Source organism: Rattus rattus, chromosome 9 (genome assembly GCF_011064425.1).
Source record: "Rattus rattus isolate New Zealand chromosome 9, Rrattus_CSIRO_v1, whole genome shotgun sequence".
Taxonomy (NCBI): Eukaryota; Metazoa; Chordata; class Mammalia; order Rodentia; family Muridae; genus Rattus; species Rattus rattus.
Window position 1 is genome coordinate 67,972,740 of NC_046162.1, and position 115,161 is coordinate 68,087,900.

At 51.8% G+C, this 115,161-nt stretch overlaps 6 protein-coding genes and 1 pseudogene across 11 annotated transcripts; 5 read left to right on the forward strand and 2 right to left on the reverse strand.

The window, feature by feature from the left end:
* Window positions 1-239: 239 nt before the first annotated feature.
* Window positions 240-8,723, forward strand: Wbp2 (WW domain binding protein 2). 4 transcript variants are annotated; one of them, XM_032913125.1, is made up of 8 exons: window positions 240-369; window positions 3,605-3,713; window positions 4,855-4,990; window positions 5,907-5,999; window positions 6,519-6,653; window positions 6,873-7,001; window positions 7,453-7,529; window positions 7,641-8,723. In XM_032913125.1, the coding sequence occupies exons 1-8, from the start codon at window positions 311-313 to the stop codon at window positions 7,692-7,694; spliced, it is 792 nt and encodes a 263-aa protein (XP_032769016.1). In that variant the 5' UTR covers window positions 240-310; the 3' UTR covers window positions 7,695-8,723. The 4 variants fall into 4 exon arrangements, with proteins under 4 accessions (XP_032769016.1, XP_032769017.1, XP_032769019.1 ...); XM_032913126.1 differs by having other exon boundaries at window positions 261-369; window positions 6,876-7,001; XM_032913128.1 differs by lacking the exon at window positions 6,519-6,653 and having other exon boundaries at window positions 287-369; window positions 6,876-7,001.
* Window positions 8,724-9,446: 723 nt separating this feature from the next.
* Window positions 9,447-24,178, forward strand: Unc13d (unc-13 homolog D). Of its 2 annotated transcripts, none has more exons than XM_032913852.1 (31): window positions 9,447-9,927; window positions 10,603-10,638; window positions 10,844-10,951; window positions 11,041-11,100; window positions 11,192-11,258; window positions 11,473-11,653; window positions 12,544-12,588; window positions 12,679-12,747; window positions 12,873-12,942; window positions 13,087-13,191; window positions 13,311-13,403; window positions 13,480-13,583; window positions 16,084-16,201; window positions 16,273-16,397; window positions 16,517-16,607; window positions 16,690-16,746; window positions 16,829-16,926; window positions 17,009-17,060; window positions 17,138-17,262; window positions 17,384-17,504; window positions 17,827-17,970; window positions 18,168-18,266; window positions 18,373-18,579; window positions 18,724-18,792; window positions 19,765-19,844; window positions 20,809-21,061; window positions 21,530-21,613; window positions 21,710-21,830; window positions 22,007-22,130; window positions 22,511-22,707; window positions 23,491-24,178. In XM_032913852.1, exons 1-31 carry the CDS (start codon window positions 9,811-9,813, stop codon window positions 23,610-23,612), a joined length of 3,342 nt encoding a protein of 1,113 aa, XP_032769743.1. In that variant the 5' UTR covers window positions 9,447-9,810; the 3' UTR covers window positions 23,613-24,178. The 2 variants fall into 2 exon arrangements, with proteins under 2 accessions (XP_032769743.1, XP_032769745.1); XM_032913854.1 differs by lacking the exon at window positions 9,447-9,927 and adding an exon at window positions 10,364-10,485.
* An 808-nt stretch (window positions 24,179-24,986) lies between these two features.
* On the reverse strand, window positions 24,987-56,281 carry Unk (unk zinc finger). Of its 2 annotated transcripts, none has more exons than XM_032912578.1 (16): window positions 55,996-56,281; window positions 38,248-38,457; window positions 37,009-37,185; window positions 36,716-36,846; window positions 35,924-36,059; window positions 35,292-35,409; window positions 34,793-34,877; window positions 33,020-33,162; window positions 32,511-32,711; window positions 31,856-31,921; window positions 31,264-31,438; window positions 30,170-30,271; window positions 29,871-30,059; window positions 27,858-28,039; window positions 27,035-27,292; window positions 24,987-26,407 (listed from the first exon to the last, which is right to left on the reverse strand). In XM_032912578.1, exons 1-16 carry the CDS (start codon window positions 56,097-56,099, stop codon window positions 26,252-26,254), a joined length of 2,433 nt encoding a protein of 810 aa, XP_032768469.1. In that variant the 5' UTR covers window positions 56,100-56,281; the 3' UTR covers window positions 24,987-26,251. The 2 variants fall into 2 exon arrangements, with proteins under 2 accessions (XP_032768469.1, XP_032768468.1); XM_032912577.1 differs by having other exon boundaries at window positions 33,059-33,162; window positions 55,996-56,174.
* Window positions 56,282-63,133: 6,852 nt separating this feature from the next.
* Window positions 63,134-65,393, forward strand: LOC116909029 (histone H3.3A). Its single transcript, XM_032912508.1, has 4 exons — window positions 63,134-63,270; window positions 63,667-63,804; window positions 63,913-64,066; window positions 64,154-65,393. The coding sequence occupies exons 2-4, from the start codon at window positions 63,677-63,679 to the stop codon at window positions 64,280-64,282; spliced, it is 411 nt and encodes a 136-aa protein (XP_032768399.1). The 5' UTR covers window positions 63,134-63,270; window positions 63,667-63,676; the 3' UTR covers window positions 64,283-65,393.
* Window positions 65,394-69,616: 4,223 nt separating this feature from the next.
* LOC116910345 lies at window positions 69,617-70,105 on the forward strand (annotated as a pseudogene).
* A 4,490-nt stretch (window positions 70,106-74,595) lies between these two features.
* Window positions 74,596-78,775, forward strand: Galk1 (galactokinase 1). Its single transcript, XM_032912085.1, has 8 exons — window positions 74,596-74,796; window positions 76,065-76,254; window positions 76,624-76,743; window positions 76,938-77,073; window positions 77,208-77,389; window positions 78,098-78,248; window positions 78,333-78,495; window positions 78,578-78,775. The coding sequence occupies exons 1-8, from the start codon at window positions 74,632-74,634 to the stop codon at window positions 78,647-78,649; spliced, it is 1,179 nt and encodes a 392-aa protein (XP_032767976.1). The 5' UTR covers window positions 74,596-74,631; the 3' UTR covers window positions 78,650-78,775.
* Window positions 78,776-78,898: 123 nt separating this feature from the next.
* Window positions 78,899-114,906, reverse strand: Itgb4 (integrin subunit beta 4). The gene is made up of 40 exons (XM_032912086.1): window positions 114,694-114,906; window positions 111,964-112,058; window positions 110,655-110,737; window positions 110,322-110,423; window positions 109,999-110,203; window positions 109,017-109,113; window positions 108,682-108,853; window positions 104,798-105,061; window positions 104,425-104,514; window positions 104,008-104,130; window positions 103,585-103,749; window positions 102,983-103,059; window positions 100,968-101,170; window positions 99,247-99,350; window positions 99,054-99,155; window positions 98,785-98,914; window positions 97,984-98,106; window positions 97,793-97,899; window positions 95,935-95,968; window positions 95,569-95,760; window positions 95,199-95,302; window positions 94,883-94,941; window positions 94,685-94,708; window positions 93,795-93,943; window positions 93,529-93,708; window positions 92,896-93,044; window positions 89,246-89,450; window positions 87,452-87,609; window positions 86,983-87,163; window positions 86,588-86,725; window positions 83,986-84,168; window positions 83,776-83,907; window positions 82,299-82,493; window positions 81,606-81,842; window positions 80,724-80,873; window positions 80,092-80,280; window positions 79,843-79,998; window positions 79,598-79,762; window positions 79,404-79,517; window positions 78,899-79,310 (listed from the first exon to the last, which is right to left on the reverse strand). The coding sequence occupies exons 2-40, from the start codon at window positions 112,040-112,042 to the stop codon at window positions 79,171-79,173; spliced, it is 5,460 nt and encodes a 1,819-aa protein (XP_032767977.1). The 5' UTR covers window positions 112,043-112,058; window positions 114,694-114,906; the 3' UTR covers window positions 78,899-79,170.
* Between the last annotated feature and the right edge of the window lie 255 nt (window positions 114,907-115,161).

Here is a 115,161-nt window from a genome sequence, read left to right on the forward strand (position 1 = left end):
CTTAGTATTAAAAAAAAGACTACAAGTTCCAGAATGCACTCGTCACTAAACGCAAGGAGAGGCCGCGTTTGCAAGACCACGGCCTGCTGGGAATTGTAGTTGACTGCTTGTTTGTGATGCAGGTGCAACTTGGGGGAGGGGAAGAGGGAGTAAACTCTCCCCACGTGACAGTCCAGATCAGGTGGTTGGTCAGCTTACGCGGACGAGCTATGATTGGCTGACTGTAATACGAACGACGCCACTAGAGGCGGGCCAAAGACCAGCGCAAGCGCAGGGCGTTGCGAATCTCGGGACCCCTGTGGGAGAGACTATGGCGCTCAACAAGAATCACTCAGAGGGCGGCGGAGTGATCGTCAACAACACTGAGAGGTGAAAACACGGCGGAAGGATCCTGGAGGCTCGAAGGGGGGGTGTCGCACTCTGTGTGGTGGGCGGTGGGATATGGTGGGGAAGGAAATTGATGGAGCGCTGGGGGTGGGGGGGGAAGGGGTGGTAACGGCCGGAGGCGGGGCTGGAGGGAGTGGGTGGGTCGTGGGGGAGGGCCGGGGTGCTGATCAGCTGGGGTGCTGGGTGGGGGGGGGGCAGCAGAATGGTGTCAGGGTTTGTTTGGGAAGATGAGTGAGGCCCTCGGATGATTTCTTGAACCCCTTCCAAACGAAGTCTTAAAAACGTAGTGGCTGTTTATTAGGCGTTTACGACGTCTTTACTGTGCTGCGTCTGTTCTACTTCAGATAATACACAATCGCTTGCCGCAGTAACTTTTACGGGTAGGGCAAGTGAGGCCTAGTGAGGATAAATAACATGACTTAGACCATAGTGCTGTGAGTAACAGATGGGAATTGAAGGAAGGTAACTTGGCCCCAAAGTCAATAGGCTTAAAACAACTCCTGTACGGTTTTCTCGTATATTCCAGAACTTCTCAGGTTCCAAAAGAACGGCTGAGGCCCTCGAGGTGGAACTAAATGTCTGTCAACTACTTAATCCAGTGACCCTTGTAAAGGCTTGTCTCTTGCCTTGTTTTCTTGAATTCTCAATGGCCTCTGTCAGTTCCCAGAACAAAGGTCTCCCAACTTTAAGATTCCTTTTTCTCCACCCTTCCCTGAACTGCTGGACTTCTCTTGTTCCTTGTTCCTTGAAAATCGGACTCTCCTGACTTGCACTCTGCGGGCTTGAATTAACTTCTTCAGGGCCAAGGGAGACATGATGGAGGTCAGAGCCACACCCAGTGTAGACAAGCGCCCGTCTTGGGACCTGTCACCTGGGAAGCTTGATGAGTCGGAGGAGAAGGTGTGCAGTGACGCAGCCAGGTTCCGCTGACTTCGTGTGCATAGGTCTTGGGAAGGGGCCGGCCAGCGCATGTTCCTGCTGACCATTTTAACCTGAGCTGCCCCCTGTACTTACTGCACCAAGAAAGAGTATTTGGGACGGGAGGAGACAGAAGAATGAAACCATATGAACTCGGACGTTTTTATCCTGTAATCTGAGAAACCTTACATTGTTCTCTGGTGTACTCTGTCCAGTACCTTGTCTGAGCCAAGTACTCTGATGCCATTTAATGACTGTCCCCACCTCTACCAGTCTCTCTGGTTTTTGAGGTATGGTTTCATTCCTGTAGCCCAGGTTGGTTGAATTTGAGGCAATCCTCCTACCTCAGGCTTTTGAGGAGTTCAGGCCTGTGCTGCCACAAACCAGGGCTATTTAGTTTCAGTATTTGGGAGTGATACCATTTTTTGTTTGTTTGTTTTTCCGAGACAGTGTTTCTTTGTGTAATAGAGCCCTGGCTGTCCTGGACTCACTTTGTAGTCCAGGCTGGCCTTGAACTCAGAGATTCACCTGCCTCTGCCTCCTGATTGCTGGGATTAAAGGCATGTGCTACCATGCTGGGAATTTTTTGTCTCTTAAACTGAGTCTTACCTAGGTGGCATCTACCCTCCTGAGAGTCAGCACCTGGTTCATAGGTTGTTGCTACCAGTAGGGCTCAAAGCAATAGCTTCAGTCACACTTGTGAAACATGTGGCGGCAACGATTGAAATTTAATTATACACTCAGACTTTGGAATTTAGTAAACATGAGTTTTTAATTCACAAACCACTGATAGAGGTAAAGTTGTGAACTTGCTGGGAGGAGGTGATAATAGGCCTTTAGTCCCAGCATTCAAGAGGCAGAGGCAGACAGATCTCTGTGAGCTCAAGGCCAGCCTGGTCTGCAGAGTGAGTTCTAGGACAGCTAGGGCAACATAGAGAAACCCTGTCTCAAAAAAGAAAAAGAAGGGGTTGGGGATTTAGCTCAGTGGTAGTGGTAGAGCGCTTGCCTAGGAAGCACAAGGCCCTGAGTTCGGTCCCCAGCTCCAAAAAAAAGAAACAAAAAAAAAAAAAAAAAGAAAGAAAGAAAAAGAAAAAAAAGCTGTGACTCTTTCTAGAGAATTGAGTGCATGCGAGAGACACACACACCTACCTCAAGGGCTTTGTGTGCAGAAGTTTCTGCCAATCCAGCTAGAGAAGCTTGGATTAGGGGCTAGAGAGCTGGCTCAGCAGTTAGGAACACTTCCTGTTCTCCCAGAGAACCCAAGTTCAGGTCCCAGCATCCATATGGGACAGCTCAGAACCACCTGTAACTGCAGCTTCAGGGGATCCAATGCAAGTACAGAGTCATGTCTTTAACCAACCTTCCTTTCTTCCTTCCTTCCTTCCTTCCTAGAACCTAGAGCCTGACCGTACTAGATAATACTGAGCTATATCCCCAAGTCCCATTAGACTGTTTACATATTAGGTTTTGTTTTAAAGATGTATTTATTTATTTATATGAGTACACTGTAGCTATCTTCAGACACACCAGAAGAGGGCATCAGATCCCATTACAGATGGTTGTGAGCCACCATGTGGTTGCTGGGATTTGAACTCAGGACCTCTGGAAGAGCATTCAGTGCTCTTAACCACTGAGCCATCTCTCCAGCCCACATATTAGGTTTTTATTTGTTTGGTTTGAAGCTGTTTTTCTCTGTAGCTTTGGCTATCCTGGGACTCACTCTGTAGACCAGGCTGGCCTCAAACTCATAGACCCACCTGTCTGTGCCTCCTGAGTGCTGATTAAAGTTGGGCCACCACTGCCCAGCATAGATTAAGTTTTGCAAACACTAACAAAAGATCTCTGTCTGGCACTGAGTGGGTGGAGTGCTCTCACACATGCACACCCTAGGCTCCAGCCTTAGCACCTCAGGAAACCAGCATGGTGGTACAAGGCTATAATCCCGGCAGCTTGGGAGGTGGAGGCCCGAGGAACTTAGCAAGCTCAAGACCAGCCTGAGCTATGTAAAACCCTGATCCAGACACCCCCAGCCAGAACCCCACTCACAGGACTCAGGAGCAAACTAAAGCCAAACCCAGGTGATCTAATCCAGCCACAGAGGGGAAGGTGGTTGTCTCGCCTGGTCACACGGGGCTGTTGAAATCGCAGGTGGGGAGAGTCGTAGACCTGGCTTGTTCCTCTCGATGGCTGTGTCGATGGTTTCATCACAGCTCCTGATGAGACACTGTTCTGAGTGACTGTCTCGTCTAGAGTAACTGATAGTGGCCCCTTTGTTTTTGTTTTGTTTTTTTCTTCACAGCATCTTAATGTCCTATGATCATGTGGAACTTACATTCAATGACATGAAGAATGTACCAGAGGCCTTCAAAGGGACCAAGAAAGGCACCGTCTACCTAACTCCATACCGGGTAAGTTGTATAGCAGGACAGTTGGGTTAGAGGGTCATGTGTGTGTCTGCTTCAGTCTTGTGACACCAGTGGCCTCTGACTCCTGGGGACTGTTAGTGCCTTGCTTGGTCTGTTTCTCTGTCACACGATCCTGGATTCTAGAACCACGAGCCCTTTGTGCTGCTTTCCTGACTTGGGCCATGCAGATTCCACAAAAATCTCTTTGGGGTAGGTTACAGCTGCCGGGATGACTTGGCTGGAGTAGCCCTCGAGACTCATGCACAGTCAGAGAGATGAACGTGGTAAACAGGATGTCGTAGCAGGGCCCCAACCTCCAGGCTGGGCAGAGAGCCCAGCAGAGCCCTGCAGAGTGAGTGGTGCCAGGCTGCAGAATCAGCCTCATTTGAGAGTGAGCCCTGTGGGCTCTGAGTAATAAAGTGACTCAAGAAAGGGGCTGTGCTTGTGGCTTCCCCAGGTGAGGAGTGAAGATGGCTGGAACGTGCACAGGGACGTGCACATTTTCATGATGGCCCCTCTCACAACATGCCCACCTCTGGGGCATTCACATCCTCCATTAGCTTGAGTGTCTGCTGGTTTGTACCTACAAAGTGGAAGGAGAGAACTGACCTCTGACCTCCATATGTGCACTGTGGCATGTGCACACCAACCCTCACAAATACAACATAAATAAACGTAATTAGGAAGAAAGGAAACCCAGGGATTTTCCAGGTATGGGACAGGAAAGTTATGTGGCTGTCAGGCAAAGTGTGACCTACAGGAAGTCACAAGGATCCCTTCTCCTGGACCCTTAAGCTGCTCCATTCTGTATGAGCACAGGCTCTGCCACCCCCAGCCTCCGTCAGCTCTGCCTGCACCTCGTGCGTAGCACAGGAGCCAGGCTCCTCCTGTGTGCCCCACACCGCCAGCCTGTGTCGGGAGGGAGCCCGTGCGGCGTCCTCACTCACTGGGACCTGCAGGTCCCTCGTGTGCACGCCTCAGTCTGCTGTCTCCAGGCTGCCCTTGGGAGGAGCCACGTGTCTGCCAGTGGGCTGCACTCCCTCCTCCGATGCCAGGAAGAGACCGAGCACATAGAGAGTGTCCGGGACGAGCGGCGGGGCTGCCTGTGCTCTGGCTCTGACGGCCTGGTCTCTGCTCCACACAGGTCATCTTTCTGTCCAAGGGCAAGGACGCCATGCGGTCCTTCATGATGCCCTTCTACCTGATGAAGGACTGTGAGGTCAAGCAGCCAGTGTTTGGTGCCAACTTCATTAAGGGGACAGTGAAAGCTGAAGCAGGAGGTAGGTGACAAGCTCAGCATCTCTGGCTGCCACCTGGAAATAGCTGTTTCAGATTCCTTGCCTAAGCCTTCTACTTCCTAGCCGAGAACTTTTTTTTAAGATTTATTTATTTACCATGTATATAGTGCTCTGCACTGCAGAAGAGGTCATCAGATCCCATTACAGATGGCTGGGAGCCACCATGTGGTTGCTGGGAATTGAACTTGGGGCCTCTGGAAGAGCAGTCAGTGCTCTTAACCACTGGGCCATCTTTCCAGCCCCTAGCTGTGAACTAACTTCTGATACCCAGGCTAATGGTTACCAAGAGCTGGGAAGTTCAGAAAGTGAGCCCAAGAGAGAAATTAAAACTAAAGGTGCGGGTTGGGAACTTAGCCCAGTGGTAGAGCACTTGCCTAGCAAGCGCAAGGCCAAGCCTAAAGGTGCTTCTTTTTACCTAGGGAGGGCCCGGGTTTTAGGTTTGGAAGTTTTGTTCTATTCCTGGGAGGAGCCTTCCATGGGGCCTGGCCTTGTGGCGACTCCAGACTCCATAGGGTTCTGTGTGAGCCTTACTCTGGGCTACAGGGGCCATGTTTTGTCTTGAGGCCCCTTACCAGGAGAGTTCTACCCCCGAACCTTGATGTCAGTTACCAGGAGAGCTGTCGCGTGCTTTGTCAGGTGGAGAGAGGCCTCCCCACCTCCCCCTCGCTCTTGGCTCTACAATCAACTCTATGGTCTTGGTGCTGGGAGTGGAGAAAGTCCTGCTGAGAGGATGAGACCCCCAAGCAGGAGCCGGGCCAGTCGGCAGCTCGGGGTGTTATGTGGGCTCTGGGGAGGAGCCCTCCAGACAGGCCTCACCGTTGACGATGACCAGGAGAGAACAAGCCATCTCTGCCCTGAACCTGTCTCCTTCTCACTCTGACCGTTTTGCCCTTCTCAGGTGGTTGGGAAGGCTCTGCCTCCTACAAGCTGACCTTCACAGCAGGGGGTGCCATTGAGTTTGGGCAGCGGATGCTCCAGGTGGCATCTCAAGGTATCCAAGCCCTTGGAAGCCAGGGCCAAGGACACATCAAACATGGGTTTTTTGTTTGTCCTTTTATTTTGTATCATAAGCACCAGGAGGTAAATACCTGGACCCAGCTGACAGGACTGGGAAGTTTGGGGAAAGAAACCTGTAATTACCCTCTGTGGGCTTCCTCTGCCCAGAGCAGGCACGCAACATTCTGGCAGAATGTTTGGACTGAAAAACAAACAAAAAACCCAGCTACTAAACTACCATCCAGCCGCCATTGTAAATCACCCAGTGCTCATTCTTCATTACCCCCCTCCCCCAGCACAGCTCTCCCTCGCTTCCTCTGACGCCCGTCCTTGACCCCACCATGTTGCCCTTTGGCCTTTTTTTTCCCACCCTCCCCTCACCACATGGTGACCTAGGCAGACCCCTTGGGGTGGGCAGTGGAATGGTGGTAGGGCACATCTGTGGGCACAGTCCTGGGGCCCATCAGTCCCTGGAGCAGGTGACACTCATGTCTCTCTCCCCTTGTACTTATAGCCTCCAGAGGTGAAGTCCCCAATGGAGCCTATGGGTACCCTTACATGCCCAGCGGGGCCTATGTCTTTCCCCCACCAGTCGCCAATGGAATGTACCCCTGCCCTCCTGGCTACCCCTATCCACCGCCCCCACCCGGTGAGTGTGTCCTCTGCTGCCCAGACTCAGCCTCTGCACCCACCCACTAACCATACCTTCAAGCTGCCGAGGGGAGATGTGCCTTTCATGCTTTAGGCCTAACAGACACTGGAGAGTTTAGAGGGCATCTCAAGGAACTAGATAGGACAGCCACTCTAGATGTAGCCTTATGAGGGACCCAAGTAGGCCGCTCACTGTCTCTGTCGCTCTCTTCCCAAGCAGAGTTCTACCCTGGGCCTCCTATGATGGACGGGGCCATGGGATATGTACAGCCCCCACCACCACCCTATCCTGGGCCCATGGAGCCTCCCGTCGTCAGCGGCCCCAGTGCCCCCCCTACTCCTGCAGGTGAGGCCCCCTCAGCTTCTAGCTGTCCTTCAGGGCCAGCCCTCTCCTCCCCAAAATCTTACAGAGAACTCCACACAATGGCTGGAGACTACTGACCCTCGAGTGACGAAGGGCCTGGGTTACAGACCACCCAAGGGCACCAACAAGCGGTAGCCTGGTGGTGAAGAGCTATATTCCAAGGGCTGGGTGTGGTTCAGTGAGCACTTGCCTGAATAGGGTGGTCTAGGTTCTATCCCAGGTGCCACAGAACACAAATCCAAAGGTACAATGAGATGAGGCCTCTGCAGTTCCTTGGCTTGTGGTGGCTTCTTGGCTTGTGGTGACCTTTTTGGACCCAGACGGTCACCCTCTGTGCCTTGGTGTTCTCATCTACAAATGATCCTAGGAACTCAGGTGAGGGTGAGGAGAGGCTTACTGCTTGTTGCCGTCTCCTGTGTGTTTGTGTTCACAGCTGAGGCCAAGGCTGCAGAAGCCGCTGCCAGCGCCTATTACAACCCGGGCAACCCACACAATGTCTACATGCCCACGGTGAGTTGGCAGGAGACTGCCTTCTCAGTCACGCAGGCTGGGAGCTGGTGTTGGAAGCGAGCACAGAGAGTCCTACGATGTCTCATGGGAGCTTTGTGCTTTTTTCTCTAGAGCCAGCCACCACCACCACCCTACTACCCCCCAGAAGACAAGAAGACCCAGTAGACCCTGCCCACCTCCTGCCTCTTACCTGAAGACCCCTTCCTGGGCCTCCCATGGAGCTGCATCTGGGATTCCAGGAGGCCAGGGAAGGCCCTGTTCTTCCCCAGGCCTAAGTATAAAGTTAGCCGGAGCTAGCCCTGATAGAAAGGTGGAACTCCTGGCCTCTGAGAGGCATGTCCCAGCTTCCCACCCTAGCTCAGCTCACAGCGCTGTTCTACCCAGCCTCCCTTTAACCATCTCTGGAGCTCACAGAAGCACGGGGTAACCCCTTGTTCCTCATGATAGTGGACACACACATACACACACACACACACACACACACACACACACACACACACACACACAGAGGGACTCTCTGGCCACTCCTCTACTGCTGTCCAGCCCCTTGAGCCTGGTGACCATTGTTCTTCATCTCTTGGGCTCATAAGACCAGCCGTGTCTCCCACAGGCCCTGCCCAGTCATGTTCACATTCCTTCCCCTTCCTTCCCCCCTGGCGTGTGCCTGGCCCTGGAAGGCCGCTGTCCCAGCAGTCACACTCATCCGCCTCCCTTGTTCTTTCTGTTGCTTCCAGGGATTTTACCCGGAGCTTCCAGTGGCTGGCATCAGAAGCAAAGCCACTGTGGCAGAGAGGAAGCCCCTCTGCCCCTCTGCCCCTCTGCCCCTCTGCCCCTCTGCTAGTGTTTCTGGGGATTATTCACTCTCCTTTTCCCTTCACAAGGGCCTTCTCTGCAGGGGCGATAGAGAATGCATGTCTGCCCCATTGGGCCTTTTGGTCTGGGATTCCTCCAACCACATGACCTATACCCCGAGCCCGCCTCTCCGTGCGCTTCGCCCCCTGGATGCACTAAGAGTTGCTCTCGTTTGTTCCTGGTCTGGATGCAAAACAAGGAGATGGTTATTTAAAGAGAATTCCTATTTATTTGACCCAAAAAGTCCAGTTAATATATTAATGTGAAATAAACCCTGTTTGCACCTTGATTTGTTTGCTACAACTGTGAAATAGTAAAAAAAAATGAAGTGACTGGATGCTCTCTTGACTCCTGTGTGGTGACCAGGGTGAGGTCTTGCGGAGGCGTGGCTGCTGGGGGCGGAGCTAGAAGCCAGCTTCCTCCTCACTGAGTCTAAGAGTGTGTGCGTGTGGCTCCCAGTCTCCTTAACAGAGGCACCGCACCTGTCTGGGATGGTGCGTGTGCCACACACTGCCAGCGGGGGACAGGAGCGAGGCCTGTGTCCCATCTGCTGCTTCCAATCCCCTCCTGAGCAAGGCGTGCCAGGACTAATGTGAGGGAGAGTTGCTGGGCTGGCTACCATGGTGTGTGCCTCCATGCTGCCTTACCTAAAGAAGAGACCGTGGAATAAAGCAAAGTCTTTAGCCGGACCTGTACCCCGCACCCCGCTCGAAGTGAGCCAAAGAGCTGTGGGAGATTCCAGTGCTGCAGTGTCCTCTCCTGACCAAAATGCTTCCATGTGCAAAGGCTGCTCCAAGGCCTTGCCACCTCTTCTGCCACCACCCCCGGGGGCCTCAGGGCTAGTGAAGTACCCTGACCTGACGTCAGTGGTAGGGCTGGGCTTCATGTCCCTTCTCTCCATCCCTGGCTAACACAAAGTAGTTCTGTCCCTTTCCTGGAATGTCACCTGTGGGGTGGAGCAGGCTGAGCAATTGGCTGAGGAACGCCTCTTGTTTCTAGCCTCTCCGGAGCCACCGCCCTGAGCTTGCCCCACCCTGACCCAGATCTGGTGCCCATTCAGAAAACCCTAGGGTGAGAACGCCACAGGTCTCGGCTGGCTACCTTGGCCCAGGCAGAGTTGAGGCAGGCAGCTGCCTTAGCCCGTCCAGGAGCTCTGGACTCTCCCCAGAGCCTCTATGGGAGAGTAGGTGGGGCTTGCCGGCCCACTGGGTCCACTTTCTCCTGGCTGAGGAAGATCTGGCAGGGATCGAGGCTGAAGGGAGTTGCTGGGAACCTGGAGAAGGCCCCGCCAAGGCAGTGACACCCTAACCCTTCCATCCCTCCACCCTCCTCGGCAGAGTGTACCCTGGGGCTCTTTGCATCACCCTGCGGCTTCCTTGTTTCCACCCGGCAGCCGGGGGTGGCGGAGTGAAGGGCAGAGCCAACCACCATGGCGACACACCTCTCCCACCCCCAGCGGCGCCCTCCACTCTTGCGCCAGGCCGTCAAGATAAGGCGCCGCAGGGTCAGAGACCTGCAGGATCCACCGCCCCAAGCCACCCCGGAGGTAGGAGTGACTACAGGAGGGGTGAAGAGCCAACCTGGGGTGCTCAGTAGTCTTGGGGCTTAGAGGTGAGAGGCGGGCTGTCTCTCCCCACCCACTTGCCCTCTATGGCCCTGGGCATACCCTTGTAGGTGGGCAGAGAGGTCCACCAAGTGTTCTCTGAGCCACGGTGGGCTTCTCTAGTCCCTTTCTCTTTGGTGGACCTGTACCTCAGGCCCTTCCTGTTCCTCTAGCTTTGAAGGTTCCAGCTCCAAGAAACTATCTCTAATGACTGTAGGTTACCTAGGTTACTTAGGGACCCCTCTGAGCCACCGGAGACCTGCCTGCTGTTTCCCCCAACTCGCCCACCTCTGCTACTAGGCCTCACTTCCGCTGCTGGGGTGAGGAGCGGGTGGCCGTCTGATAAGCACTGCTGTTTCCTCTGGGGAAGGAAGGGGGGGCAGGTGCTAGAGAGCCCACAGCTGGGTCAGCTGAACACCCATGGACCTCAGGCATGGCGGTACAGGGGATGAGCAAGATGGCCCAGGGGTTTGCCCTTCAGGGAGCCTTATGTTGGAACAGGTGAGGGACATCGGGGCCCAGAGGTTGAGGTGCTGGGGTTCCATTATCTAAGGCATAGGCTTCCTGCCTGGCTGGAGAGGCCTCCAGGGACATGGTGTCTTTCCGCCTTGCTCCTAGGTCCAGGTTCAATCCCACCACTTCTCCCCGGAGGAGGTAAGGGGAGGGGTTGGGAGAGTGTGGGGATGTGGGAAGCAGCCCTACAGCCCCTCTGGGGGAGGCCCCTCAGCCCCAGAGTCTGAGGATGCAGCAGCCCGGTAGAGATCACACTGGGTCTCAACCTCATCTGCCACTTTGTCCCTTTCTCTGGGCCTGAGGTGAGGGTCTTGGGGAGGGTAATGATGACCCTGCTATGTCTCAGCGGGACCTGCTGTATGAGGAAGCCCTCTATACCGTCCTGCACCGCCTGGGTCAGCCAGAGCCCAACCATGTGAAGGAGGCCTCGGAACTGCTGTGCTATCTGCAGGAGGTAAACCCAGCCTCTACCCTCCCGCCAAGGCTCAGCCCTCCCTCCCCACCACCTTGTGTCCCTAGCCTCTCACACCTCTGCCCCTGCAGGCTTTCCAGGTGCAGCCCGAGGAGCACCAGCAGATGCTACAGCGTGTCAGGGAGCTTGAGGTAAACTGCCCCCCCTCCCCCGGTCGTCCTGGGCAAGGAAGGAGCACGGTCCTCTCAGGAACTCAGGCAAGCCCTCCTCTCATCCCTACAGAAGCCAATATTTTGTCTGAAGGCAACAGTGAAACAGGCCAAGGGCATTCTGGGCAAGGATGTCAGCGGTGAGTGGTTAAGGTGCCCCAGATGACCTCTCCTCTCATAGTCCGGCCTTGAAGTCTTCTCCAGAGTTCTTCCAAAGATCCCCCCAGCTGCTAGCCTCCTGCACTTAGCTGCTGAGTTTCGGGGGGACCTTATTCTGGCTGTCTCAGGAGGAGGCTGGGCCCCACTGAGGGAAGCTGGCTAACTCTCTGGAGTCTGTCTCTCACTCCTTCCTAGGGTTCAGCGACCCCTATTGCCTGCTGGGCATCGAGCAGAAGGTTGGTGTGCCGGAGGGCAGCCCTGTGTCCCGGCGTCGGCAGAAGGCTGTGGTGAGGCACACCATCCCTGAAGAGGAGACACATCGCACCCAAGTCAAGACCCAGACACTTAATCCCGTCTGGGACGAGACCTTTATCTTGTACGTGGCCCTGTCCCAGCCACCCTCTATAAGGTTTCTCTAGATAATTGGATCATTGATCTTTCTGGATCAAGAGACACAGACACGGCTTAGTCCTTAGTTCTCAGGAGGAGCCGGAGGGAGATTCATCCTCGTAGGACGGACCCGCGACGTAAATGTCAAACACATACCTGCCCGATGTAGTGACACATACCTGTAACCCTAGCACTCAAGGGTAAGGCAGAAAGATGGCAAGTTCAAGACTAACCTAGGCTATGTGGCAAGACCCTGCCACGTCACTAAGTACGCTCTATAGTACTGAAGGAGGCAGAGTTGGCCGCTCCGGGTGAGTGGTGGCCAGGCGACACCGCAGCCCTTCCTTGAAAAAGGTAGAGTAGTTTAGGCGTTTAGGAAGGAGGAGCCATGCTAGCTGATTTTTAAAATCCCAGCACTTGGGAGGGAGAGGCAAGTAGATCTCTGTGAGTTCGAGGCCAGCCTTGTCTACATAGTTGAGTCCCAGATGAGCCAAGGCTACATAGTGAGATCCTGCTCCCATGAGAAAAAAATAAAAAGGGAGGAAAAAGCCAGCCGGGCAGTGGTGTCGCACACCTTTCACCTCAGCACTCAGGAGGCAGGGGCAGGAGGACAGGTCGAGAGGCTAGCCTGGTCTACAGAGCGAGTTCCAGGATAGCCAGGGCTACTCAGAGAAACCGCGTCTGGAAAAACCAAACCAAACCAAACCAACCAACCAAACAAACAAACAAAAAAAGAAAACAGAAGGGAGGAGGAAGTAGGCAGGAAGGGGCTACAACTCCATAGTGGGTGATACTGGGGACGGTCTGGTCTGACACGGATGTGCACCGGGTAACATACCCAGGTTCTTAAGCATACATGTTCTTTTTTCCCTAAAGGGAGTTTGAGGATATAACTAACGCAAGCTTTCACCTGGACATGTGGTGAGTGGCAGGCCTGACCCTGGGGAGGAGGGACCAAACTTGGAGGTCACAGGCCCTTCTCTGCCCTTTGCTAAAACCTCTGGCCTCCAGGGACCTGGACACTGTGGAGTCTGTCAGGCACAAGCCTCGGGAGCTCACGGACCTGCATGGGCTCAGGAGGTGAGTGTGGCAGACTCAGAGGAGGAAGGTCCCCCGCCCTTCTATGTGCACCCTTTTTCTGGAAGGCTGGCTCTGCCCTTGCGTGCCCAGGTGGCCGAACCCTCACCAAATCTTCCTGAAAACAGGATCTTTAAAGAAGCTCGGAAGGATAAAGGCCAGGACGACTTTCTGGGGAATGTGATGCTAAGGTTGCAGGTGAGAGCCAGGGGGGAGGGGCCAGGACAGAGGCAAAGGCAGGAGCTGACCCAACCCAAGCTGGGTGCTGCCCCGACTGCTGACCTGTCTCTGCCTCAGCTCTGCACATCCTGATGCGCATCACCTCATGTCTCGCTTGTTCAGGACCTGCGCTGCCGAGAGGATCAGTGGTTCCCTCTAGAGCCCTGCACGGAGACCTACCCAGATCGCGGCCAGTGTCACCTGCAGTTCCAATTCATTCACAAGCGGGTAGGTCCAGAGCCTGGGCTAGTGGCTCCATCATCCTTGATTGGTGGCCTTCCTGGGTTGGGGAGAACTGGCTGTACCTGGCATAGGGCTTCACCAATAGCCTGCTGACCTCCTTACAGAGAGCCACAGTGGCCAGCCGCTCCCAGCCCAGCTACACTGTACACTTTCACCTACTGCAGCAGCTGGTGTCCCATGAAGTCACACAGCACCAGGTATGGCTATCTTTCCGAGCCGGGTACCACCAGGGCCACTTGTCAGGTCCTGAGACGCATCTACTATTTCTCTTAGGCCGGCGGTACCTCCTGGGACGCATCGCTGAGTCCCCAGGCCGTCACCATCCTCTTTCTCCACGCCACCCAGAAGGACCTGTCAGACTTCCACCAGTCCATGGCGTGAGTACACTAACCCCGCTCAGAATCCCGAGGAGACCTCTGTGCCCTGCCCCGCCTGCCTCCAGGCTGGCGGCTCAAAGCACGACTCTCCAGAGTGTGCTCTGGGGTCCAAGCTGTGTTTTCTTTTTTTAAGTGTGGAGTCCGATAACACACTTTCAAATCTGGAGATTTTGTGCACAACTGATTCTAGCTGTCCTATGCATGCACTAGGAGTGCTGGAATTGCGTGTCCAACAGAGAAGGGTACTGTGTCCTTTTCAGAGCAAATCCCCAGACCCCCAGGTCACTCACTGACCTTGTCTCTGTCTCTCAAGTCCTTGCCTCTGCTGCACTCCATTTCCCAAAGCCATAGGCTCGGGGCAGCAAATAGTTGACACCCATCAGTCGATACTAAAATGACTTGGCGGTACACGTCTGTAATCAATCCAGCCTTCTAAAGGCTGAGGCAGGAGAATTACAGCAAGTATGAGGCCATCCTGGGCTACACAGTGAAACTGTCTCAAAGAACAAAACAACTCTAGAAGTGACAAGTCTGTCAAGGACCATCATGTCCCCTGGACTATGTCAGCTTCTGGGAATGCCAAGAAGGGCCACTCAGGAATGACTGGCACGCCGGTCTGTGTGGTGTAGGCAAGAGAAGTCCCAGCTGGGTGCTGGGCGGGAGGAGGAAGAGCAGAATGCCACCCAGGGCCTGGCTGTGAGTCGGTCATAGATCGAGAAACTGGTGGAGAAAGGAGAGTGATTGTGTATCTGGACTCAGGCCCATAGGTGTCCTGAGGCGAGTGAAATGTCATCCAGTAACAGGCCAGCTTCCCTTTCGGGATCCAGGCATTTCATGCGAGTAGTATCTGTCCCAGGAGACACCTTCACCTGTCCCCGGTTGGTCCCTGCTTTCACTGTAACCTCACCTAGCCAATCACCCCTGTCAGGTCTCCCCTTACACATCTAAGGGAACTTCTGGCTGAGGATTGCCCCGTGCATGAGACTTGAGTCTCTAAATCTGACTTTTCAAAAGAAACAAGAGACCCCGAAGTTTTCCCCGGGCGTGATGGCTCACTCCTGTAGTCTGAGCACTTGGGAGGTAGAGGCAGGAGGATCAGGAGTTCAAGGTCATCATCTAGTGAGTTAGTGATTCCACTCAGTAAAGTGTTTTGGTGAAAACATTAGAATCTGAGTTCAGTCCCCAGTACCCCGGCAGGCTGTGGCTTGGCGTGCCTGAAATCCCAGCCCGGGGTTTGGGCTGGGGTGGTGGTGGCAGAGATAGGAGCCTAGGGGAATTGGAGAACTTCAGGACTGATTGAGGAAGACCTTTGACCTCTGGCCTTCACACATATGCACACATTTATATGCATGCCTTCACGTACATGTGTGGGAACATTCACAAACGCCCTGAAAATTTTTTAAGAATCATTTTATTTGTGCATCTGTGTCCGTGTGATCATGTAACACGTGTGTGCAGGTTCCTTACCAGCCGGAAGAGGGCGCTGGATCCTCTGTAGCCTTAGCTGCACTTGGTTATGAGCCCCTTGATGTGGTCGCTGGGAACCAAACTTCAGGGACAGCAGCAGTGCTCTTAACTGTTGGGCCATCTCTCCAGCCCCAATTGGTGCAAGCACTCTTACCCGACGAGTCTTACTAGCCCCAGAAATGACTTTTTTTTTTTTTCTTTCCAGTTTTGGTTTTGCTTTTGTTGATGTTCCAGACGAGGTCTCTGTATGTAGCCCTGGCTGGTCTAGAACATGCTATGTAGACCAGGCTTTTTTTTTTTTTTTTCCCCGGGCTGGGGACAGAACCCAGGGCCTTGCTTCCTAGGCAAGCGCTCTACCACTGAGCTAAATCCCCAACTCCCAGGCTGACTTCTAACACAAAGAAATCCACCTGCCTGTGCCTCCCAAGTTGGAGAATTAAAAGGCGTGCTTCACCCTTTGCTGGGAAGGGTTTATCCATACAAAGCACAATTTGAGAGTCCAGTAAGGCCAATTTGGTGGTGCAAATCTGTAATCCCAGTACCTGGAGAGCACAGGCAGGCAGATCTCTGTGAGTTTGAGGACACAAAGTGAATTCCAGGACAGCCAGAGACATGTAGAGAGACCCTGTCTCAAAAAACAAAAAACAGGGGTTGGGGATTTAGCTCAGTGGTAGAGCGCTTGCCTAGGAAGCGCAAGGCCCTGGGTTCGGTCCCCAGCTCCGGAAAAAAAAAAAAAAAAAAAAGGAAGAAAAACAAACAAACAAACAAACAAACAAACAAACAAACAAACAAAGAAAACAGTCAGGCAACTTGAAAAGCATCTGCAGAAATGAAGAGACCGGGGTTGGGGATTTAGCTCAGTGGTAGAGCGCTTCCTAGCAAGCACAAGGCCCTGGGTTCGGTCCCCAGCTCCGAAAAAGAACCAAAAAAAAAAAAAAAAAATGAAGAGACCCCGTGAGTCTCACTGGCCTTCAGCTTCAACTGGCCGATCAGGCAGGGAGTTGTTCCCACCGAGGTCTTCCTGTCTCTGCAGGCAGTGGTTGGCCTACAGCCGCCTCTACCAGAGCCTGGAGTTCCCTAGCAGCTGCCTCCTGCACCCCATCACCAGCATAGAGTACCAGTGGATCCAGGGCCGACTCAAAGCGGAACAGGTGACTGGCGTGAGCTGGGTAGACAGGGCTCTGGGGAGACGTGGCCCTGTAACATCTTCCTGGCTTTGCAGCGGGAGGAGTTGGCCACCTCCTTCACATCCCTGTTGGCCTATGGCCTCTCCCTCATCCGGAAGTTCCGCTCCGTCTTTCCCCTATCTGTCTCTGACTCCCCGTCCAGGCTGCAGTCCCTCCTCAGGTCAGTGGCTACCCTTTTGTTCTCAGTGTGCAGGGGTGGCACCTGCAGGGAGGGGTCAAGAAGGCCAGTTGGGTAGGAGTAGGGTCGCAGACCCCTGGACGGAGCCCTCTGTCTTCCAGAGTCTTGGTCCAGATGTGCAAGATGAAGGCCTTTGGAGAACTGTGCCCAGACAGTGCCCCACTGCCCCAGCTGGTTTCCGAAGCCCTGCGGGTAGGCGTCTCCTCTGGGGTGGGGGTAGAGGCATGTACCTTAGCCCAGTCACCCATCCTTCTCCCTGCCCGTCTTCCAACAGATGGGCACAGTTGAATGGTTTCACCTGATGCAGCAACACCACCAGCCGATGGTACAGGTAGATGCTGAAGCAGGGGGTTGGACGTGGGTAGGTAGTGTCTGTCCCTGGAACCCTGCTCAAAGGCCTCTATCCTTCCCAGGGCATCTTGGAGGCTGGCAAGGCCTTGCTGAGCCTGGTACAGGACGTTATGGGTGATCTGTACCAGTGCCGTCGCACATGGAACAAGATTTTTCACAAGTGAGCAATTATGGGCCTGGAGCTGATGGGCCTTGTGGGACCCTGGTGGGTGCCACTGTCACACATGCTGCCTTTCCTCCAGTGTCCTCAAGATAGACCTGTTCACCATGGCCTTCCTGGAGCTGCAATGGCTGGTGAGACCCTCTGCCATCTCTAGGTAGCGTCCCTCCGCCCAGTTCCAGAGCCCTGCCCAATGAGCTATCCCTCACAGGTGGCCAAGAGGGTACAGGACCACACGGCGGCGGTTGGCGACCTTGTTTCTCCAGATGTTGGAGAGAGTCTGTTTCAGCTCTATGTCAGCCTGAGGGAGTTCTGCCAGCTGGGCCCCTCAGACAGGTGAGCACCAAGTGGCCTTGAAGGTGGACTCAGGCACGCAGGTGGGAAAAGGTTGACTAAGAAGGGCTGAGGCCCGGGGCCAGCCCGCACCTTCCACAGGCTAAGCCTCTGTTCTCCCCAGCCATGAAGTCCTGGCCCTGGATGGTTTCCACCGCTGGTTTCAGCCAGCCATCCCTTCCTGGCTGCAGAGGACCTATAGCGTTGCCCTGGAGCGGGTGCAGCGAGCCGTACAGATGGACTCGGTACAGGCAGGAGCCCTAGGTTTGGGAGAGTATGGTTGGGTTCCCTTCTGGGACCTCCTGGCTGGTAGAAGTCTGTAATGTCTCTGAACATCTCATCTGGGCATTGGTCAGGTCAGCTGGGTGCACAGTATGATCTCATGGTATCCTCAGGCTCAGTAGGGCTTCCCTGAGCCTAGGGTGTCCTATAGGGTGAGGCACAGTGGCCTGCGCCTTGCTTCTGCCCTCCCTGGAGCCTCCACTCAGCTCTGTGTTTGATTGTGGTAGCGCGGACTTTGACCCGCCTGCTCCGAGCCTTCTTTTCTAAGCATTCCCCTTTCCCCAGCTGGTACCCCTGGGTGAACTGACCAAGCATAGCACTTCTGCTGTGGATCTGTCTACCTGCTTTGCCCAAATTAGCCACACTGCCCGGCAGCTGGACTGGCCAGACCCAGAGGAGGCCTTCATGATCACGGTCAAGTTCGTGGAGGTACAGCATCCCTTCCCTTCCATCGGGAGGGCCTCCCTCCTGCCCTACCTGCTTCCTCCCAGACTCTCAAACTACTAGCTACTACCAACCCCCTACATAGCTTGTGCCCTGAATTTAAAGTTCCTGAGACTCCTCTACTCACTCATTCTGAAAGCCCGGCCCATCGGTCCATCCGCTGTCCTCCCCTCCTGCCCTAGGACACCTGCCGGCTGGCCCTGGTCTACTGCAGCCTTATAAAGGCCCGGGCCCGAGAGCTGTCTGCGGTTCAGAAGGACCAGAGCCAGGCAGCTGACATGGTAAGAGCTGGCGGCTGAGGGGCTGGCCAGGATAAGGGTGGATCTGCTTGTCTTGGTGCTTGCGGTTCTGAAGCCTGCCTCTCTCTGTGCCCATGACTGTCCCCAGCTGTGCGTGGTGGTAAATAACGTGGAACGACTACGGTTGATCATCGACAAGCTGCCCACCCAACTGGCATGGGAGGCACTGGAGCAGCGGGTCGGGGCTGTGCTGGAGCAGGGGCAGCTGCAGAACACGCTACACGCTCAGCTGCAGGGCGCCTTGGCCGGGCTGGGCCACGAGATCCGTACCGGTGTCCGTACTCTGGCAGAGCAGGTAAGGTCTGATTCCCCGGGGACTGTTCCTCAGCAGGACCTGAGCTGATGTCTCCCCCAAGAGCCTAAACTCAAGCCCGAAGCCAACTCTCTGGGTTCCCCTGACTCATTCCATCTCCTGTGGTCTCCCCGCCTTGTGTCCCAGTTGGAAGTGGGCATTGCCACACACATCCAGAAGCTCATCAATGCCAAGGGGTCGATTCTGCCTGAGGATGTGAGTAACTGTCCTGTTGGTTGACCTTCACCTCTAGGCCAACTCTGTGTCTGGGGTTGATAGGAGTCCGGGTAGACAGGAGTTGAAGGCTCTGAGGTGGTGAGAGATCAGTCCCTCAACCTTGAGCCGCGTGCGATGTCGCCGGGCTTCCGCAGTATCCTCATTCATGGTGTGGGCTCCCCTAGCTCTGATAGAGGGTGTGGGAGGCCCGGCTCGGTTTTGTAACCCAGCAGGTCCAGGAACCCGCCCTTCACAACGCCCATCATCTCTGCTGCCCTGCTGAGATGCCAGCCCGCTGACCCCCACTCCTCACGTGTCACTGTGCTCCTGATTGCTTAGGGGGGAAGTTGTCCCCTAATTCATCGAATACCGAGGGAACACATTTTAGTTCCAAACACCGACTCAAGCATTGCTCCTAAGTCGGTGTGACCAAAAGTCCTGTTTCCCTAGGGCTGCTGCTCTGAGGAAATACAAGATAGCCAAGTGCCGAAATAACTGTGAGGATGAACACGCGTGCAGTCTTGTGCACGCTTGTACACACGCTTACGTAGTGTGCTGGATAATAAGGGCTAAAGGGAAAATAAAGCAGAGAAGGGGCTGGGCTGGGGAACGTCAGTGTTGTAGGGTTTGATAGTGGTCAGGGAAAGCCTTATCCCGAGTGTGACAGCTGAGTCACCACCCACAGGAAGCAGGAAAAGGATCTGTGCCAGCGCCTGCAGGGAGAACGCGCTGGTGGGATGGGAAGAGGTCCTGGGGAGGCTTGTGTGGAGCAGGCTGAGGTGCAGTCAGAGCAGACAGACAGGGCAAGAGGATAGGAAGACGGGAGGCAGAGAGCAACCAGGGCAGATGCTCTTCTAACCAGCACACAAACGCTAGCTTTGTTCCGTTACCAGGGGAAGGGGACAACCGGGTGAGGTCAGGACTGAAATAGAGCTGAGGAGTCTTACGTCCGTCCTACTCTCTCTCTCGAAGGCCATTCTGCCCCTGATGAAATTCCTGGAGGTGAAGCTTTGTTACATGAACACCAACCTGGTCCAGGAGAACTTCAGCAGGTATCCAGCAGCACCTGGTCTGCACCGCCCTCAGCCCCCAGGTCTCCAAGGCCTCAGTGCTCACGAGTCAGCGGCATGCTGGGGGTCCCTTTGGTGACTTCCTTGGAGGATGGAACCAGCTTCAGGGACAGAAAGTCACTGCTTTCCTTAAAGGTCCTTTTTCTTCTGAGCACAGTGAGCCTTTCCTGCATCCCTCCAGGCCTCAGCCCATCTTGAGGGCCCCTGACTGCTTCTCCTTCCCCTTCCTGATCCAGGCCCACAGTCCAGGGTGGGGGCTGGGGTGGAGCCTGGGGTGGCTTCTGGTTGGGATGTTGACACTGTAGGCTCTGGGTTCCTGGGTTCAGGCTCCAGCTTCTTACTTTATTCCTCTTTAGCGGCTTCAAGGTGAGGAGTGGATGGGCCACATGAGGAGCTGAGAGCAGGGCTGTGCTGGCCCAGAGCCTCACCTGTCCCTGTGTGAAAGCCTTGTTGGGCAGCCAGATCTCCCTCCTAGAGTTCTGCCCGTCTACTGAACAGAAAGCGGGGCTCCTGAAGTTGGGCTCCTTCATTTTTTATCACGCCATTTATTGAACATTGGTTGGTTGGTTCTGTTCTGTTTCCCCCACATAAGCAGAAGGAACTTACTTTCCTAGATAGCTTTGCTCAGAAACCTAGATCTAGAGCAGTGCCTGGAGCACAGTGGCTACTTATGTTGGTCTAGTTCTTCTCCCCTCGCTCTGATGGTTTGCTGGTGTCCTGTGGTCCCATTGCTGTTGAGAGGCACCTTGGATGGAATTGTGACTCCCTTGGCCTGGCCCCCTTTACTCTCTGGAAAGCAACCTTTCCTTTGAACACCACCTGCCAGCTCTAACTCAGCGGAGGGAGGGTGAACCTGGGTTCCTGAGGCCTCCCCTTTCTGAAGAACATCTGTGCTTCCTCCCCTGTGTCTCTGCCCTGTGTCTGGCTCCCGTCTGCCTCCGGCCAGCCTCCTGACTCTACTGTGGACCCACACACTTACCGTGCTGGTGGAGGCGGCGGCTTCCCATCATAACTCGTCACTGGCTTCTAGCAGGCTGAAGGTCGCCCTTCAGGTAATTGTACTAGCCGTGAGAATAACCACCCTAGGGTGTGTGCCTGTCTTGTGTCACCTCTCCTCTCTTCCCCAGAACCTGGAGATCTCCTTCCATGCTGAGGGCTGTGGTCTACCACCAGAGGCCCTGCACACAGACACCTTCCTGGTAAGAGCACTCTTCCTGAGCAGTGCCAGGAATGAGCATTGGGATGAACAAGGCAGGGCCTTGCTAGGGTCTTTTGATGAACCCCTAGTCCTGAGGCCAGGGCAGAGGGCCTACTTTGTGTATTCACCTGTACCCAGGACTAGTTCCGTAATTCATGAAACCAAGCGCACTGAAATAAGCTGGGTCTCTTATCCAGAATTATTACAGATCTTGTAATTGTGGCAAAAAAACAAAACAAAACAAAACAGATAATCTGAATGTGGTGTCCTTCAAAGCACAGGGTCCCTGCATGCCCACATTAGGGAGATTAGACTTCCAAAGCAGAGCATCTGGTGCCTCTGCCTCCGGGTCTTCTGGTGCACCCCCCTAATCCCATGGCTCCAGCACTGCCTATGACAGAGCCACACTTTACCCTGAGTGCCTGGCTGCAGCATGGGCAAAGGTTGGCATGAAGATATGTCATTCCAGGCTCTGCAGAGCGACCTGGAGCTGCAGGCAGCCTCCAGCCGGGAGCTCATCCAGAAGTACTTCCGTAGCCGGATCCAACAGCAGGTGAGACGCCTCCCCTGTCCCTGACCCACTGAGGGTCACAGTGGGCCTGGCCCCACTCCCTCTCCGGCTGATCCCTAATGCACGATCCTGTGCCAGGCGGAAACCACTTCTGAGAGGTTGGGTGCAGTCACGGTCAAGGCGTCCTATCGAGCCTCTGAGCAGAAGCTGCACGTGGAGCTGCTCAGTGCCTCCAGCCTGCTGCCCCTTGACTCCAATGGTGAGTAGAGGCTGCCCAGAGCCTCTCCCCACTGCCCCTGGAGGTTCAGCAGGAGCTTTGAGCACATTTCTTCCAGCTCTCAGGATGGAGCCACCCTATTGCTTTGGGAGGCGGGAGGGGGGAACATAGTGATGGCTGGAATTCGGTCAGCAACCCTGCCCTGGGCCACTCGCTAGGTTCCAGTGACCCCTTTGTTCAGCTGACACTGGAACCTAGACATGAATTCCCTGAGCTGGCTCCCCGGGAGACCCAGAAGCACAAGAAGGAACTTCACCCGCTCTTTGATGAGACCTTTGAATTGTGAGTAGGACCCGACCCTTCCCTCAGTCTCCTTTCCCTCCCTGGTTACCCTGTGCTATAAGGAGCCACTGAGATGGGCTTTAAGGACCCTTGGGATGAGAATTTGCTTCCCTGGGGGAAGGGGTGGGTTTCCATATGTTGAAGCCAGAGCATCCAGGGAAGGATGCTGTATCTAAGATGCCTGGGTGCCTGCTCTTTGTTGAAAATGGGCCTGAGGCCACAAGACCCCTTGTAAATGCCTGGGATCAGAGTGGGTGCTACACCGTGTAGTAGAGATCCAGCCGCCACATGCCTCTTCTCAGCAAGGGGGTACTCTACATGTTGGAGGGGGCAAGGTTGATTGCAGATTTAGGTAAGGCTGTCAACTAACTCCCTGCCAGCCTGGTGCCTGCTGAGCCGTGCCAAAAAGACGGGGCGTGCCTCCTGCTCACTGTGCTGGACCACGACAGGCTGGGAGCTGATGACCTGGAGGGAGAGGCCTTCCTACCGCTCTGCAGGGTACCTGGACTGACAGGCTGTGTGGAGTCTGGCGAAGCACCTCAGATGCGCCTGCCTCTCACATACCCTGCACCCAATGGTAGGCCTGAGTCCCAGGGCTGGGCCCTCTGGCAGGGTGTCCAGGGAGAAGGAAGCTATTACAACAAGCACTGTGGCTCGTGTTGCTGAGAATTTCAGCCAAGCTCTGCTCTAATGGAGAGACCAGTGAGATTTAAGCTCTGGCAGTGTTTTGACTTCTCCTGTGGAGAGACCCATTAGTTTCCCTGTTGACGAGGGAGGAGTCTAGACCTCTGTGCTGGGAACATATCCTGTAGTGCAGAATCCGGTGACAGAAGGGCTCCTGTACCTCTGCCTGCATCGTGAGTCGCCCCGAGTACCTGAGGGCCTGGTGTGGTGGCAGACCCTGTAGGCCCAGCTCTGTCAGTACAGGGTAACCAGGAGGCGGATCTCTGTCAGTCTGAGGCCCAGTGAGGACCCCATCTCAAACAGAAACTCCAGTAGGTACCTCCCATTCTCACAACTCTCTAGTGAGGTGTAGTCTCCCTCACTGGCAGGTTGTGTAGAGCCTGCCTCTCACACACCCTGCACCCCGTGGTCGGCCCAGGTCTGGGTGAGTCTGAAGAGATACCTTTTACGGTGAGCAGGCTGGGTGAGACATGAAGTTAGCTGTGTAGCCCTAGTCTCTCATAGAAAGCAGGCAGCCGAGGGGCTGCCCAGGGCCCATGGGGTTTCCAAGCCTTTGTCGAGATAAATGTTGTGAACTCTGCTGGTTTATACCCACCAGCTTCTTCAAGGTTGGCACAAGAATGGGACGGGACTCTGTTTAACCCAGAGTCTGACCCTCAAACCGTTCTCTCCACAGGGGATCCGATTTTACGGCTGCTGGAGAGCCGGAAGGGTGATCGCGAGGCCCAGGCCTTTGTGAAACTGAGGCGGCAGCGGGCCAAGCAGGCCTCCCAGCATGCCCCCGCAACAGAGCCATAGCAGCGGAAGCAGAGCCAGAGTCCTGAAAGTTTGGGGTTTCCCTTGCCGCAGGGAAGCCCTTCATCCTGGTGTAACATAGGCAGAACCAGTAGGTGGAGGGCCGAGTTCTTGACAGAACAGCCCTTGGTGATGGAGCACCATGACCAGGCTTTATCCTTTCTTGTGCCATGGCTGTGTTCTCTGCCGTATCTCTCTGCACCCCCCCTGCCCCCAGAAAGGCTGCTTTGGTAGGTTAGCAGAGCGTCTAGGGCCATCTGCCTTCTAGAACTGCCAGTTCCAGAGACTGGGGCGGGGCCAGACTACTAGGACCAGAGCTGTGGGCACAAACTTCAGAGGACTCTGTCAAAGCCGCCCTGGTGCAGGGAGGGGGTGGCCATTACTGAGGGAAGTGGGAAAAAAGAGACTCTGGCTCTGAGGTGAGAGCTGGCAGGAAGGAGGGCAGGCACAGATGGAGAGCCACAGACAGGAGAGTTTGGCTGTCTACAGAACAGCCTTCCTCCCTCTGACAACACCTGCCACCTAGAAATGTTCTCAGTGAAAATAAAAATAAAACATTGTCCACTGCCCTCGGGAAATCTATAGTTGGCCTACAGCGGGCCCAGGAAGATGTCAGGTGCTGTGTCCCTCCTCAGTATGCATCACAGCTCTGTCTGTCCCTGGGGGCATGGGTACTACATGGAGGTCAGAGGACACGAGTGGACCTGGAGTGGTCATTGGTACGTGTGTGCTGGCTTTTCAGGAGCTGGGTCTCCTGCACAGCATCAAGCTCGGGCTGTCAGACGTACGCAGAGCCACCTCGGTCCTCAGCCACGACTCCCAACGTTTCACCTGGCAGGCACAGCAGTTACTGTGGCTGCTGCTCAGGACAGGAACGTGGTGTGGGGAGGGACAGCGAGTGTGTGTGTGAAGCGTCTCCTACACAATGGCAGTCAGAGCTTCTGGCCTGGAAAGCTAATGTGCACACTGACGGGTAGAAGGCGACAACTCTAGTGGAGGCCGGGCAGAGCACCCAATGTGGATGTGTTCTCGGGTGGGGACTTCCTTGGTAACACCTCCCTCCTTCCTTCCATGAACATTACCCTCCCAGGTAGGACTACTTGTCTGCTGCTTAGAGAAACAGTGAAGGACCCCATCACTCTTTGGAAACCATCAATAAGGAAAGCACTCACAGCAGGTCAACGCGCTGAGCAGGAGTTTCATGGCCTGGGGGTGCCTGAGCTGCCTTTGCACCTGAGAGACTCTAGGCCGCCTCAGCTGTCTCTTCACACGGCAGAACGAGCAGCAGCCATTTCTACAGGCCAAAAGCAGAGCTCTCTCCTCCCTGGAAGTCTGGATGTCCTCATCCTTAGGCCTAACCCCACACAAACAAGCCACTGCAAGTTGATAGTTTATTTTCAATAAGTTTGTTGATTTTTTTCATTTTTGTAAAAAAAGAAAAAGTTTTCACTTAATTCATTGAAAGCCCTTTCGTGCTGAGCCCAAGGGAGGGGCCTATGCTGGGGCGGATTCTTCGAAGCCCTCTTGAGCCCTCTGGACACCCAGTACTGGGAGCAGGGCTGCCTCCCTCTGCCCACTCTGCTTTCCCGATTCACTGCATCTCTGTACAGAACAATTTTTAAAATTGAAGCTAAACACAATATACATCAGACAGGCACGCACACACATGCACACAGGCGTCTGCCCAGAACGGCAGTACGTCAGCTGCACTCAAAGAGCACCAAGGAATGCATACTACCTCCTCCCAGCAAGAAGGGCAGGGCCTGTGCCCCTTGGTCCTCACGCTGCACTCCTCCCAACAATCGCCCTGCTAGCTGCCAGAGGGAAGGAGCTTGCCGGCTCCACAGCCGTGTGCCCGAGGGAAGGAGGCAGGGACAGGTGAGGGCAGTGCCAACCTGACAAGTGACTGTGGGGTCAAAGAGGCTACTGTAGGGATTCCAGAAGGAAATGATCAAGGAGAAGCCCAGGCTTCAAGATCCCGAGGGACAGAACTAGATCTTGACCCTTGAGGAGCTTCAAGGGCCCAGGTGTGGGAGTGGGGCTAGCCTGTAGCTTCGGCCTCCTGCTCTGTGGCTGTCCCCAGAGTTAAATACATATTTGGTAAACCCAGGAGCTAGTCTGGTTTAGAGTTTCAGACCTGCCTGAAGCCCTCACAGCTAGGAAGGCGGGGCCTGAGTCCAGGCCGACAGACCCTGGCCCGGAAAGGCAGGATGAACAGAGCCGGCCTACTCTTCCGGCTTCCCATCCTTCCCTGCTCTGGCCCCAGGAAGAAGTTAAAATAGTTAGTTCCTACATTAAAAAAAGAGACAAAAACATATCCACTGTCAAAAGGCCAGTGGGAAAAGAGGGACGTTGTCTTTGAGCAGAAAGGATGGGGAAGGGACAGGAGAGGACTGCAAAATAGTTTCTTCTTTAAAAAGTGCTTGGTAAGTCTGTTTTAAAGTGTGTGTCTATATCTATGTCCAGATATACACACAGACACTGTGCACACGCTGGCACCACGCACACCTGCACACAAATGTATACATGTACATAATCATATACATATACATACATACGTACATACATACATACATACATATATATACTTTAAAAAGTCCTAGGTGAAAAGGTCTAGGCCCACCTGGGCCTGGTCTGCAGGGTCACGACTGGAGGGCATGGGCCCGGCCGGGCTGGCAGACAGGGCACTCACTGCCCTCAGCACAGAGCTCACACAGCACAGCGTGTTGGCACGGCAGCACTGTCCGGGTCTGCTCCTGACACTTAAGGCATTTCACTGACTGCATGTGGAACACAGCCTGTGGGGAATATGACACTGCAGTTACTAGGACGCTCTCTGTCACCTGCTTGGCCCCGAGTTGACCGAGTAGCTCTCTTGACTCTCACTTTAGCATCCTTAGGAGGAGGAACATTAAGGCCCAAAGCTCAACATTCCCAGGGTCCCACCGACAAGTGAGAGCATCTCCACCCCTGATCCAGCTGCTGCCCCAGCTCTAACAGCCCGAGGAGGGAGCTGGGGCAGCTCCCACCCTCAGGACTTTGGTTAGACAGAGGTTAATTCTTCTTGTCATATATGAGTTTACCCTAGGCACCCAAGAAAAACCAATGAGGCTCAGGACATGCCAAGGGGACTGATGGCTAAGACTCTCCTGCTTCTATCAGGCAAATCACCCCTAGGGACCAGTAGGCACCATGGCCTGGCCTTTCTGGATGTCTTCTGGAGTATGGAGAGCTAGAGACAGCGCTGTGGACGCGTGACTCAGCTTAGGTCACTAGCTCTGGACACCGCCCCTCACCCCTTACTGCCTTTTACCTCCCCTCATCCTCTCCCAACAGACGGCATCACTGTCAGCCTAGCAGGGCTCCCTGAGGCCCAAGCACAGGACGACCGTGTCCCACTCATACTTGTGATTGCTGGGGCTGACCTTGTCCACTTGTTCCAGGTGGACCCGCAGTTGCTTCTGGATGGAGTACAGGGTGGAGAGGGAGAGCGCCTCCAGGTCAGGGGCCGCTGGCAGGGTCTGGGCTTCTGGCACTGTGTGCAGCCGCTCCAACTCCTCCTGCAGTTTCTTCACCCGCAGCTCCAGGGCATCCCGCTGCTCCCGGGCCAACTCACACTCTGCTCCAGCTGCGCTGGCCCGCTCTCCGGCCTCCTCGGCTTCCTTCTTCCAGGCATCACAAGCCTGTGGGCCCAATAGGTAGCAGCGCCTCACCACGACGGCCTCCTGCCCCTGCCCCCTCGCCCTCCCCACCTCCGAGAGCATCTCCAGGAGCCAGTGTGGGCCACTCTGGCTATGGGGCCTGCTGTCTGGGGAGGGTCAGGGAGAAGGCTGCTGTTTCCTGTGGAGAGAGGTTCCAGGACCTCAGCAGACCCTCCCTTTACATTCAGAGAAGGGGGCCAGGCCTAGCAAGACAGGGTGTCAGGGGCGTAAGGCAGGGCTCACAGCTTAGCCTGCATCCCAGGCAGCTGGTGGCAGCTGGACAGGTGGCCTAACTCAGAATCTAGAAGCAAAGAAAGGCAGGAGGTCCTGGGGCCACTCGAAAAACAATTCCCAAATGGAGTCCCAGGCCTGCAGTGCCAGCCACCATAACATTCTGACTGGCCAGACCAGTCCTCCCATGTTGGGGGAGGGCAAGTAGTTTTGTTCTGTTCTTTAGCCCCTGCTTCCCCCACCCAAAGCCTGCTGTGTAGGACGGGCTTGATGCCACCAGGCACTGGGTACTGCAGGTGGGCGTGGGGCCCGGTACCTGCTTGGCCTGCTTCCAGGACTCCTCCCACTGCTTGATGGTGCCGTTAGCTTCATCTAGCTCTTGCCGAAGCCGGGCCAGCTCAGCAGCCCCTGGCCCTGATAGGAAGGCAGGGGAAGTGCCTGGGGAGAAGCTTCCAGAGGCAAAATGCTCCCAGATGCTGCTGTTCATCCCGTTCAGACCTGCCCCGGGGGGGAGGAACATCAGCTGCGCAGGGCTTAGGCCCAGGCCCTGGCCAGCCCTGCATGGGCTGCCACAGGCTGGCTGAACACTGCTGAGTGTGTGAAGGTGTCCTCGGCTGAGTCAGACCTAAACTTTAGTGTTGTCTGCCACTCCCTGTCAATCTTAGCATCCTTTCCTGTGGGATTCTGATCATGGCCTTGGAGTTAGGACTGGGTGGAAGAGCAATTTGTGACAGTATCTTGTTAGACTATTGCATAGGTCTCTGCATCCCAGTGAGGTGGCAAAGGGTCCCAACTGACAAGATCAGATAGGACAAAAGCCACCAGCCAGTGCCTCCCGTGATGGGAGGGCTAGACCAGCAGGGGCCTGGGCATCTCCTTCTTTTCCAGGCAGGACAGACAATGTCCTAGAGAGAACCACTGACAGGGCAGGGGAGTCTGAGAGTCTGACTCCAGAAGCCTCCTTCCCTCCCATCAGCTTCCACAGCTCTCTGGCTGCCAGGACCCTCCTTATCTACCGCGGGCTTCCTTCTCCCCAGACGCACCGCTCCAGTCACTTCTACCTGCTCCCTTCCCCACTAACTGAACCAGATTCAGGCTTTTCCCTTCTAAGCAAAATCAGCACATTGGGAAAACGGAAGACAATGGATTGGTGCACACTTCACGGAGACCTCTGTGCTTCATTTTGAGGGAGGGAGGGAGGGAGGGAGGGAGGGAGGGAGGGGAGGGAGGGAGGGAGACAGAGGGAGGGGGAAGGAAGGGAGATTGTGCTATGACTCCTGTAGTGTGCACTGTCCGACCCTGTCTGCCAGGAGAGACCTGTACACAAAAGCTACTATGATGGACCCGTGTCGCTCAGTATGCTGCTGGCAGAGGCTGAGATGACGCATCGATACAGCAGAGCTAGAGAGTCACCCAGCACGGGGACAGAGAGGGCCAGTGGGTAGGGCTCAGGTGGACATTTCCAGAATGTGGGAGTTAGAAAGATACAGCGTTCACTTTTAACAGGATACAACCTCCTAACTTCCTATCCTGAGGACTAGCTGTCAGTTCCTGGCTGGCTGACCAGAACATCAGAGGCTCCATCCTCTGGCTGGAGAGCAGGACGAGGGAGGGTCGGGGAATTGTTTGTGGAAGGCAGTGGCCTCTGCTGAGTGAGTGCTGTGTATCTATGAGCTGCCACAGGGAAATTCCCCACAGCCTTGCTCTAGTGTGGTGGCCTCATCTCTAGTCTCCATGCTGTACACCTCACCACTAAGCCTGGAATGCACTCAGGCTCTGGCCCCCTCAGTGCAAAGCCTGGGCAGGTTAATGTGCGTCTCTGATCCTCTCCCTGTCAGGAAGACGGCTTGAGGCTGGGTGCGCCTGCTCCTACTGTTTCCCTTGCTTGTTGATGATCTGTGATGACGGGACCAGCTGCTAGAACTCGGGGTAACTGGACAAAGGGTGTGTGTGGCCCTGCGATCACACCACACGCTCTGCGTACTTCTGTACTTGCTAGGCCGCTGCTCACTCAACTGCTCTAGTGTGATCACCAAAACTGCACCGAAGAGCTGCCCTCCACCCTGGAACCCGAGGCCACTGCTTCTGCAGGCGCCAGCCTCCTAATGCATGTTCAGTCTCCTCACTTGACCACTGCATCCATTCCACAGAACAGGAAGCTAAGACAGAGGCTGGGCTTCTGCCTTCTGGTCCAACCATGCTGGTTCCAGGATGAAAGTGTCCAGCCTGAAGCCCTGGCTCTAACCTGTCGCTGGGTGATGTGTCATGGGCAGAACAGACAAAGGAATTTGCTAAAAGGCACTAGGTTCTTATCCAGTCCCTTTCTTACCCAAAGATCCATGTGACGCTGAGGTCCCCAAAAATGTGTTTTCTGACTGACTCAAGTGGCCCTGGGGTTGCTGCAGGAAATGTGAGGAGAGGCTGACGGGAGGGGATGGAGAAGCAGAGCGGAAGGAGGCTGAGCTGCCTAAGGAGCCAGGGATGTTCACAGGCGCGGAGCTCTGCAACAAACTGCCGCCTGTAAGAGAGACCCGGAGGGTGGGCTGTGTGAGAGCCCGGCAAGCCGTGTGGGACAGGTGAAACCCCAGGGCACCCTTCAGGCCGTCCTGGCCTACCCACGGCCAGTACCGATTGTGATGTTGCTGGGGTGGGGCACTGTGCTGTTATCAAAAGTCTTCTCCAGGGCTGCTACTCCAAACTCATTCAGGTCCAGGTCATCCAAGGCAGACTCTAGGGACAGAGACTGGAGTGTGGGCTCCCAAGGACCATACAAACCCTTGGCTCTGGGCTTCCTGGCCCTGACTACCTCATTCAGTCCTGGCCTTTGCCTTTCTCTGCTTAGTACTTCAGCCCACACCAACCCTAAAGACACCTGCCTGCCCAGTCCAGCCCAAGTGTCCCTTCTTCTGAACTCTTCTTTGATGCCCCTAGGAGGAATCAAGATCCAACCCAGTCCAGTGTGGTTTGGCATGCCAGTAATCTCCAAATTCTAAAGGCTGAGACGAGAGGACCAGGAGTTCAAGGCCAGCCTATATAGCAAGACCTCATCTCAAGGAGAAAACTTGACTGAATTCAAGACTGCAGCACCATCTACATAGCAAGTTCCAGAAGAGTAGTGTGGTCTCCTTCTGTCAGGCCATGTGTTTCATTCTGAGTTTCTCAGGGCTGGCATTCTGGCCCTTTGAGGGCCATACACATTAGGTACCTGCAAAGACCAGTCTTTTTGGAACTGGTCTGGTTAGGAGAAGGTGCAATTTCCCTCCTAGACAGCAGAAGCAGTCAGGGATGGGGCTGCCTGCTTCCCCAGTGCCTGGCATGGGGCCTGGCACAAAGAGGGCACAGCAATGAGGGAAAGGGGCATTGACTTTTTCCTCTTGGAGCTGAGGACCAAACCCAGGGCTTTACACATTCTACCCAAGTCGCACTAGTCCACGGCACTGCCCTAACCATCAGCACTTAGGACAAATGCACAAGCATTCACTTCCCGAGGATGCCTCATAAAGGAACTAAGGCTGCATGACATGACTTTCTGAGGGGTTTCGTGACCTGTTTTTGGCCCTCCGTGTTGAACTCATTCCCCTCTCTCAGAGGACCTGAGTGTCTTCCCCAACAAGCCTGATGTTTAAAGTATGTGGTACGCTCATCCCGTCTCACTTGAGAACACCCTGTGTCTCTGACTCCAGGTTCAGTCCTAGGCTCGCAAACAAACCCTGCCTAGTTACCTATGACCGACTCTACCGTGTCGCTGGTTGGGTAGAAGGGCAGAGCATTTGCATTCATGCCAGGGGCGCTGCTGGTGCCTGCAGGGCTGGGGGGAGTGGCTGCCAAGCTGGAGGTAATACTGGAAGAGATGCTGGAAGTCAGGGGGCTGCCCACAGGGAGGATGCCCAGCACGTCCTGCAACGAGAGTGGGGAGAGACAATGGGATGCTTGCCTATAGAAGCTTTGGCAGAGGCTAGGAGAGAGGTCAGGTAGGGATAAAGGGACCAGGGCTTTCTAGGCCTGGGAGCTGCCCCAGGCCCATCCTGTTGAATGGGTATAGGCAGAACAGCGGAACCCAAAGGCCGTTAGCTCCTTACCCTTGAGGCTCACAGTAGAGGGGGGGTGAGATGCTCCCCAAACATTCCTGCTGAATGGGTAAGTCTGGGGGGAGGGGCCTCCAGAGCCTGACCCCCACCCTCTCTAATTTGGGGTCGGATGTCCCTTAGTCCTACCTTAGTTTGTGGAGAAACTGTACCCACTTGCTTACACTAGCTGGGGCTCTGGGCCTGTCCTAGCTACAGTGATGCCAGAATGGGAGGGAGAGCTCTGTACCTGTTTGGGTTGAAGCAGAGGCTGCTCTTGGCTCCTGGGCTCTAGCGAATGGGGTTTTAATTTAGCCTGAGAGAGAAAAATTAGGGAGCAGGAAGTGATTGTGGAACCAGGCCGCCCCAAGGCTAGTATCCACCCCACTTTGCCATGTCCACCGAGACTGGAGAGACAGAGCAGGGATGAGAAGGGGCAGGGCTGGGCACCTGCCACACAAAACCCTCTCCTCCTTCTCCCCCTCCTTCTCCCCTTCCCCTTCTCCCTCTTCCTCCTCCTCCGCCCAGCTTTCTCTATACATATGTCCTCTCCCAGCCCCCTTCTCTGCCTCCTAGCCTGAACAGGAGGTTGGCTCCTTCTCCTAGGTAACAAGCCCAGGTTTGTCCCCTGCTGTCCTGGCCCTCAGGTCCTGTCCTCTTATTAGGCATTAGAGTTTGGAAGGGAAAGGGGGATAATCTTGTACCCACTGACTGGCTCAATGGCTCTGGGAAAGCTATGCAGCCTTTGGCAGAGCGACCACAGCTTCATAAAGAAAAAGCGAGGGACAGCCCCTGAGAGGGTGAGGGCGGTGCTGCCTCTTGAACCTCCGAGGCTCAGCTGCTCTTGTCCCACAGAAGAGGCGCAGTTCACTGGCCTCACCCTCTGCTGCCCCTGAGTCCTTTACCTGGCACTTGAAATTCTTCAGGTACTCCGCCCCGACCTGGTCTTCCCTCTCGAAGCCAGGAGCTTTCTTATAGCTGCCAGGGGCGAGGCTGGCCTCCCCAGGGAAGACCAGGCCCTCCAGGTTTGAGGTCTTCCGGCTGGGGCCAGGTGGGGAGCTGCAGAGGTGAGGTGGACTGGCCAGGCCACTGCTCCTACAGAGGAGCTGCAGAAGAGGACAGGTTGGTAATGGGCACGGGCACAGTGGGTACAGGGGAATGGCCACCCTCCAACCCTGCTCCCAAGGTCAGGCATCAATAAGCACTCAAGGACCCCTGCGCCTCAGAAGGGATTTGACAGACAGGAGTGGCAGAAGGCTGATCACTGCCAGCTCTGAAGACACATCCCCACACCTCCTTGCCCTTGGCCCCAGGACAAATAGCAGGGCCTCGAGCTCCTGGGGCAAAGAAAGGCAGGAGCTCGCTCCTGGGCAGGCAAGGTGCCCACCCACTCACTCCCACAACAGGCACGTACGGCGCTGAGGTCAGGGGCATGCGGGCTGGAGGGGCTCACAGGGACCGAGTCTCCGGCAGCAGATGGCATGTACAAAACTGGACCCGGCTGGGTAGGGCTGGATACGGCTGAGGAAGGCGGCACATCATCACTTAAGGGTGGCGCTGCAAGAAAGGGTGAGGGTCAGCAGGCCCCCCAGCCCTGTCTGTCCCTGCACACATACACCTGCACATCTTCCAAAGGAGGCCATGCATGCCCCTGCCGCTGGGGTAATTAGTTATCTCCATTGGCATCACACATTCTATAGTTAACTGCAAAGACAATGGTCTTCGCTTCACAGAAAGGAAACAGGCTCAGGAAGGTCAGGTTAGTTTTCTACGACAACAGGGACAGGAGACAGCAGGCTGGAATCTCAACCCCTTCTGAGTAACCCCAACTACTGATGAGCAGCTTTGCTGGACGCTGCAATCGGGTGGTCCCAGTCTTACAGCCGCCAGCTACCTCTGAGCCCCCCATCTACTACCCTAGAGCTTTCTGTTCATTTTCTCCCCTCAGAGACAGAGCTGGACCTAGAAAGAGGGTGAGAAGATCCTTGATCTGCAAGGGAGAGAGGTGTCGACCCCAGCACCCACTTCATGATGGGAGAGATGGCCTGGACTGTGGCGCGCGGGCGGCATCCTAGATTTCTGCTGTTTCACGGTGCAGCTGCAAGCCACCTGATGCCACTGAGCACTCGAAACGAGCGGACTTACACTGAAATGGGCTCTAGGGGCTAAAATGACTTGGGGGAGATGGCTCAGTGGTTAAGAGCACCATCTGCTCTTCCAGAGGTCCTGAGTTCAATTTCCAGCAACCACAGGGTGGCTCACAACCACCTGTAATGGGATCCGATGCCCTCTTCTGGTACACATATACATAAATCTTTTTTAAAAATTATTTTAAAAAATGACTATCAGCGAAGACAGCATGAAAACAATAAACCCCTCAATACTTTTTAAATTAATTACTTATTAAAATTATATTGATATTTTTTAAAGATTTATTTATTTATTATATATGAGTACATTGTAGCCGTCTTCAGACACACCAGAAGAGGGCATCAGATCTCATTAGAGATGGTTGTGAGCCACCATGTAGTTGCTAGGAATTGAACTCAGGACCTCTGGAAGAGCAGTCAGTGCTCTTAACCGCTGAGCCATCTCTCCAGCCCCCTATACTGATTTTTAAAAATTAATTAGCTAACTAATTAAGTTTGAGGCAGGGTTTCCCTACATAGTTCTGGAACTCACTCTGTAGACCAGGCTGGCCTCAAACTTAAGATCCGCCTGCCTCTACCCACTCAGAGCTGGTATTAAAGGTGTGCACCACCATGGCCAGCTATGAAATCATCTTATATTGAACAAAGTAAAATGTTAAAATTAATTTAACCAGTTCTTTGTCTAAGAACACCATATGAAGGGACCTTCACTCTGGTGGATGGCTCTGCTTACGAAGGCCAAGCAGACTCAATAGGAAGAGCTCCGTGCTCAGGGGACCGAGCGGGTCGGGGGCTGTGCGTGCTTAGTGCCTCAGCCTTGCCTGGGACTCAGAGCCCAGCAGGGCGAGAGTCTGAATCTATCTCAGGCTCTTAGGAGCTGTGCTAGGGCTTCCAGGCGAGTTCCGGAGTGATTAGAGGGCTGCAACTTCCCAGATGAAGAGTCCTGCACACAGGGTTCTGCCAGGGACTGGTCCCATGGCTGAGCCTCAGCAGAGTTAGGGGAGGGAAAGGAAGACAAGGTCATTGGAACTACATACGTTCTATGTGGGCAAAGGCGCAAAAAGGTCCTCGGGGACAGCTGCCGGACTGCTGCATGTCGTTGCACTTGGTGGACTTGTAGATCTGAAGGGGGCAGAGCAGAGCAGAATCAGGTCAAACTCAACCCCAGGCAGACCCTTGCACTGAGGCAGGGATGGCTTGGAATCCCTCTGCACCTCAGCCCCTCTATTCCCCTATGGCTCCCCCGACTTCTTTTTTAGGGTGAAGGATACATATAGACTATGCCTGCCTTAAGTTCATAACTGCCCTGCCCACCATCTCATGCCCTGAAGTGACAGGCACACCCCACACACTCAGTTTCTCATCACCAACCTCTTCCTCAGACCTTAGGGCAGCCTAGACCAGCAGTGCATGCCTTCTGGAGTCAGAGGCACAGGCGCTCCAGAAGCTAACACTGGGCAAGCAGACTCCCCTCCTCTAGGACAGCACCAGGATGTGCACTTGCTGCCTCACTCTCGCCCTCCTCTTAGGACCCACCTCGGGGTGGAACTGCTGCTCTGTGCGAGTGTGACAATACTGACAGGTGTCTCCGTTTTCACACTTGCCAGGGTCTCCCCACTCGTCCCCATGCTTGACGTTTGGACATGGAGATGACCTGGTTCAACACAAAGGGATCAGATGACAGCAAGAGAGGGTGAGGCTGGTGCCCGTACTTGAATCCTGCCCACCCTGGTCTCCCTGTCTCACAAGGTCAGGCACAGAAACGGGTAAGATCAGCTATGGAGGAAGGATCTCCGTGGGGCACAACATCAGGCTGTTCCTCTGGCCCAGCTGGCCACCTAACCAAGGAGGACAGTTGTGTTCCCTTGAGCCACACACTAAGCCTCTGACAGCCCAGGAGGCAGGCCACAGCCATAACCCATTTCCCACACGGGCGTGGCCCTTCTCAGCACACACATCCTGAGGAATCAGCAATGGGCGTCAGGCAAGAACTGGGGAGGGTTTCCACCATTCAGCCATCCTTCGTACCCCTCCTCTCATAACTGGGCCCGATAAACCCTGGGGCTTGGCTTCCTGCCTCATTGGGAACCATGACAGTGGCAGCTTCAGTCATGATCCCTTCCCTGCCACTCCTCCCTCCTATGACTGGCCTCTTGGGGCCAAAGGACCTGTATTTGTGCTTCCGAGGACTCCGGCGCCGGTCCTTGCTGTTGTGGTAGTAGGGACAGGCATAGCCCTGGCGGCACAGCCGAGGGGGTTTCTTGCACGGCTCCGTCTTGTAGTTCCCCAGCACATAAGCAGTCTCTGCACAGAAGGTCAGAGGGCAGAGGTCAGGGGATGGAGCTGGAGCATCCCAAGGTCAGCAGAGTGTAGGGAAGGCATGGAAGAGCTAATGGGAAGGGGTCCAGAGCTGAGACCCCATGCAAGGAAAGCACAACAGGATCACATCTTTACAGGCCGTAGACATGCATGGTGTGTGTGTGTGTGTGTGTGTGTGTGTGTGTGTGTGTGTGTGTGTGTGTGTGTGTGTGTGTGTGTATGGATGAGGATGCGTGTGGGAAAACCCAGGGGAATCCCAGGAATGCAGTACATCTGGAAAGTCCCTTCCAAGTGCCTTTTGAATGACAGGTTTAACATGAAATGAAGGGGTAGAAGTAGGGCTGAAGAAATAGCTCAGTGGTTAAGAGCACTTGCTGTTCTTGCAGAAGACCTGGGTTCGGTTCCCAGCACCACATGGTGACTCACAACCATCCATCAGTATGCACATGGTACACAGAAATACAGACAAAACACTCATACACATAAAATAAATATTTATAACGAAACATTTAAATGGGATGATGAAGGGCTAGATTCCTAACAGACGTGGCAGCTTCACTGGAAAAGGCAGGTGGTATCCAGCCAAGGCATCGAGCAGCTATGGAGAGGGGAGTACAGGGACCACCAGAAGTTGCCTGTACCTTGCCACCGGGGCTCCTCACTGAGGATTTTTTCTATCATGGCATGGCTTGCCGCCCCAGCTGACTGGCCCTCTATGCTGCCCTCTACTGTAGTCTGGCCATTCTGCAAGGCCTCCATGGCCTGGAGCTCCCTGGGAGAAGAGGAAAGGACACACAGGGTGGGGAGGAGGAGGAGCACAAGAGAATGGGAAACACAGTGCTGTCAGTTCTTTTATCCTGTTGAGGTGAGCAGCTACAGCAGCTTGCCCGCCCCGTGCCCCCCACCCCCTCCTCACAACTCAGCTTCAGCCTACCTGATGTCGTAAACAGGGGAGCGGAGGTCATGCGGGCCGTGGGCAAAAGCGCAGTGCAGGCCATTTTTGGTGCAGTTGCCTTTTGAGTCTGTCTCATGGATGCAGATTCCAGTTTTATAGTAACGGAGGTGATACCTGCGTTCAGTGTCCCCTGTGGTCCTGTGCAGGAATGGGCACCTGCAATACAGCATCCCAAGTCAGTCAGCTCTGCCTCGAGGCCAGCTGCTGAGGGCTGCCACCGTGGTCCAGAGGGTACAGTGGTGGGAGACTGAGGAAGAGAATGAACTGAGGATGAACTCTCTGGCCACCAGGGCTCTGTGTGTGAGTGCTAAGATCTGAAGGGCTTGGAGCCCCAGGCAGATACTTTAGGGGACACACTTCTGGGTGAACATGTTTGAGTAACAAATGCCGCCCAACTCAGGGGTCATCCAAGAATCAACACTTTGAAACTTGTACACATGTCCCATGAGCTTTAATAAGCTTCTGGGATCAGCCAGCCTTGACCTCTGTGAAACAGGCCGGCCACTGTAGGAAAGTTCAGAATACTGCACAGAACTTAGGGAGCGGTTCCTAGTAACTGTTCTGAGGCTGAAACAAGTGAGAAGAAGGCCAAAGATGGCCCCCGTTTCCCACCTCATTTATTAATGGTATATCCAATTCCTGAACAGGGGATTGTGAAGACATTTAAAGTTATCCAACAAGCTAGGCGTGGTGGCACACCCCTTTAATCCCAGCCGTTGGGAGGCAGAGGCAGGTGGACCTCTGTAAATTTGAGGCCAGCCTGGTGTATGTAATGAGTTTCAGGACAGCAAGGGTTTCTGTTATGAGACTGTCTCAAAACAACAACAAAGGCCATCTAATCGGAAAACGGGCGAGGCACGCGCGCTCTGTTGCTCCCAGCAGCCACCACAGTGGGAATTGCACAGGATGGTGCAGCAGATGGGGACAGGACACGTCGGGTGAATGAAAACCCAGGGAATCATCTTTGTCCAAATGTGAGCTTAGTGGAAGAAAGGCTGACTTTTGGTTTTCATATAATATAGGCAAAAGAAAATGGAAGCCACTCCCAATGCTGGACCTTTTAAGTCAGGGCAGGGGTGAGCCCAAGTTTGACCTGTAGCTTGTAGCCGGGCTCGCAAAGCAGCCTCGGAGGCCTAGCTCCCTAAATGTCCCACGCTTACTCTGAGGGCATCTGACCCAGGAGACCTGGGCTCCCCCGAGGGCAGGTAGGGCACTCACTCGTCGCCCTCTGGGCAGAGGCCTGTAGCCTCGTCGTACTTGGTGCAGTAGACATCTGGACTGTAGTTGAAGGTGCCATCCCGCCGGCGGATGGAGCGGCGGCGACGCTGGTTCACAAAGTGCCAGTGGAAACAGGTGTAGGGCCGATGCTGTGTGCATTTGTGCTGCACGAAGAGCGGGCACTGCTCTGTGCGGAACTCCTTCAGGTACCTGCGGAGAGACTGTCTGTAAGGCGCAGGATAGGAGCAGACCGCAGCTCCTTGCTTCCCAGCAGAAAGTGAGCCACCAAGTCCCGAGGACCCTGCTCTGGGGTGCCAGTTCCACTGGGACAGCAGGAGAGGTCCAGGGCTGGGATCATAGATCTGTCCCAGCGTCTGGATTCCACACGGCATGAGCCGCAGGCCACAAGAGCCTTGTGGGTTGTTGGGGCCAGCTGTAGTATTCAGCAGCAGCTTGGCTGAGCGAGCCCTCTGAGGTTTCCCAGGCCAAGCCACTAATCATAGGGAAAGGGTTATTCACAAGAGGGTGAGCAGTCTGTGGTCCCCTGCTGTCCACAGGCACCTGACCATCCGGAGACCTCCCCTACACTAGGGACCAGGTTGGCACTGTGGACTGAGGGGAGAAATATGGAGACACTGCTTTGGGGCCCTGTTTGCAAAGTGTCCCTCTGGACAAGCTCTAGTCGCTGTCCTTGAGATGTCTTCACACCCGCACGAATACTGGGAAGGAGTTCACACAAGGTCCTAACCTCCTCCTTAGACTAAACCATCCCATCACCCTACGCAAGACAACAGCTGGTGCTGTTCTCTCTCTTCTACCCTCATGTGTCAGGGTGTCAAAGTCTCCCCCATACTCTACAGTAGAGGGCTTCAAATCCCTTCACCCCGATGGGACATATTGGGGACAATTTATTTTCTTCACTTAATCCCACCTAAGGCTCTCCCAGACTGGGGTGGAAACTGTCCTGTTGACTAGGCTGTGAGTGCAGTTTTCTTTAAATATTTCATTGTGTATAGCGTGCTCGTGGCTGGATGGGGATGGGAACAATGCCACAGCACACGTGTGGAAGTCAGAGGAAAATTCTATGACAATTCTCCTTCCACCTTTACGTGGGTTCCAGGATCAAACTCAGGTCACTGGCTGCTGCCATCTTCAAAACCATTGGCAGGCCATTTTCTTCAGACATTCTTTCAAGTGTTAATTATACAAGTAACCACTGGGTTGTGAGGTGAGGAGAGATGCAGAGTGCCCACTGCAGACTGGTTACATACATAGGCATAAGGGGCAAGGCGGAAGCAACCCGGTTTGACCTGGCGGCTCCTGTTCAGGTGGAGCCTAGGTCTGGAGGGCATAGAAACAGGCTTCGGCCCACATGCCTGAGGACTAGTCAGACCAATGAAAGCAGGGATCAGATAGAAGTGTCTGGTGTGAGGGCACACGGTCAGGGCCAAGCACTGAGGACACAGAGACAGGAGCAGGTTTCATGGGAAATACATTATGCGTGGGACTGACAGAAAGGTGGACAGGGTCGTGAAGGCTTTGCTCCTGCTATCTTAGGAACCAAGAAGGGTCCCTGTGACCCAGGCGGGATGGAGAGACACACGGCATCCAATCCCATGAGGGCCAAGCTCCTCTACAGAAGTGAGTGCAGCAAACCCACAGGCTGTGCAGCTATTGCCACTGGGCCCCAGAGACATCCCGAGACATTGGAGAAAAATCTGAGAGGCCATACGGCCTGATGCTCTCCTGGATCTTTGACATTTAAACAAAAGATCTCTCCTGTCTGTCTGCCTGGCTAGAAAGACACTGTGCCTTCTTGGCTATATTCAGATACCAAGTCCTGGCACTAAATTAGGGTATACCCATGCTCCAAGCTACGAGACTGATCCTTCTTTGAGAAGCACACGTTCTTCCTACTCCTTGAGTCACTAGGAGACAAACTCAGGTGCAAAGTGGGGTGAAGAGGAAGGGAGGAAACTGAGCCTTGAGCCGGAAGTGCTCAGGACTACTGAAGTAAATACAGAACACCTACGTAAGATGGACTTCCAGGTGCCTGGAGAGATGGCTCAGAGGTTAAGAGCACTGACTGCTCTTCCTGAGGTCCTGAGTTCAACCCCCAGCAACCACATGGTGGCTCACAGCCATCTGTAATGGGATCTGATGCCCTCTTCTGGTGTATCTGAGGACAGTTATAGTATATATGTTTATATATAATAAATAAATCTTTTTTTAAAAACAGAGCTCCAGGGGTTGGGGATTTAGCTCAGTGGTAGAGCGCTTGCCTAGCAAGCGCAAGGCCCTGGGTTCAGTCCCCAGCTCAGAAAAAAAAGAAAAAACAAAACAAAACAAAAAAAGCCCCAAAAAACAAAAAAACAAACCAGAGCTCCAGGGCTCACTGCTACTCTGTCCTCTTGCCCCTCCCACCTCTCCACGTGCTCATGGCCAGCCTCTACTTCACTGCTCACTCTCTCTGCCTTTCTGTCCCTACTACCCTCTCAACTCATGCAGTGAATAAACTATTCTATACTAAAAAAAAAAAAAAAAAAAAAGATGGAGCTCCAGATAAACACTGAGTAGTTTCCTATCCTATCATACTCCACGGGACATACTAACACTGAATCACTGTGCACTGTGACTCTATCCTCTATCTAGCTGGTATCCAATACTTAACTGTTCTCTTGAGGCTGCTGTAAAATATTTGTAAAATAAAATTTTGGTTCTCTTAAAAGTTTGACAGGGTGTGGTGGCATAGTCTTTAACCCACCACTTGGCACAGGCAGGAGCAGGTTTGGGGTCAGTTTGGGGTCAGTACGGTCTATCCAGTAAGAAAATAAAAGCATCTGAGGCTGGGCTTAGTGGTACACACTTTAATCTTAGCACTAAGAAGGTAGAGGAAGATGGCTCTCTGTAAGTTGGAAGCCAGCCTTCACAACATAGAGCATTTCAGGCTAGCCAGGACTATTTAGTGAGGTGCTGTCTCAATAATAACAAAATAAAACAAAAAGTTTGGTGTCAGCATCTTGGTGAGAACACAGGAGACAGGGCAGGCACTAATATGTGGTCCCTAGCGTGGGCGGAGCTGTTCTCCTGAAGAGCCACTTGCTGGGGCGGAGCTATGCACAGGAGCTTGCACACTCGGGGCAGCCAGGTCTCCAGTGCCACATACATGCAAAGGGCCCCACACATCCTGCCTGTCAGGAATTCCTCAGGTGGGGTTAGAGGCAACAGATCACTTCAGCCACATCTGTACTGCTGCTCCGTGTCGGGTACCCCGTTCTTGTTAATAGGACTCATTATTCTTCCTAAAGCCTGGATAAGCCAACACCACCACTCAGCCTCGAACCCAAGTGTCATCCACCAGGCCCACTGTGCTCTTCCAACCGTCCTCTTTGAGTCTTCATCATTCTGGCCACAATTGGAACACTTGGGGCCAGAAAACTTTCCTGTCTTTGTTTGTCTCACTCCTTACTGTTGGAATCAAAGTCTGCCGAATGGAAACGAACCTTTGGATGCCGCAACTTCTGTGAAGTCTTCCTTGCTTCACCTAGCTCCCCACTGCCTCGAACACTGGAGATAGAACCCAGGGCCTTGCACACAGTAGGCCAGCACTCTCCCACCAAGCTACACACTATACCTTTCTTAGTTCTTATCCTGCTTTGCATATTAATCATACACACTTTGCTTTATGGGTTGAGTATGCCTTATCTGAAATGCTCGAGATGAAAGTTACTTAACATCTTTTTTTAAATTTGGAGAGCTAGACGCTAAGCTACCATAGGGATGGAACATAACTCTATTCACAAAATGTATGTTTCACATATATTTTAGAAATATCAACTCCTGAGTAACCAGAATTATAAGTACTTACACCATGCCCATCCATACCTGTGACCCGGTACACAGAGGAGAGAAACTTCCCACTTGGTTTTAATTTTGTCTTTATTTCTGTGTTTACACATGTAGTGTGCATGAGTACAGGGTGCTCATGTGTGTAGGTGCTCATCAGAGGTGATGCTGGGTGTCTTCCTCTATTGCTCTCCCCCTCTTTCTTAAGACAAAGGCTGTCCCGAAGCTGAAGCCCAGCAATCGGCTGGAGCAGTGGGCCAGACCATCAGGATCCCCATCTCCCCCCTCCAGTGCAGAGACTACAGCATGTGCTACCATGCCCAGCTTTATCGGGATGCTGGGCCTTCAAAACCAGGTCCTCATGCTTAGGAATTAAGTCTTTACTCAAGGAGACATCACGCTTGGCCCTCTACTTGGAATGTCATGTCTGTGATCACAGTTTTGTCCTTTGGGATTTTAAGTTAGAGCTTCTCAGTTTGCACTATATACATGACTATATATAGTGCTACCACTTTATATCACTACTCTGTATGACTCAACAGCAAACCCATAGGAATCCAACAGGTCTGACAAAGAAATAATACTTGCCTGTTTTCTGACTCAAGCATCAAGGAATTAAAAGCTCAAAGGAGGAAACACCAACGCCTGACAGCACCACAAGGCACCATCACAGGGAGCATGGAGCCTTCGGCCGTGGGAGATGTACTACAGAGTGACTTAGAACTTAGCACTCGGGACTCAACTGGACTCCAGAAAAAATTTGCAGGACGAAAGGCCAAACACAGAGTTTATAAAGGGATACTTTAAGGCCTACAAGATGGTGCAGCGGATAAGACAGCTGTGCAGGCCTGACAGGAGTTTAATCCCCAGAATCAAAGAAAAATGGCCAGAGACTGACCACCTACTACACAAAGCTAACCTCTGACATCCACATGCAAACCCCCACCAGGCACAAATGGACGCAAATACATTAAAAAAGTAAAGCTGCCTTTGGGGGACGGAAGAGATAGATGGCTTAGCAGCTAAGAATGCTGTCTAGGGGCTGGAGAGATGGCTCAGCGGTTAAGAGCGCTGACTGCTCTTCCAGAGGTCCTGAGTTCAATTCCCAGCAACCACATGGTGGCTCACAACCATCTGTAATGGGATGCTCTCTTCTGAAGTGTCTGAAGAGAACTACAGTGTACTAACATATAGATAAAATAAATAAATCTAAAAAAAAAAAAAAATACTGTCTATTCTTTCGGAGGACCCAGGTTCAATTCCTAGCACCTACATAGTAGCTATTAACTGTCAGTAACTCGACACCCAGGGGATCATATTCCCTCTTCTGGCCTTTGCAGGTACCACGTGTGTACTTGGTATCCAGACATAAATGCAGGCAACGCTCTCTCCCCCCTCCCTCCCTCTCTCTCTCCCCTCCCTCTCTCTCTCCCCTCCCTCTCTCTCTGCACTACTTTTGGAGCTGCTGAGATGGCTCAGTGGTTTAATCCTCAGAACTCACATGGTGAGTCACAATCACCCACAACTCCACTTCTAGGGGATGACGCATACACATGGTGCACTTACACACATGCAGGCAAATATTCACACATTAAATAAATAAATGCTACTTTTTAGTTCACTACAGTCAAGAGATTTCTAAATGTATGCATAAGCCATTATGAAAACCGTCCCATCTGTTAGTTATGCATCACAGTGTTCTCTAGAGTTTCCACTTTTCCTTTCCTCTCCTACCTTACACAACAGGAAGTCAGGACAAAACCACTCAGATCCCTGGCTTCCATCCTCCACAGATGGAAAACAGGATTTTACTAATGACCAGGGTAACCTCCTGCCTCTGTCTTCTGGACAGACAGGATGACAGGTGTACAGCCATACAACCTTGGGAGAGTGAAGTTTTCAGGGGATGCACCCAGTTGTATCCAGTCAACCTCCGTCCATCTTTGTACTTCAAAAGTCTGAAAGCATTTGGTCGCGGTGCCAGGTTAATCCCACACACAGGAGGCAGAGGCTGGTGGATCCCTATGAACTGGAGGCTGGCCTCACCTACACAGGCAGTTTTATGTCAGCCAAGGCTACACAGTGAGATGATGTCTCGAAGAAAAAGAAAAGTTCCAAAGGACAAGATGGCTCAGTGGTTAAGAGCACTGACTGCTCTTCTAGAGGTCCTGAGTTCAAATCCCAGCAATCACGTGGTGGCTCCCAACCATCTGTAATGCGATCTGATGCCCTCTTCTGGTGTGTCTGAAGACAGCGACAGTGTACTCACATACATAAATCTAAAAAAAGAGAATAACTAAATGGACTACAAATCATATTCTTCAGTCAGCTCTCCAGAAACCCAAGAGCTAAAAGCCAAGGGACACTTCCCTGGCCTCCCAGTTCCTGCAAGAATTGAGAGGAAGCAGGACTCTGGGGCTACACCCTCAGAGCACCACACTCACGCAGCCGTACAAGCCAAGAAGCAGTGACCACAGGGGACAGGACAACTCACCAAACCACTCAGGCACCTGAGTAAAAAGCCATCACAGCCGGGTGTGGGAGCACACACATGCAGTCCCAATACTTGGAAAGGTAAGGCAGACAGATCCCTGTGAGTCCAAGGCCAGGCCAGACACAGGCAACGTAAAGAAAACAAACAGTGAACATTTTACACAGCCCACTGTTGGCCTTTTGGGAACTTTTCTCCCAGTAATTTTATATACATACAATAACCATAATCACCATAATCACTTTGTAATATGTTGTTCTTCAAACTTAAACAAAGAAAAGTGACCCTGATTTATTTTCTACTTTCATTGAGTTCTCTCCATTTTCTAAAGGTGGGGGGGGGGGGGAGGCAGGCTCCATGAAATCTAAATTGAAGGGCTGGAGAGATGGCCCAGCTGCTAGGAGAATATGCTGTTCTGCAGGGGCCAGAGTTCCAGGGGATCTGATGCCCTCTTCTGGCCTCTGAGGGAACTGCACTCACATGGTACACAGCCCACATTCCCTCTACACACATAATTTGAAATAAGAAGAATAAATTTAAAAAAATCTAAACTCAACCAGATGTGGTGGCCCATGCCTTTAACCACTGCACTCAGAAGGCAGAGGCAGGGGAATCTCTGTGAGTTCAAGCCAGACTGGTCTACAAAGTCAGTACCAGGAAAGCCAGGGCTACAGAAACAAACTGTCTTGGAAAACCAAGGAAACGAACAAACAACAAACCCAAAAGGAAACAAGTCTGGAAAGGCTGAGTGGGTTGAAGATAGAATACAGGTAAGAAATTCCCAAAGGAATACACAAAAATAAATCAAAATCAAAACAGGTAGTAAGATGGCTCAGTGGCTAAAGGTGCCAAGTTTGGTGATCTGAGTTTAGTCTGTGGTGCCCACGTAGTAGAGGAAGAAAACAGATTTATGCAAGCTGTCCTCAGTCACAAACACATGAGCACACATACAAATAGAGACGTGTTAGCAGGAATTTAGCCCTACAACAGTGAGAGAGGCAGTCCAACGAGGGACCAGAGAGTGGCTGGACAAAGAGAACTGTTCTTTGAAAGACTGACCCTCAGGTACCCTGTGGACTCAGACTATGTTGGTGCAGATGACTTGGGCTGAGCTCAGAACCCAGTAAGGGGCCACGTGCAGTGCTGCATCCTGAGACCGATAGACTGAGACTAACGGCGTAAGAAGGTCCTGTCACAAACAAAGCATTTACAATGTGTAAATGCCAGGAACTGCCCTGTGCACTGCACTTGCTGAGATACGGACCAGCTCACCACCTCCAGCTCTAGGCCAGCTCACCACCTCCAGCTCTAGGCCGCTCCAAGCCCTACCTGTGTGAGTTCACGGACCTTACAGCAGCAGTCTTGTGACTGTCCCGGAAACTGCAGTGTGCGAGGCAGAGCTGGGCCTCACACAGCTGACATGACCATGAGACAGACCCTTAATCACCTTGCTGACTATTAACTGCACTTAACTGACCTAAAGGAAAATACACACAGCACCAAATAAGTACCTGTGAGGCTGCCCTGTGTGCACCACGGAGCACTTCTGCCAGGACATACAATACACAAGTCAATCAAAGACAACCAGAACCAGCTGTGCCACACACCTCCCTCTCAGCACGCAGGTGGCACAGGAAGTGGGTCTTTAGGAGTCTGGAGCCCATCTGCTCTGCATAGCAAATGTCAAGCCAGACAAAGCTATGTATCCAGACCTAAGCTCAAAATGAACGAATGAATAAAAAAGACAAATGTTGTCTTTAAATATGTCCTGCTAGGTATTTCCTTCTCTCCTCTCCCCCTCCCTCTCTCTCATATCAAAAATAAATTATAAGTTAGTTTTCAAGTATAAAAGTATTGATCTCTAATTTATGTTTAGACAGATTTGATTCACACAGACTTGAAAGAAGTATTAGGTCTAACAAGCACCTTGTAAATAAATTAACATCAAAAGACACAGCAAATAACAAAATAAAAACTAAGACATAAAAACTAGTTAAAACTTTAATTAATAACACATCACATAAAAGGATTTAATCAAATTTTTTTTCTGGATCACATCTACTTCTCTCCATTAGAGTTCTGTAAATAAGCCAAGATGAGACCTGAGCCTTCCCACTCCTCGTTAAGAAGCCAATCTTTCAGGACTGACAGTGGCCACAGGGTCAATGCTGAACATGGACGCATGCAAACTGCGACACAGGAATAAAGGAGGAGCCATGTCGCTCAGCTCTTCTTTGTCTACCTTTGTCTTCTGCATCTCCTAAATAAACTGAGCCACCAACAGGGGAGAGGTGACTTCTCAGAGAATGCTACGTCTGCTTTTAGTTGCTAGACCCCTTCCATCTTCGCTCTCCCCAGCTTGATAGTGCTGGCAAATTCTACACACGGGCAAAGACAAAAGGACGGGAAATTGAGGGATCTTACAGAAAATGGTAAAACGTTTGCTGTGGTTACAAGGAAAGATAGTCATTAGCAACCCAAGTGCCTGAGCCCCATGGGCTGGCTGCCCTGCATGCCCATGAGCCATGCCTAAGAGCCACCCAGATGGACAATGGCTCTCCCACCTTCGCAGACACTCTCTCCCACCCTTTCTGGCCCTGGGAGGTGAACCCAACTCATATCATGAAACGGATGGGGAAAACGGGCTTCCTCTTTCAGCAGTTGTCAATTTCGAGACAACACTTCTCAAACTTGCTGTGAACGTCTACTTAGCTCAAAAGCCCTCTGACCTTCCCACATGGGGGCACACCCATGAAGCACAGTGTAAGAATGCAGATACTGAAAGGCTGGGAGCAGGGCACAGGCACCATGGAGCTTTTTGCAAATCAGTCTTTCCCATATTGAACAGAAGGCTGCTGAACAGATCGTATGTTCAAAAGTCTCTCTATGGAAGTGATCTTTATTCAAACTTTTAAAATTTTGAGAAAAAGTCACAGTTTAAACTCATCAAAGTGTATATTTGGTAGTTTTCAATATATTTGATCATGTGCAATTCACGGAGCTGAGAATGTACCTCAGTTGATCAGGGCTTGACCATGACTAGCTACCCTGGATCACGTAAACCGCAGATGGTAGCCCACACCTGTGGTCTCAACACTCAGGAGGTGGGGCAGGGAGCTCAGAGGTCAAGGCTATACTTGGTAGAAGAGCAGGTTTGAGGCAGCCTGAGCTGAGACGATGTCTGAAGAAGGGGAGAGATTGCAAGAGGTAGCAGGGCAATGGGGAGATGGGAGGGAGAAACATTAGGATAACTAATATGTGCTGGTTAAAAAAATTTTTTTAGGGTTGGGGATTTAGCTCAGTGGTAGAGCGCTTGCCTAGGAAGCGCAAGGCCCTGGGTTCGATCCCCAGCTCCGGAAAAAAAAAAAAAATTTTTTTTTAAGCAGAAAAAGGTGTTGTTGCTGGGCACGAAATCCCAGCATGTGGGGAAGAGGCAGGCAGATCTGTGTGAGATGCCAGGGTTATGTAGCGTCCCTGTCTCAAAGAAAAATAAAACGATATAATCATCACAGCTGTCTAATTCTAAAATATTCATTCCCATTGAACAAAAAATACATCCCATGCTCATGATCACAAGTGCTGCTTTACCCATGTTTCTCCAGGTGCCTCTGTTGCTAGGCATACTGAGAAGGTCGTCTAGGGTGAGTTTACAGACCATCTGCTGATCTATGGAATGCTGCACGTCTACATAATGTCAAACCAAATTTCTTAGCATTTTTAATAACCAGGCTAATATAACCTTATGTAGTAGCTAGGAATGACAGAAAAGTTTACATCCAGCTTCTACCTTCACATGACACTAGTGTGCTCCCAAATTCATTGTTGGGAACTGCAGTACAGCCACACACACTGGAGTGCAACTTTCTGAACAGCACGAGTCACTCACTGACCGAGCATCAGAGAGGAATTGAATGTGGATACATTAAAGGGAAGGTAGAAGCCACGCATGGCGGTGCATGCCTTTAGCCATTAGTCCCAGACGCAGAGGCAGAGGCAGAGGCAGAGGCAGAGGCAGAGGCAGAGGCAGGCGGATCCCTGTGAGTTTCAGGACAGCCAGAGCTATATGAAGAGAGACCCTGTCTTAAAAATAAAGGAGAGGAAGCAGTAATACTTGATTAGCCACAACTGTCCATAGTAGCAACTTCAAAATACAGACGATACATTTGGCCAGTGGGAACACTTCTTTAGGATCAAATACACTTGGACTACAGAACAACAAAAACAAAGCTTTTAATTATTAAACAAATACTGTCCAGATTGGAAACATAACCAGAAGCCTTTCTCCTCCACCTCCTTCTTTCATAGCTCCTGACCCAACAGCTTCTAAGAGAAAATAACAGCCAGGCAAATGCCTAGCAAGAAAGCTGCCTGTGCGCTTCTCGGGCTGCAGGATTCTAAGTGTGCACATGGCTTCTGAGACACTGGAGAAGAGACCTCACCTTCAGGCATCAGGGTGTTAGAAGCGGGAAGTAGTAGTCCACGTGGGTGTCTTGTTTTCTGCACTTACATGGGGTGCTATCTCCAGAGAAGCTCCTTACAGGGTGCCCAAGATGGAGTGCTCTAAGTTGTTCTCAGGGTTGTCCAGCTGCCCTCAGCAATAGGTCAGTCTTTGTAGGTTGACAGAGACCACCAGTCAAAGCAGATGCATATGGACTGAGGGAACCTTCTTTAGGTATCTAACGCCGCTGGATTAAAACAAAAAACTTAACCATTAAGCAAACTGTAACTTTATCACTACTTTAGGAATAAAAGGAATAAATCACTACTTTAGGAATAAAATCACTACTTTAGTGAAAAGCCCAGGGTCAGCATGGCACTGAATGAATGGGATTTGGTGAGCCTTGACTCGAAGCCACAAGCAGCAATTCTGTTCTGCAGGAAGTTAATTTGGTTTGATAAACATGTAAATAAGATCCAGACAGGATTACGGTAACTTAACTCTTCCTCTCTGATGCTCGTTCACTGAGTGACTTGTGCTGTTCAGTAAGCTGCACTCCAGTGTGTGTGGCTGTACTCAGTTTGCAACAATGAATTCAATACACGTTCACTTCCTAAATCTTCCAAAACACAATCAGGTGAAGTCCGTGAAGTTATAACAGTAATGTAGCCTCAGGATAGCCTCCCTCTTTATACATGCTAGGCAATCATCCTACCGACTACAGCACATCTGGAACCACATCATCTTTCCTGAGTAAAGCTCAAGAAATCAACCCTGTACTGGGGAGATGGCTAAGAGTTTGTAGTGTGGCCAAGTCTAACAACCTAAATTCAATCTGGGAGACACACATGGTACATAAAGAAAACCCACTCTTACACACTGTCCTCTGACTTCCCCAGTCCACAACATAAACACAATGTTACACTACAACAAGAACACAAACAAGTTCTAATCCAGGAGACGCCTGCGCAAACAGTAGTATGGAGCATTTCTCTTCTAAGAAATCACCTAGAGGGCAGGGTGCTGCATGCCTTTAATCCCTGCACTGGCAAGGAGACATCTGAGTTCAAAGGCTACACGTAAGACCGTTTCAAAAATAAAGAATAAATAAACCACCCCAAAACTTTTCCATAACTAGAATTTCATTTTCCTGTATCAAGAGCATTAACAAGTCTGAGAATCAAGGAAAGCCACAGGACTCAAAAACAGGTATGACTGACGCAGACTTCCTCTCTCTTACAGGGGCAAAATAACAAAAGAAACTAATATTTTAAATGATACCTTCCTTCCTCAGCCTGTCCTAGCGGTGAATGCCTTTAATCCCAGCAGAGGGCAGAGGCAGACAGATCTCAGCCTGGTCTACAGAGTGAGTTCCAGGACAGCCAGGACTACATAGTAAGACCCTGTCTTAACTCACTCTCTCCCTCCCTCTCCCCCCACCCCCTGTGTGTGTGTGTAAGTGTAAGGCACACACGTGTGGAGGTCAGGGAAAAACTGGTAGAGCTGACTCTCTCCTTCCACTGCTGTGGGTTCCTGAGTCCTGAACTCAGGTCATTAGGCTAACCCAACTGTACCCACTGAGCCATCTCATCAGCCCTCAACTAACTCCCCTTTTTGTTCCTTCTGTTTTTTGTTCTGTATTCTGGCTGAGTGCTGGGATTTAAGGTATGGGATACCACCACCTGGCCAACTTCTTATTCTTGGATCTGTTTTTTATGAAACTCTTCTAACATACAATGTAGACTTGCTATGAACAAAGCTGGCTTAAATTTTGCCCTTGACAAGAGATACATGTGGTTCTTTTGCTAGAAGTGTCTTAACTTATACATCACCTTCATTTTCCTTAGTGCTAATCAAATACTTGGAACTACACAACAGACAACTCTAATATAATCCTATTTTTCTATAAGGACTGGATTCCTCAAGGCTAGCACAAATAGCACCGACCATTTGCTGGTTATTTCAACTTCCCTTAATGTAAGATTGTTTAAAAGATTAAGAGGAGGGGACTGGGGGTTGGGGATTTAGCTCAGTGGTAGAGCACTTGCCCAGCAAGCGCAAGGCCCTGGGTTTAGTCCCCAGCTCCGAAAAAAAGGAAAAAAAAAAAAAAAAAAAAAAAGAGGAGGGACTGGAGAAATGGCTCAGTGGTTAAGAGTACTAACTGCTCTTCCAGAGGTCCTGAGTTCAATTCCCTGCCAACTACATGGTGGCTCACAACCATCTGTAATGGGATCTGATGCCTTCTCTGGTGTGTCTGAAGACAGCTACATTATAATTATATATATAAAGTTAATAAATCTTAAAACCATCTTTTCATAAACTTTTGGCTACAGGAGTGTTCAAGCCTTCCTGGACACACGTCTATAATCCCAGCACGTAGGAGGCGGAGGCAGAGGGATGAGTAGTAGCTTGGGGTCATCTTCCACAGAAAACTTTGAGTGAAACAAAAGGAACTAACAAATCAAGTGATGGCAGCAGACATCTCGAAGGAAGACAGGACCCTGAGTTTGAGGCAGGCTGGGCTTCATTGAGAGCACTGTCCCAAACCAAACTCCCTTAAAAACAACACGTCGGAAGTTTTAAAAGGCAAAACATTATGGGAATGGAGAGATGGCTCAATGGTTAAGAGCGCTGGCTGCTCTTCCAAAGGATGGGGGTTCAATTTCCAGCACCTACATGGCAGCTCATCACTCTCTGTAGCCTCAGCTCCAGGGGATCCAACACCCTCACAGATACACATGCAGGCAGAGCACCAGCGCACATCGAGTAAACCTAAGTGAAGGCAGCAGCAGCAGCAGGGCATGGAGGCACCACCCATAACACCACACTTGGAAGGTAGGTGGAGGCAAGGGCATCTCAGTGAAGGCCACATCTGCCAGTGCTATGTATGAAGACTGTCCTAGAACCTTCCCTCCTTCCATCCACTAATCCCTCAGGGCAGCAACCGAGTCACCTCAGTAACACAGATCAGGGAGGGGTCTGGAGAGATGGCTCAGTGGTTAAGAGCACTGGCTGCTCTTCCAGAGGTCCTGAGTTCAATTCCCAGCAACCACATGGTGGCTCACAACCATCTGTAATGGGATCCGATGCCCTCTTATGGTGTGTCTGAAGATAGTGACAATGTACTTATATACATAAAATAAATAAATCTTTAAAAAAAAGGGGGGGGGGTTTGGGGATTTAGCTCAGTAGTAGAGCAAACGCAAGGCCCTGGGTTCAGTCCCTAGCTCCGAAAAAAAAAAAAAAAGCACTGGCCGCTCTTCCAGAGGTCCTGAGTTCAATTCCCAGCAACCACATGGTGGCTCACAGCCATCTGTAATGAGATCTGATGCCCTCTTCTGGTGTGTCTGAAGACAGACAGTGTACTCACATACATAAAATAAATAAATCTTAAAAAAAAAAAAGTGTCTCAAGCTGGTGAGATGACTCAGAAGGTGAAACACTTGCCACCAAATCTTATTTCTAGACCCCGTATGGAGAAAGGAGGTAACTAATGCTCACACGCATACATCACCCTTATACCACAGGCTCACAAATACATGATTTAATAGAGATGCCTCAAGACCCTGGAGAAACAGAACAACAAACACCAACTGGGAATCAAGAGGACCAAACCTTGGCTATTAGGACTGGACAGATGGTTCAGCTGGCTGCTCTGGCAGAGAACCTGGTTTGATTCCCAGCACCCACATGGCAGCTCACAACCATCTATAACTCCCGCTTTAGAGGACCTGATGTCCCTCTCTGGCTTCAAGAGCACCAGACACACTCCTGCTGCAGACACACACACACACACACACAAACAAAATAAAAACAATTTAAAAAAAATCAGATACAGCTGGGCGCCAGTACACACGCCTTTAATCACACTACTCAAGTAGCAGAGACAGGCAGATCTGAGTTGAAAGCCAGCCTAGTCTACACCATGAATTCCAGAACTGGGCTACACAGTGAAACGCTGTCTTGAAAAACAAACAAGCGAAGAGTTCATACGCTGACAATCACACTGTATCCACTCCTTTCATCTGTAATTTCAAAACGACCAGAAAAGCATTCGAATGCACCGTCAGAGTATCTGGGCAACCACACAACACAGAAACTGAAGCCACAACTCATGCTGGCCACCTCCCTTTATCTCAGAGTTCTGGAGCTGGAGCTGAGGAAAAGAAAAGAATCCCCAACAGGAGGCCAATCTGAGCAACACAGTGAGTTCCAGGCTAACCAAAGCTATATACCAAGACCTGTCCTCAAAAAAAAAAAAAAATGTCTATGGAGAAGGCTCTATGAGTGCTTGCTGCAAGCATTCAGACCTGATTTCGAATCCTCATCACCATGTATAAAGCCAGGCATGGCCACATGTGCTTATAACTCCAGTGTTAGGAGGTGGGGAGAAGTAGATGGTAGGAGTTCGCTGGCCAGCCAACCTGGCCAAGTTTCAGGTCCAGTAAAATAACCTATTTTTTTTTTTTTTTGATTCTTTTTTTTTCGGAGCCGGGGACGGAACCCAGGGCCTTGCGCTTCCTAGGCAAGCGCTCTACCACTGAGCTAAATCCCCAACCCCGAAGCTATTTTTTTTAAGATTTATGCTGTCTTCAGACACACCATGAGAGGGCATCAGATTTCATTACAGATGGTTGTGAGCCACCATGTGGTTGCTGGGATTTGAACTCAGGATCTCTGGAAGAGCAGTCAGTCTTAACCACTAAGCCATCTCTCCAGCCCCAATAAACTATTTTTTAAAAGACTTATTATTTTATGTATGTGGGTGTTTTGTTTTACATGTATGCCTGCATACCAGAAGAAGACATAGTATCCCCATGGACTATAGTTATTGACAGCTATGAGTTACCATGTAGGTGTTGGGAATTGAACCCAGGACCTTTGGAAGAGCAGCCAGTGCTTTTAACCACAGAGCCATCTCTCCAGCCCCAAACAAACTATCTTAAGAAAATAAGGAGGGTGGGGTTGGGGATTTAGCTCAGTGGTAGAGCGCTTGCCTAGGAAGCGCAAGGCCCTGGGTTCGGTCCCCAGCTCCGAAAAAAAGAACCAAAAAAAAAGAAAATAAGGAGGGACAGGACACCTGATGCCCTCTCCTGATCTCCGAGTGACAATGTACACTACACACATTCTCAAGAAGAAACCAAGGGTTGGGATTTAGCTCAGGGTAGAGCGCTGCTTAGGGCAAGCTAAGGCCCTGGGTCTGGGTCCCCAGCTCAAAAAAAAAAACCAAAAAAAAAAAAAAAAAAAAAGAAGAAACCAAGACGTATTCCAGTTTGTTTGTCATTGTACCAAATCATGATCCTAGTAACCAAAGATCATTTAAAAAGTTCCAAAACGAGGCCCAATGCTACAGATTTGTAATCCCAGCTACTCAGAAATCTGAGGCAGGAGGATGTAGAGTTCAAGTCCTGTTTGTGTTACAGAAGTTCAAGGCCAGCCCAAGTAACTTGGTGAGATTCTAGCTTAACAAGTAAAAGATAAACACTTGGGGTATATGTGTCAAGAAACAGCTCAATGGCAGAGGTGATCCCCAAAATGCAAGAGGCCTGGGTTCAGTTTTACACTACAACACGAGCTGCTGGCTGTGAGATGACAGGGTTGGTAAAGCACTTGCCAAGCTTAGCCATCTGAATTCAATTCCTAGAACCCACATGGTGAAAGGAGAACCAATTCCTCCAAAATGTTTTGACCTCCACACTTGTGCATGGCATGGCATGAAGGTTCGCATATATTCACATACAAATAAACACATCTAATTTTTTAAAAGTTCCAATAAGCTTATAAATTTGCAAATCGAAACCTCATTTTTTCGTGACCAGGTAAGTGGCATTATTCTGATGTTAGCTCTTCAAAAGCAATGGCAAGGTTGCAGAGAACTCCGGTAAGAAAGGACCAACAAACTGACAATATTTGAAAGGTTAACCTGAGTTACACAGCAGTGACATTTGAATGTTGTCAGCCAACATCAGAGTCACTCAAAGAAACCAATACATTTTCTATAACCAAGGTTCCCCAGTCCCATCTCCCAAAAGGGTCAAGCCAAAGCTCCTCCTGCCTGACTTAGTTCTCAGTATTTTCAAAAGATGCTTCCTGCTCCCGGCTTAAGTGTTGATCAACTCTCAGGTTCTGAAATTTCCACGGGTTGGGATCTCCTAAACAGGCACATCATTCGGGCACCCAATGGGGGATAAGAGGCACTCCTGGCACATCAGGGAACGGAAACCAACACCATTGTACAAGAGGAACCACACCATTGGCCTTTGTCTCACAGAACCTAGGCTTTCCGTGACATGACAGCCACGAAGATAGGGACCTAAGCTTGTACAACATGCAGCTTTTCCATTTGACACTCTCATTTACGCCAGCTATACGAGGCTCCCTCGCTTGCCAGATTCTCAAGGGGCCTGCAATCATTTACACCCCGGATGTCGCTGACTCAAGCTGGAGAGTACTGCCTGATTCCGTGTCTGCACGTTTGACTGGCTAAGGGAATTCAAGCAGGGTGGATTATCCTCGTGGACAATCTAACGGGCCTTAGATACAAAAAGATCTCCGGTGCACAGAGTCTCCTCCCAGGACTTCAAGCAAACTCATTTCTAGACACGTCTAGTGCTGGCTGGTAGAGAATTAGACTTGTCACGTCGTGGACCTATATCACTCCCAAACAGCCTGCTACTGTGGTTTTATGTCTGAGGAACAGTCAGGCCTTCAAGGCCTACCCTGAGAAGTGTAGATTCGGGACCCGAGCTCCTGCCTTTCCAACTCGGGAGGCTGGGACCGAGTTTCCCGCCCCACTGCCCCACCAGAGGTTGGTGACAGTTGAAGGAAGCTGGGACCGGCCCCAGCAGGTTGGAACCGGTCTGGGCCGAGCTGGAGGAAGGGGGGGGAACAGCCTCGCGCTCTCCCTGCGCGCGTGACTCACGCTGGCCGCTGACGTCAGGCGTGCGCGCGCGGCGGGGGGGGCTCTACGTACGTGTAGTGCTGCGGTTTCTCGGGCTGTGCCTGCAGCACCTGAGCGGTAGCGGCCGGGGGCGCCGAGGAAGCTGCCGAGCCGCCGGGCCCGGGGCCCTTCGACATGGTCCTGTCTTCCTGCCTCTTCGCCGCTCCCCTTTTATTATTCAGTCTGCGCGGTCCGCGCCGAAGACCCACAGCGCCTGCGCCGCGCCACGAGAACGTGAAGACCCCCCGCACGGCAGCAAAGGTTGCTGGGAGTTGTGGTCCTCCTTTCGGGTGAAATTTTACCGTTGGCACAGCGTCGCTGCTAAAGTGCAAGACCACAATACCCAGAGATCTTTGCGGACGGTGTCCCGGATGCTGAGGATCCGCGATGCCTTGTGGTAATTGTAGTCTAGTCACTCTTAATATTACTAGCGCGTTTTCAGTGTGGTCAGAGGTGAACTCTACCTTGAAACTGGACCCTCCGGAGGGCAAGGAATCAGTTAGGGAGGCCTGAAACGATTCCACGGAGAATGTGCCAAATGTAATTACAGTGCCAACAGTGAAGTAATTGCCTCCGTACCAGTACAGTTGGTACCGTTTCTAAAGTCAGCCTAGAGCATTACCTCCAAGCAAGCAAGCTAGTCAGCCAACACCTTCGTAATATAGTAGTGACCTGTATATCAACAGAAAGTATGCGGGCTAGCAGACAATTTGAGGAAGCTTTGTTTTGTTTTGTTTTTATTAAAAAAAAAAAAAAAGCTACAACACACCATATTGTTCCCGGGCTTCATTAACATTTACCAACCCTGAAACCTGGAACCCCTCCATCCACTTGGGCTCCTGAACTCAGTGATTGGCCCAAATACCTTGTTTCCAGTAGGTTAAGGTCCAAGGCAGAACTTAATCTCTATCTAGAGTAGTCTCTTAGGTAAATTGGTATATTGTTGAGAAGCATCGTGATAGACTCTATTAGAAGGGCCAGGGGCTGAGTAAAAAAATGAGTTATAGTCCACTCTGGTTCCCTTTTCTGGAAAAATCTTCTTTGTTCCGGAAAAATACAAGGCAATTGCCTCACATTTAGGCATTTGGTTTTCTGAAATGATTTCTACAAGCTGGATATAGCGGTACATACCTGAAGGAGGAAAATCACAAGTTCCAGGCCAAGCTAGGCTACATATTAAAACCCTATCCCAAAAAACAACACGGTGGCACATGTCTCAATCCCAGCACACAGGAAGCAAAAGAATGTGGACCTCTGAGTTCAAATGGTATACGGCGGTAGTTCTAGGTCAGCCAGAGCTACTCTTTGTCTAAAAACCCCAACAAGAACAACAAAACGGTAGGAGGGAGATGCATAGGGGTAAAAACGCTCGCTTTGTGAGTCTGGAAACCTAAGTTGGATCCCTGGGACTGATGTACAGGTGGAAGGAGAGAACCCACGCCACGAAGTTGTCCTCTGACCTCCACATAGGTCCACCCTGCCCTCTCATACACACACCATGCACACAGAAGCAATAATAAAGTGTCCATCACAGATGTTCTACTTCCTACTGGGCCTTGTTGTCGATCTTCAGTCTGTGTCAAATTCTTTTTTTTTTTTTTTTCTTTTTTTCAGAGCTGGGGACCGAACCCAGGGCCTTGCGCTAAATTCTTTATTTTTAATTTTTGGTTTGTGTAGGATCTTCCTTATGCAGCCCCAGCAGACTCCAGGCGTGCACCACCACACCTAGTCAAATCCATTGTCTTCAAAACCCCTACTGTTTTGTTAAATGAGATCGCGATAGTTTATAATTGCCTCATTAAAGAAACGCAACCGGGCTGGGGAGTAACCGTTGGTGTAAGCGAGCCTGAAGCTGGAGCTGAGTCTTCAGCAGCAAATAGATGGGTGTAGGGTCACTCTCTATCAATTCCAGCACTAAAGGGGGGGGGAGCGGCAGGATCAGGAATCTCAAATCATCTCAGCTATAATGAACCTGAGGCTAGGGCAAGACCCTGGTTGGGGGAGGGGAGGGGTGGCGGGGAGAGACCCACTGAGTAGGCTCAGGGCTAAAGGTACTTGCTACCAGGCCTGAGATCTCAGTTTGATGCCCAGTGCGGTGGGAGAAGAGACCAGGCTCCATATTTGTACTGTGGCACAAATAAATAAGCAAAATATAATTTTAAGACCCTTTTTTTTTTTTCTTTTTTTTCCAGAGCTGGGGACCGAACCCAGGGCCTTGAGCTTGCTAGGCAAGTGCTCTACCACTGAGCTAAATCCCCAACCCCTTAAGACCCTTTTTAATCCAGGCAGTGGTAGTTCATTCCTTTAATCCCAGTGCTCAGGAGGCAGAGGCAAGTAGATCTCTGGGTTCCAGGCCAGCCTGATCTACAAAGTGAGTTCCAAGACAGGCAAAATTACAGAGAAACCTTGTCTTAAGAAACCAAAATCAATAAATAAGCAAATAAATAAATGTTCTTTTTAAAAAAATGAAGCTGGCGGGGCTGGAGAGATGGCTCAGCGGTTAAGAGCACCGACTGTTCTTCCAGAGGTCCTGAGTTCAATTCCCAGCAACCACATGGTGGCTCACAACCATCTGTAAAGAGATCCAATGCCCTCTTCTGGTGGGTCTGAGGACAGCTACAGTGTACTTATATATATAATAAATGAATAAATCTTTAAAAAAAAAAAAAAAAAAATGAAGCTGGGTGTAGTTGTTGGCGCATACCTTTAATCTTAGCACTTGGACACAGAAGACGTGGATCCCTGAGTTTGAGGTCAGCCTGGTCTACATAGCAAGTTCCAGGATAGCCAAATACCAGTGAGATCCTCTCTCAAAGACAAAAGGGGAGGGGAGACGCTCATTTCGGATAACCTTAAGGTTGAGTGAGGGTGGGGTAAATGGAAATTGTTAGTTTTTGATCTGGTTCTGTGAAACCTCTCACTGGAAGCCGATCTGTCAGCTTGCAAAGCCGACAAACCGGTCTTCCCTAAACGGGCTAAGTCAACTGTTTTGCCACTAGAGGTAACTGAAGACGAACAATTGCATAAGGACAAATAGAAATGAACGGCTTCTTCTTACGGCGAAATCCAAGGAATCAATTTAGATGCTGTCCCTTGGAATCCCCAGGTGTGAAGTCACTGCAGAACCCTCATCTCATAGATTTAATTTTTAATGATAAGAGTTTATATCAGGAGCACGTACTGTATAATTAGAAGATGATATCATCCAAATTACTTAATTTCCTGGAGAGGAAATCGAAACCTGGGAAAGTTAGGCAACTTGCAGAAAGTCACTCGGCAAGTTCACAAGGAACAGGGACAGGACAAAAACAGGACAGCAGCCCAGACGGTGCTGTGCTTCCTGCCGCTCTGACGCAGTGGTGCCTTGGGATCAGGCCCAGGACCTCACCTCAGCACCTCAGGCAAGTGCACCCAGCTCAGGACCCACCCCTTGGTTGTCAGATGTTGATCACACTGTACTTTCAGCTCCTCCCCTTTCCCTTGCTGCTCCCGCTCCCATTGGTCAATTCAGGAAAGAAAAAACAAAACAAAACTGTAACTCTCAACGGATGGATTGATGTGCTTCTCTAGTCTCTCCTAGATGGATGAGTTAATCACACCCTCACCTTGTTCTTTCCTGTATCAGGCTTTAGATTTCCTTTGAAAAGTAATAAAGCCTAGAGAAAAATAGCTGGGTAAAATTTTTCCACAAATGCATGTGATCCTAGCACTAAAGCAGAGGCAGGAGGATTGCCACAAATTGAAGACCATCCTGGACTACTTGTGTGGGAGCCAGGCATAAGAGTCAGATGGAGCACTGTGAGTCCAGCCATCATAGTGGTGAAGGGAAAAAGAAGAGGTTGGAGGGGAAGGGAGAGGAAAGAAAGGAGGAAGGAAGGAAGGAAGGAAGGAAGGAAGGAAGGAAGGAAGGAAGGAAGGAAGGCAGGCAGGCAGGCAGGTGTGGTAGCACAGGCCTTTAATCACAGCATTCAGAGACAGGCGATCCCTGAGTCTGAGGCCAGCCTGGTCTGCTGAGCTAGTTCCAGTACAGGCAGTGTTACACAGAGAAACCCTGTAGATGGATGGATGGATGGATGGATGGATGGATGGATGGACAGAAGTCAACCTGAGCTACTCGAACCCTATCTCCAAGAACAATAACAAATTAGGTATAATAGAGCTGTATGGTACTTGTTAAGAGAACTCCAGAGCCAAGTGTGGTGGATCTCACAATCTCACCCCTCAGAGACTGAGGCAGGAGGATAGCCACAAGATTAAGGCATACTGGCATACATAATGATGCTCAGGGTACCCTGGGCTACTGAGCGAGACACACAGGAGCAGGCACATGGCCTCACTTACCCATCTGAAATCCCAGTACTCTGGAGACAAAAGCAGTATCTCTCTTGGCAACGTGGGGGGTTCCGGGCCAATCCGACCTAATTAAGGAGACCCAGTCTGAAAAACTCATGGAATCAGCAACTAAGCGCTCGCTCAGCTAGGACTAAGCTCGGGAGCATTACCAAAAGAAATCGCCTAAATGTTTAAAACTTTGGGAGGAATTATCATGTCAGAGACTGCATCCAAGATGCCTCTTCCTTCTTTTCAAACCATGCATTTTCTATGCCACTAATACTGCTACACGTTGACCTTAGGGCCAGCTGTAGCACCGGAGACCCTGTCACACAACTGATTCTTGAGATTCGCCTCGTCAAATATTCAGCTGTTCCTACCATGAAACAAGTTAACTCGAGAGCTGACAGCATTCCATCCTGCGAGCTTCCGAAGAGGACATGCACTGTCTTCTTTTGTGAACAGGGTTTCACTATATAGACCAGGCTGGCTTTGAACCCACAAAGATGCCTCTGCCCATGGAATGCTGGCGTCGAAAGCCTCCTTCCAATGAAGACCCCCCAACAAGCACGAGTTACAGATCTGTGGGAAATGTGTTCTCCACTGTGTTAACACACATACGACCTTAGCTGTGACTCCTCTTTCTAGAGTCATCATGGTTTTCACATATGTCTGGTTATGGCAGTGCCCTTGGGTGCCTGAGACAAGATGGTGATATAAGGCCAGCCTGGGTTACAAGTGAAGATTAAGTCTTAAATAAACCAATCAATAATTACATGTGGTGGTCACATCTGTAAGTCCTGCACTTAAAACCACCAAGGCAGGAAGATGGGGACTTGCCGGCAGCCTGTCCTGATCTTCTGGGCTTTGACTGGTAATCCTTAAGCTTGCTTTGGTGTCTTATATTTGATTATTTTAGTATACTGAAGACAGTTCAGTAAGCAAGAGTAAAGACTGGGATTTTTTTTTTCTGAGACAGGGTTTCTCTATGCAACCCTAGCTATCCTGGAACTTGTTCTGTTGACCAGGCTGGCCTCAAACTGGAGGATCTGCCTTGGAGCCCTGACACTTTCCCAACCCCAATCCCTCCCCCAAGAGTGATATCTTTAATAATGCTGGAGACATACATGGTGGCTCACAACCAACCATAAATCCAATGCCCTATTCTGACTTCTGTGGGCACCAGGCAAAACATTCATACACATAAAATAAATAAATCTAGCTGGGCATGATGGCATACACCTTCAATCCCAGCATTCGGGAGGTAGAAACAGGCGAAACCCTACATTTTAGGCCAGCCTGGTCTACAGAGTAAGTTCCAGGACAGCCAAAGCTACACAGAGAAATCCTGTTTACAAAATACAAAACAAAACAATCTAAAATATTAGTGTTACTAAAATCTGTCAGGTTTTTGTCAGAAATAATAATTAGCAAATATTACACGAGGAAACCCACTCTTTAAATTTTCTTCTTATGGACATGATACCCTCTTGGGATTGTTGCCTCTCCCGGTGTATTTATTTCAGGCAGTTGAATTAAATAGTTCGAGGAATATACAATCAGGTAATCACTACTACTTTGGTTGGTTTTTTTTTTTTTTAGACAGAATCTCACTAAGTAGCTCTGGCTGTTCTGTAATTCCTATGTAAACCAGGCTGGCCCCAAAGTCACCTGCCTCTGTCTCCAGGTTGCTGGCATTAAAGAAATGTGTGTGCCATCATGCCCAACAACTTCTTATTAACTCTAAGTACGTTGAAATAAAATATTTTGAGATGGCCTGAATTAAACATGCAAAAACATAGGGCTCTGTTGTTTTGTTTTGAGACACGGTCTCACTCTGTGCCATGGATTTGCCTGCCTCCAGAGTGCTGGGAGTAAAGGAAGGATCCCACTTTCTTTTGTATTTTTTCTTATTGAAACAGTGTTTTCCATACCTAGACTGGCTTTTGTATTATGTAGCTATGGATGACCTTGAATTTTGGATGCTGCTTTCATCTCCTAATATTACATGTGAGCACTGGAGAGAAAAAAAAAAACCCAGGATTTATAAAAGTAGGTCTGCTTGGCTTGGAACCCTTCATGTGGATCAAGCTGGCCTCATATTCACAGAAATCTGCTTGCCTCTGAGCCTCCTAAAAGCTGAGATTAAAGGCCTACACCACCACCAAACTCTGAAATAATTTTTTGAATTTTTATTTTGTATCTATTACCCTTCCCCACCAAATAATTGCTCTATGCTTTAAAATGTGTATGTGTTTACAGTGCACAAAACACTATATGCTGTAACATGACTGACTGTATTACATTTCTCACAGTATACTAAACGATCAAAATTACAAAAAGTAAATTATTCAGGGAATAATTGTATTCTGCATTATTATTATTATTATTATTATTATTATTATTATATTTATGCAAAATCTCTGTAAAACGGTCTCTTGCTGTAAGAAAAAATCGTAGACTCTCGCGGGCCCGACTTTCTTTAATTCCAGGAGACTAGTGCAATTCATTTGCATTGACTTTCTATTGTAGAGCTTTGGAACCAAGAGAAGGATCCAAACATAGCTCCATTTTGTCCAATCAGAAGAGCTGCTTAGTGCTAAACTCTGATTCGTCTATTCCTCTTTGCATCCATCCAATCATGAAGCAACTTTAACAGCCAATCAGTGGCCTAAACACTAGCCAATCAGGAAACGAGCCCGAAGTACGGCCTTTGTGTCGGGAGATGTCAGCGCGTCGGCGAAAGCTCCCGCCAATCGAAAAAGTCGTTGGTGTATGCAAATAAGGGTTCTGTGACGCACTGACGCAGCGTGAAGCGTCTCTATAAATATGGAGGCGTCGGGGGGCTTGGAGCGCAGAGCGGTTTGGTCGTTCGTTGGAGGAGCTTCGTCTTGTTCTGCTCTGCGATTGCGGCGCTTGTTCGAGCGCTTACAGCGGCGCGTCGGTCCCAGCAAGGGCCTCAGACTTCGGCTTTGGGTGAGTTCGCGGTTCTGCCGGCGGCTGAAGGCTCCGCGGCTTTGGGGACCCGCGGTCTTAGGCAGCCACGGTCGGAACGGTGAAACAGCCCGGGAGGGCGGGTTGGCCGGGAGGTTGGGTTCCGCCACCACCGTCCTGTCTGCTTCCCGGTGGTGACTCACAGGTCCCGACGCGGGGTTCCCGGCTGCCCGTGGAGCGGGAAGTGGCTCCTCCCCGCGCTCCCCCTCCCGGGGGAGGCCGCCGCTCGGCGCAGCCTGAGTCATTAGGGGAGGGGGAGGAGGCGGCGGCGGCGGCGGCGGCGGCGGCGGCGGCGGCGGCCGCCATCTGCTGCGGCGAGGAGGGGCGCCTGGCAGCGGGAGCCAAGTGACCTGAGCTTGAACGTCGCTTGTCTCGCAGGTGAGAGAAGATGGCCCGAACCAAGCAGACCGCTAGGAAGTCCACCGGAGGGAAAGCCCCCCGCAAACAGCTGGCCACCAAGGCGGCCCGGAAAAGCGCGCCCTCTACTGGCGGGGTGAAGAAACCTCATCGCTACAGGTAGGCAGAGAGCTGGAAACAATGACTTGGCGGCCGCCGTCTTCTGGAGCCGGCGCTATCCCCTCTTCTCCCTGTCCGTTGACGCCCTCCTTTCTCTGGTGACCGCAGGCCCGGGACCGTGGCTCTAAGAGAGATCCGTCGTTACCAGAAATCGACTGAGCTGCTCATCCGGAAGCTACCCTTCCAGAGGTTGGTGAGGGAGATCGCCCAGGATTTCAAAACCGACTTGAGGTTTCAAAGTGCAGCCATCGGTGCCCTTCAGGTAAAGGAACAAAAGGCTTTGGCACTGCGGGCGGCGGCTCGATTGCTCCAGTGGGAGTGTTAATGCTGTGGCTCTTGTCCTCAACAGGAGGCTAGCGAGGCATACCTGGTGGGGTTGTTTGAAGATACCAATCTGTGTGCCATCCACGCCAAGAGAGTCACCATCATGCCCAAAGACATCCAGTTGGCTCGCCGGATACGGGGGGAGAGAGCTTAAGTTGAAGCGATTTTTATGGCATTTTGTAGTAAATTCTGTAAAATACTTTGGTTTAATTTGTGACTTTTTTTGTAAGAAATTGTTTATAATATGTTGCATTTGTACTTAAGTCATTCCATCTTTCACTCAGGATGAATGGAAAGAGTGACTGTTCACAGACCTCAGTGATGTGAGCACTGTGGCTCAGGAGTGACAAGTTGCTAATATGCAGAAGGGATGGGTGATACTTCTTGCTTCTCATGATGCATGTTTCTGTATGTTAATGACTTGTTGGGTAGCTATTAAGGTACTAGAATTGATAAATGTGTACAGGGTCCTTTTGCAATAAAACTGGTTATGACTTGATCCAAGTGTTTAACCATACATCACTGTGATAGAATGTGGGCTTTTTCAAAGGTTGAAGATACAAGTTTTAGCCACAGTGTAACAGTTTCCTTTAAAAAAAAAAAAGTAAACCTGGCAGCTATAGAATACACTATGTGCATTTATAATAGCTATTTTATATATTGTAGTGTTCAACATTTTTAAATTAAATGTTTTACATTCACAAGTGGTGGGGAGTCTTGTCATTAAGGTGTGTGTAATTTAGTCCAGTTGGTATTTCTGACTAGACTGCATTTGTTTTTAACAAAGTAGAAGAATGCTATGCGTATTAAACCTTGCATAAGTCCTCATTCTACCACATGTTCACTAACCCCTGACCCTCTGGCTGGTAACACAAAACACTAACGGGGATTTTCTTTAAGGGCTCTAGAGTAAAACAACAAGCTATTCACACCAGCATCATCTGTTCCTAATCTAGTTAGTGAGCTTTTCATTGTGTTTGGTCTTTACGCCTAGACTGAGTTTGGTTTTGTTTTTAATCTTTAAGGGGGAAAACTGTGCAAGGTTTGCTTTTCCTTGTGGAGTTTACAAACATGGGGGTAAGAGTACAGCTTGAGCTTATTGGACTCTGCCAATGAAGATGGGTTAGGTTACACCTGGTTACTAAACTGGCAAAAAAATCCCTTTTATAGAGATGGCCTTCAAGTGGTTTTTAAAAGTATCCTATTGAAGTTTTTAGGTCAATTATGTATGTTGACTAAATTTACAAATAAACTTGTTTATTCAACTAAGTGTCAAACCTAAATTTGACTATACAAAGCTTTTCATATATCTGATACTAGATCTTAGTTCCAGCTTTTTGCTTGGTGGAAAGGATATTTAACTATAGAAAGCATATGAACAGCCAATATACTAAAAGTGGCATCACTGAATTCATGAATCTGACAAAAATCCATGTTTGTGGTACATGGGTGGGCTTAATACAATACAAAAATAAACGAGTAGGTTTGGATTTTTTCCCCTTGGGGAGTACAGTGTCTCTGTAGCCTTGGTTGTCCTAGAATAACCTCCGTGAAGCAGGTTGGCTTCCAGCTCAAGACCCATCTGCCTTTACCAATGGCGTAACCACTACTTGGTGTGTTTTTTTTTTTTTTTTTTTTTTTACATATATAGTTGATTTTAGCTCCTGTTACTCATGGTTGAGCCCCTTCCAACTACTACTTTTCTGTGTATTTGATGACTCATTGATACACATTGCTAAGGAACTGGAGTGCTAGTATGCATTAGTATGAAAATGGACCTGAGTCTATCAAGCAAAGCATTCTAGTGAAACTATAGTAGCTAAAGAAGTGTAAGGGTTTTTGCACGTATCCCAGACTGGCTGGACATGCTGCCTCAGCCTCCTAAGTACTGGGCATTACAAGGTGTGTGGTGCCTGCCACACCTAGGACTTTAGGGCCCTTTGGATGAGAGTCAAAGTACGGATTTCAATGGACATGATATGGGAAGGAGCAGTGGTATGTCCAGTACAATGACGACAGTTCTGACCACATTGTTCTGTGTCTGAGCTGGGAAGAAGGCAGGCAGCCCTGAGGATTGGCTTGCTGAGTTGCCACTGATAATGGTAACCATGTTTCTGGCTTGGAGTATGTTATTGGAAAGTCCAAAGGCGACTAAACTGCAGCTTGGGCGTAGACAAGCCTGAGCATATTATTTTTGGTCCTAGACAGCTGCCTATACAGGATATCCGTAGACTGGAATCTAATAAAAGGGAAAGTTGAAACTTTCACAAAATGTCCAGGGAAGCTTTGCTCCTGTATGTGCAGTGTAGTTTGAGCCCCTGACCTTGTTAGATAAGCACGCCACCATACATCCCCAGCTGGGAGAGGTTTGCTTTCTGACTGAGCAGGTAGGGAGCACTCGAGTAAGGAGATGGGCTGGTTACAGTATATGGTTTGCCCAGGACAGTGGCAGTTTAGTTTATTCTTTGCCTCTTTAATAGTCATCTTCCTGTATCTGGCAAATATAGTGGAGTAGTAAGCTTTAAATGTAGGGGCAAGTGTCAAAAAAGTGTCTTCATACACACCAGAAGAGGGCATCAGATCCCAATTCAGACGGTTGTGTGTCACCATATGATTACTACGAATTGAACTCAGGACCTAAAGAAGAGTATCAGTGCTCTTAACCACTGAGCCCTCTCCAGCCCTGTCCTTGATTTTATTTTATTTTATTTTATTTTATTTTATTTATTTATTTATTTATTTTGTCCTTTAAATTTGAGCTAGGAATGTTGCCTCAGTGTCTACCAGTAACAGAAAGGGAAGGGGAGGGCTGGAGAGATGGCTCAGCGGTTAAGAGCACCCGACTACTCTTACAGAGGTCCTGAGTTCAATTCCCAGCAACCACATGATGGCTCACAACCATCTGTAAAGAGATCTGATGCCCTCTTCTGGTGTGTCTGAAGACAACTACAGTGTACTTATGAATAATAAATAAATAAATGTTCTATTAAAAAAAAAAAGAAAGAAAAGAAAGGGAAGGGGAAGGGGAGAAAGGGGGAAAAAGAAAGGAAAGGAAGACTGGGTGGGCCTGCCGCTTGTGAGTGAAGATGTTGCCATTGAAAGGTGCAGAAGCTAGGCCTTCCAGCCAAGGACTGGCTTGCTCAGGACTCCCAGTACTTCTTGTCCTCACCCACTCAAACTGATTTGCCAGTGGCTGGCCTAGATGAGGTACCAGCAGCAGGACAAGTCCCAAGAGTGGCCAGTTAAGAGCAAGCCATGCCCTTAGCCAGATGTCTGCCTCTTCCTGGATTCCTTGAAAACACTTCATTGCCTGGTGGAGGGCATCCAAACTTAATCTGAAGATCTGGAACTAGGTAGAGGGGTAGAGGGAGGAACATGGTGGCAGGACATAGCTGTTAGTTAGACAAGAAAGAAACCCATGGTCTGGCCCTTCCATTTTGCCTCACTACAGATTTAACTCACTGAGCAGGGCTGATTCTGGCCTTTCTGCAGCTGGGCATAAGAACCTAGAATATCCACTTTGGGTACTCAGTCCTTTCCCTTATCTCATGAACCCTTCAGGTAAGAATATTTGTCACCTCACTAAATGAAACAGTTCATTTCTCTTTCTGCACCTTCCTTGGGGTCCTCATTCCTTCCCTCCTACCATCACTCCAGTGGTGGTTAAACCGTCATTGGGTCCCTTTAGGGAGATGTCACCCCTATGAACCACTCCATCTGTCTGGGCTGACTTGTGGTCAACATTTGGGTGTAAACAATTCCTTAAAGCGACTGTCCCATGGCCAAAGTTAGGACAAAAAGACAACCCAAATCTGTAGCACTGTGGAGAAAAACTGAGGCTGGGTTTTGCTTTTTCCAGTTCAAGACAGGGTGTCTCTGCGTAGCCCTGGTTGTCCTGGAACTCACTCTGTAGACCAGGCTGGCCTTAAAGTCAAAGATCTGCCTGTTGCCATCTCCTAAGTGCTGAGATTAAAGGCATACACCACCGCCACCTGGCTTTGTGTGTCTGCGTGTGCAGCCCTGACAGTCCAGGAACTTGCTCTGTAGACCAGGCTGGCCTAGAACTCAGAGAGAACCACCTGCTTCAGCTTCCCAAGTGCCCCACCACCTCCCAGGCAGTTGAGGCTGTTTTCGGGCACCCTGGGCCTGGTGGTTGGTGGCTTTATGTTCTTACTCCTTTCTGTAGGTCTGAGGAATGTAGAACTGCAGCCTAGGTGAGCGCTGTGGGAATGTCTGATGAAGAGTCAGAAGATGGCGCTGTCCCTCCTTGTCAAGGTCCTGCTAACTGACCCTCAGAGTCCCAGCACTACTCCATGCAAAGAGCCGGAACTTCCTGTGAAGTGCCCCAGCTCGTCCCATTCTCGCCCAAGCACCTTGCCACTTAGAGCCAGTCTTAACAGCCCAGACTGGGGTTGGGGATTTAGCTCAGTGGTAGAGCGCAGAGAGCTGGGTTCAGTCCCCAGCTCCGAAAAAAAAAAAAAAAAAGAAAAGAAACAGCCCAGACAAACCTCAAAGTAGCACTTCCGCCACCCGTCCTGAGGAGAACAATTTCTCTTCCCCACAGAGAGAGCTAGGAGGCTCTGCACATACTGTGGGAGAAGCAAGGGGAGAGCACTGAGCGCTTCGGTGAGGCTGAGCTGCCGGAGGAGCTAGGTCACAGATGATCTGGAAAGGGGTACAGTGGAGGGACAGGATCAGGGCTGGAGTCAGATCTCACTAGTGGAAAGAACCAGCCTCTCGGCTTACTGTTCTCTTCCAGATGCAGAACATCCCGTGGGCTCTGGGACCTCTTACTGTCCACTGAGGGGAGACTAGCCTTTGCATCTTGGCCATTTTATAGACAGAGCAGAGGCTGCAGCACCCAACAGTATTCACGAGATGTGAGGATGGCAGACAGAATAGGCTTGGAAGCCCCCTTCTCATGTCTTTTTCTTTTTAAAAAAAAAAAAAAAAAATGTGCCGGTTGTGGTGGCGCACGCCGGTAGGATTTGCTGAAGGAGGCAGAGGCAGGAGGATCATGAGTTCGAGGCCAGCCTGGGCTACACATTTTAAAAAAAATAAATAAATAAAATAAATAAATAAAAATAAAAAAAATGTATATGAGTACATTGTAGCCGTCTTCAGACACACCAGAAGAGGGCATCAGATCCCGTTACAGATGGTTGCGAGCCATCATGTGGTTGCTGGGATTTGAACTCAGGCCCTCCAGGAAGAGCAGTCAGTGCTCTTAACCACTGAGCCTTCTCTCCATCCCCACACAGCTCTTTTGGATTGAAAGAAAAAGAAATTGAGTCTATTCTAGAAAGACTTGAAGGGCTGAAGAGACGGCTACTCAGTACTGATCTGTATAACTTCAGCTCCAGCAGATCCAATACCTTTGGTCTCTCTGGGCCCATGCGCTCACATGTAGTTACCCATACCTAAACGTTATTTCAAAATAAAAATCTTGGGCTAAGGATCAGTGTCTGGTGAAGGGGCAGGAGGCTCCATGTCGGGCTGTGAAGGTGGCAAAAAGAAGCCCCTTAAACAGCCCAAGAAGCAGGCCAAGGAGATGGATGGAGAAAATAAGGCTTTCAAGCAGAAAACAAAAGGAGGAACAGATGAAACTCGAGGAGCTGAAAGTCAAGGCTTCGGGGAAGAGTGCCCTGGCCACAGGTGGAATTAAGAAATCTGGCAAGGGTTGGGGATTTATCTCAGGCCCTGGGTTTGGTCCCCAGCTCTGGAAAAAAAAAAGAGAGAGAGAGAAAGCCCCAAGAAATGCACATTTAGCTTTGGATTGGGAGGCCAAAGGTCTTTCCTACAGAAGAGGCATCTTTGGGGCACCCGTCCTAGTCTGGACACATTATCCTTAGCCACCTCTAGGCTGACATAGACTACCAGCTAATGTGGCCAGTGTAGGCGGTATTCCCATTCTGCGCCAGATGCTCTGGGGATGAGTGGTACCATGTCCTCTCTCCTCCTGGCTGTGCTGATGTAAGTTTCCTGGCCAGCAGAGCAGAGGCAGACCTTGGAGATGCAGTATCCAAATTAAGATGCTAGCTTTCTACAGTCCTGTGGCTTCTGGCAAGGAAATGGGAGGAGAGTCAAAGGTCAAAGCAGACTTCCTTCTGAATAAAATTTCCTGTAACAAGACAGAAATTTTAAAAGGAAGTAGGGCCCCCCTCTATGTAGACTTGTGTAGCCTGGAAACTCACTATGTAGCCCAGGCTGGCCTCAAATTCTTACTACTATGGGGATTAAAGGCGTACCACAATCTTGGCTTTTGTTTTCTTTATTTGGTTTTTGTTTGTTTGTTTGTTTGTTTGTTTTTTTATTCTCTTGAGACAGGGTTTCTCTGTAGCCTTGGATGTCCTAGAACTCCTTCTGTAAACTAGGCTGGCCTTGAACTCAGAGATCTGGCTGCCTCTTGCTTCCAGTGCTGAGATTAAAGGCATGTGCTCCCATGCTATGCTTGGCTAGATATTTTCAAAGCCACTCTCAGTGACATATGTCCTGACCGACTCCACCTCCTAACTTCATAACCTTCCCCAAACAGTGTTATGGAAAGGGAACAGCTATGTGTGCACATGAAGGCAACTTTTCACTCAAACCCTCCACAGAGCATATACCTATAATTCAAGCACTGGGGAAGCCCAAGCAGGAAGCTTAGGAAGTTCAAAGCCAGCCGCGCAGTGGTGGCGCACACCTTTAATCCCAGCATCTAGGAGACAAGAGACAGGCACCTCTCTGAGCTGGAGGCCTACCTGCTCTATAGAGTTAGTTCCAGGGCAGCCAGTGCTACACAGAAAAACCCTGACTCCTAAAAACCAAAATCAAGGGCTGGAGAGATGGCTCACGGGTTAAGAGCACCCGACTACTCTTCCAGAGGTCCTGAGTTCAATTCCCAGCAACCACATGGTGGCTCACAACCATCTGTAAAGAGATCCAATGCCCTCTTCTGGTGTGTCTGAAGACAGCTACAGTGTACTTATATGTAATAAATAAATAAATCTTTTAAAAAAAAAAAAAAACAAAAAAAAAAAACCAAAATCAACCAACCAGAAAGTAAAAAATAAATAAAAATAAGAACAGACATCGGGGCTGGAGAGATGGCTCAGCGGTTAAGAGCTCTGACTGCTCTTCCAGAGGTCCTGAGTTCAAATCCCAGCAACCACATGGTGGCTCCCAACCATCTGTAATGGGATCTGATGCCCTCTTCTGGTGTGTCTGAAGTCAGCTACAGTGGACTTATATATAATAAATAAAAAAAACTTAAAAAAAAAAGAGGGGGTTGGGGATTTAGCTAGGGGGTAGAGCACTTGCCTAGCAAGTGAAAGGCCCTGGGTTTGGTCCCCAGCCCCAAAAAAAAAAAAAAAAAAAAAAAAAAAAAGAAAAGAAAAAGCAGACATGGTATTTAATCCCAGCACTAGAGGGACAGAGGCAGGTGGATGTCTGAGTTCTCTGAGACTCAAAGTTAGCCTGGTCTACATAGTGAATTCCAGGATTGCCAGGATGACAGATCTAGTCTCCATTGGCCTTGAACTCACAAAGATCCTCCGGCCACTGACTCCTGAGTGCTGGAATTCAAGGTGTCTACCACCACACCAGACTTTAATTAGTGTGTGTGTGTGTGTGTGCGTGTGCGTGTGCGTGTGCGTGTGCGTGTGCGTGTGCGTGTAATACAGTGTCTCACAGTTTCACTATTGTAGCCCTGTAAATAAATTTAAAAAAAGTTTTAGGCTGACCTGGGTTACACATTGTGATCCTGACTGAAATCTAAGAGCCCCACTCCTCAGCAAGCTCAGGGCTTAATTCGATTAGAGGAGGTCAGGTTCGAGATTGTCTGCCTCCCAACCAGATGGTAGGAGCCTTGAGGCTTTTTATCTTTCTGGCCCATTACACAAAGGAGAGTCCTTTAATGGCAGCTGAGCTAATGGAGGCCTGATAGTGAGGGCAAACGTTTATTCCGCACTCCCAAGTATCGGGCGCAGCACTGGGCACTTTAGACATAAAGGAACCAAAGAGAAAGTCACAGCCCGGTTGCCCCTGGAGTTCAGCCAGGTTGAGTGAGTGACTCAAGGTCCACTGAACAGAATGGTGGACTGTCAGATTTCCAAGTGTGGTGGGTAGAGAATGTCAGCACAGAAGGGGCCGTTGCGTTCAACTCTGTCACAACAGCACGGTGCCTGGTAGTGGGCCGTGGCCTCTGACTTTTCCATTTCAGCCAGTTCCAAAGGTCACAAGACTTGTCTTGTGTTTTGGTTTATGCACAAAAAAATTGCTATATTGAAGTGTATTCAAAAAGCAGGCGGTCAGAAGAAATTAGCCATCGGGTTTTGTTATTGTTTGGATCGCTCGTTTTTTGACACAGGAGCTTACCTAGTATAAACCAGGGATGACCTTGGACTCCAGATCTTCTGGTCTCCAAAGAGATCTGTCTGTTTCCAACTCCTGCGTTCTGGGATTAAAGGTATGTGCCACCACACCTGGCTAGAATTCGGTATTATTTTGCTTCTTAGGTGCTGGGATTATAGGTGTTTACTAAAGTCCTTCAGCCATCCTGTCCCCTCAATCCTGTCCCATTACCCCTCCCCATCCCCCCTTATCCCCCTTGAGACAGGTTCTCACAGTGCTCTTTTTTTTTTTTTTTTGGTTCTTTTTTTCGGAGCTGGGGACCGAACCCAGGGCCTTGTGCTTCCTAGGCAAGCTCTACCACTGAGCTAAATCCCAACCCCTCTCACAGTGCTCTTAACCACTGAGCCATCTCTCCAGCCCTCTTTCTTTTCATTTCTTTTCTCTCTTTCTTTCTCTCTTTCTTTCTCTCTCTCTTTCTTTCTTTCTTTCTTTCTTTCTTTCTTTCTTTTTTTTTTTTTCTTGAGACAGGGTTTCTCTGTCTCCTGGAACTCCCTTTGAAGACCAGGCTGACCTCCAAACTGCTGGGACTAAAGGTGTGTGTCACTGTACATGGCTCCCACTCTGCTTTCTTCGTTTACGTGTCTTTTGCTAACACAACCTATTTATTTGATTTTCAGACAGGATCACTAAGGAGGCCAGACTGGTTTCAGACAGGAGCTCCTCCTGCCTGAGTCTCCCGTGTGCTGAGATTATACGTGAACTACCATGCTTGGCATGGAAAACTTTTTTTTTTTTTTTTAGATTTATTCATTTATTATATATAAGTACACTGTAGCTGTCCTCAGACACACCAGAAGAGGGCATCAGATCCCATTACAGATGGTTGGGAGCCACCATGTGGTTGCTGGGAATTGAACTCAGGACCTCTGGAAGAGCAGTAGGTGCTCTTAACCGCTGAGCCATCTCTCCAGCCCCCCCATTTATTTTTTTTTTAAAGATGAATTAGATTTATTTATTTTTCTGTGTCTCTTTGAATGCATGTGCTATCCACCACCGAGCTACATCCCTCTACTTCAAAGTTTTTGCCTTTTTGCCCTGTTTTGCCTTCTAGTTGGTATTTTTTTTTAGTTGATATTTTTTAAAAATACGGTGTGGGAGTTTGATCCCAGGGTCTTGAGCATGGTACATGTAAGCTAGTTCCTAAGCTGCATTTTGAATGCAATTCTGCAATCGGTGGCACATCTGAGCTGACCCCAAGCTACCCAGCCCTGGCCACAGTTCTCCACAAAGCTCCTACTGTAATCTCAGACATTTTCTTACATTTTACTCCTTATGTTAGAAGGCTTCACACGGGCTGGAGAGATGGCTAAGAGATCATTGAGATCATAAGATCATTGAGGAGAGCCTGAGCTTACTTCTGGTACGGCCAGTGGATGAGATGAGATGAACTCCTTCAGTGCCAGGAGCCAGAAGCCTGTAGTAAAAGGTGACTTCTCCCATCACTTTGAACCTTGAGTCTCTTTTTTTTATCCCCTAGACTGTGTACCCTGTTAGAGACACATGACCTAAAGATCTGGGAGGTAGATCCTCTGGGACACTGAAGATGTTTCTGTTGCCAGCTGCGTTCCCCGGGCTGTCTCTGGGATGATGGTGATGATGGTAATGGGGAGTGCACGTTTTTTTGAAGATTTATTTTATGTATGAGTACACTGTTGCTGTCTTCAGACACACCAGAAAAGGACATTGGATCCCATTACAGATGTTTGAGAGCCACCACGTGTTTTCAGGGATTTGAACTCAGGACCTTTAGAATTGCAGCAGTGCTCTTAACCGCTGAGCCATCTCTCCAACCCAGGGAGTGCATTAACAGGCTCGAAGTTCAGGGATGGATGGAAAGTTCAGATCTCCATTCGTGTTAGCCGCTACTCTAGTGGGAGCCCCAAAGTCCTGCTAGACGATACAAGTTTCGACCCAGTCTCTTCCTCCAGCTGTCAGCTGCCGCGTTGGCTTGCCCTGGAGAGCTGAGTTTCAACCCCGCTCTGCAGGTGGGATAGGCGGGGCCAGCGCGGCAGGGGCGGGGCACCGCGAAGGACAGGAATGTAAGTCCGCGCCACGTGGCTCCGCCCCCAGCATCCCGCGGGGCGGCGCGCCCCGCTGCAGACGAGCGTCATGGCTGCTTGGAGACCGCCCCGGGTTGAGGAGCTGCTGGCCGAGGCCCGGCGGGCCTTCATGGAGGAGTTTGGAGCCGAGCCGGAGCTGGCAGTGTCGGCGCCTGGCCGCGTCAACCTCATCGGGGAGCACACGGATTACAACCAGGGCCTGGTGCTGCCCATGGTGAGGGGCCGCATTGGGGAGCCTTGTGTGTGCTGGTCCGGCCTGCGGTAGGGAAGGGCTCGCTTACGGGGCACGGGAGGGTGGGTACCCTCCGGGTGGAAGGCGGAGTGAAGCGGTCTAGCGGACATGCGAGACCCCGGGACGTGCAGTTGTCCACGTGCGAAGGCAGGAAGCCTGGGGTGGGGTGGGGGTGGGCGCGATTGCCTTCTCAAGCCCGCCTTCTGGGGGCATCGCCCTCAACTTGGAAGTATGAACCTCTTAAAAATGTGAGGACCAAGGTAGCAATATCAGAGATAATTAGGCATGGTGGCGCCTTCCTAATAGTCCAGTACTGGCGAAGCTGAGGCATGAGAGTTGCCACGAGTTCAAGATCAGCCTGGACCACAAAGTGAGTTCCAGGACCGCTTGGGCTGTGATTAAGATTTTTAAAACAAGAAGGAACAAAAAGGAGGCTATTTAGTCCTCTGACTTTGATTGGGCCCACAGCACCGACCTAGACCTAGGCAAAGGGAGTCCTGTGACAGTGTAGCTCCCCTGGCCCTCCCCTTTGGATTTTCAGAGAAAGCAGGTAAATCCAGAGAGCACTAATGACTGGCTCAAAGTCACGTAGCCGGTTCTTGGACTGTGACTTTCAGCCTGGGTCTCTGTCAGCGCATGTGCAGCTCCTGGACGAGGGATTGAGCTGGCTCCAGGTGGGAGGAAGTCTGGAGCCCCTCGGGGCCTGTTTTTGTCTGAGATCACTATCTGTCCCCTTTGGCCCACTGCTAGAAGCTCGCAAGGGCAGAGTCCAGGTTCCCATTCTTATTGCCATTGGCCCCGCCCCTGAAGACCCAGGAGGCCTTGCTCTAAGCCCCCAAGGCTAGCTCTTAACCAAAGATCTTTTTCACATTTACCCCAAGCTAAGCCTATTCCCTTCTCCCTGTCTGTCTCAGACAACAAAACCTTGGGGTTTGGATCCTGGTTGCTTCAGTCCCCCTGGGGGGACCAGACAAGTTCTGGAACTTCAAGGGACATGAGTTTTCTATTTGCGATGGGATATCCCACCCACATTGATCCCAGCATTCTGGAATAGAGGCGTGGGCCTCTTAGTTAGAGGCTAGCCTGGTCTACATAGAGAGTTCCAGGCCAGACAGGATTACACAGTGAGACTCCTGTCTTCAAAAACTTTAAAAAACAACAACAACCAAAAATAAATCCTGTGACTATGATGTGGCCCTAGACGGACGACTCTTGTCAGGTGGTATGAACTCCATGCCCTCTCCTTGCAGGCTCTGGAGCTTGTGACGGTGATGGTTGGCAGCCCCCGGACAGATGGGCTTGTTTCTCTCCTCACCACTTCCAAAGATGCAGACGAGCCCCAGCGACTGCAATTCCCACTGCCCTCAGCCCAGTGGTCCTTGGAGCCTGGAATCCCACAGTGGGCCAATTATGTCAAGGGAGTGATTCAGTATTACCCAGGTATGGGACTCAGGCTGCTTCTGGGAATGTCATCTCACTCCCACAAAGTCCATCCGTCCCCGGGTGGGGGCATCCCATTGTCATTCCTTTGGGGTGGAGCATCCCATTTTACAGATAAGGAACTGAGGTTCTGGAGGCTTGGAACTTGCCCTGGGTGTCCTTTGTATGATTAGAGGAGCCAGGATTCAATTGTTAGCTTGCTGGTCTTTGCAGCCTTGAATCAGGAAGACAAGTAGGAAGATGAAGCACTCAGAGGGTAGCAGAATGAAGGGGCGGGGTGAGCTCCGCAGGCTGGTGAGGCAGTGTTTTTCCTATGTCCACACGTCCACGCTCCTTGCATCCCACCTTTACCAGCATCGTTCTTTGCAGCTTCCCCTCTCTGTGGCTTCAGCGCAGTGGTGGTCAGCTCAGTGCCCCTGGGGGGTGGTCTTTCCAGCTCAGCTTCTCTGGAAGTGGCCACGTACGCCTTCCTCCAGCAGCTCTGCCCAGGTATCACTTAGCCTTCACTTTCCCTCTCAGAGGCCTCTGTGGTCAGAGCCTCTTCCTTGACTGGGCTTAGGGAGGAAGGGTGGGGAGTCCCTTTGATTGTCCTTGGAGCCCCGCTGTTCCGGTGTGGCCGCCCCCACCCACCCCCCCATGCCATCTCCTGGACCCCAGCTTCCCCACCTCACCCTGTGCTGCAGACTCGGGGTCAATAGCCGCTCGGGCCCAGGTGTGTCAACGGGCTGAGCACAGCTTCGCAGGGGTGCCCTGTGGCATCATGGACCAGCTCATCGCACTGCTGGGGCAGAAAGGCTATGCGCTACTCATTGACTGCAGGTCAGGGGCTCCCCTCATACCCACCCCCACCTCATAATCAGGAGCTCCTGAGTGGAGTGCGCCCGCTGCGTGGTCTGGGACGCAGGCCCTTGGCTATGATGACATCTTCCCCGTTCTAACCTCGTTCGCCCCAGGTCCCTGGAAACAAGCCTGGTGCCGTTGTCAGACCCTAAGCTGACCGTGCTCATCACCAACTCCAATGTCCGCCATTCCCTGGCCTCCAGCGAGTACCCGATTCGTCGGCGCCAGTGTGAAGAAGTGGCCCAGGCCCTGGGCAAGGAGAGCCTTCGGGAGGTGCGGATGGAGGAACTTGAGGGTGAGAGCCAGCTTCCTGTTTGCTGTTCAAGAAATGGCCAGGCTCCCTACTAGGATATCCACATGGTCTACAGTCTGTCTACTCCCTCGGCCCCAAGTCCATTCATGAAGTTCCGCTTGCTGTAACCCTCCAACCCCGGAATTCCAAGCCTAGGGTTCCAGTTTCAGCAGGGTTACTCTTGGAATGGATCCTGGCAAGTGCTGTATCAATGCACCACACATCCTTGCCTTGAAGTTAAGCCAGGCGTGGTGGTGCACACCTTGATCCCTGTGCAGGGGCAGATGGGTCTCTGAGTTTGAGGCCAGCCTGGTCCACGGGGTCAGTTCCAGGGCAGCCAGGGCTACGTAGAGAAAGAGTGCCCTTTTCTTGATCCCAAGGTTTCCTTGAAAGTCCCACGTGTTAGGAGCTCCTGCAGCTGTGTATCAAGCAGTCTCCATGCTACTCCCTGTAGGGAGTCCTGCATGTCGATTCCTGCAATGTTCTGTGGACCTTAAGTGATGGGGAGATGTAGCGACCTACTGTACAGGACAAAGAGAGCTCCGAGATGAGGAGGCCTTCAGAGCCAGGCCCAGGATAATCAAGCCAGTCCTGTCTGACCCCGCCTTTACTGAGGAGGGGTCAGGGAACAGCTGCCCACCATGCTTGTCTTCCACACCCTGGGGTAACAGGTGGTATGAGGTGGGGCTGCTGAACCCTGTTCCTCCTCAGCGGGCAGGGAGCTGATGAGCAAGGAGGGTTTCCGGCGGGCCCGGCACGTGGTTAGCGAGATCCGGCGAACAGCCCAGGGAGCAGCTGCTCTGAGCCGAGGAGACTATAAGGCCTTTGGACGTCTCATGGTGGAGAGTCACTATTCCCTCAGGTAGGCCTTCTGGGTGCCCTGTGCTTCTTGAGCATAGGCAGTTCCCAGGTCTGTCTGTCCCTCTCACCCCTGTGTCCTCTGCAGAGATGACTATGAGGTGAGCTGCCCTGAGCTGGACCTATTGGTTGAGGCCGCGCTCTCTGTGCCTGGGGTTTACGGCAGTCGCATGACAGGCGGTGGCTTCGGCGGCTGCACCGTCACGTTGCTGGAGGCCTCTGTGGCCCCCCTTGTCATGCATCACATACAGGTAGGTGTGTTCGCAGAGCCCGGGAGGGGCAGGAGAGGCGGGTACCCAGGCCACCCATTCCTCAGCTTCACTTGTCCCGTAGGAGCAGTACAGCGGGACAGCCACCTTCTACCTCACTCAAGCTGCCGATGGAGCCCAGGTGCTGAGCTTGTGAGGTGTCCCTGCGAGTGACGTATGCACAGGCGTAAGGCAGAGAGGCAGCCGGTGCGTACCGGCTCTGCTTCAGGCATCCTCCTCCCATATCTGGGTGCTTAATAAACGCGTACCTCTTACGCTGGTAGCCACCTGCCTCTAGAGGTGGGTATATGCCCCGGGGGTGGGGTCAAAGAATGGGGGTTGTGGGAGCCAGTGTCCCTACTGCAGGCTCACATCACCTCGGCCTGTGAAGAATGGACAGGATGGCTACGCAGTAGCAAAGTCTTTTATTAAGTGCAGAACAAAGGCTGGGTCCTTGTGCCGGCTCCAGCTTTTTGGTTACATGTGGGTTTGGACCCAGGGCAGGATGCAGTCAGAGGTCTTGTGTCACCTCTACCCACTTCATGCCTCCCAGACAGCACCTACCCCCGCTCTCTGACTACAGGTGCTGGCTCTGTGGTCAGCATGCAGGTGGGTACAACAGCAGAGGAAGAAGGCGCCAGGGCGAGAGGCAAGGAGGGGCCCAGGTTCCTGGGGGATTCAGGTTTGGAAGAACTGTTGGTCCATATGAGTGCTGAGAGAGCCACTGGTGGTCAGGGTCCGGCTCACAAATTCCTGGGTCACATGCCGGGTGAGGGAGCCCCCTGCTTCCAGGCGCTGGGTCCCCAGGGTTAGTCCATCTGGGGAGGAACAAGAGGGCTGAGTACAGGTCCCAGCTCCACTCTGCAGTGGCTGCTCCCAGGAGTCAAGGTCCCCTGAGCTTGATAACTCACCTATGAGGAAGGGCTCGGTGGTGGTAGTGCTGTGAGTGCTGGTGACAGTGCTGTACTCACTTTGCAGTGGGTTCTGGAAAAGCCCAGAATGGCTGCCCAGCTGTGGGAAGGGGCCTGGAATAGGCAGATCAGTCAGTTGGGATGGTGTTAAGCAAAGGCAAGGCCGGAGAGAGACCAGGGTAAGGACAGCCCACCTCCATCCTGAGACTCGATGGTGATGATGCCCTCACGCTCGGGCCCAAAGCCCTCTGTTGTCCGGGCCTGCACCTTGAACTTGTAAGGAACGTTCTCACTGAGGCCAGGAACCGTCAGCCGGCTCTCAGGGTTGTCCCCATCCACCCGGAAGGTTCTGGCTGGTCCTGTGTAGGGAAAACGCCTTCAGATCCTGTGGCGCTTCCCCCCCCCTCCACTCCCACCTCATTTCCTCGGCAGGTGGCACCTCCTCCTTGGGCCATCTCACAGGTCACCAGGTAGCCAAGGATATCTCCGTTGGGCCTTCTTGGTCGCTCCCAGCTCAGCTGCAGAGAGTCTGGGCTTAGGGCAGTGAACACCAGGGGGCCTGGGGCGCTGGGGGTGCTCAAGGTGAAGGTCGAGCCTGGAGACAGCAGAGGGAGAGCGTCATGGGTGGGTAGTGGCTGGGTGGGTGGTGAGGTAGCACCAGGGGCAGCAGCAGGGGCAGACGGCTCACCTGGCAGGGGGCAGAGAGGGCTCTGCGGGTGCACCTGGGACTCGATGGTGATGACACCCTCTCGCTCCCGGCCCCAGCCCTCCTGGCTTTGCGCCCGCACCCGGAACACATAGGAGTGGTTAGGCAGGAGATCCTCTACCACCACAGAGGTTTGGCCAGGGTTAGGGATGTTGAGCCGATGCATCTCGCCTGAGAGGTGGAGGGTGGAAACAGACCACCTTCACTCCTGGCCCTTGTCTTATTCCTCCCTCCCGCTAGGCTGCCATCAACACTTGGGGTTTGGTACAGTGTACTGTGGTGGGTTGTTGACTAAAGTAAGTGGGGGTTATGGGCGTTGTAACTCAATGGTAGAGCCTTTACTGAACAGTAAGACGTCCCACCAGTGCTCTGGTCAAAGCCCACGCTCTGGTGACTGTGTCTGCCCAGGGGTGTCATTTCCCTGTTCTTACAAGGCTATTCCAGTTAGCAGAGGCCCTAGGTCCATGAAGCCCCATTAAGCAAAAACCTAGTTTAAGAAACGGGCAGTAAAGGCCCCCGGGGGATAGGCAAAGCCTCAGCTGACTTGGAGGGATCCCGCCTTACTGCGATGGGACAGTCCTGGAAACGTGACGGCCAACAGTCACTATGCTCACCGCCGTTGAGTAGCTGGTATTCCACGCTGTAGCCCAGCAGTGCTCGATCACACTGTGGCTCCTGCCAGCTCACCTTCAGAGATGTGGGCCCCAGGGCGGAGAACACCAGCCGAGTGGGTGTGTCAGGCACACCCAGAGCCCCACGGGAATCTGGATTATGGAGGGTGGCCATGGTCAGTCCAAGACAGGGTTTGGGGTCTGAGATGAGATACAGTGTATCCCTTGCTTGCTTCTGCAGCCATGTTACAGCTTCATGCCGACCTATCCAGGCTGCCTTCCCATATGGCCTTGGAGCCCCCTTGAGTCTGCTAGACTCCTCAGCCTACCCCCTCTACAATCTGCCCCACACCTTGTTCAACTCTTGCTTTATACCCACAAGGAGGGCAGATGTGTTAGGCTTCAGCAGTGATGGGGGCAGGCAGGGCAGTGGTTAGCTCCTGTGGGTGGACTGAGGTTCTGAATGCAATGAAGCAGTGAGTGCACGAGCACAGGCTGTGATGGTAGCTGGGTGACAAATGGAGCAAGACAGCCGTGGATACATGGTGACCACCCCTGTACTACCTGTACCCCAGGAGGGCGCTGCTGACTGCCCGGCCAGGATTATAGAGTCTGGTGAGCCCCTGGATGCGGGCACACCCTTCATCTGAGCCCGGCTCCAGGACCCAAGGGTCCAGGACAGCGGAAGCCTGCTCCTCCCATCTTCCCAGATAGGAGGGAGGCCTAGGGCAGGACAAAACAAGAGTGAGAGGGGCGGGTGTGTGTGTGTGTGTGTGTGTGTGTGTGTGTGTGTGTGTGTGTGTGTGTGTAGCTGACTGGAGGCTGTCTAGGGGGTTGGAGTGTCGCAATGCCGGGGTGGGGGTGGGTGAATCAAGGGTCACTCACCTTGGGAGGAAAGGGAAGTGAGAGTGGAGTAGTCCCGGGGAAGTGTGCCTGACTGAGAGTGGTCTGTGCGCGTCAGAGAGTGGTAGTCCCGGGTAAGGGTAGAAGACGTGCTCAGCATTCGGTGGGTCTGGTGTGGGCTTAGATGTGTGCCATAGGCCACGTTGGCAGCAGTCATCCTATGCAGGGAGTTGGCACTGCCTGGATAGGCAAAGTCCATCCGGCCATTCACCAGGTGCTCTGCGTGGGGAGAGAGGTCATTCAGTGAGGCCCACAGTGGATGACAGGCCATTCAGGAACAGGCTGTGGCCCTGGAGTTTGCACAGGGCAGCCTTAATCTCAAACTACTAAGACTCTGGGTTCCCGCAGGCAAACAGGAGACCTCACAAGTCTTCCAATCCTATTTCCTTGCGCCATGCGGTCCTCCATCGGAGCAGTTAGCCCAGCTAGATCACTCCCCTGCAGTGACTAGTCCAAGGTTTGCTTCCCAGTTCCTGGAGTTTGCTGCCCTTATCCTTCCTCCCTTGGGAAGAGCCCACGGCGCCCTTGAGTTCCCGGGGCTTGTCTAAATGCAGTTTTAACAGACTCTTGAGCGGATAGGGCACTCTACTGGGCGGCTTGACCAAAATTGGGAGCCCAAATCAAGTCAACTGTGCCTAGGACCCAAGAGGCGGGCGCGGCCGAGGAGGCAGTCACCTCCCGGGGGCCGGGGCGTAGCCCCGCGGATCCAGCTGCCGCCCTCCCCTTCCACGCCCCCTGTAACGCTGCTGTCTTCGTCCGAGCGCCCGCTGCTGGCGGACAGGCGTGGGATGAGTTCCGGGGGTAGCCGCCACGTGACGCGCCGCAGGTCTAGCTCCTCCCCGAGCAGGGGCTCGAACTTCCAGCCGCCGCCTTGGGAACAACGAAGGGCCGCATTGGCACCGCCGGGGAGGATCAGGAGGAGGAGGAGGTGGCCTGCGGCACTTAGGCGGAGTCCAGGGGTGTGGGTATCCCTTTAGACGACAAGAAAAACCCTTGCCCTGCTCCAGCCTTTCCAGATAAACAATGTGGTTCTGGCTTCTACTCAGGCACAAAGGCCGGTCTGCTGCGAGAGTCTTTCAGAAAGCCTTGTGCTGCCTCCCAGCCTGACGTTTCCCTGGTTATTTAACAGCTCTGAGCCTGTTTCCTCTCTGTACAAAGGAAAGTAATCTCACCCCTGTCTGTTTTCCCCGGAATAGCTGTAGAAGCCCTAGGGTGCTAGTATTCAAGCAGGGGTTGCTGGTTCTTAGAACTGCAGTTTAGATACAGCAGGGGCTGGAGGGATGGCTCAGCGGTTAAGAGCACTAACTGCTCTTTCAGAGGCCCTGAGTTCAATTCCCAGCAACCGTATGGTGACTCGCAACCATCTGTAATGAGATCTGATGCCCTCTTGGGGTGTGCCTGAAGACAGTGTACTCATATATATAAATCTTCCAAAAATAAAAAAGATACTAGCATCAGGAAGATTACTGTAGACTTGTGGGCAGACCGGTTTACACGTAGGAACTTCAAGGTCAGCCAGTTTGTTAATCTTGCAAGACCCTGTCTCAAATCCTTCCCACCCTGGCCTTAGTCCTAAGGGACTTCTTTCTTCCTGTGTGGTTTGTATCTCATTTCACAGATTAGAAGACCGGTTAGTTTTGAGATGAAAGAGATTCAGAGTCAGCTAACGTTCCACAGCAGCCAGGTCGAACCCTGTAGCAGGAGGAGTCCCAGCTAAGGGACTCTGTACCACGTTGTGTGAGAAATCAAGGGAAAATGAAGAGAGCCAGTGGGTGTGTCTACATTATTGCCCTCCCCCTTCTCTGTCAGGGCTGGGTGACTCCTGGAGGTGACTGATTGCCCTAACCTAGCACAGCAGGTGGCCCTTCTTGTTGGAGAGCTGTTGGCCGGTGTCAGTGCCCTATGTATACATGCAGCAGCGTGCAGGTTTCTCACCCTGAAGTAGACGTCTGCAGACTCTCATAACAGACACACACATGCTGACTATAGCCCCACAGCAGCTCTGTCCCTTCAAAGCCACAGGCTCTGAATATTTGTCTAAGGCTGAGAAGGCACTTTTGTCCTTAGTCCTCATGCCAGCAGTCACTAGCTTCTTTGATCTCTCTGGATACCAGGGGCAGCCCCACCAGGAACCCTGGTGGATCCCACTCACCAGTGTCATCTGAAACGCTGGGCCTCTGGCTGCTGGCTGGGGAGCGCAGAACGTCGTCACTGTACATGAGGAAGTTTTCGTAGTCTTCTCCACCCTGGGCGTCCACTATGGGGATGTCTGGGATGATAGGAACTGCAGGACAGAAAGAAGTAAGCCAGGACTCTAGCCACGGCCTCTTGTCCCCCAACCCCACGCTTGCCTGTCACTCACTGGACATGGGCCGCTTGGGCTGTGTGGCCAGGTTGATGATAGCCTCTCTCTCGGGTCCCCATCCTGCCCCGTTTCGCGCCTTCACCGTGTATCGGTATGGCTGGGACTCTCGAAGATTCTCAATGAGCAGCATCCGGTTCTTGGGGTTGTCCACAAGCACCTTCTTCATAGGTCCAATGGGTCCTGGAGGCAGGGACAGTACTTCAGGGGGACCACCAGGATCCAGCCTGGTCCCAGGTCCATCACTGGGCCCTGGAGGTGCTGGGGAGTGCGCAGCTGCTGACTGCTGAGCTCTTGCCACCCGATGAGTCTTTTTTTTTTTTTTTTTTTTTTTTTTTGGTTCTTTTTTTTTGGAGCTGGGGACCGAACCCAGGGCCTTGCGCTTCCTAGGTAAGCGCTCTACCACTGAGCTAAATCCCCAGCCCCCGATGAGTCTTTAAGACCATGTGCGAGAGGTGTAGGAAGGGAGTGCCACCAGCTTCTTCAGGAGGACTCCTTGTGGAGGGGCAGAGCCAGCTTTAGATGCAAGGCGAACATGCCACAGCCTCTCCTAACTGGCGAATGCATACCCTCTCCAGGCCTGGGCAACAAGGCTGGGTGTCAAGCAGGTGTCCTCATGACCACACCTTCTACCTTGTGCTCATGGCCTCGGCCAGCTCCAGAGAGAAGCCATTCCAAGAACCAAAGAAAGCACAAAAAGGCTTCCCAAGATGTTTCGGAAAGATCTGATGTGCGCCCTCGGCAGATAACTGCTCAAGAGGTGGCAGGTGCAGGAACTGGAAACGTGGCCAGTGGATTACACGCTCATAACACAAGCCTGACACCATTAGAATCCCTGGAGCCCACATGGTAGGAAAGAACTGACTCTGGAAACTTCTCTCCAGGCATGCATGTGCCTACACACACACACACACACACACACACACACACACACACACACACACACACACACAGGTTTTTGGAGACAGTGTTTCTCTGTGTAGCCCTGGCTGTCCTGGAACTCACTCTGTAGGCCAGGCTGGCCTCGAACTCAGAGATCCGCCAGCCTCTGTCTCTTGAGTCCTGGGATTAAAGGCTTGTACTGCCACCACCCAGCAGTTAAAAAAAAAAATTTTTTTTTTAAAGCAAGAGGTGTGGGAGGTGCACTAGGCAGGCAGAGTTAAGAGGCCAAGTTTGTCTACCGATCAAGTATCAGCCAGGGCTATCTGGTGGGACCCTAGTTTAAAAACAAAGAACAAGCAGCAGGTAGCACCATGGAGATTAACCTGTAATTAAGACCCTCTAGAGGCTAAGGCAGAGAGGTTGCCTTGAGTCTGAGGCCAGACAACCCACATGCAGAGCAGTGGCTGATGAAGGGCCATCAACCTGAAAGGAAGGTGTCTAAACCATGATAGAGCAGCTGTCACATCTGTGTCAGCTCATGAGTGGATTGACACCCTTAGATGGGGGAAGGCGTAGCCCAGCACATTCTTAACACAGCTGGGGTCTCAGCCGGCCGGAGCACTGCGGAGACCATCAGAGATGAACTTCCACTGGGCTGCAGGCTTGGCCCTGGCCAGTCTGTTTGGTAAGAAGTGCCACTCTGCCCAGAAGACTCCTGCTGACAAAGCCCCACCCTCTCCTGGCAGTAGAAGGTGGTCCTCCCTCACTGAGACCGGCCAGCGGGGTGTGTGTGTGTGTGTGTGTGTGGGCACTTTTGAGTCTCTTCCCCAGGAGAGAGGTGGGGTGCTCTCACAGTTTCATATCAGTGGCAGAATTGTTCTGCCACTGTCGCCCTTCCAGGAAGGGTAGCCAGATAATGTAATATATTGAATGAAATCTGGGGTGGTGGTGAGGGGAATTGCTGGGGATTGAACCCAGGCCTGTATGTGAGGCAAGCATTCGGCCACGGAGCTACACCCCTAGTCTTTGAATGAGCTTTTCTAAAAACAAACATATTTGAAGTTCGAGGCTTTCTGCAATCTTATGTTGCTTTTCTTTTCTTTGTGGTTTCTGTGTTTTTTGCCGTTCAGTTTTTGAGACAGGGTCCCCTGTATGTCAGGCTGGCCTCAACCTTGCTATGTAGCCAATCATGGCTTGGAGCTTCTGATCCCTCTGCCTCCCACCTCCTAAGTGCTGGCCTCATAGACGTGCGGATCGGAATCAATGCCTCGTGTGTGCCAGGCAAACGCTACCGACTGAGCTGCATTCTCAGTCCCGTTGTTGTTTGCTTGCTCTTCTGAGAAGGGTTCTTGCTACCTTACTGAGGCTGCTCTCAAAACTCTTGGGCTCAAATGGCAACCCTGCCTCACACCCTGCTAAATTTGGCAGTTATTCTGGCCCTAAGAGAAATGTGCAAAAATGAGTCCCCTTGGTTTCCCTGCACAGAAAGGTAAGCCCTGGACCAGTGACTCTGGGGAATACACATAATCTCCGTACCCTTGGAATGCAAACCAGCAGGAGTTGGAAAATGGAAAAAAACAAACCATACAGTGCCTCAGGTTTACTGTGTGACTGGGACCAAGGGGCCAGAATGCCCAGGAAAGCCCCAGACCCCACACATCCCTCTCATCTGTCTCCACACCCCTCCTCCTCCAGGAAGCCAGGAAAATCTGGTCCTTACGGTTGTCCTCGTTGACCAGTCCATAGCAGACCTCATAGGCTGTGATCTCCCCGTTGGTCTCAGCTGGTTCTGCCCAGCTCAGCTGGGTCACCGTAGAAGAAACCACATTGAAAGCCAGCCTTCCTGGCTCACTGGGTACTGGAAGGGAGGAGGAAGAGCCCTATTAGAGAAGGTCAGGGGGTTGGGGATTTAGCTCAGTGGTAGAGCGCTTGCTTAGCAATCGTAAGGCCCTGGGTTCGGTCCCCAGCTCCGAGGGAAAAAAAAAAAAAAAAAAGAAAGAGAGAAGGTCAGGGAGCAGGGCTGAGTTCTGGGAGGGAGGGAGGGAGGGAGGGAGGGGAGGGCTGGGCACACTGACAGCAGGGTAGCTAGGTGGACAGAGTCACCACTAAACTTACCTTCCTGGTGGGTGCGGCAGGACACCAGTGAGCTATAGGGCCCCTCACCCTGTGCCCCGTAGGCGCACACCTTCATTTCGTAGTCGCAATAGGGATACAGGTTGGTGAGCTCCACTGAGGGCACCTTGCTGTCCAGCAGGTGGGCTTCAGACTCAGAGTCGCCCTGGATCCAGTATTTCACCTGTGAGTGGGCGGGTGTTCAATGGGAAGCAGCAAACTCTGGGACTCCCTTTGTACAAGTGACACGGTCAGAGCTCAGGCAGAGCAGTGGATCTCCCAGGCTGGGTAAAGACCCCATTCTGGGAACGAAGCTGAAGACCTCGGGAACGCAGGTCCTCACGCTTGCAGGGTCACAGATGGGGTTTTATCGGCCCACTGGGACCAACAAGTGTGGCCCCCCTCACACTCGAGGCAGTCCACTCACCAGCAGAAGGTGAATGACAGACCTCCCCAATGCCCCTCACCTTACCCTATACCCCATTGGCTTGCCAGGAGGGGGCAGCCAGTTGAAATGGATCTTCCTGGATCCGGCAGCCTTGGCATTGGGGTTCTGCGGGGCACGCAGGTCTCCACGGGGTAGTGGTGGCGATGCGGATGTCTCATTTATGAGACTTCTGTCCGTTTCATCTAGTCAAAGGGGTGCGGAGGTTAGGCGGATGGCTCCATGTGATTTTTTTTTTTTTAAGATTTATTCACTTGGGCTGGAGAGATGGCTCAGCGGTTAAGAGTACCCGACTGCTCTTCCAGAGGTCATGAGTTCAATTCCCAGCAACCACATGGTGGCTCACAACCATCTGTAAAGAGATCCGACGCCCTCTTCTGGTGTATCTGAAGACAGCTAGAGTGTACTTATATATAATAAATAAATAAATCTTTAAAAAAAAAGATTTATTCACTTATTATATATAAGTACACAGCCCCCATGATTTTGTTAAACATCACAGGTTCCCCAGCTTAAAAGTTCAGCTAAGGGGCTGGAGAGATGACTCAGTGGTTAAGAGCACCCGACTACTCTTCCAGAGGTCCTGAGTTCAATTCCCAGCAACCACATGGTGGCTCACAATCATCTGTAATGGGATCTGATGCCCTCTTCTGGTGTGTCTGAGGACAGCTACAGTTTATACAATAGATACATCTTTTAAAAAAAAAAAGTTCGGGGCGGGGGAGTTAAATTAAGACCAGCTCATTTAGGGGTTGGGGATTTAGCTCAGTGGTAGAGCACTTGCCTAGGAAGCGCAAGGCCCTGGGTTGGTCCCCAGCTCCGAAAAAAAAAAAAAAAAAAAAAAAAAAAAAAAGACCAGCTCATTTAGCAGGGTGGTGGTTGTGGGATGCGGGGAGGGGACGATGGTAGTGGGGGTGAGGTGGCGGCCTTACAACTTTAATCAGGAGGCAGAGGCAGGCAGAACTCTGTGAGCTCAAGGTATACAGGACAACCAGGGTTACACAAACAAACTCTGTCTCAAAATACAAAACAACAGAAAAAAACCCCAATCAGCTCTTCTCCCCTCTGGGGTCTGGCGCAGCAGGAAGCAGCCGGGTACACGAAAGTCCAGAGAACTCACTGGAGGAGCGAGGAGCAGGGGTTTGTCTGCTTTCTTTCTCTCTGGCAGATCAGGGGATGTTCGAGAGAGCGCCTTTCACTACCCACCTCCCCTGAGTACTTCACAGTGGTCCCATCAGGCTGGGAAGGGGAGGGAGGTTGTTTGTGGCCTATCAGCCACATGACCTCAACCTATGGCTGTCACGAGGGTGGCCAGCTCAGCACAGGATGCTTAGACAAATCTGAGTTCTGGATAACAGTTTCCTCAGGGGTCAGCAGTTAAGAGCGTGTGTTGCTCTTACAGCTTGGCTCCCAGTACTCAGGTCAGCTCACAACTGCCTTAACCCCAGCCCCGGGGATTGAAACCTCCTCTGGGTACCAGCAGTCAGGTGCACATGCTCACACAGGGACACAGATATACACATAATTTAAAAATAGTAAATTATATTAAAAATTAAGAAGTACACCGAAGTACACACACACACACACATACACACACAAGGCTATATAGTGAGACTCTGTCAAAAACCAAACCAAAACAAGAATACGTATGTTCCAAATATCGCAGGAAGATACTGAGATGTGTACAACCCCACTGCCGGTTAAGTGACACTCTCGTTCAACCCAGTGCCCTGGCTTCGGGTGTGACGAGTCGAGTCCTGTTAGAAGGCCCTCCTCCCGCCCCCCTCTTCACCTGTGTATGCCGACCCAGACTTTACTCACCTTGTTCTCCGATGATAACAGTGGCTGTGTTGGGCTGGCCCAGGCGGGCTCCAAACTTGGGGTTGCTGAGTTGAACTTGGAAGCGTCGGACCTGGCGGCCACGAAGGAGGGAGTCGACTTCCTGCAGCTCCAGGAGCTTCACCTGCAGTTCCTTCCAGGTCTCTCCGGGATAGAACAACAGCTCCCCCTCCACAGGGACATAATCCTGCCACAGGAAGAGTCAGGGTCAGACCAGGGCTAGGGTATGAACTAAGCAGGAGGATATTGCACAGGACGTCTCTCCAACAGGCAAGAGGTTAGCCCAGGGCAGCTGGGGTTGAGGGCCTGCCCAGGAGGAAAGAACTGTCTGTCCCCTATAGTGTGGCTCTGAAATCTGGGATTCTCTTGGGCCCCAGACCCTTGATGGGTCTGTCATTCACCCTAGCTTTCCTATGTTTAAATTGCGTTCTTTCTCTCTCCCCCCCTCCCCTCCATGTGCCTTCAGAGTGTTTGAGGGTACACTGTGTGTTTGGGGGAGTGATGGTAGGGGCCAGAAAAGAGACTTAGACTTGCACCTTTCCAAGCTGGAGTTATAGGCCAACTCATGTGGGTGCTGGGGCTCAAGATAATGACTTAGCTATCTTGAAGCCCCCCAGAATTTCTCTCTGTCTCTCTCTCTGTCTCTCTTTCTCTCTCTCTCTGTCTCTCTCTGTCTGTCTCTGTCTGTCTGTCTGTCTCTCTCTCTCTCTGTCTCTCTCTGTCTCTCTCTCTCTGTCTCTCTGTACACTGCAACAGCTGTCTTCAGACACACCAGAAGAGGGCATTGGATCACATTACAGATGGTTGTGAGCCACCTTGTGGTTGTGGGATTTGAACTTAGAACCTCTGGAAGAACAGTCAGTGCTCCTAACCGCTGAGCCATCTCTCCAGCCCAATTTTTGTCTTTTAAGACATGTTTTTCTGCATAGCCCTGGCTGTCCTGGAACTCACAGACCAGGCTGGCCTTGAATTCACAGAGATCTGTCTGCCTCCCGTGTACTGGAATTTAAGGAGCGCTCCACCACCGCAGGCTCAGCCCCCAGATGCTGTTGTGTGCACCTGGGTGTAGTTACCAAACTTCATGGCACGAAAAAAAGGACCTCCCACAAAAGCACTAGGTGGCGCTGCAGACTAGGAGTTCAATTCCACATGGGGCTGGCTAGTGGTTATGGGAGACTACCTAGAGCAGAAAAGGAAGTTTGCAGGTGGGAGAAAAATAGGGAGAGACAGGCCTGGTGGCACACGCCTGTTATTACAGCTCTTGGGAGGCTGAGGCAAGGGGTCTGCTAGTGCAAGCCATCCTGGGCTAGTAGCAATGACCCAAACTAAAACAAGACTGAGAGTAAGGAATTTAATGGTAGCTCAATCGCCTGGGCCGGATAAGCAGTTTACCCTGTGCTGGCCGAATAGACCTGTGGGTCTCATGGAGCACAGACAGACTTGGAACTCAGTAAGGAGCCAGGGATAACCTTGTATTCCTGATAATTCTGCCTTCTGAGTACTGAAACTACTGTAGTCACCTTGCCCTATTTTTACGGGGCATGAAAATTGAACCCTAGCTTCATGTATGCCAGGTAAACCACTCTGCCAACTGCGTGACACCCCCAGCCCTGCTTTTAATTAATTTTTTTTATTGAGTATTGAACTTGTAGCCTTGCACATTCTAACCAAGGGCTGTAGTACCCAGCAACATCCTGTCTAGCCTGGGATTCACTGCGTCCGACAGATAGGCTGGCCTTCGCCTTTGCTTTCTAGCTGTTGGGCTTAACTGCTTGTACCACCGTGGTCAGCATTTTAAACACATTTATGCTGGGTGTGGTGCCACAGCCTCCAGTCTCTGCACTCAGGAGGCAGAGGCAGGAGGATCTCTGTGAGTTTGAAGCCAGCTTGGTCTACATAGAAAGTTCCAGGACAGCCAAGACCACATAGAGAGATCCTGTCTTTAAAAAACAAAATGAAGGTGGCTGGAGAGATGGCTCAGCAGTTAAGAGCACTGACTGCTCTTCCAGAGGTCCTGAGTTCAAATCCCACAACCACAAGGTGGCTCACAACCATCTGTAATGGGATCTGGTGCCCTCTTCTGGTGTGTCTGAAGATAGCTGTTGCAGTGTGTGTGTGTGTGTGTGTGTGTGTGTGTGTGTGTGTGAGAGAGAGAGAGAGAGAGAGAGAGAGAGAGAGGAGATAGAAAAAGAGAGGGGAGGGAGAGGGGGAGAGAATTGGTTTTCTTTCTTTTTTTTAATTTTTTTTTTTTGAGCTTGCTAGGCAAGTGCTCTACCGCTGAGCTAAATCCCCAACCCCCCAGTATACATTCTTTTTTTTTTTTTTTTTTTTTTTTTTTTTTTTTTTTTTTTCGTGTCAAGGGAGGGGGAGAGAGAGAGAGAGAGAGAGAGAGAGAGAGAGAGAGAGAGAGAGAGAGGAGAGATGGAGAGGAAGGAAGAGTGAGTGAGGAGGAATAGTGAGAGAGAGGACCCAGTATACATTCTTAATCGCTGAGCCATCTCTCCAGCCCTTCCTTTGTGTTTTGGAGATAAGGTTTTCGTACACAGCCTCGGAATGGCTGTAATTTTCTGCCCTGGTCTCTTGAGCACTAGATTCCAGGCCTGTCCTGCTGAGTCCATCTAGATGCAGAATCAAACTAAGAAAGCCTACACATCTGCCCGAATGGCACAGCCTTAATTCTTCAGTTACACACTGGCAAGGCTCCCTGTGAGGAAAGGCTGCTGGAGCCTGGGGAATGACAGTGACAGAAGTGGGGGGCTGCTTAAGGACACAAGGTTTGTGATTCCATTTCAAGAAGCCCAGAGTGTGGTAGCCTGTACCTTTAATCCCAGCACTCAGAGGGAGAGGCAGGCAGAACTCCACGAGTTCAAGTCCAGCCTGGTCTACATAGCAAGTTCAAGAAGAGTCAAAGCTACATATTGAGACGCAGTCTTTAAGAACAAGTGGAGAGGTGGCTTGGTGGTTTGCACCGCTGACTGCTCTTTCCGAGGACCAGGGTTCAGAGCCCAGCATCCAGCACATACATGGCAGCTCACGACTGTCTCTAACTCCAGTCCTAGATCTGATACCATCAACTGCCCTCCCTCGAGCACACATGTGGTACACAGACATGCATACAGACAAAATCCCATACACATAAAGATATATAAATTTAAGAGCCCTTAGCCGGGTATGGTGGTGCCTGCCTTTAATCCCAGCATTCAGGAGGCAGAGGCAGAGGCAGAGGTAGAGGCAGATAGATCTCTGTGAGTTTGAGGTCAGCTTCATCTACAAATCAAGTTCTAGTCTTAAACACCACACACGCGTGCATGCATGCACATATAATTAAAACTCCAAAGTCCACTGGATTGGACAGACAGGTGACTAGGCTATCCTGGGTCACTGAAGGGTACACAAGGATGGTTTCAGTAGATACTTGGTCCATCCAGGAGACGAATTCCCTTGCCCTGAGTTCCTGGCAGTAATGGGAGCCTGCCAGGGTATCCTTGGCACTTTGGGTGAGCCACTCCTGATGGCAAGGCCATCTTTGTCTGGGGATACTGCGAGCATCCGAGGATTGAGGCAGCTATGATGGATGGATTGGGGCAGCTACCATGGAAACCACTGGACCGTCCCCCTTGACTGAGCCTTACCCGGTGTCCATGTGCTGTATTATCCTGTGTGCTGTAGGAGACCTGGGACTTGCCGTTGTCCAGGATGTGCCGGATGACAGGGATGCGCGCCACCTGGTCTCCACGACTCACTGAGTATTCAGGCTGCTCAAAGGACACTACCCCGCTAGCTGCAAGGGACCGGGGTGCTGGTCAACAGCCCTGGATCCAATTCCTTAGCTCCTTCCCTCCCTCCCACCCACCCCAGGCTCCAGGGGGATGGGATGGAAATTTCTTCATAAAGAAGTGAAGGGGCTAAAATAAAATCCAGCAGGCAGCCTGGAAAGTCAGGGACAGGGACAAGTACCTAAGAGTTGGGGATTCCCACTTGGACTGAGGATGTAGCTCAGTGGTAGAGCATCTGCCTGCCATGTTGGGCTTTGTCCCCAACACCACAAAGAAGAAAGAGGAGAGACTGAGCCGTGACTACCACTTAGACCTGTACCAGGTGCTGTGCAAAGGCACAGCGATGGCCTCCTGTGCCCATTTTACAGATGGAGATTCTAAGGTTCTCAGAGAGTAAGTGATTGGCCTAGGCCCCATGGCCCTGTCCCGCTTCCACTTGATATCAGGAGGATCAAGGAACTCAGACCTCGGCCCCCAACCCTGACCAACCTTGCTCCTTAATGATGGTGATGTTTACCAGGCGTCGACCAAGGGTGGCAGTGCCCACGGGGACATCAATGGCCTCCACCAGCAGCTGTTTCTCATCATCATCCTCAGGCCGGATGAAGAGGGGCACACGCACGTCCACCAGCTCTACCCCCTCCTGGAACTCCACCATGCCCCGGGCATCTGGGGTACGAGTCAGACATGGGTCTCGGGGCCACGTGGGGGAGGGGAGGTGGAGCAGCGTGAGGTGAGGAGGCTGCATTACCTACCCTGCTCTGCTGTGAGGGTGTAGTAACCAGGGGCCACCTTGAGTTCATGGAAGGACCCCTGCTCCACCTGCTTCTCTGTCAGCTTCAGCAGCGACTGCTTGGCAGAGCGGGGCGCCAGCAACACTGTGTCCACAATGGTGTGGTCTTGCCTGGGTTGTGTGTCCAAGTAGAGGAGGAGGGACAAGACGTGAGTCAGCACTGGCTCCTCCTCCACCATCCTGCCACTCCAGAGGAAGGGGCTTCCCCGCCCACCTCGACAAACAGGGCTGCTGTACAAGGGCTGGGTGTGGGGCAGCAGGGAGGCTCAGGTCAGGGTTCAAATTCTGGCTCTGGTCCTTGACAGGTAGGCAGGCTCAGGCCAGGGACTTAACCTCCCTGAGTCTCAGTTTTCTCATTGGAAAATGGAGTCAGAAAGGGGGACACTCTGGCAGTCACCGAGAGTGTTGGCTGAGATGGCTGTGAGCCCTCAGAGGTGCTGGCCAGAGCCTGGCCATGTGTGGCCCATCCCAGTTCTGACTAGCCGTAGGGCTCCTTGTCACCTACCCTCCTCCCCAGCAGGGCAGAAGCCGCAGGACCTGGTGTCTGTTTGGTAACCTGGCTGCAACTAAGGCAGCCCTGGGAGAGGAGGGGCAGGGCCACAAGCCCGTGGGGCACGGGCTGGTCTCTGTTTTGTTTTAGTTGAGGGGTCGATTCACGGTAAATGCATCTTACAGGTAGTTGCTTGATGAACAGACCTTGGAAGGAAGGAATTGAGGGCCTAGCTAATGGCACTTAGGGCCTTCCCTTCCTACGGTGTGGTCAGAGGGCTAGAACGGGTGGGCAGGTAGGTGGTCAGAGCTCAGGGTGGAGGGAAGGAGGTGGGACTGCCCATCTTGTATTCTTCAACTCACTTTTTCCCGGCGTTGGGTTGCTGTCTGTGGGGACAAAGGAGGGCCATGAGCCATGTGTCTTTTGGAGTGGGAGCTTGAGTGAACAACTCCCATCCAACCCTGGGCACCCTGGCTGCCTGAGAGCAGGGTTCAGTGCAGGCAGGTACCCTAACACCACCACACACACATACACCCGACCTGGGGCTCCCCAGGACTCACCGGAACTTCGTCTGCTGGAGCTTGTGTACACCGTTGACCTGTCTGTATACCTCATTCAGCTGTCAGGCAAGGGGAGAAGGCTGAGATTAGGCCAGAGGACCTCTCCTAGGTTAGCTTCCCTAGGCCTGAGGGATGAACCCTGAAAGCCAGGCTCTGCTGCCACCCAAGATGACCCCATTCGAAGCACACGTCCAAAGAGCTCCTCTCCCTCCTGCCTAGAAAAGTCTAGGTTCCGGGCTTACAGCCCTCGGCTCTCCCACAGGCGACCACCACACCCACGTCTGGTGGCCCCCACTCAGCTGATTCTGGTCCTCACATTTTCCTCCACCTCCTGGCGTAGCTGATCACACTCTCGGGTGCCAGGCTTCATGAGGTTCTCAGTGCAGAGGCGGCCAAGGCGCAGGGACAGCCCGTAGGGGACTGCGTGGGAAAGATGGGCACCGTCAGCCCGCTATGCAGAAGGCACTGCAGAGCGTGACCTCTACACACCAGCCTAAGGCCAAGGACAACTGGCTGTTGTCAGTGTGCCAGGTACACACAGCCCTAGAGTCACGGTGCCATCGCGATGGGACATAAAGGGACTGAGTACCCAACCTCCAAGGAGAACAGGAATGGTATGGCCTGGGTCAGGGACAGAAATCCTAAGGGTAGTGCCAAGAAGGGCAGCATCCAGCCCTGCCCCTCACCGAGCTCTGTGGGGCTGATGCTGGCGGCATGGGTGGCAAAGCCAGGCCGTTGCACATTGTTGGTGATCTTCCAGCGGACTGTGTCTCGTCCCTTGAGGTTCCCACTTCGTAGCATGGGCGTGTCCAGGTGGTCAGAGGCCATCAGGTTCTCCCGCAGCATATAGTGATCTTCCTTAAAGCCCACCATGTGACCTGCGGGGAAGGGTCCTCAGCACCAGGGACCCCACCTAGGCCTCCACAGCCGCACCCATCAGGTGGAACCCAGGGCCTCCACTTTCTCTGCTTTTGGCTCCACCCACGCATCTCCTCCGGCCCAAAGAAAGAGCAGTCAGATACCCACTGCTCGCACTTGTGCCTGGCCCATACCTTGGTTGCAGCAAGGAAGAAGTCCCAGGCAGGCCTAGGAGATAAGAGTTAGAGGTGAGGTTAGGATGGTTGTCCCAGGTTAGATAGGCCTCTCCAGGCACCTCCACGTCACGTCTTGTCACTAGAAGTGTGTGTGTACGTGTGTGTGCATGCAGGAACATGTACAGGAGCCTGAGGAGCACGTGTGTGTATAATGTGTGAACATGTGTGTGAGTGTGTATATGTGTGTGTGTGTGTGTGTGTGTGTGTGTGTGTGTGTGTGCGCACGCGCACGTGTGCAGGAGTCTGAGGAGGACACCGGGTATCCTGCTCTGCCATTTTCCACATTATTCCTTTGACACAGGATCTATCATTGAACCCAGAGATAGGCTGGCGGCCAACAATTCCTCTGTCTCTGCCTCCCACAGCACTGGGGTTACGAGGTGATAAGGATTCAAAGTCAGGTCCTCGTGCTGCTTCAGCAAATGCTCTGACTCACTGAGATATCCTCCCAGACCCTACTTCTCTCACTCTCCCCTCCCTTTAAAAATAATCCTTCGCCAGGCATGGTGGTGCACACCTTTAATCCCGGCACTCAGGAGGCGGAGGCAGGCGGATCTCTGTGAGTCTGTGAGTTCCAGGACAGCCAGAGCTGTTACACAGAGAAACGCCGCCCCCTCACACACACAGAGGCACACACACACACACACACACACACACACACACACACACACATACATGGAGGTCAAAGGATAACTGATAGGAGTTGGTTCTCTCCACCACGTGGGTCCCAGAAACCAAAGTAAGGTTGTCGGTCAGCTATGGCAGCTGGCAGCTGGTGCCTTTTCCTGCTGAGCCATCTTCCCAACTCTGTTTTAATTTTTACAATTCATTTTTATTTATTTTGAGACAAGGCCCCCTCTATGTAGTCCTGGAATACCTGGTACTTGCTCTGTAGACCAGGCCTGGAGCTAACAGAGATCAGCCTGCTTCTGAGTTCTGAGATTAAAAGTGTGGGCCACCGTGCTTGGGTCTCTGCTTATTTATTTTTGAGGCAGGTTTTCATGTAGCCCAGGCTGCCCTCAAACTTGCTATGTAGTTGAGAACAACCTTGGCACACTCCTGCATTCTTATCCCCAGATGATAGGAATCTCTCTGTCTCTCTGTCTCTGTCTCTCTGTCTCTGTCTCTCTCTGTCTCTGTCTCTCTGTGTCTCTGTCTCCCTCCCCCACCCCTCCTGCTCTGGTTTGTTTGAGACAAAGTCTCACTATGCAGCCTTGGCTGGCCTGGATCTTGCTGTGTAGACCAGGCTCTCCTCAAACTCACAAAGATCCCCCTGCCTCTGCCTCCTGACTGCTGCTGGGATTAAAGTTGTTCACCTCCACGTCTAGCTCTGCCCCAGTGTTATGGAATGTTTGGGATCAAGCCCAGGGCTTCATAAGTATGAAGCAAGACCAACATCAACTCAGCTACATCCCTAACCCTTTATGTAGACATTTGAAGGCTCTGAGGAATACATACTTCTCTAACGAATTCGATCATAGAACCCACTTCTGTGTACCACACGCACACATCCCACACTGCCATGGGTTAGAGCGGTATGTGGTCTCTGCCCTTACAACCCTGCATTCTGATGCTATGCACCCCTCAAGTCTGTTCCCTCTGCTGACAGCCCCAGACTGTCAGCTTCTGCCCGCCTTGTTCACAGGGGGATCACAGGGGATCACAGGGGGACCAACTCCTGTAAGTACTCTGGGGCTCTGGCCACCGATGCCCCAAAGCAGGAGGCAGTAGAGTCAGGCAGATGCGGTCGGCTCTGCCATGGCCGCTCTCAATCCTCTATAATCTTCCATCCAGGAGGCCTGGGCCGGGCACTTACTTTGCAGCAGGCACAGTATTTCCAGCAGAGCAGCAGAAGCAACGCCAGGAGCAACAGGAGGAAGATGAGCAGGGGGATGAGCCACCAGAAGGAGCCGGGAGGGCAGTCTGCAGGGTGTGAGGAGAGGCAGTGAGCACGACCACCCGGGCTGCCAGGGGCCACAGGCTGCGCGCGCCCATCTGCCAGCTCACCTTTCTTCTTGTGGACCAGGACGGTGCTGTTGGGCCCAGGGCTGCCGTCGCCCTCCACGGTGTAGCTGTAAGTGCAGTCGTCATCCTCGTCCCGGAAAGAGCAGTACTCCACCACCTCTTCCGCTGGACCCATAGACTGTTAGCATGGCACCCTGACCCCAGCCCTCCATTGGGGCACCCCAGGACCAGGAGAAGTATTACCTCCTCCGTGGCCTTCCCTGAGGTTTGGGCAGAGTGAAGTCCCCTGACTAGAGTAGTCACCAGGATGAAGGCGACTGCCCCGGCCGAGGGATGCCACTGCTAATACCCTAGTCTGAAAGTTCATCTCCCCCACTTCCCTGCACTGCGCGCCATCATGAGTATGGTGTCCAGCCAGGAGAGCTGACGTAGGAGGAGACAAATAATATCCCACCATCCCACAACATGCCCCACCGGGGCCCCGCAACTGTGCCGTGGGCTCACTCATCTGACCCCTCACTCCCAGTTACACGGACTCTTGGTTCCCTCTGGGCTGTGTGCTCACCGCCAGGCCTCTGTGCCTCTCGCTCTGACTCTGTACCTGCACTAGGCTCAGCTTCCCCATCTGGATCCTGAAGCCTCTCACAGCTCCATTCACAAACCCAGTCGGGGACGCATGACCTCAAATCGGAGCTCAAGCCTTTTCCCCAGCGAGTGACCCCTCCCTCCTCCCTGCTGGGTTCCTCCTGCCATATTGGGACTCATTGAGTAGACAGAGGTCCACCTGCTGCTGTCTCCCATGTGCTGGAAGTAAAGCTGTAGGGCTACATGCTGACACCCTACCTTTCTTAAGCTCGTCTACCATCTTGACCTTAAAGTTGCATTCCTCACACGTGCGCCCTTTCTTCTCCCCGGTGCCCCAGGCCTGGCACTGAACACAGGAGCGGAGGTCCTCACAGAGGCCCAGGCGTATCTGGGGAGAGGAGAGGAGAATAGAAACCATGCTGTTTGAACCCAACTCCCTTTCCCTAGTGCCCCCAGCCAGCTTCTCCTTCCCAGCCTCTGCAGCCCCTGGGGTTCTCATGCCCACATCCCAGGAACCCTTGCCTCACCGCAGAGTAGTTGATCTCACAGGTGGTGTCCGTGTAGAGCGAAGACCGCTGGTTGCAGTGACAACGGCCACACTCACAGAAGCCTTGTCCATTGCAGATGCCCTGGGGCAGGGGGAGTTGGCAGTGAGCCAGCAGAGCCCCATCCTTCCCTGCCCCCTCCAGTGCTCACCACCCGCCCAGTGCCCAAGCCTACCCCATTGCTATCGATACAGGTGGCATTGCTGAGGGGACAGTCACAGCTGCGGCCGGTCCAACCAGGCTCACACACACACTCTCCCATGGAGCAGCGTCCCCGGTCTGCAAAGAGAGGAGGGAAGGAAGAGTAGAACCACATTCAGGTATGCCATTCAAGATGGCCACCCATTACGGTGGGCCTCTGGGAGCTCCTGTGGTAGAAGCTGCCCCTCGATTTTTTTTTTCTCTTTTTTCTTTTTTTTCAGAGCTGGGGACCGAACCCAGGGCCTTGCGCTTGCTAGGCAAGCGCTCTACCGCTGAGCTAAATCCCCAACCACCCCCACCCCCCAATTTTCTTGAATCTTCTCCCCTCTGTTCTGCCTTCTTCAAGGATCTGTAATGGGACAATAGACTGGAAAAAGGTACAGATAAAAATAAGTAAGAAATCAAACTGCAGGGGAGGTGAGACGGCTCGGAGGGAAGAGGTGCTTGTGGGGTCTGAGTTCAGTCTCCAGAACTCACACGCCTGTAGCATTGTGTGCTTGGTCCTGCCCCCAGTCAACCAACAATGTCTCCTAAAGCCAGCAAACTGTGACAAAGTATCTAGGAGAACCTACCAATGCATGCTTAGGCGTCACAAGTCAGTGTAGCCTAAGTGAGGCTCCTTGCTGCCCCCCAACCCAAGCTGCTTGTACACTGGCTCCACTACATCCCCCCAAATACATTCCTGCTTTCCTCACTCACACCTCCGCCTCTACTAACTGTCTGCCCTGCTCCAGATACACCTACCTACCTTACCCTTTCGTTTCTCTACCACACTCTGGGATGGAGAGCCGTAGAGAAGAAACAGTAGACAAAAGACACAGGGGAAGGAAGGGTCAGCTCAGGGGGTCAAACCTGAGAAGCCTGACCAGAGGAGTCAATCTCTAGAGCCAATATGGCGGAGAGAACTGGCTCCTGCAGACTGTCCTCTGATTTCCATCTATATACCATGACACACGCGCACGCTTCACGCACGCTTCCGCAGACACACAAAGGGTGGTAAAAGTTAAAAAAAAAAAAAAACGGGGTTGGGGTTGGGGATTTAGCTCAGTGGTAGAGCGCTTGCCTAGCAAGCACAAGGCCCTGGGTTCGGTCCCCAGCTCCGAAAAAAAGAAAACAAACAAACAAAAACAAAACAACAACAACAACAACAAAAAAACCCCACCAAAATAGGACACATAAAGATATAGAAAAGCAAGAGCATGCTGTCTGGTGACCAGTGCACAGTGGAGTTTAATAAATGTCTAATGGTTGGGTTTTCACTCGCTCCTCTCACCCTTGCCTGGGATGCGCCACCTGTCAGCCCGGGCCTGCACAATCTCAGCGCTTATGACTATGCACCCACTGCCCTGGTGCGACCCCGCGCTAGGCCCCTCAGAAACATGAAGGAGACATAAACTTGTGGCCGCCACTGGAAGTTTTGCATCATTGGAGAAGAAAGATTGTTCTGCCATGTTCCTGTCATCCTTTGGGGGTTGAACCGGATTGCCTCCATCTTGAGATGGAGTGGGGATCTGAGTTGCCAGAGGCAGCCCCAGGGAAGGAAGAGTGCTTTCCTGGCTGTCAGGGACCTTGGTCACAGACACTGCAGATGAGGGAGGGGAGGTATAGGCTCTGGCTGAACCCTAACAGGGGTGGGACTGGGGGAGGGGTTCTGCCTCTACCAAGTACCCTCCCCGCCCACAGGACTGAGCTCACCATTGCAAAGGAATCCAGAGGTGCGGGGACACTGGAAGTTGTCATACTCGCAGAAGTGACCCTCGTAGCGGCCTTCACCGTAGCACACACAACGTCCGCACTGGCACTCGCCGTGGCCCGAGCATGGTTTGTCCTCACCCTCACGCAGGCAGGGCTGCGTGTCACTCAGGGAACCCGTGGAGCAGTTGCAGGTTTTGCCACTCCTGAGGGAGGAACTGGTCACTACTGCACAGCTTGGGAGGAAGCCTTGGACTTTTATGCTCCCATTTTACAGACCACAAAACTGAGGCTCCACAAGGGTGGCGGTAAGTCCATGTCATGCAGACAGCAGTGACTCAGCTGGGACCCAAACTTCAGGGTCCCTGCTCACTAATTGTCCCTCTTCAATGTTCATCTGTCTCGAGTTACGACAGACTTGCTCAGTGTCTCGGGGCGATTTTGCTTGTCTTTGTTTTTTGTTGTGTGTGAAACAGGAGGCCCTGGCTGACTTGGAACTCACTAGGACTGGGCTGGTTTTGTCCAGATCCTCTCTCTGCCTCCCCAGTACTGGGAGCAGGAGTAGGCGTCACTGCGCCTGGATAGGGAGGATTTGCTGCTTATTTAAGGTTTCATTACAGTGTCCAGGATGCAAGCTACTGGGCTTGGACAATCCTCTTGCCTCAGCTCCCCAAGTCACCAAGTCGTCTGTACATGAAGCACTGCAGCCAGCAAGTGTCTCGAAGCTTTAAACACCCTTTAAACACTGGCCTGCAAGCTAATTTCTTTTCTTTCTGAGACAGGGTCTATTGCACAGGTCTAGCTGGCCTGGAGATACACACACACACACACACACATACACACACACACACACACACACGTATACATCCATCTGCTTCTGCCTCCCGAGTGCTGGGAGGTGAGCCATCATCATATCTGCTACACAGCTCATTTCAGACTAGGTGGTCTGTGTGCGTGTGGTAGAAAAGATCTGAAGTGAAGGGCAAGTCAGGGGCTGGAGAGATGGCTCAGCGGTTAAGAGAACTGACTGCTCTTCCAGAGGTCCTGAGTTCAAATCCCAGCAACCACATGGTGGCTCTCACAACCATCTGTCATGGGATCTGATGCCCTCTTCTGCTGTGTCTGAAGACAGCTACTGTGTACTCACATACATAAAAATAAATAAATATTGAAAAAAGAAAAGCGGGGTTGGGGATTTAGCTCAGCGGTAGAGCGCTTGCCTAGCAAGCGCAAGGCCCTGGGTTCGGTCCCCAGCTCCCCAAAAAAAGAAAAAAAAAAAAAAAGAAAAAAGCAAAGCAAGTCAGACTTGCTCTCAGCATCCAGACCCGCCTCTGACAGCCATCTTGTCTGTCTGAGCAGAGAGACACCCAGAAATAGCCCATGTGTCCATGTGTGGATGTGCTTCAGTTTATGATGGGGTTCTGCTCTACAAACCCATTGTAAATTGAATCACATTTCCAGCACCTAAGCCAGTAACAGCTTAGCCCAGCCTAGCCTACTGTCAGCCACTTTTGCACCATTGTAATTAAAGAAGAGGAGGAAGAAGAGGAAGAGGAGGAGGAGGAGGAGGAGGGAGGAGGAGGAGGAGGAGGAGGAGGAGGAGGAGGAAGAAAAGAAGAAGAAGAAGAAGAAGAAGAAGAAGAAGAAGAAGAAGAAGAAGAAGAAGAAGAAGAAGAAGAAGAAGAAGAAGAAGAAGAAGAAGAGTTGGAGATCAGAGACAGACCTGGTAGCACAGACTCTCAGGACTGGCAGGTCTACAACAGGATTTTGAGTTTGAGGCCAGTCTGCCCTACACAGTAACACTCAACAAAACCCACCATTCAATCAACCAAATGAAATCAAACAAGCCCCAAACAGACTAAGCCAGCCTCAGCTCAGTAAGGACCATCCCAAACAGCGTTAAACTGGTTCGCCCAACAACTGAGCGTGCCCCTCCTTCAGCCCTTTCGAGGACATGACTGCATGCAAGGACTGCCCTGAGGCTGAACGTGTCGGGGTAGTTCCCTTCTCCCACTCACCAGCCCTCGTTGCACACACAGTGTCCACACATGAAGTCTCCTCTGTAGTGACAGCGAGCTGACTGAACCTCCTTTTGCTGGAACAAGATTGTGGCGTGTACATGCATAGAAGGAAGGGACAGAGCCACTGGGCACATTTGGTGGGTAGGGGACAAGGTCTCGTTATGCAGCTGAGGCTGGTCTGGAACTAACCTCTCTCTCTCTCTCTCTCTCTCTCTCTCTTTCTCTCTCTCTCTCTCTCTGTTTGTTTTTTTGTTTTTATTTCTTCCAAGACAAGGTCTATCTGTGTTGCCCTGGCTGTTCTGCAGACCAGGCTGGCCTTGAACTCAGAGATCTGCCTGCCTCTGCACCTCCATCGCCTGGCTGGGAATTTTAGCCCAAATTGGCCTCAAGGTTCTCTTCTTCCAGTCTCCTAAGCGCTTGGTTACAAGTGCTTCTTTTATGCCCGGCTTTGCCACTGGGTATTTCTGCTGCTCTCTGTGACTTGGGACAGCCCTCCAGGGATGTGTGTCCACCAGAGGAGGTTCCATGTCTTTTACCCAGGGTCCTAGTGAGGGGGATCAGCTCCTCGCTCCCTCACCCACAGCAGGGCTGACTCTCACCAGCTCGCAGGCACACACGTCACAGATGACGCTCGCGTCCATCCGGAGGCCATCGGAGAAGGAGGGTTTCAGGTGGATGTTACCCCTTTGGTCTTCTTTGGCCATCTGGCACACATGTGTCCCATCTATGTCCTCCACTGCCCGAAGATGCACATTGTATGTGCCCTGTGGGGATCCCAGTGTGAGCCGAGGCCGACAGGGGCTCTGCCGAATTAGCCGGCTCGCTCGGCTCAGCAACCCTCAGAGCTGCACACCCTTATTCAGTCCCAGTGTGTGCACAGGGATTCTCGCAAGCAGAGGGATGTGCCGGGCTCATCCAAGAGATCGGTGCCAGAAGAACAGAGCCCCAGGGCCCACGTGTGTCCCTTGTTAGAAGGTTCACTCCTTCAGGAACCTCCTATTCTCGTGTCCACAGAAACATACCACTTCCCCCCGCTTGATGTGAAAGGACCCAGTCTCCGTCTTCTGGAGGGTATCGGAGGTGACCTCTGTCCTCAGGCCTCTCGGGCTGTCCAGAGCCCGGATGTCCAGGTTGGAGCGAATTCGCTGGAGGAGAAGAAATGATCAGTGATCTGTGTGGGGCCTGGGCTCAGTCACCTTGGCCCAACCTGGCTGTTCTTCACCTGACTGGAATGGAAGGCAGATGGGGGTGGGCATGCGAGCTTAGTGGCAGGCCCTGTGGGAGCCTGGGCCATTGCCCAGTAGACTCCCAGGCTCCAGGGACAGCCAGAGACTCGCTTCACTGGCCTATCCCAGACTCATCCTTCAACCGCTCGCCCACTCCTTCCTCCCTCCCTGTCCCAGAGGGGCTCAGCCTCTGCAGTCCACTCTGCTCCTCACATAGAAAGCCTCCTCCAGCAGCTCCACGATGTTGGATGAATCTTCCTGCAGGACTCCCAGAGAGGAGACGGGGAAATATTTATGGAGCTTCTGCAAGAGAAGGCCCTGGGTTAAGCTCCTTCACTTTGTATCTGCCGTAGATACTATCTTACTAGGTAGCTATCTTTAGATGCATCTACTGTGCCCTGTGGTAAAGCCAGGCACATACTCCCTCATCTGCTCCAGAGTTCAGGTAGGGGATGGGCAAGAGAACTTCCCATGAGAGCCCACTCCTAGGGACCCAGAAGTTTTGGGGACGGTGAAGAGGGAAGAAGGAGTTGAGAGGTTCCATTTTCCAGCCCCCTGCACTGTGCAGGGGACCCAGGCCTCATACCTCGTAGTAACTGTAAGAGTAGTTGGTGACAGCAAAGATGGGGATAATGTTGTGTTTGGCAAGCAGGCGAACCAGTGTGGGCACAGATGGGTAGTCCTGGGTCTTATACTGGGTGTAGGCACCCGTGGCGTCCAGGTGGCACTTCTCATCATTGCGGTTCATGATGCCGGCCAGCACGTTGGCACCATCAGCCTCATAGTGGAAGGCAGACTCGGTGGAGAACACCAGCAGGTGGGTGCTGTCCGCCCTCCAGCCAATGTCCCTCTGCAAGGCAAGGAGGGGCAGGCCCACTAAGCAGGCTGCTTGCTGAGGACTGGAATCCTTTCATGATGTAGGAAAAGGGAAACAGTACCCCCAAGGGGGCTGAACTGAAGCCACAGGATTAACAGCACATGCTATCACACAGCATGTGAATGACAGAGAAGACCGGGAAGAGATGATGTGCAGAGTGTGCCCAGCACGGGCACCATGGCAGAGTGTGTGCCCAGCATGGGCATCGCGAGAGAGTCCAAGCCCTCAGTCGTACTGTAAGGATAGTTTAGAAGCAGAGGAAAATGTTCACAGCACCATGTTAAGTAAATGCGCAGGTTGAAAGAGATGGAGTGGTTATGGTGGTTTCCACAGGACAGCCCCCCCCCCCCAGGCTCATACATTCGAATGCCTGGTCATTGGGGAGTGGCACTACTTGAGAGGGATTAGGAGGCGTGGCTTGTTGGAGGCTTTGGGGTTTCAGAAGCTTATTCTTAGTCTAGTGTCTCTTCCTGCTGCCTGTGGATGTGGACATGGTTTTTCGTCCACATCCACAGGCAGCAGGAAACCATGTTTCCCTGCATGCCGCCATGCTTCCCGCCATGATGCTGGACTAAACCTCTGAAACTGTAAGCCAGCCCCCATGAAATTCTTTATTTTATGAGTTGCTATGATTGGGCTGGAGAGATGGCTCAGCGGTTAAGAGCATTGACTGCTCTTCCAGAGGTCCTGAGTTCAAATCCCAGCAACCACAGGGTGGCTCACAACCCTCTGTAATGGGATCTGATGCCCTCTTCTGGTGTGTCTGAAGACAGCGACAGTGTACTTATATATAATAAAATAAATCTTAAAAAACAAAAGAGTTGCTATGATCATAGTGTCTCTTCACAGCAATAGAACACTGGCTAAGACAGCAAATAATTTGAAAAATACATCAGGTGTCTTTGTTTTTAAGATAGGGCCTTGCCCCGTAATCTAGGCTGATTTGAGATCTTTCTGCCTTAGCCTCTTGAATGCTGGGGTTGTTGGCACAGACCACATCTGGCACTGTTTGGGAGGACTTTGTTTGTTTGTTTTATTTTTATTTATTTATCTTGAGATAGGGTCTCTCTATGTAGCCCTAGCTGTCCTAGAACTCATTATATAGACCAGGTTGGCTTTGAACTCACAGAGATCCTCCTACCTCTGCCTCTCAAAAGCTGGGATTAAAGTCATGTGCCACCATACCTGGCTTGGGGTGATTTTTTTAAATATGTTTTATTTGTTTATGTATACACTTGTGTTTTTGTATGCCTCATGTGTATAGATGTCCAAGGAGGCCAAAAGAGGGTGTCAGGTCCCCCCCCCCCAGTTGCGAGCTGTCTGATGTAGATGCTAGGAATCAAACTTTGGTCCTCTGGAAGCGCAGCACGTGCTCATAAATGTTGACCAATTTCTCTAGCCAGTGATTTTATACATTTATCTGATTTTTATTTATTTATCTTGAGACAAGGTCCCTAGCTGTCATAGAACTCATTAGATAGACCAGGTTGGCCTATATATTTTATTTCATAATTTTGGATGTTTGCCTGAATGTCTGTCTGTCTGTACCCATGTATGCATGGCGTCTGCAGAAACCAGAAGAGTGGGCCAGATTCCCTGGAACTGGAGCTAAAGATGGTTTAAGCCACAGGTGTGTGGGTGCTGGAATTGAACCTGGGTCCTCTGGAAGAGCAGTCAGTTCTCCTGACTGCCAAACCGTCTCTCCTGCACACTGTTGTGCTTTATTCGTTTGTTTGTTTGTTTGTTTTGTTTATTGAGACAGAAGCTCAGTACGCAGCTCCTGACGTCTCTGTAAACTCACCTTGCACACCAGCCTGGCCTCGAACTCAGAGATCCCTGTGCCTCTGCCTGCCAAGTGCTGAGATTAAAGGCATAGCCCCCCAACCTGCAGCCTGGTTTGTCTTTCAGACAGGGTCTCACAGAGCCCATGCTGGCCTTGAACTCTGTATGTGGCTGAGGATGCTCTTAGACCCCTGGTCCCCCTACATCCACCCAAGTGCTGAGATACAAGAGATACAAGCATCCGGGTACAGAGCATTTCCCAGAACGTGAAGACAGCGTGGAGAATCAGACTTGGGTAAGAAACTGCCACAGACCACAGTCGCCCCTTCTATGCCAGCCTTCATGCTATCCATCAAAGGTCACTATTGTCTCTGGTTGTTTCGATAAGACTCTGATGTCTTCCTACCGTGTGTGCCATGATGGCAAATGAAAGAGTTTGTGACTAAGAAAGGTTGGTGTGGGCTCATGGCTTCAGAGTTATACCCATGGTTCACTGGGCCACAGTGCTCTGCCCTCAGGGGAGGGCACATCCCTCTGGGAACAGGTACAAAGCCAACTGCTCATCTTGCCCCGTGAATGTGAGTGAAGGAGCAGGAACCTTCTCCTCGCCATCCCGTCAAGGGTCTGAAGCCTTCTTACCAGGCCCCACCTCTGAAAGGCTCAGTCACCCCAACAGTGAAGACCAAGACCTCCAGGGACACTTCATATCTGAATAAATGAGAGAAGAATGCCTTTCTTCATAGAGTGTGATTTCAAAAACTGTGCATTACACAGAAGTGCTTTTGACAGCATCGAGTGAAGAAAAAAATAGGCGGTGTGTGTGTGTGTGTGTGTGTGTGTGTGTGTGTGTGTGTGTGTGTGTGAAGTTTCAGAACTATAGGAAAAACAATTCCACTATGTAAAATGTAGGAAAAAGAACAAAATATGTCGGCAGGCTATCAAAGGGATGGCTGTTTGTTGTTTTTGGAATTACAGGCAATTTTCGTTCTTTGTTTTCTAATTTATCTGCAGTTATAGATAGATAATTTTCAAAATGGAAAAAAATTGGTGTGGGCATAAAAAGAAGTGGCCATTTTAACTGCCAGCCCTGGGCCAGAGATACGGCTTTGCAGACAATGGTCCTTGTCCTCATGCCTGATAATCTGAGTTAGACCCCCGAGGCATGGGGGAAGGAGAGAACTGACATCCACAAGTTATTCCCTGACCTCTAACACACACATAAATACACAAAAATAAATAAATAATAAATAAATAATAAATAATAAATAAATAAAGAGGGCTAGAGAGATGGCTCAGTGGTTAAGAGCACGGACTGCTTTTCCAAAGGTCCTGAGTTCAAATCCCAGCAACCACATGGTGGCTCACAACCATCTGTAATGGGATCTGATGCCCTCTTCTGGTGTGTCTGAGGACGATTACAGTGTACTCATATATAAATAAATTAAAAAAAAAATAGCTACCAGCACAGTTGGAAACTGGGCAGCTTGTAGACTGAGAGACGGTCGGGTAGGCCAGTGTCAGGGCCTTGAATATTCCAGGACTACTAGACCCATGTCTGCCTCTCTGGCCGATACAAACACAGGTTGTCACAAGGCAGGCACGGAGCTGGATTCCCAGCATGTCAAAACTAGGATTAGAATTAGGGGCTGATGGAACATCTGATGATCTTAAGGAATGGGGTTCAAGCCTCTGGGGACCCCCTTAAAGGATTCTGAGCCTAACAGTAATGGAATAGGCTGGCAACAGTTCATGTCCTTCCCATAAAGGTGCAGCCCTGGCCTAGGCTGGCAGGGTGGTCCCTCGGCACTCACTGTGCACACGGCTGTCTGCAGGATGGCGTCGAAGCCTCCTTCAGGAGCGTCCAGGTTGCCTGAGATGCGTTCTCCTTGCAGTTTGTCCCAGAATTCCTCCACATTCTCTGTTAAGCTGATAACATTCTTGAAGGAGAATGGGGGGTCGCTGTTGGGCCATGGCTCCTTCAGCCTGCGCAGAGGTGGAAACAGCGAGCGTCAGAAAAGGATCAGGTCCCACGTGCTCCAGTGTGCATGACTCATCCCAGTCAGAGGCGAACTCTATGAGCCCGGATGAGAGGACACAGAGCACATGGCCAGGACCCCTGCCCGCCCATACCCACTCAGACACTCACTTCTCCGGCCTCATGTCCGTCTGAGGGACACTGACTTTGTCCACAAACTTTCCGAATCCAATAGTGTAGTCACTGGTGAGCTGGCGCAGGATCTTGGCTGGGCATCAGGAGGAAAGGAGAGTTGAGTCCCAGCATCCCCACAGGGGACTCTATGCTGGCTCAGGAAGGAGGAAGCTAGCAAAACGACCTCTTGTAAACACCCAGGGCTGCACATCCGCTCATGCACTCTTAGCTCTTTTTCCTTTTGTTTTATTTCATTTTATGTGTATGGGTATCTTGCCAGAATATATGACTGTGTACCATGAGGGTGCCTGGTGTCCACAGAGGCCCAAAGAGGGACCACGCCTCCCGGAACTGGAGGTACAGAGCTGCCCATTGGGTGCTGGGAATTGAACCCAGATCTTCTGGAAGGGCGGCCATTGCTCTTAACTGTGGCGCCATCTCTCTAGCCCTTGTTCAGGTGTACAGGTGGGGAGAATAGGGCTGGAGGGGACTTAGAATTATGCATTTAGAAATAGTGGGGCAGGGGTTGGGGATTTAGCTCAGTGGTAGAGCGCTTGCCTAGGAAGCGCAAGGCCCTGGGTTCGGTCTCCAGCTCCGAAAAAAAAAAGGAAAAAAAAAAAAAAAAAAAAAAAAAAAAAAAAAAAAAAAAAGAAATAGTGGGGCAGCTGACTTAGTTTAGTTCACAGAACGGATCTAGCTATAGCCTTGTGGCACGGGGTTTCCTCCTTGTCAGGGCCGGATGGCTCGTTGCTTGACGTTCTTGGACCTCCTGTGAAATCTCAAATAGTGAGCAGGCTCTGGCCAGAATCTCCCGCTGTGAATAGAGGCTCTTTGAGGTGTATTGTGTCGGGGGCTCAGATGCTTCACCTTTCTGCAAGGGGTGTGTGCAGCTGTCCCGTGTCGTGCGTGGGCGATGCACCTGAGCCAGCTGGGCGAGCCCCGCCTCCACCCTCCCGTCTTTTCCGTACTGCAGCCGTACCCAGGTTCTGCCCCATCTGCTTGAGGTTGTCCAGATCATCAGACATGGAGTTGGAGAAGTCCATGAGGATATACAGATCCACGGGGCTCTCCAGGGGCTCAAACACCTTGAACACAAAGTTGCGCTCCTCACCCGGCCGCAGCCGCACTTGCAGGCCTTGGGGAGATACCTGGCTGCGGTGCAGGCTGGTGTCAATCTGGATGTTCTGTGTCCAAGGGAGTGGAGCAGTTTATTAGGAGCTCGCTCCGGAGACCTGAAAGGGGCACCCCGGGCCTGCCATGGTCATGCATCGAGAGCCCACCCTTCCGCCCCACTGCGGGCACCTCTGTGATCTCAAGGCTGCTCTCCATGACCAGCACGCTCTCTCCCCGGCAGCCTGCAGCCAGAAGCTCCGCCTGGGTGTTGCAGCGTCGCTCCTTGAACAGCTGACCAGAAGCAGATGGGTTCAGGGGAGGTGGGAGCCAACCCTGGGCTACCCCACTCCTGGTTTATTTCCTTCTGATACTCCCACCCCTCACCTCTTCTCACACCCCTGGCTAACCTGACGCTAGGCTGATGGGATGGCAAGGGTCAAGATGGCCAGAGCCAGAGGTGGGGCAAAGGGCAGTGGATGGTAGCTCAGGCTGGCCCAGAAAGCCTAGTGGGCAGTAGCTCACCTCGTCTGTGCAGTAGGCACAGCTCTTGTCCACTCGGATGCACTCCGTACAGCTCTTCACCTGAGCCTTCTTACAGCGGTTGGCTGGCGAGCAGAGGGCACGCGAATGAGGCCTCAACCTTGCCAACTGCACCCTCACCAGAGAGAGGTGTGACTTCTCTCCCCCCAAACGTAGAGAGGAGAACCTGGTCTGTCTACTCCATGTAGCGCAGCTAGGAGCGATCAGGTCCCAAACCCGGGACCTTCTTCTTAAGTTGGGAGGATGGAAATTGCAAAACGAAAGTGAAGGCTTTGCTGGATGAACCACCCTCGCCACTTCTTCCTTTCCAGGTGAGTCCAGCCTGGAGCCCGAGGGCTCCCATGGCCCAACATAACTATCAGTGCAGACCAGTGCACTTTAGCAGACTCAGTGAAAACATGAGAACATTTTATTTTTATTTTCGGTAACTTGACGGCATAGTTCTCAGGCATGAACTTTCATGTCTCAATGTCGAAAGGTTGGCTGTAATCTACAGAAGCTCCCATCTGTTCAGTGTGGCTGTCATTCCTGTGACAAGCCACTCCACCATTCCCTCCCTGTCAGTCTCTCCTCATTATGGCTCGTGCCTCTGAGATTGCTGCCAGGGGACTGGTCTTTCCCCTGCCCTTCCTCTAGTGAAGGGGCGCTGTCTTGTTTATCACAGGAACCTTGTTAAAGGCTGAGCACACAGTAGGTTCTCAGAAGGTGAATGAAAGACCTCAGTTTCCACAGATGTTATTGGGGGTCCCCTTCATTCTAGTTTGTCAGAATCACAATGAGGCCCTAGTAGCTGCACCAGAGCGCACAGTAAGGGCTCTCTTGAACTCTAGTCTACGGCACCCTGGTCAGGGTTTAGTAATGGTTTTGAAGAAGGAAGGGAAGCCCTGACTTCCTGTGATTGTCCGTTTCTAGGGTGTAAATGTTCCCACCATAGTCCTCCACAAGTAATGAATATGACCTCACCTGGGAGGAGAACGTCATCGGTAGGAGCCATTTTCCAACCGGGAACACTCAAGAGCATAGCTGATGTGTCGGTAGTCTCCCTGGAGGTTCCTCCAACACCCTTAGCTCCACCATTGAGGTCTCAGCTCTGCCTATAAGTGGGCCGCTCACCTCCCTAAGTAGTCTCTTTCCTTTCTACCCCAGGACACTAGCAGGGCCTACAGCTACCAGAGGTGAAGGGCATGGATCCTCAGGTTCTCCAGCCTGAGAGATGTACAGCTGTCCGTTGGCCGACAGATGGACTGATTGATGCTGCCTAGAGCTAAGCTACAGGGATGTCCCGACTCACCCATGTTTCCAGGGAGACCAGCACTCAGCACTACTGCCAGTAGCAGCTTCACCCACGGGCTGGAACATAGCCCTGCCATCCTCCTCTTCCTCCTCCTGCAAAACCACAGTGGGCACGTGATGTCTCCACGGCACTGGTGTGAAGCATGGGCTCCCCTCAGAGCTCCACGGGTCGGGTGAGACAACTCCTGTGTAAGTGTGGAGCTGGAGGCTCAAGACGCACACACATGGTGGATCATACCTATAACCCCATGGCTTGGGACGTGGAAGAGACGTGGCTGGGATGTGGCTGCTGTCATGGGTAAGGTAGCCGCTGGGGGGGGTACTCTGCTTGTCAATGGCAGAATCGAGGAGTTTTATACCTGTCTTCTCCACTACCTCTTTCTTACCATCCCCGTAGTGACCACGTGCCCTGATACCTTTGTCCTGTCTGAGGAAGAGCTCTCTGGCCTTTGTGGACTCTGGGCTCTGAGGAGGATCCAGTACCAGGTCTCTTGGAGCTGGTCTCAGCAAAGGCAGGTTGGGCTTTTATTATGTCTTTGCCTGTCAGTTCCCAGTGGGTGGAGATATGGTCCCTAAGCAGTAGGCATCCTCACAGGGGCACTGACTATACCCACTGCCCACTCTGTACCAGTTGCCTTGTTCTTTGTGCAAGCGGTGGGACCAAGAGGAGAGGTGCTGGCTTGGGTGTGGCTGCTGTCTGCGTTCTGCACTGCTGCCTCATCAGCGTGGCTTCTAAACACTTCCCAGCCAACTACCCCAGAGATCCAGGACACCTGAGCAAGGCCCAGGGTTAGTTTAGAAGCCCCTGTTGCCGGCTATCACACAGTGGTGGCCATTAGAGCACTATTAAACCATCTCAGAGCACCAGAAACCTTCCAGGACTTTGAAAAGATGGGCAGCCCAAAGCCTTGTCAGGAAAGAGCTTGCTCCAAAGCTAGCCAGGCCTGCACTGAGGAGGGCAAAGGCCAGGGCCACACCTTTTTGTCTAGGGCCAGAACTTCCAGGGGCTCACACAAGGCCACATCCACTGTCCCTCCACCTTGAATCCTTCTTAGCACCCCCACATAGGGCAGGGACAGTCCCTGTAAGTGTCTGTAAGGCTGAGACCTTCTGCTCGGGGAGAAAAAAAAAAGTAGGCAGACACTGTCCCCTGCATCTAAGGCATGGTCCCCAAGGAGGCAGATATCAGTCCCTGCATATCCACAGCCAGAGCCAACCTGGAGAAGCCAACCTAACAGGGTAGTGGCTAGAGGGGAGCCCTGAATCAGCAGAGGCGTGACTCCTAGGAGAAGTGAGTTTCTTGCAGCCTTGGGCGTAGGCACCACACCCACATGCTACATAATGCAAGCTGTAGATTTGGCCTCCCGTGGGGCCCGATTACCTAGGCAGGTGTGGGCACCAGAGGGACAAACCCAGTTCTTTTTACAGGCCCACCATTTAGAGCTGTCACAAACGGACAGGACAGCAACACACACTTAGCACATCACTAAAGGATTACTGAGGATTCTGCACAGCCCTTTGGGGGGAGAGTCTTGCCTGCGTATGCTTTAGAACAGATGAGACACAGGGATTGTAGAGCCTCCCCATCCAGCAGTCAGCATTGGGAGGATCTGGTGGGGATTTGGGGACACACACACACACACACACACACACACATACACACACACACACACCGTCTATATAAGGCCAATTAAGGGCCTGGGCAGACACTCAAGTGTTTGCTTTGACCCAACTTGTATTTTAAAAGTTTTAAAACTAGCAGCCTATTATAGAAACAACGAGATTTCACATAAAGGTTAGGATTGAGGATGCCATCAGAGTGTGGGCCATGGCAGGCTGAGCCGAGACAGGACAGCAGTTCTTGAACTATAACAGCCCCGTCCCTACCCTGCCAGCAGTTGCAAATCAGGGTTAAGGGGCCAGACACTCATTTTCTGCTCTCCGTTCTCTCCCTAGCCCCCAGGAGGCTTTTTCACTTTTAGTTCTGATGAGGACAGAAATAAATGTCCCACCTGGGTTGAACCTATGTTCAGGGTGTGGCCAGTCTGTCGGGAAGAAGGAAGAGGTCTACCCTTGGGAGCCACCTGGAGTCCCGGGCCACAGTGACAGCCAGAAGGCTACTCCAAGGATCGTGTGGAGCAGTGTATGGCCCGGGGCAAGTGCTCACAGGTCTGCTGGGTGAGATTCTGAAAGCTCCCGGGAAAAGGTGCCTGGAGCAGACTTTGGGAAGAGAGCAGGCTGCGGGCCAGCCAAGAGGAAAATCAGGGACTCCCCCTGTGCGGTGTGCACAGGGTCACCACGTCACCACACAGCAGGTCCTGTCAAGCCAAACAGGAAGGGGGCTTGCTGCAAGACAGTTGTTCCTCTACTGTCTTCAGATGCCGAGGAGAGGCACATACCCAGGGGACAGTGAGCCCCCAGCCTCTACCCACTTCTTTTACCCACCTACCCAACGTCCTCTTCTAGCAGGGGCATCTGTTGACCACCGTCCCTTCCCTTAGATCCCAACCACCCTCCTCTCAGCTGTCCCCTTCCCACATCCTGGCAGGCTTGGCACCTGCCCTGGCAGCATGGGCAGAGGGAGCCAGGGCCTGCCAATCTTCAGGGAAGGGACGGGAAACAAAAGCCCCGGGCGGGAGTGGGTATTTACTTTCCTCTCCAGTCCTGTCGTCCCGGGGCACCGGGACAGGCGGCGTGCCCTCGGATATGCAGTGGGAGCTGCACCTACCTGAGTGGGACTACCTCGGACTTGGGCTGCGTTGGGTCGAGCTGAGCGCGCGGGCGAGCCCGGCCGGACAGCTTGTCGGGCGGCGGCGGGCGGGAGCCAGCAGTGCTTTATGGACGGGCGGCGCAGGTAGGAAGGAGGCGCTGGTGAGTCAGGCGGGCTGCATTCCTGCGCGCTGCGCGCACCTGTCGGGGCAGGAGCTGGGGTGTCGTCGCAGCCTCCAGGCCCGCCCCCCGGAAAGGGCTGCGGCTCAACCGGCGCCGGCCCCGAGCTCCGAGCCGCCCCGGAGGGGGCTGGAGGAGGAGCCACAGGCTCCTGGATCGGATCCCCGGGCCACTCCGGGTCCCGGGGCCGCTTCTTAATACACTGCCTCTGGGCAGTGAGCCCAGCTGGGCCAGTCCCGCTGCCTCGACGGTCATCGGGGTCGTGCACCACCCTCTCCGTGTCAACGCGAGGATGGGTCGTGCCCCA

What these genes read in the sequence shown, in the direction of transcription:
- Galk1 (XM_032912085.1), top strand. Translation starts at nt 74,632, where the DNA reads ATGGCTGCTTGGAGACCGCCCCGGGTTGAGGAGCTGCTGGCCGAGGCC. An exon ending in GCGGATGGAGGAACTTGAGG is followed by an intron (nt 77,390 to 78,097) that starts GTGAGAGCCAGC and finishes GTTCCTCCTCAG; the next exon opens with CGGGCAGGGAGCTGATGAGC. An exon ending in TTGTCATGCATCACATACAG is followed by an intron (nt 78,496 to 78,577) that starts GTAGGTGTGTTC and finishes CTTGTCCCGTAG; the next exon opens with GAGCAGTACAGCGGGACAGC.
- Wbp2 (XM_032913125.1), top strand. Translation starts at nt 311, where the DNA reads ATGGCGCTCAACAAGAATCACTCAGAGGGCGGCGGAGTGATCGTCAAC. An exon ending in GCTCCAGGTGGCATCTCAAG is followed by an intron (nt 6,000 to 6,518) that starts GTATCCAAGCCC and finishes TTGTACTTATAG; the next exon opens with CCTCCAGAGGTGAAGTCCCC. An exon ending in CTATCCACCGCCCCCACCCG is followed by an intron (nt 6,654 to 6,872) that starts GTGAGTGTGTCC and finishes TCTCTTCCCAAG; the next exon opens with CAGAGTTCTACCCTGGGCCT.
- LOC116909029 (XM_032912508.1), top strand. Translation starts at nt 63,677, where the DNA reads ATGGCCCGAACCAAGCAGACCGCTAGGAAGTCCACCGGAGGGAAAGCC. An exon ending in AAGAAACCTCATCGCTACAG is followed by an intron (nt 63,805 to 63,912) that starts GTAGGCAGAGAG and finishes TGGTGACCGCAG; the next exon opens with GCCCGGGACCGTGGCTCTAA. An exon ending in CAGCCATCGGTGCCCTTCAG is followed by an intron (nt 64,067 to 64,153) that starts GTAAAGGAACAA and finishes TGTCCTCAACAG; the next exon opens with GAGGCTAGCGAGGCATACCT.
- Unk (XM_032912578.1), bottom strand. Translation starts at nt 56,099, where the DNA reads ATGTCGAAGGGCCCCGGGCCCGGCGGCTCGGCAGCTTCCTCGGCGCCC. An exon ending in TGAGGAGCCCCGGTGGCAAG is followed by an intron (nt 36,060 to 36,715) that starts GTACAGGCAACT and finishes CCTTCTGTGCAG; the next exon opens with AGACTGCTTATGTGCTGGGG. An exon ending in CCTCGGAAGCACAAATACAG is followed by an intron (nt 35,410 to 35,923) that starts GTCCTTTGGCCC and finishes GTGTTGAACCAG; the next exon opens with GTCATCTCCATGTCCAAACG.
- Itgb4 (XM_032912086.1), bottom strand. Translation starts at nt 112,042, where the DNA reads ATGGCAGGGCTATGTTCCAGCCCGTGGGTGAAGCTGCTACTGGCAGTA. An exon ending in ATACAGCACATGGACACCGG is followed by an intron (nt 89,451 to 92,895) that starts GTAAGGCTCAGT and finishes TTCCTGTGGCAG; the next exon opens with GATTATGTCCCTGTGGAGGG. An exon ending in CACCGAGCCCTTCCTCATAG is followed by an intron (nt 79,311 to 79,403) that starts GTGAGTTATCAA and finishes GTTCCTCCCCAG; the next exon opens with ATGGACTAACCCTGGGGACC.
- Unc13d (XM_032913852.1), top strand. Translation starts at nt 9,811, where the DNA reads ATGGCGACACACCTCTCCCACCCCCAGCGGCGCCCTCCACTCTTGCGC. An exon ending in AGCGTGTCAGGGAGCTTGAG is followed by an intron (nt 11,101 to 11,191) that starts GTAAACTGCCCC and finishes TCATCCCTACAG; the next exon opens with AAGCCAATATTTTGTCTGAA. An exon ending in GACTTCCACCAGTCCATGGC is followed by an intron (nt 13,584 to 16,083) that starts GTGAGTACACTA and finishes CTGTCTCTGCAG; the next exon opens with GCAGTGGTTGGCCTACAGCC.